Genomic DNA, 144,179 nt, shown 5'->3' with positions numbered 1-144,179 from the left:
CTTTATTTCTCCTGTTTTCACATTAGTTAGGTTGTTTCCTGTACACTGCCAGATATTATGCGGCATAAAGGATGGGTTTTCCTGTATTTGAAGGTATGCCAGTGTCTTTTCATTGGACTGGTCTTCTAAGAATACTTCATGCCAGTATCTATTTTGATTATATCTTAACTATCCTTTTCCATTTTTCCTTTGATTTTGGGTGTTGCATAAGATTATCAACAGGTTCCATCCCGTACTTGGTCAGAGCTTCCTGTACTCTATTTATAAATATATTGCTTTTTTCATTTTTCATTGCAATTTGACGTTCTATGATTTGAAATTCTAATGAGTTGTTGTTTCTAATTATGTTCATCAACCAAGATAGCATATTTCGGTCTATCACCATACGGATCGGTACTGCCCCAATTAATGTATAGACTGCTGTGCTGGCTACCTGAATGGGAACCTACGGTCTAAAATACCTAAACTTATACATCAACATAAAAGCAAGATAGCAGTAGACTTTATTTGGACAATAACAAATAGAGAAACACTTTATTTTTATGCCTGTTTTTCGTATAATTAGTTTGATGTTTGCAGGTTAAATAGCTATAGTAATTTTATTCCATATTGTATTAGATTTAAAACAGTCAAGATATTTTTAAGTGGTCCTCTTGTGCTTAAAATCCATCATCTGATTTTGAGAAGTTAGTTAATATACTTATAGTTAGTTAATAAAAAATTAGTGTATGTTCGCTTCTATTCTCATTGGTGTCTAATATAATGTTGTAATTGTTTCTCTACTTGCACACATTCGATGTGACTTGGAGTACAATGCCATCTTGAAACCTTACACAAATAGATTACAGAGGACACAGCAATCACCATTGGCATTAAATGAAATTGGATACTCTGCATTTATCATGCTTTTCAATAACATATGGTCAAATCGCTGAAGACCCCCCCCCCCCCCTCCTATATCAATGAAAACCATCATTCTGCATTGACTATAATATCTTGGTGTAAATTAGATGCACCAATTCGGGGTAAGGCCCTCAAGGTGTATCTAATACATATATCCTTTTTCTCTATTATATCAATCGTTTGATAACCTTTGGAATTTTGACTATTTTAGTATCAAACTTATCATTTCAGAAAATGACGGCAATACACGACTCAGAGATCGACTCTTGTTTTTTGACTGACTATGATCCCGAATGGAACCTAAGTGGTGAGGAAAAGACGAAAATTTCTAAATCTATGGTAAGTATTTGCGAATCAGCAAAAATTACCAGATTTACAACATGAGTATAGGACGGTTGTCAAAAATAGAGCAGGTACTTGCATACCTGAATGGAGCACTAAGGAATATGTGGTGTATACTTCAGTGAGAAGTCAATAGCACGAACCTTATTGACATATAGAATTGAACCTACGGTCTTAAATACCGGAACTTTTTCAAGCTCTGATAAACTTTACTGAGACCTGTACAAGTTTGGATATTTTTTTTTCATAAGACTACTTTAAATTTTTAATTAATAATGAATTCCACAAAGTCCTTAATGAACAAAAATATCATTGACGAGGTTCCTGGCATAGGACGGGCACAATAATATATGCTGTAATTACTTTCATGATAAAATTCTGTTGACAGTTTTCTTCAGTTAAAAAAATTAAAGCAATTTGATTTTTAAAAAATTCTTATCGTTAAATGTCTTGCCTTATCTTTATGGTTTGAAAGTCTATATTGCATCTCAACATAAACATTTTGTTTTTTCAGTGCTATCTAAGAAATAAATTAAATTTTAGATAAACATGTAACTGTGCTTAACATCGTCTGCCAATACATATGCTGGTAACAGACACAAACAATCAGATAGTTTTAACATCGTCTGCCAATACATATGCTGGTAACAGACACACAAGCAATCAGATAGTTTTAACATCGTCTGCCAATACATATGCTGGTAACAGACACACAAGCAATCAGATAGTTTTAACATCGTCTGCCAATACATATGCTGGTAACAGACACAAAAACAATCAGATAGTTTTAATATCGTCTGCCAATACATATGCTGGTAACAGACACACAAACAATCAGATAGTTTTAACATCGTCTGCCAATACATATGCTGGTAACAAACACACAAACAATCAGATAGTTTTAATACCGTCTGCCAATACATATGCTGGTAACAGACACACAAGCAATCAGATAGTTTTAACATCGTCTGCCAATACATATGCTGGTAACAGACACACAAGCAATCAGATAGTTTTAACATCGTCTGCCAATACATATGCTGGTAACAGACACACAAGCAATCAGATAGTTTTAACATCGTCTGCCAATACATATGCTGGTAACAGACACACAAGCAATCAGATAGTTTTAATATCGTCTGCCAATACATATGCTGGTAACAGACACACAAACAATCAGATAGTTTTAACATCGTCTGCCAATACATATGCTAGTAACAGACACACAAACAATCAGATAGTTTTAACATCGTCTGCCAATACATATGCTGGTAACAGACACACAAACAATCAGATAGTTTTAATATCGTCTGCCAATACATATGCTGGTAACAGACACACAAACTATCAGATAGTTTTAACATCGTCTGCCAATACATATGCTGGTAACAGACACACAAGCAATCAGATAGTTTTAACATCGTCTGCCAATACATATGCTGGTAACAGACACACAAGCAATCAGATAGTTTTAACATCGTCTGCCAATACATATGCTGGTAAAAGACACACAAGCAATCAGATAGTTTTAACATCGTCTGCCAATACATATGCTGGTAACAGACACACAAACAATCAGATAGTTTTAACATCGTCTGCCAATACATATGCTGGTAACAGACACACAAACAATCAGATCGTTTTAATATCGTCTGCCAATATATATGCTGGTAACAGATACACAAACAATCAGATAGTTTTAACATCGTCTGCCAATACATATGCTGGTAACAGACACACAAACAATCGGATAGTTTTAATATCGTCTGCCAATATATATGCTGGTAACAGACACACAAACAATCAGAAAGTTTTAACATTATATTTGTTTTTATTTCAGCCTTCTAAAACCATCAAATCACCGATTGAATTTCAAAGATTTAAAACCAAAGTTGGTGACGTAATTTCATCGATGTGCAGACGACGCAAACTGTTCTGGATGACAAAACCTAGGGTTCCTCCAAGACCACTGATTCCTCATACACACCATGGTCCAATAGTGCCACAACCTCTCTCACATCATATTGCTGCTCACCCAGTGCCACATCATATTGCTGCTCACCCAGTTCCACATCATATTGCTGCTCACCCAGTGCCACATCATATTGCTGCTCACCCAATGCCACATCATAATGTTCCTCACCCTATGCCACATCATAACGTTCCTCACCATATGCCACATCATATTGTGCCACACCCATTGCTGCATCATATGAACCATAAATCATCTCCACATAAAATGCCTGTACCAGTTCCAGATAGGTATATCGTCCCATCAAAACGAGAAATTAGGAAAGATGTCGAGATTGCACCAAACAGTGATGTGGCTGATGAATACATCATTCCACCTAAACGAAAAGGCTTCCAACACTAAGACTGATGAATACATCATTCCACCTAAACGAAAATGCTTCCAACACCAAGACTGATATAAAAAAAACATTTATTTTGTATTATATATAGGTTTGCAATTGCAAATACAAACTTTTAGTCAAATCAGAGATGTAATTGGAATACAAATTGTGTATTTGCCATAAAATCAAGAAGAAAAAAACAAACCTCATCTCTAAATGATAAAATTGAAGAAAACCAATTTTCCTGTCGACAAAGTGTAAAAACTGCTTTTTTGGTCATGTTTTATATATGTCTTTTATTTACATACACGTTTATATATGTCTTTCATTTACATACACGTTTATATTGTCTTCATTCACATACAATTTAATAAAATAACTATGTTATATACTGGCAAATAAAACATTGAAAGATTTTTGTTGTTGGCGTGTTTGTTAAGATTCACGGGCATGTTTGGTTGAATTTTTGTAGTCGGCTGTGTTGTATGTCTGCGATATATTTTTACATGTAGTTTTAGCTGCTGGATCCCAATTATTGTCACATTAACCTATTTTGTCTGTTTGAGCTGCTCATCCAATTTTGTTAATATAACAGAACTATAAACAACGTTCATAGAAGTGGGGGTTTAACTAGCTATAAAACCATGTTTAATAGAAAAGAAAGGATTTGGAGAATCCATCCACGACACAAAATTAGTGCATGCACAGCAAAAAGCACAGAAAGCAAAGGAACATCGCTTGTATTGCTGTTATTCATCTCAAAGTTACAGTGAGGCCTTCAACACGGAGCAAAAACAATTCTCACCTCAATGGAAGTTTAAGACGGCTTTGAGCAGATACAACCCACCATTTTCTTCGGAAATTTTCTGTACCAAGTCAGGAATATGACAGTTGTTTTCCATTCGTTCCGTCGGTTGATAAAATCTAACGTGTGATTTTGTCAGTTTTTATGGACTTCCCCTTTTTGAATTTACTTTTGAGTTTGGTATTTTTGTTAATACTTTTTTTACAATTCATTATTTTTCAATACTTCATGAACACCCATATCATTCATCCAAAGAGGTAGGGTCAATTATCAATTGCCCCTGTATTTGCCTCACTCACAGAGTCGTAGAAAATCCTGGAATATGCATTTAACTTATGTCATATGCAATCTTCGGCTGAATGCTATTTGTTTATTTTAAGGGAAAAAATAACACAATTGGAAGAATATCAGAGATATTGAAGGAATTAAATTATAAAGGTTAAGTTTATGTTGAAAACAATTCTGGATTGAGTTATTAAGCATTCATGGATGTATTTTATGCGACAATAATCAATTATTTGTATGTCTTGGGTAAGCAATGTTCCTTTAAAGATCAGTTTCTCTACTCTGTATGCTACATTACCATTTTTTTCAATGAAATTTATCATTTGATAAAATAGTATTTCAATCAATCTAGGTGAACATATAGCCTTTATCTTTTGTAGTCTATTCAAATACTTTTTCAATCATAAAAACTAAAAACTATACCTGTTTGGACATACAAAGAAATGATGAGATTTGATTTTGATTTTTGGTGTTTTAACGCCACTTTTAAGCACCGCTTTTGGGCTATTTCGAGGCGGCCAGTTTTTATTGATGGAGCAAGCCGGAGTGCCCGGAGAAAACCACCGACCTTCAATAGGAAAACTGACAATCCTAGTCAATTAAGATTGGAGTCGAGTGCACCCGCAGGAGCGGGGTTCGAACTCATAACCTCAGTGTTGACTGGCTAGTGATTACAGTAGTAACTACTTAGACCACTCGGCCACCGAGGCCCCCAGAAATGATGAGAACCATTGGTTATATCATGGAAGTATTATATTGACGTCATAATACTTCCATGCATGGTTATATGTATATATGTAATTATCAAATTTTGATTGTTTTTGGAAAGGAAGTAAAGCGTCAAGTGATCGGTAGTCATATCGGGACTAGCTGTGTCCCTCTTATGGCATATTTAGTATCAGGGGTTATTAGATCATTATTAGAAGCGAAAGGTCCATATAAAAATGAAATATAGGAAAGTTGGTATGATTGTCAATGAGACAACTATTAAAATGTTGTGGTAAGCAATTATAGTCCACCGTACGGCCTTCAACAATGAGAAAAACGCATACTGTATAGTCGGCTATAAAAGCCCTCGACATGAAAAATGTGAAACAATTCAAACGAGAAATCCGATTTATAACAAAACAATAATACGAAAAACAAAAATGACAGACATGAACAAACAACAATTAGAGTATTACAGGCAAGACCTTATTGTATTTACAAATAAGATGTCAAACTTTGTAAGATGAAAGGGCATATCTTCCAGATTTCCATTGATTTGAAACTCTGGTTTAATTCTTTTTTTCTGATTAATTTTAATGATTCGTCAAATTCAGAAAGACCAAAACGAAACACCTTCAAAAGATATTTTGAACAAAAACTGCAGATATTTATTATAGACATAATATTCTCTGTAAACAATCCGATTTTTCTGAACAAAACAATGAAAACCAAACCTCATCTCATTCTTATACTCAATTAAAAAGAAAGAGGGATCGATGTTCTTTTACCTCAAGTTGTCCAAACAAAGAGCCAATGTGAACTTCTTTTGATGTCTATCGTCATACGTCGTCGTTGCATTTCAAATTCTTTTAAAAAAGTATTCTCCTCTGAAACCACCAGGTTCATTATAATCAAAGAAGGCCTGGATAGACCGTTTTAACTGCTTGCCAATGATTTTGTCGTGTATATAAACATAAAACAGTTATCCCTCTCCCCCATCCCATCATTTAATTTGCTTTTACTTGAAGAATACCAGAATGTCCCACCACAGATAAGGTAACCTGTTGAAAAATATTATACTCCAGAGTCAAAAGTCGGTAATATAAAACTAGTTTACTAGTATTGGCCTTCTGGTTAAAAATTTTGTTCTTGCACACAGATTTACATTGCTGACGACCAACCAACATGACCGTCATCCCTTCGAAATTTTTACGGACGCCATCACGAATTGGTTGACCGTTATGAAATATCTGTTTCAAAGCTGACGACGCATATGTTCCAGTAGTCGTAATCACATTCCCGTCCTTCTTTTTCCCGAATGTGACCTACCGAATTAGACTTATCACCGGGTTTGTATTAATATGAGCAACATGACGGATGCCACGTGTGGAGCAGGATCTACTTACCTTCTGGAGAACCTGAGATCGCCCCCGCTTTTTGGATGGGTTCGTGTTGCTCAGTCTAGTTTTCTATGTTGTGTTTTGTATTTCAGTTCTTGACACATCTTTCCAGAAATTGGGTAATCAATGTAGGTTGGAAATATTTTGTTCTTTGAAATTTATAGATCTCGAAGCATATATTATAGTTCAAAACTGTTTTATTAGATTTTATAAAAGTAATCTATTTATTTAAATTGTTACCACATTTTAACCTAAATTCTGTATAACTTTTAAAGAGGTAAATCATATAGATAAATACTTTACTTCAATCTAAGTTTACTGCTAAATTTTTATTGCATGCTATATGTGTGACTGGCGGATTCTAATTTTGTATTTCAGGTTGTTTTATATCTTTGGACTGTTTTATGTTAACTATGTATATGTTTTTATATTCGGTCAAAAGCGCCTTGGAGCTTGTGTTGTATATTTGACCTATGCCGAATCAAAATATAAAGTTTTCTTATCTTATTTTATTGATGGTTTGCCGTACGTAAAGAATAGGAATTTCTTTGCGTAAACACCTGAGGGTTTAAGCAGTATATATTGGACGACCTCCGTAGTATTTCGGAACCCCGGAAGTCTTTTTCGGAATACATCTGTTCTTTTCTACGACCACCTGCGTAATAGGTAATTAATTGATCTAATGAATATTCATTACCGTTATACCGTTGTTGAAGAGATAAGTGTTTATCGAGCCTATCTATTTTAACAAGTCTAAATTGAAAACAATGTTCAAACCTATGATTGCGTTGGATAAATACCGCAATTTTTATACGTGTGCATGCAAAACAAATTTCTTGGTAGAGGGGTCTAAATACAGCACAAACAACATTTTTCAAAAGACCAAAAAAGTGAAAAAGTATATTTTAACAAAACGCATTTGACTAGCAGGTCGAACAACGGATGTTCTTAAACCCTGCTGATTGTCATGGCGATTGCCAAATAAACGGATCACAGATGTAACAAAATGGATCTTAATTATCAATTTAATACCAAACAGAAAACAATAAACTTGCGGAAAAGATGGTATACCGCAAACATGAGATGCAAAAATTTGTACACCATATCCGGATTTCGACAATTAATGTCTCTTAAGTGATGTTAGGAATCGAAACGGTATTTGGAAGGCCATATAATTTACCTCAATTTGGGATTGACTCTTGAATTTTGAAGAGTCGAAATAGGATGAACCGATCATATAAACCCGAAGGCAAATATAATACAAGCCCAAACGAAAAAAAAATAACAAGTCTAAATTGAAAACAACGTTCAAATCTATGATATCGAGAATATATATATATATATATATTTGATATGCTCTGGGACTATTATACTAATATATTTTGTCACAGATATCCTACATCAGTAATTAATTGAGAAAAGATGATGTGTGAAGTTTTCTGAAGCACAAGCTGTGCTCCCATATGGGATAAGATTTTAAGCGAAAAAAGTGACTGTCAGTGAATAGATAGACCGTTTTTATGATTTTAAAATTTGGCCATTTTTTAGCGAAATAAAAAAAGAGCGCAGTCTATTTAAGCAGCGTTTAAATTCTTAACAGAATAAAGTACGGCCATACGGTTGCCAGTAATTGCTCACCTCCACTTCATTTTAACTCTAGTGGATAGTTGTCTATTTGGCAATCATACCATATGTCCATATTTTTTATCAATCTTATATATAAACAATGCCAGTTAACCCTGGAAATTAAGACGAAATTAAAAAGGCACTTTTTTGGTGTGTTAAATCAGTGAAATATAATACAGTATTATAAGTGTCTTGCCTATTAAATGCAAAATTATGTCATATCAAAACAGTTGATTGATGAATACGCGTTAAACTAAGTCCTTAAAATTATTCTATAGATCTATATAAAACGATTCACGAACACCGAATTTCTAATTCTTTCATGAAAACTTATGGTCATTGCAATAAACAAAAATGGGGTTTGATATATTCCTCGATGTTTGCCATCGAAAACTATTGTAAATTACTACCGATATGTTGTTTTTGAGAAAAGATTAGCAATATTGTTTACGTACTTATTTAGTGATGATTATCATTTCAAGTCAGAGATGCGTTTGTCTTCTCTTTTGTTTGGGGGGGGGGGAGGGAAGAGGGTGAGTTTTCAAAGGGACACTGACCTGTGTCGACAACCCTCTCCAAAAATATAGTTATAAATGGAAAAATCCATTCTTTTGTTTTTGTCATGTGAAACCCCTCCCCAAATAAAGCTAGTTAAAACATTATGTAGCAGGTGCGCAGCTTTGTGTCTTATAAGTCTTATAGATGAAGTTTTGGGAATTCCGTCAATTCAATTACAAGGAGTTGCGGCAATCTGTATTAATAAGTCAAGTTAGAGGGTCCAGTTGACAGAGGCCCAGAGCGTGTTTGGCGAAAAATTAGGACGATATGTTATAAGCAAAATAAAAACACACATAAAAAAACCCAGCTTAGTACAAATTATTTTCTTAAAATGGAAATCAATATCCGTATTCAACGGACAGGCGATTGCAAAATTTTTTTTTTTTTCTAAATTGCGTACTGAACTACATGTATACTACATTGGCCTTTTCATTCCTGCTTCCTTCTCAGTTTCTATCACACAGCCGTATAAAAACAACAAAGCTACAGCTTCTTTTTATTTGGGCTAATTTACAAAAGGACAAGCTAGAAATAAAAAAGTGAGATTCGTTTGAAAAAGTATAAAGTTCCGGTTTCAAACTGTTTCACTCAAAAAGCTTGGTTTGAGTTTGTTGCCCGTGCATGGTATTGGTAAAAAAATATCGTGAATATGATAGCCAATGACCAAACAACAAAACAAAAGCAATATTAAAAAAAGAAAACATTAAATGTAATTATCTATAAGTATTTCGGCGAGGAAAAAACAAAAATTTGCTCCCGCAATTTGCAGATTTAACATTGTTGTTATGATATTTAGAGTAGTTATATGTATATAAACCATTAATATTAATATATATATATATTTATAAACCAGTTTAATACGTTTAAAAAAAATGGTTCAGTTTAGTTTGGGATTATCAAAAAAGAATGCAGCTTAGAATTTTTAACTATTTTCAAACTGGCTACAAAAACAAATAATGATCATGATTAATTGATTAAATTTCTTCACATTTTCATTTAAACTTTAGCCTGAAAACTAACTCTTATCTAAAAAAAAAAAACAGCACCTAAGAATGGAACATCCAGTGGGTGACTTAGCATGTTGTCTATCGCCGGGAGAGCGGAGATACAAAAAATGATTCCTTTAACAAGAATATTTCACCCCACATTGAACAGTAGTTACATGAACAATCAATGTTAGTTTCTAATTCTTATACAACAAAAATAATGTAAAACAGTGCATCTTTATTAATTAGTTATCTGATATTTAATGCCAAACAAGCATTTAGGTTTACGATTGCATTTCTTTTTTTAAAGAAAGCAACTTGTATTAAACTTTGGCCACGTTCTGTATCCGTGTATCTGTCTAATTCAAACGTGTTGGATTGACCAGTAAACTAATGCTAATAATATTATAATTGTTCGACGTAAATTTTACATTGAGGTTCTGAAAAAAGAAATCACCAATTCACCAACATTCCAACTGACTCCATTTTCAGAAAACGACATCTGTAACAAACATAAACTTTTAGCTACCGCTTTACAAGCAGAACCAAATACAATGAAAGTCCCAACTATGTATTGGCTTCCGAAGCTACACAAAACACATTACAAATATAGATTCATTTCGTCTTCAAGCCATTGTTCCACTACTAAATTGTCTATTATTCTTACCAGTACACTTGGTACAATCAAAAACCTGATAATAAATTGTTCAAATAAGGCCTTCGAAAATAGTGGAATTAATTACTTTTGGAGTGTCAAGAACTCGTTGGAAGTACTTGATAAATTGCATGCATATATTGGTGATTTTGAATCTGTTCAAAGTTTTGATTTTTCTACCCTATATACCACATTGCCTCACATTCTCATTAAGAAATAATTCACACACCTAATTAAATGGGCATTTAAAAAGTCAGAATGTGAATATATATGTTCAAACTCTTTTAGGTCATTTTTTAGTAGCAATAAACAAAAAAACTATGTCAATTGGACATGCTTTGATACTATATATGCCCTTGAATTTTTACTAGATAACATTTTTGTTCGCTTTGGAGATTCCGTATATCGTCAGGTTATCGGAATTCCAATGGGGACTAACTGTGCGCCACTTATTGCGGACCTTTTCTTGTATTGCTATGAGTTACAATTTATGACAAAAATCAGCAAAGACCTATCGAAACAACATCTGATACACAAATTTAATAATACTTTTAGATATTTGGATGATATTTTGGCTCTCAATAATGACGACTTCAGTATGTATACTAAAGAAATTTATTCTGTTGAACTTACTTTAAATAAAGCTAATACTAACAATGACCACTGCCCTTTCCTCGATCTTGATATCTATATCATTAACGGAAAGCTTAATACTAAAATATATGATAAAAGAGATGATTTTTCATTTCCTATCGTTAATTATCCATTTTTAGATGGTGACGTTCCCTTGTCACCATCTTACGGTGTTTATATATCTCAACTTGTACGATTCGCTCGTGTATGTAACAATGTTTTAGATTTTAACGAGAGAAATTTATGTATTACTGAAAAATTATTACACCAGGGTTTTCGATATCACAAACTAGGCAAAACATTTACTAAATTTTATCATCGGTATAAGGACATCATTCGTAAATATAGCTCAACATGCAGACTTCTTATACGTTCAGGTATTTCACATCCAATTTTTTATGGAAATATTCTTTATAAAGCACAAAAATGTCAGTATTCACCTCTGAAGCTAACAAAACCTTTAAATAGACTTATTAAGAAGGGATATAGTTACGATACTGTTGTCAGATCATTAAAGATTGCATATTTTGGCGTTAATATTGATTCACTTATAGGGTCTTTGCATCGGCACTAAACACATTTATTTAAAAACCAGTTGTTGGCATGACACGGGTTATGTTCTTCTCATATTCTCATATATGTTATGATGGTATGATACTTAACCCCTAACGGGAAGGATTGTGCCTGATATTCATATGATGACTGAGACATAATCTTTCAATCAGTTTAATTGAAGTCTGGAGCTGGCATGTCAGTTAACTGCTAGTAGTCTGTTGTTATTTATGTATTATTGTCATTTTGTTTATTTTCTTTGGTTACATCTTCTGACATCAGACTCGGACTTCTCTTGAACTGAATTTTAATGTGCGTATTGTTATGCGTTTACTTTTCTACATTGGCTAGAGGTATAGGGGGAGGGTTGAGATCTCATAAACATGTTTAACCCCGCGGCATTTTTGCGCCTGTCCCAAGTCAGGAGCCTCTAGCCTTTGTTAGTCTTGTATAATTTTTAATTTTAGTTTCTTGTGTACAATTTGGAGTTTAGTATGGCGTTCATTATCACTGAACTAGTATATATATTTGTTTAGGGGCCAGCTGAAGGACGCCTCCGGGTGCGGGAATTTCTCGCTGCATTGAAGACCTGTTGGTGACCTTCTGCTGATGTCTGTTCTATGGTCGGGTTTTTGTCTCTTTGACACATTCCCCATTTCCATTCTCAATTTTAATTCAAATGACAAGGGAATATAAAATTTGCCAGAAGTGAACAGATATTTCTATCAACCAATCAAAGGAGATTAAAATACGAACGATAAATTATGCATACAAACAGGTAACGAGTTATGTCGAAAGTATCCGAGATGGAATTAAGCATTTTTAATTAATTAAAAATTTACCAATTTCTGCCAGTACAGGTATAGCAGTGTATCAACAACTGTAGAAAATTATTTCAGTATATTTGTGTTTGGCCGAATAGCTTCTGAAATCGGGTGGAAATAGGCATCATTATAACAGCACTCGGTTGTAAATATTGTAAGGATTCTTTATTAAAGGTCTTAGGACTTCAACAAAATAACAGTAGTCTCATATAAAGACCCTACAAAACACAATTATAAAATACTATAATTACTAGTGCAAAGAAAGATAACTCTGACATGTTTATGAACAAGTACATTGCACTGTATAACATTCTAAGTAAATAATATTGTCATTCTCTTTTACATCTATATTTTCTGTCTCAAAGACTCAACTTAAACTTGTGTCTTACATGTATTAGTTTATGTATCTCATAAACTTAACTTCGATAAATATTCTGTTACCATGTAAATAATATACTCTACATGAATTCATAAATATAAATAAATGAAGCAAAACAGCAAAGCATTAAAATATCTACATGCAGCAACTAAGCAAAGCAAAATAAGCAAATTATTAACTAAATTATAAAACAACATAATACAACTCTTTGCTTACCTCAATTGCTAATTTGAAGGTCACAAGACTAACATCATGTTTGGCTACATCAAATAATAACCTGAAGATAAATATGAATTTATAACTAATGTGTTCCATGTCTACAATATGACTTCATAATATGAACACATACCAAAAATAAGAAAATCTGTTCCCTTAGATACTAAAACATAATAAAGGTTTAAAATGAATATTTAACTATTTATTTACTTCTTATACAGAAGAAAACTCTTTCTTTCTATTTAATATCATTTCACTCCAATGCTCCATTATAATCTATTATTTAAGATTATTTAATATTTTAATAATTTATCAGTCTTTAATGATTTAAAGCATTTTATGGTTAATCAATTGTATTTATCATTCATAAAGGTCAGAATCACACTACAGATTCATTTCTTCATTCAATCAATCAATCTAACCAAATCTTGCATACTCTGTTAAAAACTCTAGGACTATTAAAATAATGTGAGAAAAGTATATACAACTGACCTGTAAAGTAGTAATTAAGATTCCCAAAGATTCAGCAATATATTATAATCAAGCAAATTTACAAACTCCAGAATTGTAGAATATAACTGGTCAGTAAGACCGTTGAAATAAGAGTGTCCAGAACAATAGAAATTTCCCTCCAAAAAGAACATGTGACCAAAATCACTATCCATATAGAAATATAGCCTTAATTAAGATTCTAAATATAGAAATCAAGGTAACATAGATAAACAAGTAAACTTGTCAGTATAACAGTATTCAGACTGAACAAATTAAATACCATTCAATTTGTAACTAATATGCCAGCTTTAGCTGGCACTTATGGTAGAAGCATCGAATTGGAATAAAGAACGATAACTCTCTCTACATGACCAATCTAAAAAGTTTCGTCACTCTCGTTAAATCTCGTACGATTTTTTTTTTTTAATTTTCGAAGTAGATCAAGTCAAGTTATTTAACTCTTAAAAATATTTGTTTTCTTTTTTTTCATTATATTTATTAAACAAACATTGTATTCTTGCTTGGCTCCAAATATAAGGTCCATTCTTCAAATAATGAAAACGAAATTAGCATTGGAATATCCGTAAGGACAATTTCAGGACATTAGTTTAACCCTTATATTTTTGAAGGCTGCCAGATTCTCGTTTAATCGCGATCTTGAAAAAACGGGACAAAACGGAATAAATTTGATGTTAAATGTGACATGAATTCTTATTTGTTTACAAAAACAAGAATTTAGAAATTTTAGTAACTTGTGCAGTTTATTTCAATTTTATTGTACCACGGAAACAACCGAAGTTTGGACAACAACATCTTACGCCATGTTTCGTCGTCTGCTTCATCTTTCCATTATGGCAGTGACAAATCTCCTAAATTACCACAGGTACTTCATTTAAAAGTCACAATATCATAATTAATGATAACATTTGAGTGTAAAAGTTCCGTCCAGCCATGGGAACACAGAAAAACCCTCTGCAGTGCAAGCAATAAATTTTGGGAGAAACGTAGCCGGAGGCGGAGGTGAACACAGAACGGGTCAGGAATAACCACCAATTGGTGGATTATACCTCAATTGACGTACAATCCACCAATTGACATGTAATGGTATAGACCAATTGATGTATAATTTTTTTTTTAAAGCAAATTATTCAACCAAAATGGAGCATTGTTTTCTGAAAACCATATAACTGTATGAAAACATGTCAAACATTCCTAGTTTAGTATAGTGACATAACATATTGCATTTAATCAATAATTGTATTTCTTCTATTGTTATCTTGTCAATTCTTGGTCAATAGTACAGATGTTTCAACAAAAGAATTGTTGTACACATGCATTCTCAAGAGATGCAGCAGGCTTTGACAAAATTGAAACTTTCAGAGGACTCAATAATGGTCATAAAATAGGTTGTAAGTTGCAAAATGATGCTCCTATCTCACACTAGCATTTTATAACAAAAAAATTGCATTATACGCCAATTGGTCTATACCAATATATGTCAATTGGTGGATTATACGTCATTTTATATGCTTAATGTACATCTGCGGTTGTATTAGGCTGTGCTTGGCGAAGCATTTCATTGCTTTTTTGTTTGTACTTTATTTTATTTTGATCATAAAAATTAACTTGTAGTTGTGAAGTTGCTTACATTTTTAAAAGATGATAATTAGATAACTTCGCATGGTGACAACACTGACGTTTTCGTAGATTTACCTTTTCCTGGGAATGCTTCATCGGGGGTCTCATTGGGGGGTTCTGATCCCGGATCCCCCTTACTGTTTTGTCAGATTCCCGTATCCCGCTTACACTATGTACGTAAGCAATTCTCACTTTTTTGTAATTTCCCCTATCCCGCTAGACTTCATTTCCCGTTTTCACGGCACAATAATTTGACTTTCACGTGTCACGCTTACAAAAATTCAGCAATCCCGCGTCACGCTTAGACCCCAATGAGACCCACTTCATCTGTTGATATATTGAACGATTTGTGTATATTTAAATATATTAACCGATGTTGAAAGTTCATGTATAATGTCAAATCATAACAATGCAAATTGTTTAGTCTCAAAGAAAACTTGTAAGATTTCCGCAGTTGTTTTTGTTGAATAGGTGCAAATTGGGTACTCGGTGCAATTTGGGAACTGTGACGTTATAGCCTATTGCTTTAATAGGTTGAAATGTGCACCTGAAAAAAGTATTCAGTAGAGGAAAAATGTTTTGATCAGGTTTAAACTGACGCATAAAATATACAGGCGACTGCGGGAGGCAATTATTTATATTGCATCCGAATAATGTGTCAGCAGCTTGAATTTCAAAGGATGTAGCCCACATACTTCCAAGTAACATGCTCTATAACTATCAAAAGTCATGGTATTATCATGGGCTAGCCTATCATAACTCCATCTTCCCATAAAATCCTATTTTGGACAATATGTGTGCATACAATATATATGTACCTATAAATGTATCACTCAGACTCAAGTCTCCTTTTACAGCTGTTTTATGATTAAACTTAGAGAGTGAAAAAAAAAACAGTCTCCATCTCCTGTTTAAGTAGATATGTGTCATAATTAATGACAAGATTTGTTGAGAGTTTGTCAAAGGAAGTACAGTCTACAGATAGTGAATTTGGATATATTTTTTTTGTTTAAAACTTTTGTTAAGTTTTGAATTTCACTTGCATTTGTCTGTGAGCAACAGGAATAACCGTGATTACATTCAACAGTATATAACCAACTTCATTATCACTGTAACTTGATATGGGAAATACTGTAGCAGATAAATAATAGTAGTCATGGTCAACCAGAGGCGGAGCACCGGATTTTACTACCTCCGGCTACATTTCTCTCGAAATTTATTGCTTGCAGAGGGTTTTTCTGTGTTCCCATGGCTGGACGGAACTTTTACACTACAAATGTTATCATAAATTATGATATTGTAACTTTTAAATGAGGTACCTGTGGTTATTTAGGAAATTTGTCACTGATAATGGAAAGATGAAGCAGACGATAAAACATGGCGTAAGATGTTGTTGTCCAAACTTCGGTTATTTCCGTGGTACAATAAAATTTAAATAAACTACACAAGTTACTAAAATTTCTTAATTCTTGTTTTTGTAAACAAATAAAAATTCATGTCGTATTTAACATCGAATTTATTCCGTTTGCCCCGTTTTTCAAAGATCGCGATTAAACGAGAATCTGGCAGCCATTAAAAATATAAGGGTTAAACTAATGTCCTGACCATGTCCTGACGGATATTCCAATGCTAATTTCGTTTTCATTATTTGAAGAATTGAATTTATATTTGGAGCCAAGCAAGAATACAATATTTATTTAATAAATATAAGGAAAAAAAAGAAAAAAAATATTTTTAAGAGTTAGATAACTTGACTTGATCAACTTCGAAAAATTAAAAAAAAAATCGTACGAGATTTAACGAGAGTGACGAAACTTTTTAGATGTAGAGAGAGTTATCGTTCTTTATTCCAATTCGATGCTTCTACCATAAGTGCCAGCTAAAGCTGGCATAATATGAGGAAGGCGCTACCTTGAATGCCAGCTTACCAAAACCATGTCCTACATATTGATTGATTGTTGGTTTGCTTAACGCCCAGTGGCAAATATTTCATGCATGTTCAGGACGAATGTCCTACATATAGTTTTTGTCTAAAATAAAATGTTTAGGGAAAGATCATTGAACTTCAAAAGGCAGAAGGAGGTATGGTATTTTTTTTTGGTGTGTCGCAGGAAGCATCAAAGCAAAAATTTAAAATAGCCTTCCTGGACGTCATAATTATTTGGACTAGTATTTTTCTTTAAAAATTGATGACAAAAATACTCTGTTCAAGCAGAGGACAAAAAAAAATATTCTGAATCCAGATTTTCCCCATACCTTCTAGTGTTTATATTTTGACTAAATAATTTTGATTGATAGCATTGAAGTGCTTCACGTGTAAAAAATCTGACTCAAACAAAAAACCATACCCCCCTTTGAAGCTAAATGGTTGCTCCCTTATTGTTTTCTGCTGAAAATGAATTTATTGGTGATTTATATAAATGACAATGCTTACATTCATTACCTTGTGCATTTTCATATCCATTTTTCTTTCTTTGCAAATTTTATAAAATTTAAAACAATAAGACATTTGTTTAATTTCAAAACTATGAATACTGTACAGTTATACAATCCATAACTTTATTAAATTAATTTTTTGTTGATTTTCATGAAAAGGTGGAGGATTTGGAATATCTTTTTCATCAATATCTAAAAGTTGTAGCGTTTTTTGTCGAGCCTTCGACTTTTGTCGAAAAAGCGAGACATAGCGATCCTACATTCCGTCGTCGTCGGCGGCGGCGTCCATAAATATTCACTCTGTGGTTAAAGTTTTTGAAATTTTAATAACTTTCTTAAACTATCCTGGATTTCTACCAAACTTGGACAGAAGCTTGTTTATGATCATAAGATAATATTCAAAAGTAAATTTTGTAAAAAAAAAATTCCATTTTTTCCGTATTTTACTTATAAATGGACTTAGTTTTTCTGCCAAGAAACATTACATTCACTCTGTGGTTAAAGTTTTTGAAATTTTAATAACTTTCTTAAACTATCCTGGATTTCTACCAAACTTGGAAAGAAGCTTGTTTATGATCATAAGATAGTATCTAGAAGGAAATTTTGTAAAAAAAAAAATCCATTTTTTTCGTATTTTACTTATAAATGGACTTAGTTTTTCTGCCAGTTAACGTTACATTCACTCTGTGGTTAAAGTTTTTAAAATTTTAACAATATTCTTAAGCTATCCTGGATTTGTACCAAACTTGGACAGAAGCTTGTTTATGATTAAAAGCTAGTATCTAGAAGGAATTTTTTTTTAAATTTTGTTCCATTTTTTCCGTATTTTACTTATAAATGGACTTAGTTTTTCTTCCAGTTAACATAACATACAGTCTGCATTTTTAGTTTTTAAAACATTTATTAGATTCATAAACTATCCTGGATTTTTACGAAACTTGGACAGAAGCTACTTACAATCAAAAGATAGTATAGAGAGGAATATTTTTATTAATTTTTTTCCTCATTTTTGTTGAGCCTGCGATTAACAGCAAAAGTAGGCAAGACACTGGGTTCTGCGGAACCCTTACGAATTTTTTTTATTTAGTATTGCAAACAACGCTTTCTGTTTGTTGAATTATTTTTACTTTCTAAATTAGCTGGTTGTTCATATTGTATTCCCAGTTTCCTGCATCTCATATAAGAGGATCATTCTGATTGTTAAAAGAAGAGTTTGAATTTACAGTGAGCCTGCTTAGAATAATGTTTTGATCAGGTTTTTTATTTTCATCTAAGCATATAAGGAACCATAAATAGGATTGTTAAGTTGATAATCTTAAGATTCATCTATTTTCTAGGATGCTATTTAAAATTTGAGGGGAGAACACTGCTCAGCAGTATAAATGTATTCCTGATCATCTTCTTTTTGTGGGTTTCTACATCAATTTCATGTACTAATTCAGAGACGGCAATATAAAATTGAGAATCGAAATGGGGAATATGTCAAAAATTTGCTTTCGAGTAATGCTATCATGTCGCTGTTGCTGTCCGAAGACACATTTGGTTTCCGGACAATAACTTTAGTTTAAGTAAATGGATCTCTACTTCACAACTACAAGTTAATTTTCATGACCAAAATAAAATAAAGTACAAACAAAACAGCAATAAAATGCTTCGCCAAGCACAGCCTGATACAACCACAGATGTAGATTTAGCATATAAAAAACACCAAAAATTTTATGTCAGTTGAAATCAAACATATTTTAATTTTGGACCCTTCAAACTTTAATATGGACTGATTTGAAAACAGGTATCAGGTGAGCCCAAACATTTCTATTCAGCAGCAGTCTCCAACTACATATCTCCTTAATTTTATATGATAGTCCCACAAAAATGTTGAAAATGTGTACATTTAATTTTTTTTTCTAGATTCTCTCATGTCATACATGTGAAAGTGGTACCTTTTTGGTCACTATTTATGTGTTGCATCTAAATATGAATTGTAACACTTTATAGTGACTGACCAGGTCAAACAAATACTTCTCAAGAAGCATGCAGAGAAAGAAGACAACTTGGAACAGCACCAGCCATGCCAGACTATGTATGAATAAAAACTCAGATCGGAATAGCATGGACGATATGTTAGTTATATGTCCTTGTGAATAGTAGGGAAAGCTATCAATAATTCTGCAGATAACGCAATTTTATCAGGTTTATCGTACATTTTCTGTTCAAATTTTCACACAACTAACTTTTGATTACTGAAAGTTTCAAACAATGACAAGTGTTTCATTCATGAAATAACTCCTGTGTTTCTGTGAAAAAAATCATGTGCAATTTTGTGAATTTTAAAAAGGGAAAGAATATCCTTTTGCGGTGCACTCGCACGTGTCAATTGTGAACTGACCAAATATATTTTCTTTATCATGACCATTTCACTGATACTGACGTCGACATTATCAAGAAGTACACATCAAAGGAAAAATGCACAAATTACTGATAAAATAATTAACACAGCCTGTTTCGTGTGTATCTCCTGCCATATCAGTATTTATTGTATTTATATATAAATGAGAAATAATCAATATAAAAATGGTTTTTTGGAGAAAAAACCCAAAAATTATGGAAAAAACAACCCAAAAATGTTGTTTTTGACCACTGACTCCTAAACTGTTGGTACCATATGATAACCCCAAAAATCAATTCTAACCTTCCTTTTGTGTATTGAAGTTGAACCTTCTGGTACTATTTCATATATTGTCATAGAGATCCATTTACTTAAACTAAAGTTATTGTCCGGAAACCAAATGTGTCTTCGGACAACAACAGCGACATGATTGCATTACTCGAAAGCAAATTTTTGACATATTCCCCATTTCCATTCTGAATTTATTTTGCCTTCATATAAAAAATTGAAAAGTAAGCTTATAAAACAAAATGCAAAAATGACATTAAACTGACTCTGAATTAGTACATGAAATTGATGTAGAAACCCACAAACAGAAGATGATCAGGAATACATTTATACTGCTGAGCAGTGTCTCCCCTCAAATTTTAAATAGCATCCTAGAAAATAGCAAAATCTTTAGATTATCAACTTAACAATCCTATTTATGGTTCCTTATGCTTAGATCAAAATGAAAAACCTGATCAAAACATTATTCTAAACAGGCTCACTGTAAATTCAAACTCTTCTTTTAACAATCAGAATGATCCTCTTGCTGATCACATATATATGAGATGCAGGAAACTGGGAATACAATATGAACATCCAGCTAATTTAGAAAGTAAAAATAATTCAACAAACAGCGGTTTGCAATACTGAATAAAAAAAACAGCTACAACTTTTAGATATTGATCACGATGAAAAAGATATTCCAAATCCTCCACCTTTTCATGAAAATCAACAAAAAATTAATTTAATAAAGTTATGGATTGTATAACAGTATTCATAGTTTTGAAATTAAACAAATGTCTTATTGTTTTAAATTTTGTAAAATTTGCAAAGAAAGAAAAATGGATTTGAAAATGGCACAATATAATGAATTTAAGCATTGTCCTAATTTAGATAAATCATGAATAAATTTATTTTCAGCAGAAAACAATATGGACAATAAGGGTGCAACCATTTAGCTTCAAAAGGTTAGGGGGGTATGGTTTTTTGTTTGAGTTATGATTTTTTTTCACGCAAATGGCTTCAATGCTATCAATCAAAATTATTTGGTCAAAAATTAACGCTAGAAGGTATGGTGATAATCTGGATTCAGAATATTTTTTTGTCCTCTGCTTGATTAGAATATTTTTTTTCATCAATTTGGGAATCAGAATATTTTTGAAGAAAAAAAACATGCTCCATCCTGCCTTTTGAAGTTCAATGATCGTTCCCTTAACATTTTCCATCTGAACTTATTATTTTATTTTAGACAAAAACTATATGTAGGACATTCGTCCTGAACAGGCATGAAATATTTGCCACTGGACGTTAAGCAAACCAACAATCAATCAATATGTAGGACATAGTCTTGGTATGCTGGCATTCAAGGTAGCGCCTTCCTCATATTAATATGCCAGCTTTAGCTGGCACTTATGGTAGAAGCATCGAATTGGAATAAAGAACGATAACTCTCTCTACATGACCAATCTAAAAAGTTTCGTCACTCTCGTTAAATCTCGTACGATTTTATAAATTTTTTTTTCGAAGTTGATCAAGTCAAGTTATCTAACTCTTAAAAATATTTTTTTCTTTTTTTTCCTTTTATTTATTAAATAAATATTGTATTCTTGCTTGGCTCCAAGTATAAAGTCAATTCTTCAAATAATGAAAACGAAATTAGCATTGGAATATCCGTCAGGACATTGTCAGGACATTAGTTTAACCCTTATATTTTTAATGGCTGCCAGATTCTCGTTTAATCGCGATCATGAAAAAACGGGACAAAACGGAATAAATTCAATTTAAATACGACATGAATTTTTATTTGTTTACAAAAACAAAAATTTAGAAATTTAAGTAACTTGTGTAGTTTATTTAAATTCTATTGTACCACGGAAATAACCGAAGGTTGGACAACAACATCTTACGCCATGCATGTTTCATCGTCTGCTTCATCTCATCCCATTATCAGTGACAAATTTCCTAAATAACCACAGGTACTTCATTTAAAAGTCACAATATCATAATTTATGATAACATTTGTAGTTTAAAAGTTCCGTCCAGCCATGGGAACACAGAAAAACCCTCTGCAAGCAATAAATTTCGGGAGGTAGTAAAATCCGGTGCTCTGGCACTGCCTCTGGTTGACCATGACTACTATTATTCATCTGCTACAGAATTTCCCATATCAAGTTACAGTGATAATGAAGTTGGTTATACCAGAGACATATATACATGTATATATGTCTCTGGTTATACAGTTACTGTTGAATGTGATCACGGTTATTCCTGTAGCTCACAGACAAATGCAGGTGAAATTCAAAACTTAACAAAAGTTTTCAACAACAAAAATATCCTGTACTTCCGTTGACAAACTCTCAACAAATCTTGTCATTAATTATGACACATATCTATCTTAGGGAGCTACCATTTGATTTTTATGGGGAGGCTAGGATGAAATTTGAAAAAAATAGGCAGGACAGGAGTTTTGAGTAAAAAAAAGGCAGGATGAGATTATTTGCAAAAAAAAAGGCAGGATCGAATAGAGTGAAAAATAAAAAGGCAGGACCGAAAAGAGGGAAAAATAAAAAGGCAGGACAAAATTTTTCATCCTACCCCCCCATAAAAATCAAAAGGTAGCTCCCTTAAACAGTCCAAGGAGATGGAGACTGTTTTTTTTTCACTCTCTAAGTTTAATCATAAAACAGCTGTAAAAGAAGACTTGAGTCTGAGTGATACATATTCCCTCTACTGAATACTTTTATCAGGTGCACATTTCAACTTATTAAAGCAATAAACACTTATGGCTATAACGTCACAGTTCCCAAATTGCACCGAATACCCAATTTGCACCTATTCAACAAAAATAACTGCGGAAATCTTACAAGTTTTCTTTGAGACTAAACAATTTGTATTGCTATGATTTTACATTATACATGTCTTTCTACATTGGTTAATATATTTAAATATACACAAATCGTTCACAATGAGAATATATCAACAGATGAAGCATTCCCGGGAAAAAGTAAATCTACGAAAACGTCAGTGTTGTCACCATGTGAAGTTATCTAATTATCATCTTTTAAAAATATAAGCAACTTCACAACTACAAGTTAATTTTCATGACCAAAATAAAATAAAGTACAAACAAAAAAGCAATAAAATGCTTCGCCAAGCACAGACTGATACAACCGCAGATGTAGATTTAGCATATAAAAAACACCAAAAATTTTATGTCAGTTGAAATCAAACATATTTTAATTTTGGACCCTTCAAACTTTAATATGGACTAATTTGAAAACAGGTATCAGGTGAGCCCGAACAATTCTATTCAGCAGCAGTCTCCAACTACATATCTCCTTAATTTTATATGATAGTCCCACAAAAATGTTGAAAAATTATGTGTACATTTGATTTTTTTTTCTAGATTCTCTCATGTCATACATGTGAAAGCGGTACCTTTTTGGTCACTATTTATGTGTTGTGTCTTAATATGAATTGTAACACTTTATAGTGACTGACCAGGTCAAACAAATACTTCTCAAGAAACATGCAGAGAAAGAAGACAACTTGGAACAGCACCAGCCATGCCAGAATATGTATGAATAAAAACTCAGATCGGAATAGCATGGACGATATGTTAGTTATATGTCCTTGTGAATAGTAAGGAAAGCTATCAATAATTCTGCAGATATAACACAATTTTATCAGGTTAATCGTACATGTCATTTCCTGTTCAAATTTTCACATAATCAGTGAATCGTTCAAAAAGGCTAAACTAACTTTTTATTACTGAAAGTTTCAAACAATCATGATCATGACAATGACAAGTGTTTCATTCATGAAATAACTCGTGCGTTTCTGCGAAAAAAATCATGTGCAATTTTGTGAATTAAAGGGAAAGAAGATCCTTTTGGGGTGCACTCGCGCATGTCAATTGCGAACTGACCCAATATATTTTCTTTATCATGACCAGTTCACTGATACTGACGTCGACATTATCAAGCAGTACACATAAAAAAAAATGCCCAAATTACCGATAAAATAATTTACACACCCTGTTTCGTGTGTATCTCCTGCCATATCAGTATTTGTTGCATTTATATAAAAATGAGAAATAATCAATGTCAAAATGGTAAATTTTTGGAGAAAAAACCCAAAAATGTTGTTTTTGACCACTGACTCCTAAACTGTTTGTACCATATGATAACCCCCAAAATCAATTCTAACCTTCCTTTTGTGTATTGAAGTTGAACCTTCTGGTACAATTTCATACATTGTCATAGATATCCATTTACTTAAACTAAAGTTATTGTCTGGAAACCAAATGTGTCTTCGGACAACAGCGACATGATTGCATTACTCGAAAGCAAATTTTTGACATATTTTCCATTTCCATTCGGAATTTTATTTTGCCGTCGTATAAAAACTTGAAAAGTAAGCTAATAAAACAAAATGCAAAAATGACATAAAACTGACTCTGAATTAGTACATGAAATTAATGTAGAAACCCACAAACAGAAGATGATCAGGAATACATTTATACTGCTGAGCAGTGATCTCCCCTCAAATTTTAAAAAGCATCCTAGAAAATAGCAAAATCTTTGTTAGATTATCAACTTAACAATCCTATTTATGGTTCCTTATGCTTAGATCAAAATGAAAAACCTGATCAAAACATTATTCTAAACAGGCTCACTGTAAATTCAAACTCTTCTTTTAACAACCAGAATGATCCTCTTGCTGATCACATATATATGAGATGCAGGAAACTGGGAATACAATATGAACATCCAGCTAATTAAGAAAGTAAAAATAGTTCAACAAACAGGAAGCGTTGTTTGCAATACTAAATAAAAAAAACAGCTACAACTTTCAGATATTAATGAAAAAGATATTCCAAATCCTCCACCTTTTCATGAAAATCAACAAAAAATTAATTTAATAAAGTTATGGATTGTATAACAGTATTCATGGTTTTGAAATTAAACAAATGTCTTATTGTTTTAAATTTTGTAAAATTTGCAAAGAAAGAAAAATGGATTTGAAAATGGAACAAGAAGTGCATTGTCATTTAGATAAATCAACAATAAATTTATTTTCAGCAGAAAACAATATGGACAATAAGGGTGCAACTATTTAGCTTCAAAAGGGCGCGTGGGGGTATAAATTTTTGTTTGAGTTTCACGCAAAGGGCTACAACGCTATCAATCAAAATTATTTGGTCAAAAACTAACACTAGAAGGTTTAGGAATAATCTGGATTCAGAATATTTTTTTGTCCTCGATCTGCTTGATTAATATATTTTTTCATCAATTTGGGAATCAGAATATTTTTGAAGAAAAAAAACATACTCCATCCTGCCTTTGGAAGTTCAATGATCGTTCCCTTAACATTTTCCATCTGAACTTATTATTTTATTTTAGACAAAAACTATATGTAGGACATTCGTCCTGAACATGCATGAAATATTTGCCACTGGACGTTAAGCAAACCAACAATCAATCAATATGTAGGACATAGTCTTGGTAAGCTGGCATTCAAGGTAGCGCCTTCCTCATATTATCAATAGTATGAAAATCATTTTATTCCAATAAATTACAAATTTACAATTACCAAAAATATACTAAATTTCACTCTACCACACTTCCAAATTGTTTTAGATGGATCTTAAATTTTTTGAACACAAAGTAATTGCTGAACTTAAACAGGTCTGTTCCCAAATCCACTTTTGATGTTATAATATTCAATTTTGTCTCCGTCGGTGTAACGTTTATTATATGGTGATTTTGCTTTATATAAAAAGAAGTTTATTAACACTGAATTTATTATTTTTCCCTCTGTTTTTCAACAATTATATAAACTTACCTAGACAGGCATAGTTTTGTTGTCGACGATTACGCAAATAGATGACGAAAAGAAATGTGATAAGAGATACAAAAATTCAGCAGGCCTACCAACTAAGTTACATGGGTGAACTAAAGTGTGTGACATAATTTATTTGACAAAAAGATAATTTACCAGCAATCAGTAAACTAAACAGCACAAGTGTTTGAGTTCAGTGAATTTGAATTGTTTTGAAAGGTAAACTGTCGTATTGTTTCTAATAAGGTACAGTTGAGTAGAAAATGTTTCAGATCTTCATCACCTTCTCCACTTAAGGTTCATACATTGTCATATGGACCCTTTGGCTAAAATGCCTTTATAAACTTGCTGAATTTTTCGTTTCCCTTCTCTAACTTTAGGTTGTCTCAACCAAATGTTATAAAACTTATACACTTATACACAATCTAGAGTTATGCGTGTTTACAAATAGAAAAAATAATAATAATAAAAATTGCTGAATTTTTAGTTTCTGTTCTCTACTTAAGTTAAATTAGCCTCAACCTAATGTTATGAGACTTACACACAATGCTTATTACCAAAAACTCAGATCAAGTTCAAATTTGGGTAGCATCACTTTTACCGTTCTCCAGTTATGTCCCTTTATAACTAAATGATATGCAAGCAGAGGCATCATCTGTGTCCACATGTGGACACTATCCACATTTATCTGTTATTTTCTTTAATATTATAATAGATAGAGAGAAAGTATAAATGGCAATAAATGTTCAGCTAAGTAAGATCTACAAATAAGTCAACATGATCAAAATAGTCAATTGGCCCCTAAAGGATTATTACCCTTAAAAAGGTTATTTTTTTTACATTTTTTGTGAAAATCTAATTACTTTTTCAAAAATCTTCTTCTCTGAAACTACTTGGTCAAATACTTTAAAACTTTATTTGAATGTTCCTTAGGGTATCTAGTTTATAGATTGTATTTGGGGATTTGATCGATCCATTCAAAAACATGACTGCAGTTTCTAAAAATAGAACATAGGGGTCAAATGAAGTTTTTGGCTTTCATCTCAAAAACTAAAGCAGTAAGAGCAAAACTGGCATAGGTGAAAGTGTTAAACAGGTTTAGATCTACCAACTTATTGTTGGGTTTCTGTCCATTAATAGTTAATTTTTAGGAAATTTTACAGTTTTGGGTTATGTATTATCTTTAATATTATTATAGAAAGAGAGAAAGTGTAAATGACAAAATTGTTCAGCAAAGTAAGATCTACAAATAAGTCAAATGCCTGAAACTGAAATTACAGGTGAGTGATATAAGGCTTTCATGAGCCTCTTGTTTATTCAAACACAGAGTTCTCATAATCTTTTTTTCCCGGTGGTCCTTGGACATGTTGGAAGAAAATCTGCTGGTACTCACTATTATTTCTATTGCTAAATATCACAATTGAGTTGGTCCATTGCAAAATCTTGGTGGTCCTGTGGACCACAACTTTTCAAGAACTCTGCAAACATAAAGATTCATAAGAAGCTGAACAACTTGTAGCTTACATGGCTGACTTGAACATGTTGAAGTCAATATAAATGTATCTAGAACAATATATTTTTTTGTAGATTTGACAATGGGGAAGCACAATCCTGTAAATACAGTTGAGAAATGTGATGAATGGTTGTGTACTAGAACCAAGAAAAAGGTATATAGAATGACAATATTTCCAAATCGGTGTAAGGAAGCATTTCACTTTGTATGCTTCTGATACTACGTCATTTTTTTAGAAATTGAAATAACATTACCCCTAGACGTGATGTGAAGATTCATTACAGTCATGACAGTGTTACCGGTATATCATGTATTCAGGGACATGGTACACAGTGTACCATACACCCAAATTCAATTTTTAGTTGGACCTAAAAGTCTTGTTATAATTACAATTTGCTTTTAATTGATTTTATGGTAATGATGATCCTGGTGAAATGATACAAATATGTAGTAGAGACTGATGTTTGAATGTTTGAAGAGAGGGATATATGATAACTATAGGCTAGCTTTCATTAAATCCTTTGCTATATAGCCTATTGAGACTAATGTTTGAAGAGTGATATTTATGATTACAATAGGCTAGCTATCATTAAATCCTTTGTTCTAAAGCCTATTGACATGATTGAGACTGATATTTGAAGAAAAATATTTATGATAACGATAGGCTAGCTGTCATTTAATCCTTTTCGATAAAGCCTATCGAGACTTATGTTTGAATGATTGAAGAGAAAGATTTATGATAACAATAGGCTAGCTATCATTAAATCGTTTCCTATAAAGCCTATTCAGACGTCTCAAAAAATAAAGAGATTACAGACATGATAGAAGCATTAAACCCTCATACTTAAAAATAAACGTATGAATTAATTAAATCTTGATTAGAGAAACAACTCCCATTTATTTTTTATTCTTGCGTTATATAAATATGAGGAGATGTGGTATGATTGCCAATGAAACAACTATCCACCAGAGTTAAAAATGAAGATGGTAGTAAGCAATTATAGGCCACTGTATGACCTTCAAAAATGAGATTAACTCATATCATAAAGTTAACTATAAAAGGCATGAAAAATGTGAAAAAAATTCAAACGAGAAAACAAATGACCTAATTTATAACAAAACAATTTTCAAAAAAGTAGTGCGGAATGTAGGCTTAGCTCATACAGAAAATTACCAAGGAACTCAAACTGTCTTTCATCCTGAAAAAAATTGCTTATTTCTTCTTTTCAATTGAGACCCAATAAGAACAGGATGAAAAATTACTTACAAACCAGTTGAGAACTTCTTGAAATTATCACTGGTAAATCCTTGAATTAAATGGAAAAGAGATCCGTGGTCATGTCTGAACACTGATGGAGGTCTTAAGATGCCTAATATTTACTATTTTTGCTATAGTGTGAAAATTTCTTGGCTGTATAAATTATGAGATCCACAAAATTACTCTCCTTAGAAACATTTGCTGCTTAGTTATATACAAAACTTTGGGGGAGACAAAATTTTACATTTAAGTCCAGATGAATTACTTTATTTAGCTAAGAAAGTAATCCCTTTTGGCATGATATCCTGGTAAATTTTCCGTGTTGCAAAATAAGTTCAGTGTATGTTTACTTGTTTTTGTTTAAATGTCTTTTTGATCAAGTTAAGCCTTTCAATTGATATTTTATAGTGTTTTTTTATGTTGTAATGTTACACTACTGTCTCAGGTTAGGGTGAAGGTTGGCACCTGTTAAAAAGTTTAAACCCGCTGCATTTTTATGCACCTGTCCTGAGTCAGGAGCCTGTTGTTCAGTGGTTGTCGTTTGTTAGCGTGGTTCATAAGTGTTTCTCGTTTCTCGTCTTTTATATAGATTAGACCGTTGGTTTTCCTGTTTGAATTGTTTTACACTAGTCATTTTGGGGCCCTTTATAGCTTGCTGTTCGGTGTGAGCCAAGGCTCCGTGTTGAAGGCTGTACTTTGACCTATAATTGTTAACTTTTTATACATTGTGACTTGGATGGAGAGTTGTCTCATTGGCACTCATACCACATTTTCTTATTTATAATTAAAGTTGAAAACAATACTGATGTTCTAACCCAGTCCATATGGATGAACCCAAACATAAAAAAAAAGATGGCAAGATTTTGGTTCAGGGGTTATTGCTAGTATTGATTTAGATCAGACTGGTTTCATCAGTGGATGTTTTATTGGTGATAATATTAGATTGATTTATGGTGTTTTACAGTATACAGAAGAACATAACATTCCAGGTTTATTGCTTTTAATTGACTTTGAAAAAGTATTTGATTCTTTATCTTGGGACTTTCTGTTATCAGTATTACAATTTTTTAATATTGTTGAATCTATTATTAACTGGGTTATAAAGTATTTTATAATAATATTTCATCCGCTGTCATTCAGGATGGAAATATTAGAAGAAAAATAGAATTATCTTCTATTTGTTGAAGTAAGGTAACTTTGGACAATATTACAGAGATATTAAGGACGATGCTACATAATAAATTATTCTTTTTCTTTCCTCTATCTTTTCTCGTCTTTTACAATTAGACCATCAGGGTCTAAAGTATGGAGCTGGTGGATCCAAAAGTTTTCTCTTTTTCCTTCTCGCTGTAGTGTCCCACTCGTGTTCACTTCTATAAATTGAAAAGTAACATTATCAAAAGGATGTTTCTTTGAGTAAAGATATCTTGTGACTCATAATAGTGAGGGGACAGTTTTTGTGACAAATAATAGTGAAGAGACAGTTTTTGTGACTCATAATAGTGAGGGGACAGTTTTTGTGGCTCATAATAGTGAGGGGACAGTTTTTGTTGGTTTTGTATATTGTACATTGTTAGGCAATTTATAATTTCATTTGTGTAAATGTATTAAATGGTGTACAAAAAAAATGTACTGATTAATCTGCACTCGTATAGATTTGTTTGTTATGTGTTGCTATATAGGGTTGGTCAAGGGCCGACATACTTGCTCGGTAAAGTTTTTGGATAAGGAAGTTAAGGACAGTTTCCCCAGAGGGCATTAATGAAAAAACATAGAATGAGTCCCTACCATCACTTGTTTCCAGTAACTCAGGCTTCAGTACACATGGTACAGGACTCTTTCAGTTTTAAGGAATTTATACTCCCAAACATCAATATTGAAAAAATTTACCAGCGTATTGATTCGTGATAATTTGTATAACGATCAAGATCACTATTACAGTGTGACTACCACATGTCAAGATAAGAACCATTTGACATCTTACTGATGAAGGATATTAGTTATCCGAAATATTTAACATTTGTTCATGATTTTATTTTTTTTGGTGATGTTGTACCCTTTTAGACCTGCTTATATATATATATATATATATAAATTGCTCAAGAATCTCATAAATTTTGTTTGATATCTGCATCATTCAATTACACAGTGATTTTGACTTGTGCTTTTACAACTGTTGAAGAACCTGTTACTAAAAAGGTGATAATGCTTATATGTCAAAAGATGTATTAACCATTTCTTAAGGGTGATATACTCTTTAGAAGTCTTGGATAAATTTCGCTACTCTTAAGGTAAGTTTGCCTCCATTGACAGTCATGTTTTCTCTACTCTGTATAATACACTATCACTCATTCTTATGAAACGGATGTCTCCCATTTATGTACCGTCTCATTACTATAGATGTACAAAGAGAAGAGCTTGTCAATCCAGGTCATTAAGAAGAATTGATTATTTGGTCTCAACACAAAGTTTTTTTCTTAGACAAGCACACCACCATTTACAAGAGGAAGAGCTTGCTCTATCTAGGCAATTGAGAATTATTGGTCATTTAATCTCTAAACAAAATTTTCTACATTTGAAGATATACGCAGGACCATTTACATAAAGAAGAGCTTGCTTGTCTAGATCATTGAGAAGTATTGGTCTTTTAATCTCTAAACAAAGTTTTCTTCATTTGTAGATAGACACACTACCAGTAACAGGAAAAAGAGTTTGCTTATCTAGACCATTGAGAAGTATTGGTCTTTAAATCTCTAAACAAAGTTTTCTACATTTGTAGATAATCACTCCACCAGTTACAGGAAAAAAAAACTTGCTTATCCAGGCCATTGAGAAGTATTGGTCATTTAACCTTTAAACAAAGTTTCTACATTTGTAAACAGGCACGCCACCAGTTACAGGAAGAAGAGCTTGCTAATCCAGGCCATTGACAAGTATTAGTCATATGGTCTCAACACTTTTTTTTCAGTTTTTTTCATAGACAGGCACACCATCATTTACAAGAAGAAGAGCTTACTTATCTAGACCTTTGAGAAGTATTGGTCACTTAATCTCTAAACAAAGTTTTCTACGTTTGTAGATGATCACTCCACCAGTTACAGGAAAAAGAGCTTGTCTGTCTAGGCCATTAAAAATTATTGGTCATTTAATCTCTAAACAAAGTTTTCTACGTTTGTAGATAATCACTCCACCAGTTACAGGAAAAAGAGCTTGTCTGTCTAGGCCATTAAGAAGTATTGGTCACTTAATCTCTAAACAAAGTTTTCTACGTTTGTAGATAATCACTCCACCAGTTACAGGAAAAAGAGCTTGTCTGTCTAGGCCATTAAGAAGTATTGGTCACTTAATCTCTAAACAAAGTTTTCTACGTTTGTAGATGATCACTCCACCAGTTACAGGAAAAAGAGCTTGTCTGTCTAGGCCATTAAGAAGTATTGGTCACTTAATCTCTAAACAAAGTTTTCTACGTTTGTAGATGATCACTCCACCAGTTACAGGAAAAAGAGCTTGTCTGTCTAGGCCATTAAGAAGTATTGGTCACTTAATCTCTAAACAAAGTTTTCTACGTTTGTAGATGATCACTCCACCAGTTACAGGAAAAAGAGCTTGTCTGTCTAGGCCATTAAGAAGTATTGGTCACTTAATCTCTAAACAAAGTTTTCTACGTTTGTAGATGATCACTCCACCAGTTACAGGAAAAAGAGCTTGTCTGTCTAGGCCATTAAGAAGTATTGGTCACTTAATCTCTAAACAAAGTTTTCTACGTTTGTAGATGATCACTCCACCAGTTACAGGAAAAAGAGCTTGTCTGTCTAGGCCATTAAGAAGTATTGGTCACTTAATCTCTAAACAAAGTTTTCTACGTTTGTAGATGATCACTCCACCAGTTACAGGAAAAAGAGCTTGTCTGTCTAGGCCATTAAGAAGTATTGGTCACTTAATCTCTAAACAAAGTTTTCTACGTTTGTAGATGATCACTCCACCAGTTACAGGAAAAAGAGCTTGTCTGTCTAGGCCATTAAGAAGTATTGGTCACTTAATCTCTAAACAAAGTTTTCTACGTTTGTAGATGATCACTCCACCAGTTACAGGAAAAAGAGCTTGTCTGTCTAGGCCATTAAGAAGTATTGGTCACTTAATCTCTAAACAAAGTTTTCTACGTTTGTAGATGATCACTCCACCAGTTACAGGAAAAAGAGCTTGTCTGTCTAGGCCATTAAGAAGTATTGGTCACTTAATCTCTAAACAAAGTTTTCTACGTTTGTAGATGATCACTCCACCAGTTACAGGAAAAAGAGCTTGTCTGTCTAGGCCATTAAGAAGTATTGGTCACTTAATCTCTTAACAAAGTTTTCTACGTTTGTAGATGATCACTCCACCAGTTACAGGAAAAAGAGCTTGTCTGTCTAGGCCATTAAGAAGTATTGGTCACTTAATCTCTAAACAAAGTTTTCTACGTTTGTAGATAATCACTCCACCAGTTACAGGAAAAAGAGCTTGTCTGTCTAGGCCATTAAGAAGTATTGGTCACTTAATCTCTAAACAAAGTTTTCTACGTTTGTAGATGATCACTCCACCAGTTACAGGAAAAAGAGCTTGTCTGTCTAGGCCATTAAGAAGTATTGGTCACTTAATCTCTAAACAAAGTTTTCTACGTTTGTAGATAATCACTCCACCAGTTACAGGAAAAAGAGCTTGTCTGTCTAGGCCATTAAGAAGTATTGGTCACTTAATCTCTAAACAAAGTTTTCTACGTTTGTAGATAATCACTCCACCAGTAACAGGAAAAAGAGCTTGTCTGTCTAGGCCATTAAGAAGTATTGGTCACTTAATCTCTAAACAAAGTTTTCTACGTTTGTAGATGATCACTCCACCAGTTACAGGAAAAAGAGCTTGTCTGTCTAGACCATTAAGAAGTATTGGTCACTTAATCTCTAAACAAAGTTTTCTACGTTTGTAGATGATCACTCCACCAGTTACAGGAAAAAGAGCTTGTCTGTCTAGGCCATTAAGAAGTATTGGTCACTTAATCTCTAAACAAAGTTTTCTACGTTTGTAGATGATCACTCCACCAGTTACAGGAAAAAGAGCTTGTCTGTCTAGGCCATTAAGAAGTATTGGTCACTTAATCTCTAAACAAAGTTTTCTACGTTTGTAGATGATCACTCCACCAGTTACAGGAAAAAGAGCTTGTCTGTCTAGGCCATTAAGAAGTATTGGTCACTTAATCTCTAAACAAAGTTTTCTACGTTTGTAGATGATCACTCCACCAGTTACAGGAAAAAGAGCTTGTCTGTCTAGGCCATTAAGAAGTATTGGTCACTTAATCTCTAAACAAAGTTTTCTACGTTTGTAGATAATCACTCCACCAGTTACAGGAAAAAGAGCTTGTCTGTCTAGGCCATTAAGAAGTATTGGTCACTTAATCTCTAAACAAAGTTTTCTACGTTTGTAGATGATCACTCCACCAGTTACAGGAAAAAGAGCTTGTCTGTCTAGGCCATTAAGAAGTATTGGTCACTTAATCTCTAAACAAAGTTTTCTACGTTTGTAGATAATCACTCCACCAGTTACAGGAAAAAGAGCTTGTCTGTCTAGGCCATTAAGAAGTATTGGTCACTTAATCTCTAAACAAAGTTTTCTACGTTTGTAGATAATCACTCCACCAGTAACAGGAAAAAGAGCTTGTCTGTCTAGGCCATTAAGAAGTATTGGTCACTTAATCTCTAAACAAAGTTTTCTACGTTTGTAGATGATCACTCCACCAGTTACAGGAAAAAGAGCTTGTCTGTCTAGACCATTAAGAAGTATTGGTCACTTAATCTCTAAACAAAGTTTTCTACGTTTGTAGATGATCACTCCACCAGTTACAGGAAAAAGAGCTTGTCTGTCTAGGCCATTAAGAAGTATTGGTAATCTTATAAAAAGTTCTCCTTCACCTGAAGAATTAAAAACACACACGAAACAAAGTAAACTGGTCAAATTCTTTGGGAAAAAAAAACCAGGTAAGTAAACACACAGTGTTTAAACTTGGACAATTATAAACATTGATACACATATATGATGAGTTAAAGGGCATTAGCTGTCACTGATTTGACTCAAATTCTCATATTTGATTTGTAACATACTAAAACTTTTTTTTAAATCTAAATTACAAAAGTATAAAATAAACAGTTAACAGTGTATGGACTTGATAATATGTATCAGCATTTTTTGTGTATTTTAGTCTAGACGTCATCAAACTAACCATCAAGATGACCTCTAAAGGCTGCCAACGGTCATAATTATACTCGATATAAACATAAGTATATATGTAAAAAGATAGGGAACATGTGCAATTGGATTATTCTATTTGATATCATATCTTAGCTTAGAAGTTAGTTATCGTTTTTACCAGTTTAAGAATGATTTTTTGTGGATTTTATCAGTCAACCAAATTGTTCACCCTTGTTTGACTTTCAAAGTTGACATTTTTTTCCTTTTAGTAGCTAAACACACTTAGTACATGTGTAACCCATCTCTAGCTAAGGGGTTGAATTGAATGTCACATGAATACGGACTCAATGAAGTTAAATAATTGACTTGCAAGTCAATAATTCATCATCTTTGTTTTTAAGCTTATTTTGACAAAGGAGTATGGCCACGAAGTGCCTATATTGGCCCTGTGAAATGACAAAAAATAAATTATAAACAAGGTGGATCCTTTATAGCTAAAACATATCTACCTATATCGTTGTTTGTTATTTTGTTATAAAATCATATTTTCATGACATCATTAATGTGACGTAACACCCGAAGTCGAACCGGAACGCTCAAAATATCAAAATTCTGGAAGAATTTCACACTTCCTGGTTAAATTTCGCATTGGCCACAGGCCTCGACCAAAGTAATTCAAATCTCATTTTAATTGTTTGACACTTTGACATCGTTTGCAACAATTTTTAGCGTGGTCGAGGCCTGTGGCCACATCGAAAAATAAACTTTTGCTAACAAGCGAATCCGGATTCGACAATGTCATTCCCGAGGTATGATAGATTCTGTGGCGAAATGTCTGATGAATCTACCACGAACTTATATTAGAATAGAAACAATTTCTACATTTCATCTTTTTTTTATAATATTTTGAACAAATTTAATTATATTTCTGTTGTTTTTTTTTGTGTGTATTGGAATTACATTGCGCATGTTTGTTACACTTCCCAACAGAAATATGGATTTACAGGTTTTGCAACGGTGACATATTCGGTAATTTTTATTTTCTCTGACATATATACTGTTGACCATTATGTGAATCTTTTACTTGCAACTGAAGTATGCTTTTCTTGAGGAATACGTATTGAGGTAAGTCAAAATTAATTTACAGATGAAAAAAGAAACAAAAATTAGAATAAAAAGTCTATGTATTTTCCGTAGCTTCGTCAACTGCTGACAGAGTTTTTTTCCGTGCTTACAACGGTTTTTATTGAAACACATGACAAATTGGTTGAAAATAAAAATAACTATTAATTGATAAATTATTTTAGAGTTAATTTCAACGTTATAACACATAAAAAGGATTTTGTAATGTTATTATTAACCCAGGTCGGTTTTGGCATTTGCTATGAAAAAAAAAAGGGCAGCTTTTAATTAAAGACGAATTTTTTTTTACGAAAACCGTCTTTTAAAACATCACTATTAAGCACGCGAAAAGCAGTAATAAATCTTTACACATGTTAAAAACAAAAAAACAAAAATTCAAACAAATGCAGACGACTAGCTTCAGAAGTTCCATTCTATAACTTTATATACCACTTGTTTACTTGTCTTAGAATGTATGACGACGTGGTGTAGTGGTTAGCGCGTTAGGCTTGAGAATGCCATGTTAGTGACAGAGTGGGTTCGCCACCCACATTTTTTTTTTAAAGTTTTTTTTTAAATTATTTTTTTTGTATAATATCATAAAACCTAATGTAACATATGCTTACTTTCATTCCTGTGATTGCAATGTTTGAATAGATCCATCGATATTTTTTTTCTAGATTTACTGATTAATTGATAACATAATTTTGAAACGTTTCTATTTGGCATTTGAAGAAAGTGTTATTCAGCAAATTATTTTTTATATAGAATTTGCCTTTCTGATGTGTTATAGAAATAAAACAAGTTAAGATACCTGCATATTCAGTCCACCTATATAATTATCAAATATGATATAATCTAAAACATACTGTTTGTAGTGTAGTGGTCAGTGAGTTAGGACTGGAAACTAAATATTTTATTACACATAGTCTGTTCAAGTTCCATTCCTGAACACATGGTTTTATACACAATAATTAAAAATAAGATGTATTATTTGTTGCTCTGTTTTATATTGTTGGGCTGCTGTTCATTATCACATGCATCAAATCTCCTGTTCTGGACTGCATTAGTGGTTCGTGTATTAAGATTCATTGCTTTATTTCACTTCAGAATGCCTGGAAGCAGTCCAAAGTATTACCCTTGCGTTCTATGCAATAAAAGGACTAAACCACATGAAAGAAGATCAATCAATAAATCTGTAGCAAAGTATTTGAATAAGAATTTTTTAATAACACCAAAACAAGAAGATAAAATATGCAATACTTGTAGAAACAAATACTATGTTCAGGAAACCAGACATTCCTCTGTTGTACAACATATATTATCTGACGATGAAGATTATGTTCCACCAGCAAAACGTAGATCTACTGTATTATCCAGTCCACCATCAGTATCTCTTTCAATACCTTCAACATCAAAAAGCCATTCATACTGTTTCATATGCAAAAAGCCTGGTCCAAAGCTAATTGTTGTTCCATCGCAAGCAAGATTTTCTACTTTTCTTAAAAAAGAGGTTATAATTCCTGCAGGATGTCGCTGTTGTCCGGGACATTTGACGGAAGATAATTTTACAGAAGATGCAATTAGTAAAATGAACTGTACAAATGATAATGTCATCCTAAACAGATCTTCAATCATAGATCTTTTGAAGAAGTTAAGATCCACAGCCATACAAAATGAACAATCAAGAATTGACTTTGATACAGATAAAGTGATATCTGACTCTGACTTTATTAATTTAACCGAAATAAATAAGGACAATTTTAATGATCTTCATTCCTACATCAAAAATTTAGTAAGAAATACACCTACACGAAGCACCAGAACCTCTCTTGGAATTTTCCTTTTTAAATTAAAATCTGGAATTTCAAATAAAGTGCTATCTACCATTTTCAACATATCAAGATCAAGTTTACGCCAAGCCATTTCATGTGTCAGACAAGCTTTAGTAAAAAATTTCGTACCTGAAAATTTGGGTTTTAAACACATTAGCCATGATGATGTCATTAATTGGCACACAAGACCACTAGCTCAGACTTTATTTGGGGACGGAACAAACACACAGGCTATATTAGTGCTTGATGGCACCTACATCTATATTCAGAAAAGCGGAAATTTTCATTTTCAAAAACGGTCATATAGTTTACACAAGGGACGACCTCTTGTTAAACCAATGATAGTTGTTACTACTACAGGATACTTTGTGACTGTTCTGGGACCATACTTGGCCGACTCCAAAAATAATGATGCGGCAATCCTCAAACATATGTTTAACACAAATGTAGAAGATATCAAAGAATGGGTACAAGACAATGATATATTTGTAGTTGACAGAGGTTTCAGGGACTCATTGGAGCTTCTTGATGATTTAGGGATAAAGGCACAGATGCCAAGCTTTTTAACGAAAGGCCAAAAACAGATGACAACAGATGAAGCCAATGCAAGCAGATTAGTTACTAAGGTTTGTACCCCTAGAGCCTAAATACTGTTTTAAGACATTACAGTTTACAAAACAAAATTTGAAACTGCGTCGCTTTAGTATCATCATTCAGTTAAGATATTTTTATTGCTCCACAGAAAATGTTCTTATTCGTACGAAGCACACCCAACTTACATGTGCACATAGTTACTGTTATAACTATGAATATTGTGCCACTAATAAAAATAAAGAAAAGTCACTTATAGGACTGCGTAATTTTTGTTTTCCCCTATGAAAAGGATTTTTCCTATATACATCAATTAAACAAACCAATAACAACAAAAAAAAGTAGCATAAATGTTTTATATTAGGCACACGTATTGCTGTTACTGTTCGCAAAAATGACAATGTATATAACATAATTAACATAGACATACAGAGTTTTAATTGCAACCAATTATGAATTCAAACATGACCTTATGTTTAGAGCTATTTTCCTAATAGATGTAGTTTAAAGGTTTGGTTGGGTATGGGTTACTGTGATAAGTACACATATAAGGGGGTAACAGTTTAATGAACAGCAAAACAAATCATAAATAGTAATTAAAACGAAATTGCAATATTTTTTAAAAAGTTTTTTAATTAGGAAATTCACACAGTGTGAGACGTCATTTTCCTCTCAGTTCAAAAAAAGTTATGTATTTTTAAGAAAATGTACTAAAAAAAAACCCTTCTCTAAAAAGTATTAATCACTTTTCCTATCGAAAAGTCCCTAACTATTCCATAGAAAGCATATCAAGCAAACAAGCAATATTTAAAAAAAAACCTATAAAGCAAATGATAAATTCTACCACATGATAATATCATCTAATTGTTCTTCTGTATCTTCATTTATATTCAATTGAGGTATTTGTGTTTTGAGTTTTATTTTAGTCTTAGAATGATTTTTTAATTAGTTGTTAGTGGCTTTAAACAAGCTATCAGTAACTGCGAGTACTCTCAGATCTGTATATTTAGTGTCTTTTTGTTGTTGGAATGTACAAGTACCCGGCCACGTCCACTCTGTGCTTTTGTTAGATGTATTTCTATTTGTATCCATCTGATGAGTTAAGCCTTTTTCAACTGATTTTTATAGTTTGTTCTTATGTTGCACTATAACACCACTGTCCCAGGTTAGGGCAGGGTTGGAATCCCGCTAACATGTTTAACCCTGCCACATTCTGTATGTATGTGCCTGTCCCAAGTCAAGAGCCTGTAATTCAGTGGTTGTCCTTTGTTTCTGTGTTAAATATTTGTTTTTCGTTCATTTCTTGTACATTAATTAGGCTGTTTGTTTTCTCGTTTGAATTGTTTTACATTTGTCATTTCTGGGCTTTTTATAGCTGACTATGCGATCTGAGCTCTGCTCATTGTTGAAGGCCGTACGGTGACTAAGAGTTGTTAATTTCTGTGTCATTTGGTCTCTTGTAAATAGTTGTCTTATTGGCGATCACTCCACATCTTCTATTTTATATTTGATTAAAAAATTAGTGACACTATTACTAGTATTATAATTGAAATTTTCTTATTTAAAAAGGATGTGATAATGAAGAAGCATTGGCTGCTAAAATGCTACATCTGTCGAAAAAAGTTAACACACTGAAACAGAGGGTGGAAGAAGAAAATTTGGAAAGGCAGAAAACTATATGGAAAGAGCCAGATAATACTTTGGATGATTTACCACGTCTTGATGAAGAAGATCTAAGAAATATAACGTGCGGAGTGTATCAAATAAAACTGAGCACTAGCTATATTCAAGAGCACTTAGAGGGAAACTGTCAAATTCTCGTTCATCAAGAGGATGAACATTTAATACTTGTGAAACTGCAGAGCCGTCATGTTTATTCAAAATCCTACATCTTGTGGATAGAATACACTTCTGCTGAAATTACCGCATGGTACTGTAAATGCAGAGCAGGAGCACGTGTAGTAGGAGTATGTGCGCACATTGCCTCTATACTCTGGTATCTTGAGTATGCTAGACATAATCGGGACATCTCATATGGAGTCCAGGGGAGCTTCTCTTGAAGATGCAGCATTAATCTCACATGCCATAGACGAAAGTGACAGTGAGCAGAGTGTCGTTGAAGAATAGAATATTGCATTAATCCTTGTTAGGTCTCTGTCTCATTGACTTTTATCTCAGTATTCATCTTGTTCATCTATTTGAACATGCTGAAAGCTATTTGAATATATTGTAATGTTTTTTTTCTTCAACTAAGCAAACTTTTTAAAAAGTTTTGAAGCATTTTATTGTTGAATATAACACATTCATGAGACATAGTTAACATTTTATATAACTTTAAAGGAAACAAAAATATAGACAAAAATAATTGATTTTGTATATAAAACAGGCTATTATTTGAACTTGGAATTATTTTTAATTATGGAATTTGCATAATTTCTTGTGCTTGAAATTTTTAATGAATTCCATGTTTATTCTGTATTATAATGTTTTGAGTGGCGCATAACACTTTCCATACAATGTATTTTGTATAGATAGTGTTTTGCGCGGCACAGTACATTCTATTGAAAATGTGCTATATTCTTTGTAATAAAAAGTGTTGTGCGCCGCACAGAACATTAAAATACAGAATAAGCATAAAATTTATTAAAAATCTCAAACACAAGAAATTATATAAATTTCATAATTAAAAATAATTCCAAGTTCAAATAATAGCCTGTTATAAATAGTAGTTCTTTATAATTTTGAATAATACATTACTTAAATGGACACAGCTTACATATACGTTAATATAAGTTATATCCTTATAATCAACACTATAGTTAATTACATAAGAAGACTTATATTCTATTAGTTTCTTGGCAATTATATCAAATCTTCTTATTGGGCCATGATTCTTTTTAATTTGACCAAATGATATATATAAAAACAAAGTACACTCGCACTTTTCAAGATAGAAATAGCTGTTGTATTACAGGGACATTTGTCCACTTTCATGTAAGGTAATACATGTAATAAGAAGAAAACTAAGAAAGAAAAAATGACAATTATGAAAACACTAATAAATAAATAACAAAAGTGTTTGTTCTTTCAACACGTAATTATTAAAACAAGCAAAAAGATTTAATTGTATTTAGCTAAATCCATAAATGAATTTGTCCACATTTGACAACTGAGAGTGAGCATTTTGACACTTAATTTTTTTTAGCTTTTAAACAATTACTAGTAAAAAAAAGTCTGGGAAAAACATGAAAAGGATCCACTGAACAATTTAAGTAAATTCCTATTAATTTTGGAGTTGAATACATATTTTCACGTGCTTTAGGTACAATTAGAGATAGTACAATACTATATATATATCTGTGTGTGTGGTCGGTGGTGTATAAATGGCAGTATTAAATGAAACTATCGTTCATACAAATTTTTATTCTGAATGCTGATTTGAGAGTAGGCAGGTAATCCTTCAGAAAGCGTAGTGCTAATGAGTGCACGTGTGGTACATTTGTATATTATGTGTTATATGATTAGTATATATGGATTATATGTATTGTCTATACGAATTGTTTTCATTCTTCATTTTTTTACCAGCAAATAAACTTTTCTGTGTTTCATCGAAATCATGGGTTTTCTTTTCATATTAATGTAAGAGATGACATGGCATGATTGCCAATGAGACAACTATCGTAAAATAATTTAAAGATTTTCATCGACTGTACTCCGCTCGCAAAGATATTTTACAGCTTTCAATCAAAATTCCTTCTGCCAAATAGAAGACTATTATGCTTTAATATGTTTGAAAATCATTTATGACTTTGAATTTAATCTATGCTATAGAATTTTGTTTGTCTGCAATTTCTATTTCGTGAATATCAATGCAGAAAACGAGTTTTCGGGGCAATTATACATAATGTAATTGAAGCGCTTGTTTGCAACTTTAATCTGTATTTGAGTAAGTTTCTGTTAATATATATAAAAAGAACAAGAGATATGTACGAGATTCAAGAAATACTTTGTAAAATAATTTTTGTGGTAAAATGATTATATTAGTATAAGAATGTTAAGAAAAACAATTTTGACGTTACGCGCAAATTGTTAAAATAGGATTTTACCATGTTCTTTTCTGACGCTCTGGAAAATTATACAAAGACAGTTACAAGTAAAATGGTTATCATTTTATAAACTACCCTAGTTAGTGATCATTCTGCAGCAATTTCGTCAATTTCTGAGACAGGGCTGTTTTTGACCCTTCGTGGCCCTACTCCTTTGGGCCAAACTGACTGCTTATAACAAAATATTATTTCAAAATTCCACCTTTATTAATTCTTGAAACAAAAAGAATTGTATTCTAAATTTTTGTCTAATTCATAGCTAATGCCCCTTTAAGACACCAAAAAATAAACACTATAAAAAATAATGAAAACAAAACAACATTGAATCTCTTACAAACATGACGAAGTTACAAAACAAGTTTTAGTTTCTTTTGAGTTGAGTGATTTTTGCTAAAGTTGAAAGCCTAGGATACCAAAAAATGCTTTTAAATATCAGTTTTCCACCTTTATTTCTGCAACGTCTGAATCAATTTATTAGTTATTTAGAATATATTTAAGATGAAACAGGTGATTTTGAATTTTTAAACGGATTTCGGAAGGAAAAATTGGTTATTGATTTGGGGATGTACAGCTGGCAGATGGGTGGCTGCCAACAGTGTCTGTGCATTTACTCATGAACCGTTCAACCAAAGCTATTCAAGTTTTAATATGTTGTTACTGATGACAAAATGGAGGTCAAGTTCAATATTGACAATTTTCACTTTCACCGTTCAGGAGTTATGGTTCTTGAAAGATTGAAAAATAGTCTTTCCAGTCGTGACCGTGCTTAAACTCATGAACTGTTTAACCAAAGCTTTTCAAATTTTAATATGTTGCTAGTGATGACAAAATGGAGGCCAAGTTCAATATTGATGATTATCACTTTGACCATTCAGGAGTTATGGTCCTTGTGATATTGAAATTTGCCAGGACACAAATAAATGTTAAAAAATCTGGTTTGCTGTCGCTCTGACAGCCTCTTGTTTATATATATATGAAAAGTAGATGTTCAAATCATTTTACAAAAAGGAAAGGCAAATTTCCCCTGAATTTATTTTAAACTATTTTCAAATAGCTTTTTAATTTTTTGCTGGATGGGACGTAGTCCAAAACCAGCTTATAGTATGGTGATGTTTGGCAGATGGGAGGGCGGGCAGGGAAAAGTTGGTAAATCAACTCCAGGAAGATTGCTCATATGTTGAAGTTGTGCACCTGCTATGATGGAATTGTTTAGGTTTTTTTTCTCATTTTCCGTACTTGGAAACTTACCAGTAGTCTTATTCAGCAAAATTTATAAAAGAGGGTAATCAACTCCTACAGTTTTCAAACCAGATACCTGACACTCCACAAGAAGATAGCACATATGTTGAACTTGTGCACCTCCTATTATGCAATTGTTTGAGGAATTTTTCACATTTTTCCAGTCTTGGAATTTAGTCTTTTTTCAGCAAAATTTATGAAAGAATGAAAGAGAGTGCATAACCTCAAAATGTTTGTTAACTCTCTGTGATGTCCTAAAGAATTGGGTTAAATGCAAAAACTATTACCATCTTTTGATTTTTTTTCCATTATCCAGTTGTTGATTTTCTCCCTTTTAGCTCACCTGGCCTTATTGAAGTTATTTGCCTTTTTTTTTGCGTTTTGCCTTATATGATAAAAATTATAATAGATAAATATATAGACACTTTAAATCACAAAAATAATCAGCAAGTCAAGATCTACTAAGAAGTAAAATTTTGCCAATATAGTTAGTAGACTGTCACTCTTTATAATTGTGATTGCCCTTAAATGAAGATATTTTTTCCCTCTTTTGTGTTTTGAGCAAAAACTAAAGAAGATAGAGAGAAACTAAACAGACTAAATGATCAGCATTACAAGATCAACAAAACAGAGATTTTTGTCATGAATTATATTCTCCTCTACAACATGTACAATGTTGGAGAGTGTCCTTTGTTGAATATGCACACAGACCAAGGTGAGCAACACAGGCTCTTTAGAGCCTCTAGTTTAGTCTTGCCTTGACAAAGTTGAGACTTAAACGTGCTGTTTCTGGCATCAGAGTCAGAGTCAACAATGTATTAGTTTATGATTAAGTCAGTTTATGGGGAACCTCTAGTGGTAGGTAAATGATTTTTGGTATGTGCAGTTTTATTAGCATTGGCACATCTCTTTCCATGGAGATTAATTGGCCTTGCCCCCTCAGTCACGGTTTATTGACTTTGAAATTTTGCTTAGTAACAAGTTAAAGTTTGTGTTAAGGTTAGTTTAAAGGGAACCACTGATGATTAGTCAAATGTATTTGGTATGCAGTTGTATAGGCAGTGGCATTTCTCATTTCCATGGAAGTATCAGGTTATTTAGCCCTGCTCCTTCAGTCATGGTTCATTGACTTTGAATGATTTGATGTTGTCAGTTTAATATTAATAGAAACCATGCCCTTGCACAAATTATTCATTTTGTGATAAAATCAATAAGATTGAAGTTGAGTCTGAATGGCTACTTTGGATGCCTTACAGAATAAAATTGAGAATGGAAATGGGGAATGTGTCAAAGAGACAACAACCCGACCAAAGAGCAGAAAACAGCCCAAGGCCACCAATGGGTATTTAACACAGTGAGAAAATCCTGCACCTGGAGGGGAGCTTCAGCTGACCCCTAAACAAAAATGTGTACTAGTTCAGTGAAAATGGACGTCACACTATACTCTGAAACAAAAAAATGAACTAAAATTAAAAAAAACAAACAAGACTAACAAAGGCTCCTGACTTGGGACAGGCGCAAAAATGCAACGGGGTGAAACATGTTTTGTGAGATCTCAACCCTCCTCTATACCTCTAGCCAATGTAGCATAAACAAATACATAGCAATACGCACAGGAAAACTCAGTTTAAAAGAAGTCCGAGTCAGATGTCAGAATAGGTAACAGAAGAAACTGAGCAAAATGACAATGATCCATAAATTAACAAAGGACTACTAGCAGTTACTGACATGCCAGCTCCAGACCTCAATTAAACTGATTGAAAGATTATGTCTTCATCATATGAAAATCAAGCACAATCCCTCCTGTTAGGGGTTTAGTATGATACCATCATAAAATATATGAGAAGAACATAACCCGTAGAAGTTTGTCTAGTAAAAAATTGTTCATAAATGACAGACTGGCTGTTAATCTGGGCTCCTCTTGTTATTCGGAAGAACAGGTGATATTTACAATATAGAGATAATGAGAAGTATTAAACAACTATCAAACAATAATTATTGATTTTGATTTATTTTCTCTAGAATTATATCTTTTAAAGTCAGGGACATTTTAACCAAGTCTCATTGACATCCATTTCAATACTTGTAAAGAGAGCTTCCAACAACTGCTTTGAAGAAACTGTTTGCAAAGAAATGACAATGTTAAAATTTACATATATGAGTGTTCAAGTCAGAGTCAGGGTCTTTCCTTAAGAAAAAAAAGTAGGTAGGTAGAAACAGATTTTGTTCTTTTTCTTTTTTTGGGGGGAAAGGGGGGATATATATAGCATTCATGGGTCTGGCTTAATAGTTTCCACATCTTATTACTACTTTAGTTTGAGAGCCAAAAAAAAAAACATTTTGCATTGAACACTACATTCTATACGTCATGTCCATATGCATTTCAAGAAATTTATCAATGCAATATATACTCAGATATTCGAGTTAGGGAGCTACCATTTGATTTTTATGGGGGGGGGCTAGGATGAAATTTAAAAAAAATAGGCAGGACAGGAGTTTTGAGTAAAAAAAAAGGCAGGATGAGCAACTTGGTAAAAAAAAAAGGCAGGATGACAATTTGTGTAAAAATATTCAGGATAAACTAGTAAAAAAAAAGGCCGAAGCGAATAGAGTAAAAAATAAAAAGGCAGGACAGAGATTACAAATAAAAAAAAAAGCAGGACAAAATTTTTCATCCTAGCCCCCCATAAAAATCAAATGGTAGCTCCCTTACACAATGATGTGTATGTTTATACTACTATATAATTGCCAAGAAAATTACACAAGTTGTGCATCAGTGGCAGATTTAGGGGAGGGGTGTAGAGGGCTACATTAATGACTTTGAGAAAGTATCGCTCCAAAAAGCCCCCCTTTTTTTCAAAATCCTGGATCAACATCTGTACATGGTGCAGTGAATTTATTTGTTCTACAAGTTATCAATGATGGCACTGTTAAAGTAATATTTAATATTGGAGTTATCTTTCTTTGTCCATAGTTGTAGTTGAACCAAAGACCCAAAGGAGACTATTTATTTTAGTTCTCACTACAAATTGAACGCAGTCTTTACCCTTCAGTGCTCACAAGCACTTTGACTTTTTTTTCATTTTTTTTACCTTTTGTATATAAGGAAAGCAAAACCTGCATTTTTGTCACAATTCACTATCAGAAGTAACATTAAAAGCTTTGGAAGTATACAAAAATATGGTAGGTAAGGAATTCTAAACACAAATATTTCTTAGTTTTGCCTAATATTACTTGTCTCACACCTCTGATGATGCTTTGATCTAGTTTTAGTCATTTTATATGAAAGTAAAGAAGACATGGAAATGTAAACAGTAAAAATCCAGATTAAAAAAGGTCAAACATGACCAAAATCATATGAAGTTCTCATAGGCTTAATTACCAGTTTTTGCAGTTTTGGAGTTTGACCTTAAAAAACTAAAATAGATAAGTGAAACTTAATAGGTAATTAATGAAATTTGGTCTTTATATTCCCTCTAACTTGGTCAAATTCGACCTTCCACCTTTGAGGATTTGTTGAGTTCCTTGTGACCTGATGTCTCATTAAAAAAACCTGTGACTTTTAAACATGTTAGAAATTGAGAATCAGATCAGTTTTGAACTGTATAGTTTGGCTAAAAGGTGACCTAAGGCAATTTTTACATGTAACCTTGTGACCTAAGGGTGTATGTACCCTTCTGGAGATGCAGATAGGGTCCCAATTGAGCCTTTCAGACTCCTTGAAGCCTGTGACCTTTAAACATGTTCAAAATTGAGAATCAACTCAGTTTTGAACTGAATAGTTTGGCTAAAATGTGACCTGAGTCAATTTTTAAATGTGACCTAAGGGCCCTTTTGGAGCCCAAACTCATATCACAGTTCAGACTCCTTGAAGCTTCATGTTTGGGAAGTTGTAGTCTTTCGTTATAGAAAATTGATACAAGATACTAGCTTTTTGGTAAGAAAAATTTGATTCGGCAGAGATTAGGCTGTTGAAAATATCTAAATCTTTAAATAAATTTTCTGAACCAATTGATGATTTGATAGAAATACCTAATTATGTGTCAGTAGCAACTCTTTCCCAGTATGAATTTAACATTCACAAGACCTCCTTTTCAATGGAATGCTTTTCCAATATAAGTCTAAATTCATGAAATGTTTGACCGCCTCTGTTGTCTAATGGTAGCCTGCTAGCCTCCAGTACAGAAAGTTGTGGGTTCTTTCCCCAGCCAGGTCAAACCAAAGACTTGAAAATTGGTATTTCTCAGCATTAGGAGTAAGAGCAAAGACTAGTTAGCCCAAATTGAGAAAAGCGTCTGGGTATGGTGATGTGTCATCTGTCTCAGCATGTCTTGGTATGGTGATGTGTCTTCTGTCTCAGCATGTCTTAGTATGGTGATGTGTCTTCTGTCTCAGCATGTCTTGGTATGGTGATGTGTCTTCTGTCTCAGCATGTCTTGGTATAGTGATGTGTCTTCTGTCTCAGCATGTCTTGGTATGGTGATGTGTCTTCTGTCTCAGCATGTCTTGGTATGTTGAAATGTCTTCTGTCTCAGCATGTCTTGGTATAGTGATGTGTCTTCTGTCTCAGCATGTCTTGGTATGGTGATGTGTCTTCTGTCTCAGCATGTCTTGGTATAGTGATGTGTCTTCTGTCTCAGCATGTCTTGGTATGTTGAAATGTCTTCTGTCTCAGCATGTCTTGGTATAGTGATGTGTCTTCTGTCTCAGCATGTCTTGGTATGGTGATGTGTCTTCTGTCTCAGCATGTCTGTTTAGTACACGGCAAGGTTCATATTCATATCACGTTAACATTTTCTCGTCCTGAATATGCATTTTAGCTTGTACAACACACTTGAAATACTTGTTCTTTTCTGCACTTAACATTACTGTACATGATGAATTATATATTTTGTGTATCTCTACTTCCAGATACATTTTACAACAAAACTGGTAACGTTGTCGAGCTATCAGAAAGTTCTGAAGAATTACCTACCTTGTCTGATATTAATAAGATTGATATAAATAATACAATTACATCCAAGAAAAAAATGTGTTCATATCATACAGGCAAGAAGAGAGATAACTTTACTCTGGAGTCTCAAGAAAGTGAAGAGGATTGTGTCGATGAGAAGGGCTCTCATTTCTGTAAAGAAGGTGATTATGAATTACCTCCCTTAAAATCACCTTATTATAATAAAAGAAAAAGGAGTTCTGATACCAGCCTGCCATATAAACATCCAAAATATGAATGTGAGATGTCATTTGTCAACAAGAATCAACTTAAAGGTACAAATACTTCTCAAGAGTCTGGTCAATCAGACAGTAGCTCTTTGGAGCAGTTCAGTTGTAACTCCAAGCATTGTGATGATAATGGTCATAATCAAAATAATTGTTTTTATGATTTTCTATTGAGGAACCCAACAAGAAAAAACAACATCAGTGAATCTTCCTTATATGTAGAAAGAAATGAGAAACACAATTTGGGTGGAAATGTGTTATTGGAAGACAGAAGACTTGAACATTTTGATAAAGTTCATGTTGTAACACAAACAAGTGACATCAAATCCAGAACATGTGATATCCTAAACGATGAACTTCTTTTTATTTCGGAAGGAAAATCTCCTATGAAAAGATCTGGAATTCAGACATGTGATCATGTATTGAACAATGACCTGGACCTTGTGTCTGAGGTAAAACCTCCAATGAAACCTCCAAGAGTTTCACGACATTTATCTGATATATCAAACACTGAACTTGACCTTCTTTCAGAGGTTCATCCACCAATGGGAAAAGTTTCAAAACCTGATGTCTCACAAAATACATCTGATATACCAAACACTGAACTTGACCTTCTTTCAGAGGTTCATCCACCAATAGGACAACGAAGTGTCTCACAACATACATCTGATATACCAAATACTGAACTTGACTTTCTTTCAGAGGTTCATCCACCAATGGGACACCCCATTGTCTCACAACATTTATCTGATATACCAAACACTGAACTTGACCTTTTTTCAGAGGTTCAACATTGTAGAGAGCTGCCTGTTTCATCAAATGATTTGAACTCTGACCTTATGTCTGATATTGACTCTCCAATCAAAAATTCAACAACACTTGAGCAGACGAAATATGCATTGAATATGGGCTCATGTAAAGATCAAGAAAGAAAGTTGATTAATACACAAGAGGCTGACCAAGAGCTTGAAAACTTTTCACTAGATAATGATTCTCAGATAAGTTTGTAATTCAAACACAGCATAATGGTGTTTTATATAGAACAATCAGTATTTTATTGATAGTTGAAATATTAGATGGAACACTCAGAGTATTATTGATATTAACTTCTGCAACGTGGCTGAACGTCACTGGTACAACTTAAACAAGTCATTCAAATGAAGTGTTACATATAAAAGTTGTTGTTTAAAAAAAAAAAAAAAAAATATAAATGGATCTTTTAAACTTGAACCAGAAATTTTTTCTAACAAAGATTTGAACTCTTATTTTAGTTATCGTATCATTTTTATAAAGGACCATGTGACATTTTGAATCACTTTGTGTCTGTCTATAAACTTTTCTTTAAAGATCTTCCCCTCTAAAGTTTCTCAATGGATTGAAACCAAAGTTCGTCTGCTTCATTTATAGGAAGTTTGTGATTTTTTTTCCCAGTTGATCAACCAACATAGCCACTGAGGCTAAAAATCGAACATAGGGGTCAACTAGCAGGAGAAAGATGGTCAGCACAACAAACTCTATTTACCCTGAAAATTTTAGAAAAATCTGTTGCCCCTGAAATGTTGATTTTTATGTCCCACCTAGGGGCATTATGTTGTCGGTCTGTGTGTCCATTTGTCCATCCGTCTATCTGTCTGACCCACATCAGGTTAGAGTTTTTGGTCAAGGTAGTTTTTGATGAGGTTGAAATCCAATCAACTTAAAACTTAGTACACAAATTCCCTATGATATGGTCTTTCTAAATTTAATGCCAAATTAGAGTTTTGACCCCAATTTCACGGTCCACTGAAAATAGAAAATGATAGTGCTAGTTGGGCATCCATGTACTATAGACACATTCTTGTTTTAAACATTTTTGACAGTTCTTGGCTATTATTTTGAAAAGTATAGGAGCTAGGGAAAAATGGTCAACATGGCTGAAAAATTTCGGAAGAATCTGTAGACACTTTATGGAGTTATATTTCAGAAGGTAGAATACCTGGGTTCTTCATACCTTGTATGCAGATGCCTTATGTTACAAAGTTTCCGTCTGCCATGTGTCCATTGTCCTGCTTTTTGTCATGCAAATTTCTCACTTATTATGAGTAATAGAATAACTATATTAGGTAAATATGGGTTCCTTGAACAGATGATGATGGAGATTTTTCTACCTTGACTTCTTATACAAGTCTTGCACAGTCTTCTCATAATGTTGCTCAAGCTTTAAACAATGTTTCCTAAGATGAAGGAGTTTGTTTGAGCTGTCGCCTAGTCCTCGTAGTCATTGAAAGTAGATTGTTTCTTGTTAGTTGTCGAAGAACATGCTGATATAACTTGGAGTAACTATAAGGTCATTTGAAGATTAGTTTGGTCGTTTTAGTGTTTGGCTTGTTAGAGCGTCACCCCTTTGTCATATTTCACCACAGGTTAGTTACGGTTTAGTATCATCTTAGTTGGCAAAAAATTAGAATTTACTTGCACTCGATTTTGATGGAGAGGGGTTTGACAATGATAAAGTTGGATAGCTATTTGGGTAGTAAACTTTAAGTCTTGTGTGACGCATGCTGTGGCGGATCCAGAAATTTTCATAAGAGGGGGCCCACTGACTGCCTAAGAGGGGGCCCGCTCTAGTCATGCTTCAGTGATTCCCTATATAATCAACAAAATTTTTCCTGGGCCCCCCTCTAAATCCACCTCTGGCATGAAGTCCGTAATTTACTGTGAGGTGAAGTGAAGTGATCCAGCAGCAGTTGCCTGTGACGGGTTGTCCTGTACTTTCGGTTGGGTGTCCTTGATTGACTCTGGTTGGTCCACGTCTATATCTTGGTGTAGCAGAGTTGAATTGGTGGTAACGTCATAATTAGGTTGGTGTCTCTAGTCTCTGGTTTGTGTAGTGGTAACGGCATGATTAGGTTAGGTGTCTCTAGTCTCTGGTTTGTGTAGTGGTAATGTCATGATTACGTTGGTGTCTCTAGTCTCTGGTTTGTGTAGTAGTAACGTCATGATAAGGTTAGGTGTCTCTAGTCTGTTTTGTGTAGTAGTAACGTCATGATTAGGTAAGGTGTCTCTAGTTTCTGGTTTGTGTAGTCGTAACGTCATGATTAGGTTCGGTGTCTCTAGTCTCTGGTTTGTGTAGTGGTAACGTCATGATTAGGTTAGGTGTCTCTAGTCTGTTTTGTGTAGTAGTAACGTCATGATTAGGTTGGTGTCTCTAGTCTCTGGTTTGTGTAGTAGTAATGTCATGATAAGGTTAGGTGTCTCTAGTCTGTTTTGTGTAGTAGTAACGTCATGATTAGGTTAGGTGTCTCTAGTCTCTGGTGTGTGTATTGGTAACGTCATGATTAGGTTCGGTGTCTCTAGTCTCTGGTTTGTGTAGTGGTTACGTCATGATTAGGTTAGGTGTCTCTAGTCTCTGTTTTGTGTAATGGTAACGTCATGATAAGGTTAGGTGTCTGGTTTGTGTAGTGGTAACGTCATGATTAGGTTAGGTGTCTCTAGTCTCTGTTTTGTGTAGTGGTAACGTCATGATAAGGTTAGGTGTCTCTGGTTTGTGTAGTGGTAACGTCATGATTAGGTTGGTGTCGCTAGTCTCTGGCTTGTGTAGTGGTACTGTCATGATTAGGTTGGTGTCTCTAGTCTCTGGTTTGTGTAGTGGTAACGTCATGATTAGGTTAGGTGTCTCTAGTCTCTGTTTTGTGTAATGGTAACGTCATGATAAGGTTAGGTGTCTGGTTTGTGTAGTGGTAACGTCATGATTAGGTTAGGTGTCTCTAGTCTCTGTTTTGTGTAGTGGTAACGTCATGATAAGGTTAGGTGTCTCTGGTTTGTGTAGTGGTAACATCATGATTAGGTTAGGTGTCTCTAGTCTGGTTTGTGTAGTGGTAACGTCATGATTAGGTTAGGTGTCTCTAGTCTCTGTTTTGTGTAATGGTAACGTCATGATAAGGTTAGGTGTCTCTGGTTTGTGTAGTGGTAACGTCATGATTAGGTTAGGTGTCTCTAGTCTCTGTTTTGTGTAGTGGTAACGTCATGATAAGGTTAGGTGTCTCTGGTTTGTGTAGTGGTAACATCATGATTAGGTTAGGTGTCTCTAGTCTGGTTTGTGTAGTGGTAACGTCATAATTAGGTGAGGTGTCTCTAGTCTCTGGTTTGTGTAGTGGTAATGTCATGATTAGGTTGGTGTCTCTAGTCTCTGGGATTGTGTAGTGGTAACGGCATGATTAGGTTAGGTGTCTCTAGTGTCTAGTCTCTGGTTTGTGTAGTGGTAACGTCATTATTAGGTTAGGTGTCTAGTCTCTGGTTTGTCTTCATTTCCTTACTCTTTACAACGTCTAGTGAGCGTGCAGTGATTGGGTTTATGTAAGTTGTAATATCCAATGACTTGTTATCGTTTTTGTCTTGCTTGCGACGAAAGAAGACTTTCAACATAAAATCAATGGTCATTAAAAGAGGCGAGACATTTCAGCGTATGCACTCTTGTTTACAAAAACCAGCTTGACCATATGCCTGTTTAAGGTCTATATAAAATGTGCAATAGGAAGTTCGGCAATTTGGTCAGTAGAATAATCGCATGTACATATCTGTATTAAAAAAAATCTTGTAATGTTTTTAAAAATATAAAAATTTGGAAGGAACAATATAACTTCTAAAAAATGTTCAAATTGTCTTCAAAGACTTCAGTATTTATTTCTAGTATAAACATCGTACGAACAGTATAAAGGATGGAAAATTACAAAAGGACAACATTAGTTAAAATATTTTCAATCCGGTTCGGATATAAAATAGCGTATACTAATGGGGACTACAAATTGTCCTCATAATATACTTAATGGAGGTAAAAGTGCACTTTTTAAAACGTGACTGTCAATTTCTGGTCTAGAGCATACTAATGTTACTTATCGCAGTCGCCTATAGTAATAGAAAATCATTAAACTAAAAGCTTTGTATTATCTTCTTGAACTGTCTTACTAGCATCAATTGACTTTTGTCGAAAAATATCTCAACTTTGTCACATTATAACTGGATATGATGCTAGAAATAAAACTAAACTTGTTTCTTACAATGACATATAAATAAGATGTGGTATGAGTGCCAATGAGACAACTATCCATCCAAGTCACAATGTGTAAAAAGTAAACACCCGTAGCGGAGGGGGCATTAAGTGTTACTCTTGTCCGTCCCGTCCGTCGCGTACGTCTCCAAAATTGGTTTCCGTTATCTAACTTTAGTTTGCCTCAACCAAATTTTATAAAACTTATACACAATGCTTTTACTACAAAACACAGATCAGGTTCGAAATTGGGTGACGTCACTTTTACCGTTCATGAGTTATGCCCCTTTATAAACATAAAAATTGCTGAATTACTGTTTCCGTTTTCCAACTTTAGTTTTCCTCAACCAAATTTTATGAAACTTATGCACAATGCCTTTTTCCACAATACACAGATCAAGTTTGAAATTGGGTGGCGTCACTTTTACCGTTCTTGAGTTATGCCCCTTTATAAATGGAAAAATTGCTAAATCTGTCGTTTCCGTTCTCTAACTTTAGTTTACTTCAACCAAATGTTATGAAACTTACACACAATGCTTATAATCACAAAACTGTCTTAACTACGTGAATCCTGCATCTGTATGTAGAAGTTGACAAAAGGCTACACAACATGTAGAAATATATGTCATTAACTTTAAAAGAAAAGAAAATGTCAATAATTAGTACATTGACTCATGCATATTTACAAGCGGGGGCATCTGTGGCCCATAGACACATTCTCCATTTATTTTTTTAATATTATAAAATCCTTGTTATTTTTTTTTATACCTTTTGTAAGAAAAAAGGTGCCTATGTTAAATGTATGCAAAATCTAGAGAGAATCATTTTCCCGCCTAATTTTCAATGGCTTGTACTTTATAAACAGGGACGCGTATTTTTCATTTTCAAGTTTTTTTTGCCTTCTTTAGTTCCGTTAATTATATACTATCAATTATAACAGCTTGTTATTTTGATACAGAGCAGCGAACATCCTTAAACATCTATTTTATAATTTGAAAAATAAAACAATAGCTGTCCGCATAGCGGGACTAATAACCGTACATGAATTTTAGTGCTGCTGTGAAATTCAGTATTGGGACAATGACATTTTGAGATATTTGGCTTTCAGTCATATCAATGTTAAAGGTCAAATAACTTTTTAAGGTCAAAGGTCACAGCCACAATGTAATCTTACTGCGAAATCACCTTCCTATAATGCATCTGCACACTTAGTTTGACATAGTTTGGTTAACCTTAGTTCTCAAGAGAACAGTTATGCCCGTACACGAATAACTATCATAGGAGTCAAGGTCAAGGTCAGATTGACCTAGCTGATTTCAGTATTTAACACATCCCGATCCCAGGATTCTTCTACATACAAAGTTTTGTCAATCTAAGGGCAGAAGTTATGCACCGTACACAAATCAGACAATGTTTATCTATCAAAGGGGTCAAAATTTAAAGTCAAGGTCAGAGTGACCTGGCTTTGATATTGAACGCATCCCTTTCCCATGGTGCATCAGCATATCAAGTTTGGATCACGGATCACGGATTGGGAAACCGAGATAATGAATTATCAATCCGAAATTTCGGATTAATTTTATTTTTTATGTGTCCCTTCAAGGCTTCCGTACTTTTTAGTACTAAGATTTACAAATATATTCAAAAGCGGAATGACGTATTCGATAACGTGCAAAAGGCGAACATATATGTCATTTGGTTTCAAGATTTCCAATGAAAAAACCGTACAACCGACATATATCATTTTTCTAAAACCTAACGGATATGACCAAGCGCCACTGTGTGCTTGGGAACCAGTATTTCGTTTTATTTATCTGCATTAAAAAAAATTGAATTCACCGGAGTTCTGTTTTACATTTTTGGTATAAATGGACGGTGTAGTGAGTTTAGAGTAATATTGTTCATAATTAAAATCTCCAAAATGGCATGAACAGAAGTATTTCATCTGACGTTAAGGAATCTTCTTCTTTAGTTTTACAGTCTGTCATCTGATGTCAGTGAATCTTTTTCTATAGTTTTCAGTATTTTATCTGACGTTAATGAATCTTTTTCTTTAGTTTTACAGTATTTCATCTGACGTTAATGAATCTTTTTCTTCAGTTTTACAGTATTTCATCTGATGTCCGTGAATCTATGTCTTTATTTTTACAGCATTTCATCTGATGTTAGTGAATCTTCCTCTTTAGTCGACAGTATTTCATCTGACGATAATGAATCTTTCTTTGGTTTTACAGTATTTCATCTGACGTTAATAAATCTTTTTCTTTAGTTTTACAGTATTTCATCTGACGTTAATGTATCTTTTTCTTTAGTTTTACAGTATTTCATCTGATGTTAATGAATCTGTTCTTTGGTTTTACGGTATTTTATCTGACGTTAATTAATCTTCTTTTTTGGTTTTACTGTATTCATCTGACGTTAGTGCATCTTCTTTAGGTTTACAGTATCACATCTGATGTTAGGGAACGAAATTTGATTTTATGGGAGGAGGATTTTAAACATGAATATCCTGGTCTGGTAAGAGCTTAATATAAATAACCCTGCGTAGGACAGGATCAAAATGAATATTCTGCAACACAAAATTCAGGAATCAATCGTTTACAACAGTGCAAATAAATTTTCGCGCGAAAGAAGCATATGTAGCAACAGATGAAAATGAATAGTCAATCCGAAAACAAACCTACTCGTTTTATGATACCTTTTATAGACGAGTGACATAAACTATAAAATTTCATTTTTAATGCACCCACCTAACATACGGCTATATCATATACCATTCGAAAGCATATCATCTACTATCTTTTTTGTCCTATCGTCAAATCACAATTGAAGGCCAAGGATGGATAATTTCTTATTTTACAAGATGTCCGCAAGTGTTCTGAATAATAAAGTTATGTGTGGAACTATGAAAAACTTTTAAAGCAGAGGTAAATAGTCACTTATCAAACGCACTTTGAAATATTATTGACGTAATTTTAAAAAATAACGCCTTTTTCCAGAAATCCCCAAGAAAATATGATAAAAATTATTGAAAACAAAAAATATTTTTCTGTGATTCGATAATAAATCACCGTAAAACCAATTAACATATTTTATTATTTAGTGCTAAGGAAGTTTTTGACCTCAAATTACTGCAATTTAGTCATTCAAAACAGTAGGATCATAGTTTTTTTCTGCTTTATTTATAGTTTTTAATGTATGTTCTCCTTGGCATTTCTAATGAGGTGTATCAGGACTAGACCCTGCACGCTGTCGTTTGTATCGTCCATTCTGCTTGTCATTGGATGAGGTCATCAGAACATCTCTGTACCCAGTGTTCTCTCCGCTACCATCGCTCTGAGTTTCTGTTGAGACTTGTTCTTGGTTTTGCGCAATTGGGTTTTCTGTGTTTAGTCTTGGAATGAACTGCTCCCAATCGATATATACTTCGTCTCGGATCATTGTGACAGGTTTTCCGTCCTGCTTTACCAGTTTCTTAACAGGATAAAGCCTTTTTCGTTCTTCTTCTATTTCCGCCGGAAATTGCGCCTGTATTCCGAAAAGTTTACCTCGTAACTTGTAAGCATTTTTCAAAACTTGTTCCAAGTCACGACGATAAAGAAACCGAGCTACTATTGGTCGTGCTCTATTGAGACTTCTCTTTCTGAGTCTATAAACATTTTCAAATTCAATCGGTGTTGTTTTTCAAGCTCTTCGTACAAGAAGTTTTGTATAGTTTTTGTTCACAATTTTCAAATTTTGCATAGGACTCTGGCTAAACCTTTAAAATCAATTTTTTTTTCACTTCACTAATTAGACTTACTAAATGGTAAATTTAGTAGTAGTATAAAGAAAACAAAATACTGTGTAGGTGTCACGCCAACAATTATATCAGCATCAAGAACAATTTGTAAAAGTAGGCAACGTCTGACAAAACATAGGACTTTTTGATATTGCGGCTTACCTCAGCTACATGTAACAAATACATTTGCTTAATTGAAACTGAAAGATAAATATGTATTTGGACTTATTTTATTCCAAATTTACTTGACCTATGATTTTGCATTAAAATTTTATGGTAGATGTGCCATATAATATTCTCATGTAAGGCATTCAGAGTGCTATTTTAGTAAATCGTCTTTCACTCATTGGTTGAGAATGGGCATATTAAAGATAATACATTTGTGTGGTTACAATAAAGGTATGCTTAAGCTAAAATATTCGACAATTCTGAGAAACAAAAATTGTAAAAATTGTGGTTGAATTTATCTTGGTTTTAATTGGTTTGTGTCATTTAAACCAACAAATTTTCCTGGATTATTTTATTTAAATGCATAAAGCCCTCTATCGTTGACCGGGCAGCGATTTTTTGGCGATTTTTTCACTTTATTTTAATATTAGATAAGAACGAGGTTAATTATATTCGAGTTATTTTTCTAATCCCAAATGTCGCGTAAATAAATTGCCTCACAACACTAGTTGGTTTGAAGTATTGTCTTTTCCAAAAAATAAATTAAAAAGGAAACACCTAAAACTTTATCCAAACAATAAGTTAAATCATTTTTGTTCACATTCTAATGCTTAGCATTCTATAATTTGTTCGCTTCGTTTTCTAATGGTGCAATTAGTGTCTAATATAAGTTGACATGAAAAAACCATACAAAATGGTATGTATAAATGTAAGAAAAACAAGCCTTAAAATGAGATACCTTAAAAGCAGGTCTGTAATGGCGAATTTGAAAGCGATGTAGGAGTATTGCTAATTATTTAGACTAACGGATGGACATATGAATGAAAAGAACAAAGCGTAGGGACAAGATGCTTTCCACATTTCCGCTAAACATCTCGCAATGTCCAAAGCGAAAAAGCTGTTCCTTTGCTTTTTGAGTGCTTTTTGCTGTGCATGTACTGATTTAAGTCATGGATGGATACCCCATATCCTTTGTTTTTCAATTATACAAGTCCTCAAAACACTACACCGAAATGAATGAACACTGACTCAAACCGTTGGTCATCGCACGGTTGCTCAGGAAGTGTATTCAATCTTCCACAATATTAATTTTAAGTCAAATTTTATATAGAAACTAATATAGTATGTAATTACGTGCTAGCATAAAAAAAGCCAGATTTGTGATTGTAGAGCGTGTGGTGCAAACACTTTCATCCGAATATTGAACGAGAATAAACTAACATATCTTCCACTTTCGACATCGAAAAACTTATTTTTACTGTATATACCTTGTATCTTGTATATTTCTGAAATCACTTTTATTATCTTTTTTTAAATATGGTAAATTATTTTCTCCTGAAATTGACAATAATCGATGTGTTTTCTTAACAAAAAAATAGTGAAATGATCCTTATTTGCAGATGGTGGTATTTAAGGCAACTGCAGAAGCTTCACTAGAAGGCGGATTTCTGTCCAATACCGGTATTATATTAAGTGCAGTCTAAAATAATGAAAAAAAATCTCTTGACTTATAAACGATAAATTTATTTCAGTTTTGACATATAGATATGGATACCTCAAAAAATATTTTGCTTCTGGCGCAATTTTATAATTTTTGGAGGATTCTTTTGGTAAATATTGCGCAATTAACATTTTAATTTGCATTTGATTTGTCATAATGGTATTCTATTCTATAAAGTTCGTATGACTCTTAGAAGAAGAAAAAAAAGATCGTGCAAGAACCAGCAAAGGGCATTTTGTTTAATTTTTGCAAAATTTAGAAAAGTTCATTCTTGACCTTTGACCTTGATTTACAGAAAATTGCACCGTACGAATTATTGACGACCAGGCAAAACAGAACGTACGGATTATAACTGAAGTTTCAAATGATATGTAATTTAGCCGTTTGTTAAGTGGGTGCATATAAGTTCGTTAACTAGGAGATATGTTAGGTGGGTGCATATAAGGTCGTTAACTAGGAGATATGTTAGGTGGGTGCATATAAGGTCGTTAACTAGGAGATATGTTAAGTGGGTGCATATAAGGTCGTTAACTAGGAGATATGTTAGGTGGGTGCATATAAGGTCGTTAACTAGGAGATATGTTAGGTGGGTGCATATAAGTTCGTTAAATAGGAGTCTTTTTGAAAAATGTCACTAGTCTATTACAGACATCCAAGGCAGCTCGCCCTTAACAATTTCAATCTTTGATATTGATTCTGCAGTGTGTGGTTCAAGGCTGAGCAGGCGTACTCTACCTTAGGGCAGATAAGTGATTGGGATCAAGACTGAGCAAGAGTACTCTAGCTTAGGGTGGATAAGTGATTGGAATCCAGACTGAGAAAACGTAATCTAGCGTAGGGCGGATACGTGATTGGGTTCCATACTGAGCAAGCGTACTCTAGCTTAGGGTGGATAAGTGATTGGGAACCAGACTGAGAAAGAGTACTCTAGCTTAAGGTGGATGAGTGATTGGGATCAGGACTGAGCAAGAGTACTCTAGCTTAGGGTGGATAAGTGATTGGGACCAATACTGAGCAAGAGTACTCTAGCTTAAGGCGGATAAGTGATTGGGAACCAGACTGAGAAAGAGTACTCTAGCTTAGGGCGGATAAGTGATTTGGGTCCAGACTGAGCAAGAGTACTCCAGCTTAAGGCGGATAAGTGACTGGGATTCAAACTGAGCAAGAGTACTCAAGCTTAAGGCGGATAAGTGATTGAGATCCAGACTGAGTAAGAGTACTCTAGCTTAGGGTGGATAAGTGATTGGGATCAAGACTAACCTGATGTTCAGTGGTTGTCGTTTGTTAATGTGGTTCATAAGTGTTTCTCGTTTCTCGTTTTTTATATAGATTAGACCGTTGGTTTTCCTGTTTGAATGGTTTAACACAATTCATTTTGGGGCCCTTTATAGCTTGCTGTTCGGTGTGAGCCAAGGCTCCGTGTTGAAGGCCGTACTTTGACCTATAATGGTTTACTTTTACAAATTGTGACTTGGATGGAGAGTTGTCTCATTGGCACTCATACCACATCTTCTTATATCTATTTAGCAAGAGAACTCTAGCTGAGGGCGGATAAGTGATTGGGATCAGGACTGAGCAAGAGTACTCTACCTTAGGGTGGATAAGTGATTAGGATCAAGACTGAGTAAAAGTACTCTAGCTTAAGGCGCATAAGTGATTGGGATCAGGACTGATCAAGAGTACTCTAGCTGAGGGTGGATAAGTGATTGGGATTAATACTGAGTAAGAGTACTCTAGCTTAGGGCTGGTAAGTGATTGGATTCCAGACTGAGTAAGAGTACTCTAGCTTAGGGCGGATAAGTGATTGGGTTCCAGACTGAACAAGAGTATTCTTGCTTATGGTGGATAAGTGATTTGGATCAGCACTGCGCAAGAGTACTCTAGCTTAATGTGGATAAGTGATTGGGATCCAGACTGGACAAGAGTACACTAGCGTAGGGCGGATAAGTGATTGGGATCCAGACTGAACAAGAGTACTCTAGCTAAGGGCGAATAAGTGATTTGGAACCAGACTAAACACGAATACTCTAGCTTAGGGTGGATAAGTGATTGGGATCAAGACTAACCTGATGTTCAGTGGTTGTCGTTTGTTAATGTGGTTCATAAGTGTTTCTCGTTTCTCGTTTTTTATATAGATTAGACCGTTGGTTTTCCTGTTTGAATGGTTTAACACAATTCATTTTGGGGCCCTTTATAGCTTGCTGTTCGGTGTGAGCCATGGCTCCGTGTTGAAGGCCGTACTTTGACCTATAATGGTTTACTTTTACAAATTGTGACTTGGATGGAGAGTTGTCTCATTGGCACTCATACCACATCTTCTTATATCTATTTAGCAAGAGAACTCTAGCTGAGGGCGGATAAGTGATTGGGATCAGGACTGAGCAAGAGTACTCTACCTTAGGGTGGATAAGTGATTAGGATCAAGACTGAGTAAAAGTACTCTAGCTTAAGGCGCATAAGTGATTGGGATCAGGACTGAGCAAGAGTACTCTAGCTGAGGGTGGATAAGTGATTGGGATTAATACTGAGTAAGAGTACTCTAGCTTAGGGCTGGTAAGTGATTGGATTCCAGACTGAGTAAGAGTACTCTAGCTTAGGGCGGATAAGTGATTGGGTTCCAGACTGAACAAGAGTATTCTTGCTTATGGTGGATAAGTGATTTGGATCAGCACTGCGCAAGAGTACTCTAGCTTAATGTGGATAAGTGATTGGGATCCAGACTGGACAAGAGTACACTAGCGTAGGGCGGATAAGTGATTGGGATCCAGACTGAACAAGAGTACTCTAGCTAAGGGCGAATAAGTGATTTGGAACCAGACTAAACACGAATACTCTAGCTTAGGGTGGATAAGTGATTGGGATCCAGACTGAGTAAGAGTATTCTAGCATAGGGCGAATAAGTGATTGGGAACCAGACTGAACAAGAGTACTCTAGCTTAGGACGGATAAGTGATTGGGATCAATACTGAGAAAAAGTAATCTAGCTTAGGGCGGATAAGTGATTTGGATCCAGACTGAGTAATAGTACTCTAGCTTAGGGCGGATAAGTGATTGGGTTCCAGACTAAGCAAGAGTACTCTAGCTTAGGGCGTAGAAGTGATTGGGATCCAGACTGAGCAAGAGTACTCTAGCTTAGGGTGGATAAGTGTTTGGGTAGCAAGCGTACGATTGGGATCAATACTGAGCAAGAGTACTTTAGCTTAAGGCGGATAAGTGATTGGGATCCAGACTAAGCAAGAATACTCCAGCTTAGGGCGGATAAGTGATTGGTTTCCAGACTGGGCAAGCGTACTCTAGCTAAGGGCGGATGAGTGATTGGGATCAATACTGAGGAAGAGTACTTTAGCTTAGGGCATAATTTCAATTTCAATCTTTTTGAAAAATGTCACTAGTCTATTACAGACATCCAAGGCAGCTCGCCCTTAACAATTTCATTCTTTGATATTGATTCTGCAGTGTGTGGTTCAAGGCTGAGCAGGCGTACTCTACCTTAGGGCAGATAAGTGATTGGGATCAAGACTTAGCAAGAGTACTCTAGCTTAGGGTGGATAAGTGATTGGGATCTAGACTGAGAAAAAGTAATCTAGCTTAGAGCGGATAAGTGATTGAGATCCAGACTGAGAAAGAGTACTCTTGCTTAGGGCGGATACATGATTGGGTTCCATACTGAGGAAGCTTAGAGTACTCTAGCTTAAGGCGGATAAGTGATTGGGATCCAGACTGAGTAAGAGTACTCTAGCTTAAGGCGGATAAGTGATTGGGATCCAGACTGAGTAAGAGTACTCTAGCTTAAGGCGGATAAGTGATTGGGATCCAGACTGAGTAAGAGTACTCTAGCTTAAGGCGGATAAGTGATTGGGATCCAGACTGAGTAAGAGTACTCTAGCTTAAGGCGGATAAGTGATTGGGATCCAGACTGAGTAAGAGTACTCTAGCTTAAGGCGGATAAGTGATTGGGATCCAGACTGAGTAAGAGTATTCTAGCATAGGGCGAATAAGTGATTGGGAACCAGACTGAACAAGAGTACTCTAGCTTAAGGCGGATAAGTGATTGGGATCCAGACTGAGTAAGAGTATTCTAGCTTAAGGCGGATAAGTGATTGGGATCCAGACTGAGTAAGAGTACTCTAGCTTAAGGCGGATAAGTGATTGGTGTCCAGACTGAGCAAGAGTACTCTAGCTTAAGGCGGATAAGTGATTGGGATCCAGACTGAGTAAGAGTATTCTAGCTTAAGGCGGATAAGTGATTGGGATCAGGACTGAGTAAGAGTACTCTAGCTTAGGGCGGATAAGTGATTGGGATCAGGACTGAGCAAGAGTACTCTAGCTTAGGGCGGATAAGTGATTGGGATCCAGACTGAGCAAGAGTACTATAGCTTAAGTTGGAAAAGTGATTGGGATCAAGACTGAGTAAGAGTACTTTGGGATGCCTGGCTCTTGATATCTGGTTTGATGTTTTGTGATTTCGTTTAGATAATAGAAATAATGAAAATCATTATACATTAAAGAGAGCCGATATTCGACGTCAGTTGTTATCTTTCGTCAGAGGTTGTCTTTTATTATTTGGAGAATTGAGTGCTGAAGAAAGAACTTTATTAACGTCATGTTGTATCTTTTACTAATTGGAGAATTGAGTGCTTAAGGAAGATCTTTGTTGTCTTAATGTTGTATCATTTATTAATTGGAGAATTGAGTGCTGAAGGAAGATCTTTGTTGTCTTTGTTTTGTATCTTTTATTAATTGGAGAATTGAGTGCTGAAGGAAGATCTTTGTTGTCTTTATGTTGTATCTTTTATCAATTGGAGAATTGAGTGCTGAAGGAAGATCTTTGTTGTCTTTATGTTGCATCTTTTATCAATTGGAGAATTGAGTGCTGAAGGAAGATATTTGTTGTCTTTATGTTGTATCTTTTATTAATTGGAAAATTAAGTGCTGAAGGAAGATCTTTGCTGTCTTCGTGTTGTATCTTTTATTAATTGGAGAATTGAGTGCTGAAGGAAGATATTTGTTGTCTTTATGTTGTATCTTTTATTAATTAGATAATTAAGTGCTGAAGGAAGATCTTTGTTGTCTTCGTGTTGTATCTCTTATTAATTGGAGAATTGAGTGCTGAAGGAAGATATTTGTTGTCTTTATGTTGTATCTTTTATTAATTGGAGAATTAAGTGCTGAAGGAAGATCTTTGCTGTCTTCGTGTTGTATCTTTTATTAATTGGAGAATTGAGTGCTGAAGGAAGATATTTGTTGTCTTTATGTTGTATCTTTTATTAATTGGAGAATTGAGTGCTGAAGGAAGATCTTTGCTGTCGTCGTGTTGTATCTTTTATTAATTGGAGAATTAAGTGCTAAAAGATCTTTGCTGTCTTCGTGTTGTATCTTTTATTAATTGGAGAAATGAGTGCTGAAGGAAGATATTTGTTGTCTTTATGTTGTATCTTTTATTAATTAGATAATTAAGTGCTGAAGGAAGACCTTTGCTGTCTTCGTGTTGTATCTTTTATTAATTGTAGAATTGAGTGCTGAAGGAAGATATTTGTTGTCTTTATGTTGTATCTTTTATTAATTGGAGAATTAAGTGCTGAAGGAAGATCTTTGCTGTCTTCGTGTTGTATCTTTTATTAATTGGAGAATTGAGTGCTGAAGGAAGATATTTGTTGTCTTTATGTTGTATCTTTTATTAATTAGATAATTAAGTGCTGAAGGAAGATCTTTGCTGTCTTCGTGTTGTATCTTTTATTAATTGGAGAATTGAGTGCTGAAGGAAGATATTTGTTGTCTTTATGTTGTATCTTTTATTAATTGGAGAATTAAGTGCTGAAGGAAGATCTTTGCTGTCTTCGTGTTGTATCTTTTATTAATTGGAGAATTGAGTGCTGAAGGAAGATATTTGCTGTCTTTATGTTGTATCTTTTATTAATTAGATAATTAAGTGCTGAAGGAAGATCTTTGCTGTCTTCGTGTTGTATCTTTTATTAATAAGTTAATTAAGTGCTGAAGGAAGATCTTTGCTGTCTTCGTGTTGTATCTTTTAACCCACTTCTTCCATACCCGGTCAGCATTATTTGTATTTCTTTTGCACCTTTATCGGTTTTTGATAATAAAATATTGTATTGTTGTTATTGTCTCCGTTAAATGTTCACCATTTTTTTTTTAACTATTATAGAGATTTAGAGATTGTTATACTGCTTTTGTTTAAGGTTTAAGTATGTATATTAGCATATTCATGTCTTTGTTGGTGATTTGTGTCGTTGGGTTGGTGCGTCTTTGACGTATACCCCACATCTCCTTTTATTCTCCCTTATTTTCATAATTCCTTCAGAATTCGTCAACAACTAATGATGTCAAGCAACTTTAATACCAGGAATTATTAATTGTCATTAATTTGTATGCAATCTCTTATCTTTTCTATTTTTCGGGCGTTGGCTAATGAAATGTAATCGGATTTTGAAGTTAAATATAATTTTCTGTCTTAATTTGAAAGGCTTAACATATTGTTCATGTTGTTCAGCTTTAATCATATTGAATGAAAATAAAATGAATTGGTCAATATGTGTTAAAAATATTTAAATAAAAAGAATGAAATTGATAAAATTCATCACTCGGTCGTTAAAGGTGACAATTTTAGGCTAATAATTCAATTATTGTCGTTTTGAACAATGTTCATATCTGCAGAGGTAATAGTTTTTATGAAACCAATCGATTTACCTATGTTATACCACGTGACCGTAAATCATTACCACCTGTAAAGGTGTGTGAAATGTATTACACATAATTGACAGTTGAAATTGACCATGTTTGGGTAGGAGGAACGTAAACAGAAGAAGAAAAAAACATAATTTTCTATGTTCACAAGGAAGTTGAAGGATACAAGAAATTTGTTAATGAATGCATCTTTGACCTCCACACAGGTAAAATACCTAAGTGGACTGGGGCGTAAAGATTAAGGTCAGTGACGTTAATTCATTACCTATTTTACTTATGTTCACCGGTAGACAAGTGATCAAAAGATCATAATGGGAACATTCAAGATGAATAGGAATTCGGGTTATGATATTTATTTATGAGGATTTAAGTGAAAACTGTAAACATCAAAATGAGTCTTTTTAACTGGAAAAAGAATTTGGCAATAAGTGAAAAAGAACCTACATTTAAAGTTCGATATCTGGGGAATGTACAAACCGCTATGATGAAAGGAGATGGTTGTGTTGACAAGCCAGTAACAATTATCTGGAATAATTATACGCGAAGTTCACATCCTGGTTTGGAAATGAAGTTGACAATCACGAGTTCTGGACTCAGTGCCTACACCAAAGAGCAAGGGATCACTGAATACCGTGCTCATCGTATTTCATATTGTATTGCTCACCCAAAATACCCTAGATTATTTGTGTGGGTTTATAGACATGAAGGTAAGAAAATGAAAGTAGAACTACGATGTCATGCAGTTTTGTGCAAAACCGAGGCAAAGGCGAAGGCACTTGCAGTTCAATTACACGAGAAACTTAAATTTGCCTTAAAGGAATTTTGCAGAGAAAAAACACGGAAACAGAATTCACGGTTAGTGTTGCAAAGAACTAATTCATTACCTCAGTCCGGTGAAATTTTGCCTAAAAGGACTCAGTTTTTGAGCACAGGACAAAAATTCAAACCACCAATTTCAAAATCAAACACAGCACCAAAATTGGGAGACATATGGGAGGATCCAATTGATGAAGAATTAGCAGAAATCGACGAGGAAGATGACATGCTCGATGGCATTGAAGAAGAACCACAATCACCCACTGTTAGAGCTTTAGACTTGCCCATGGGGGGCAAGCCAATTGATGTTGATTCTCTTAGTAATCGTGTTATAGACCTAGAAATTGGAAACAATATAGACGAATTAAAAATGAATAGTGATGTACAATTTTGTTTAAACGGTGACTCAGACGATGAAAGTTCGGAGTCTGGTTTTCACGAGCAAGATCAAGAAGGGATCAAAGACAGTGTGAACACGATAGATAGTACAAGTCTAGAGGGCGAAGTATGTGAGAATCCGTCAGGGGAAGTTCTAGAAGAACGTACAGTGATGACATGTTTATAATCTTGTACAACTATGACAGGTAAGCCCCCTGGTCTTGTTTTATTTCCAAATTTTGTCGATATATTGACAAGACATCGTATTATATCATACTTTCAAAGAATACACTAAACACTTTTAACTCGGGGGACTCGTTAAAGCTAAAGCAAGGGCGACGTCGGTATACAAAAAATGTATGTGGCTAACATTTCTTCCTGAGTATGCATGAAATATTTGTACCTGGACATTAAGGAAACATTAATTAGTTGATCATCAATCAACTAATTTAAACCTTAACTACCCACTGTCTGTAGTCCAAAAATTATTCATGTAAATCAAATAACTTTAAGTGAGTTGGGGCCATTATACATGTCATTTAACGTATTGAAAAAGAATACCATTTTCTTTACTTGAATATACATTTCACGCTAGTTTTGGGCACATATTCAATGAAAGAGGTTGGCGTGCTCCCATTTTTTGTTGTATACATCTGTTCAGAAAATTACCTTAAATAAATCACCAACCCTATGAGACTTTAGCGGATGATGCCCAACCCTCGGATGATGCCCAACCCTCATGTCTTTCGTCACTACGGATATTATTCATCTAAACTGTAGTTTGTTAACATGTAAGACGTCTGTTGTAGTCGAGTATACTGATTGTTGTCTGTAATCTAAGAGTTGATTTCCAGTACAGGATCCACCAGGTTCCTCTTCACCAGACTCATAATTTAATTTATTTGCTATACTATTATTATTTCCGTGTCTTTTGGATAATTCTGCGCTATGATTATTGATTAATTGATTGTTGGTTGCTTAATGTCCGGTGGCAAATATTTCATGCATGTTCAGGACGACATATATAATCATTGAAGAATATCTCGTCGTTTATCCAGTGCTTGTCTAACCGATTTTTAAAGGCATTTATGGAGGGGGCTTTGGTTATTGTATCTGGCAGTTTATTCCAAGTTTTGGCTATTCTTACAGATAATGAGTGTTTTCGGATGTTTGTATGAAACCTTTGGTGAACCACTTTATTACTATTTGCTCTGCTACTAACTCTTTTTGCTAGTCATCTGTCAATTAAAAAAAAAGATTGCTTCCTTTTCATAGTAGCGATTTACGATTTTAAGTTTCATATCCCCTCTTATTCTCCTATATGATAGTGTAGGTAAGCCTATTTTTATGCCCCATTTATGGGCATTATGTTTTTCGGTTTGTGTGTTTGTTCGTCCGTCCGTTCGTCCGTCCGTCCGTCTGTCCCGCTTCAGGTTAAAGTTTTTGGTTAAAGTTTTTGGTCAAGGTAGTTTTTGATGAAGTTGAAATCCAATCAACTTGAAACTTAGTACAAATGTTCCCTATGATATGATCTTTCTAATTTTGATGCCATAATTAGAGTTTTGACCCCAATTTCACGGTCCACTGAACATAGAAAATGATAGTGCGAGTGGGGCATCCGTGTACTATGGACACATTCTTGTTTTTCAATCTCTCTGGTTAACTTAAATCTTTGAGGCCTGGTAGCTGTTTAGTTACCCTTCTATGAACTCCATCTATCTTGTTAATATGTTTTTTCTTGTATGGTGACGAGACCGAACTTGCGTTATCTAGGTGGGTTCTTATCATAGTTTGGTACAAAAATGTCATAGATGATCAACTGTTTTCCAGTACACGGATTGTAAGTGGTAGGGTTAATTTCCCCAGAATCTATTTCCCACTTGGGATATTTTCAAAAAGTCATTAAAATCTCCACGTGAATTCACAGAGTACTATAGCTCCATGTGTATTTTCAGGGTCTAACTACATGTTGGTTTATTTTTCAAGAAATGACCAAAATATACATGTCTGAAGATAGCTCAAAAACGCAATTTCGCCAAATTTGTCAAGTTTTGAGTTTTTAACCACAATCGTATAAGATAAACTTCTAATAGAAGTAAAGTTGTATTTCGGATACAAAGTAATTCGCATTGCTGAGAGACGGAGTTAAAGATGTCTTCGATACAAAAATAAGAACCTGTAAAATATGCAATTTTGTATAAGAACGTGTAAAATTTGCAATTTTGTATCAAAATGTATTCACCGTTAACTTGCGTGGAAGAAACTTTTCATTCAGTGTAAAATATGTAAAATTATTGAAAAATGTCATGTACATGTGTGTAATATAGACTGTTTTCCAGTTCCCATTGCATTTGGCATTTATAATTTGGTGATGATAGAGAAAGTAATACACCCTACTTCTTTATTACGTTTAACTGAAGTCTGTATATTTCTTACGACAATTTTATTAAGTGGAGAGCGAAAGTATACAAAAATGGATCTAAATTATACCAACATGTTTACATTTCTAAAGTTCATTTTAAATTTTTCCCTGAGCCACACCACAGACATGCGTGAATGTTTATATTTTACTGACATATTTTAAATTTATAAACATATTTCATATCGTTTATGTAAAGTTTCTATCAAAACAGGTTGTAACTGTGTCGGTTGATGTAAAATTTACAAGTGTTACCGTTTTTAAGAAAGATTTAATAATGAGAACCTAAAGCCCCATTCACGTGAACATCCTAATGCTTATAGGCATGTATATATGTACGTAGAAATACATATTTGTGTAAAACGTGCATTTTGTTCAGTGGTTGTCGTTTGTTGATGTGGTTCATAAGTGTTTCTCGTTTCTCGTTTTTTATATAGATTAGATCGCTGGTTTTCCTGTTTGAATGGTTTTACACTAGTCATTGTTGGGGCCCTTTATAGCTTGCTGTTCGGTGTGAGCCAAGGCTCCGTGTCAAAGGCCGTACTTTGACCTATAATGGTTTACTTTTATAAATTGTGACTTGGATGGAGAGTTGTCTCATTGGCACTCATACCACATCTTCTTATATCTATTTGACTGCAAATTGCCGCTAGCTTCGAAGTAGTGGGCTATACCTGTCCGTCGATCCGTTCGTCCGTCAGTCCGTCAATCAAGGTTTCCGGATGATTAATCAAATACCTTGTATCGGATTACAACCTATCTTGAATATATGGTCACATAGTATAAGAGGAAGATCTTAATTGCTTTTGAGCTTTAAACGTGCGGTGTAAACATCAAAATAACTAAATTTAAGACAATTTTTTTTCGGAACAAGACACACATGGAAACAGTAAGAAGGATCCCTCAGAAAAGTCGAATTTAGCCCTTTCCAGTGAGAGACCGGTTAATGAATTTTAAATGTATCGATAAAACTATATTGCCTTTTGATGGCCAAAGGGTATATTACGCAAATACACCCCTTGAAAAAAAAATCATAATATTATGCAAACATTTCATATTTCCATTTACATACATAGACAAATGTGCACATTTTACATTCATCCATTTAAACAGTGCTTTGCATGCTTTATTATTATCTGAAGATAAGTGTACATCATTTTCTTTATTTATAGTATGCTTCAAGTCAGTCGCACAAGTAATGAAACATTACAAAGTAACTTACAAATTCAGTAAACTCTTCCACATTCATCAGTTTTATTGAACCTGCTGTAATTCCATTGATTATGATGGAGTATAGTTTACGGAAGTTGTTAGAATCATTACACGATTTATATAAATTGCATATACATGTAACTGCTTTAGTGTGGGACATAATATAAACGGGATTTTGATACTAGAAGTAGGTAACGTTCGTGGTTGCTATTAATCGAAGAAACAAACATCATATGAAGGCCGGTGGGGCGGTTTATGGATTTTCATGAACAGTTTGAATTTCCTTAACTTTAAATTTTATTTTTTTTCCATTCCATGAAACCTGATCAGATTTTGATACGGTCCATATAGTTCGTAAAATTTAGCGGTAAAGAATGCGTCCTCAAGTCCTGCTTATAATATTATAATAGATACACAAATGTCATTTATATATATATATATATATATATATGTATATACTGCCGTAATGTGTTATTTGCTGTGAATAACTTGAACTTTTGTTACATTTATGTTTGTTTCTCTGCATCAGATACGAGGAGGTTTGTTAGAGCTCTTAAGCTCACAATCCTAGAGCATCGTCCCTTGGTACCTGTTGCAGCTAAACAATCAAATATATTTATACATTTCCAGCAAAAATATTAAAACAAATTAAATTAAAATAACTGCAAATTAAATCAATTGAGAGGACATTTGCCACATCTCTGGAGTAGCAATTCTTAAATACCTTTTTTGTTAAATTTACCATATAATATCACTCTATATCAACATTTCAGGTTTATTATATGAATGTCATGTAAAATACTGTATGTTGTAAAGATTTTATTTGTTATATGTGTGCCCCCTTGGGGACCTAATTTGGAAAATAAAATATCTTATCTTATATAATGAAAAAAATATGATTGATTTTAAAATCATATGTTACGACACAGAATAAGGTATGCAAACTTTTGATAATCTGATTGTGTGCATGATTTATGAGATTTAGACGTAATTACTGGAAGTTTGAAAATAATCAAATAAGTCTAATGTTATAAATGTGTATGTTGTAGGTCATAATATAAATAAGTTAAATTTATAAATTGCTATCGCGAAGTTCTCATGCTTTGGAGACATTTAGGGCTGAACAATAGTAATATAATTTTATTTGCAAATTACACACCTAATATGCATATGGGTCCTGAAAGAAAAAAACACAAAATATAACACAGTATTAACACACCAGTTAATAGATAATATTATGTTTAAAACTGGGTATAAAATAATGTTTATAACTATGTTTGAATAATATTCTGTTTAAAACCAGGTATAAATAAAACATGTTATCAACGGTAAAATGACCACAAAAAAAAATCTTTCACGGAAAGAAACGTTCAGCTTAAACTATGTTCTAGAGAAAAAATGAATTTGCAAATTGTGCATTCTTTTTGTTTGGATGTAGCTGTTAGTCTTGTGTACTGTTTCGCTGTAGTTGCAAAAACACAGGAATTATATCATTTTGGATATGATTCATTAATAAAATTAAAATGCAGACTTGCAATTGTGTATGTCACTTTACAATTTATTATTCAATTATATAACGGTTAAACAATACACCTCCTTTTCATAAAGGCGTTCGGTATGTAAGTCTTGTGTTTTATGTACGGCCTGCGGACAGTTTCAGACATAAGAAGGCAATGAAATGTCCCATTTTACTTATAGGTTCCTTGGTAATAAGGTCAAATAAAGTTGATATTCGCTAATGGTCTGTGAATCATGATTATAGAAATTTATTAAATAAATTATTTGAATAAGTTTGGCGAACAAGTGAAGTAAGGTTTTCTTTTAGGTAATGGACTAAAATACAATGGCTTAAGGGGCTTTTATTATATTTATTTTTCTGCTACTTTCAGATTCTTGAATTTTCCTCGGATTTCAATTGTGGATTGTTGGATTGTGTCTCGTACGCATCTCCCCAAGATCTAATGTCTTTCAATTGAGTGGGGTTTTATGAAACAAAACACACTTGCAGAATTAAAATGTGTCAACAAATCTTGTTTAATTTAGAATCATAAATATATCAGATTCCAATTCCAATTTGATACATACTCATATATATTGTATGAAGACGAAGGACCAATTTTATTTTTCAAAGACAATCAAAATGTTGACTTAAAATAAATAAGCACATTATTCAGGGTTTAAACGACTTTTTTCAGTTTTGATTCTATATATCAGTGATGGAATCTGCTGAACGTACAAGGTACTTAATAACATACATCCAAACTGACAGATAAACTACATGTATTTTACAGACCTACATGAATTTTTGGTTTTTGTTCTTACGCCTGGTTGTTATTGTGATAAGCATACATAGACAAGACAGTAAATAATATGATTGCTTATTAGGGGAAATTAAATTATCTTAACCCTTGGAATTAAATAAGTCAACTTGTATACCTAAAAATATTGCATTAATTATCTAGTCAATTAGACCAACCAGGCAGTTTCTAGTGTATACTATTCTAGTCGATTAGACCAACCAGGCAGTTTCTAGTGTATACTATTTTAGTCAATTTGACCAACCAGACAGTTTCTAGTGTATACTATTTTAGTCAATTAGACCAAACAGACAGTTTCTAGTGTACACTATCCTAGTCAATTAGACCAACCAGACAGTTTCTGGTGTATACTATTTTAGTCAATTAGACCAACCAGACAGTTTCTAGTGTATACTATTCTAGTCAAATAGACCAACCAGACATTTTCAAGTGTATACTATTGTAGTAAATTAGACCAACCAGACAGTTTCTGGTGTATACTATTCTAGTAAATTAGACCAACCAGGCAGTTTCTAGTGTATACTATTCTAGTCAATTAGACCAACCAGACAGTTTCAAGTGTATACTATTCTTGTCAATTAGACCAAGCAGACAGTTTCAAGTTTACACTATTCTAGTAAATTAGACCAACCAGACAGTTTCTAGTGTATAATATTGTAGTAAATTCGACCAACCAGACAGTTTCTAGTGTATGCTATTGTAGTCAATTAGACCAACCAGACAGTTTCTAGTGTATACTATTGTAGTAAATTAGACCAATCAGACAGTTTCTAGTGTATACTATTGTAGTAAATCAGACCAATCAGACAGTTTCTAGTGTACACTATTCTAGTAAATTAGACCAACCAGACAGTTTCTGGTGTATACTATTCCTTTTTATACATCATATACATGCACATTGCAATACTTTGAAATGTGGTCGTAAAACCTGTTCAACAGCCAATCAAGTCCGAGATTACCTCTGTCGTCTGATGGCCTTTTCAGCCAGTTCTAAAGGTCCGTCAGACATCAAAGCAATCTCGCACTACAATCAACATTGAAACTCTCGCACTACAATCAACATTGAAACTCTAGCACTACAATCAACATTGAAACTCTCGCACTACAATCAACATTGAAACTCTCGCACTACAATCAACATTGAAACTCACGCATTACAATCAACATTGAAACTCTCGCACTACAATCACAATCAACATTGAAACTCTCGCACTACCATCAACCGTGAATCTCTCGCACTACAATCAACATTGAAACTCTCGCACTACAATCAACATTGAAACTCTCGCACTACAATCAACATTGAAAGTTTCGCACTACAATCAACATTGAAACTCTCGCACTACAATCAACATTGAAACTCACGCATTACAATCAACATTGAAACGCTCGCACTACAATCAACATTGAAACTCTCGGATTACAATCAACCGTGAATCTCTCGCACTACAATCAACATTGAAACTCTCGCACTACAATCAACATTGAAACTCTCGCACTACAATCAACATTGAAAGTCTCGCACTACAATCAACATTGAAACTCTCGCACTACAATCAACATTGAAACTCTCGCACTACAATCACAATCAACATTGAAACTCTCGCACTACAATCAACATTGAAACTCTCGCACTACAATCACAATCAACATTGAAACTCTCGCACTACAATCAACATTGAAACTCTCGCACTACAATCAACATTGAAACTCTCGCACTACAATCAATTTTTTGATTCTTTTATCTGAGGTTTTTATAATGGTGATTTGATCATGTCTATGATATTGGATTGCTTGATTGATTGATTTATGCTTGCCGAAAATCCAGTGGCAAATATTTCAGTATTTGATTATGGTCTGTTATATTTTTTTGAATTGATTGATAGATTTTCGCTTGCCTTAAGTCATGTGGCAAATATTTTATGTATGTTCAAGACGAGTACAAATTCACGATTTTTTCAATAGGTCAGTTTTGCAAGGTAGGTTTCGACCTGGATGAAGGGCGGGAAATTTGAACTATCACTGGAAAATCGGGGTATGTTGGATAGGGACAGAAATTAAGCTTTACAACAGGTCAATTCCATATGGATGTACTGGTTCTTTAACGTGCACCGGCTATGCGTTTAACATCCACATTCCGACCAGATGCCTGTAATATTGAAATCCTGACCTAGTGAAATGCATTAACATTAATAAGATTTTGGCTTTTTGTCATTAAGGACTTATGAACTGTATACCTTGGTATTTTGATTAAGGACTTATGAACTGTATACCTTGGTATTTTGATTAAGGACTTATGAACTGTATACCTTGGTATTTTGATTAGGGACTTTTGAACTGTATACCTTGGTATTTTGATTAGGGGCCTATGAACTGTATGCCTTGGTATTTCAGACATATTCAACTGTTCATAAGTCATTTGTGGAAGAATGTTGTATTAAATTAATTCGAAACAACAGTTAAAGCTGTCATTTATCACTCCATGCTTTAAATTTTCTGTGATTATGAATGTTTTTTAATCTTTACAAATAAATGGTTTGTTTCAACAAATGATCTGGTGCAGGCAGTGGAAACAATAAATTATGCCATCTTGTCCAAAATGAAAATTGTAAAGGAGAAATGAAATGTCATTATTCGCCGTTATTCGTGCAAAAAGACGACTAAATATTATTCAAATTGAATTGTCATCCACCCACCCGATTTGACTATCCTTCACTTTTTGTGGATACCCGAGTCTTCTTCTAATTAGTAAATCTTAAATCTGTGTTCTGAATACTGTTTCGACAAGTTCTTTTGTGCATATATTGTGGTTTCATTTAAAATAAATCTAAAATACGCGATATTGTAAATAGATAAGATAGAAAACACTGACCCAGACTAGTTAGTTTTGTTACGTAGAAAAGGATAAGATTGTTTTATACCGACGGTTTAAATGTCATCTTTATTATGGTAATAGAATAATAAACTGATGGTTAGTTGTTACCACTCAAATACATTTGTATTGTAACAAGGTCCCTGGGGATAGTTATTACACGTGTACGAAGACATTTAGGTGTGTATTGTTACAAGGTCCCTGGGGATAGTTGTTACACGTGTATAAAGACATGCAGGTGTGTATTGTTCCCGGGTTTTTCGTGTGTCTGGATATTGTTAGACTGGACAGGTTGGATTTAAAGGGTTTGACCCTTATGTGAGCCATATTTGTATGAAAATATATTTGACAGTGTGAAGTCATTTTAAATGGCGACATCACCAACTTAACCAACTTCAATACAGAGAAGATAAAACACATTACAGAGAAAAATAGCCCAAAATACGATAGAGCAAACATTGCTTCACGAAATACAGTAAAAACTGGTACACATATCAATGATATAACAATATAACCACAAACAAGACAGGACAACAAACTAACAACACATGTATGCACACGCAACCACAAAACAGAGAGTGACAAACCTCAACGCTACCACCTCACCAACCCTTACCAAGACCAAATGCAGCGAAATACCACAAACCTCAACGATGCCACCGGACTAAACCTTTAAAGTGATCAAAGTCAGTGAAATACCACAAACGTCAACGATGCCACCTGACCAAACTTTTCCTAGAACCAAAGTCAGTGAAATACCACAAACCTCGATGCTGCCACCTGACCAACCCTTTCCTAGAACCAAAGTCAGTGAAATACCACAAACCTCAACGCTGCCACCTGACCAACCCTTTCCTAGAACCAAAGTCAGTGAAATACCACAAACCCCAACGCTGCCATTTGACCAACCCTTTCCTAGAACCAAAGTCAGTGAAATATCACAAACCTCAACGCTGCCATCTGACCAACCCTTTGGAAGAACCAAAGTCAGAGACATACCACAAACCTCAACGCTGCCATCTGACCAAACCTTTGGAAGAACCAAAGTCAGAGAAATACCACAAACCTCAACGCTGCCATCTATCCAAACATTTGGAAAAACCAAAGTCAGAGAAATATCACTTACAAACAATAACACCAGAAGGCCAACACACAACAACACCAGAAGGCCAACAAACAACACCGTGGGTAGATAAAGTCTGTAAAATACAACAAACAAGTATAACATTACTGCTTCAACAAACCAAACACCAAGCTGACAAACAACACACAAGTAACAATTCTCATTCAACCAACCAAACACCGAGCTGACAAACAAAACACAAGTAACAATTCTCATTCAACCAACCAAACACCGAGCTGAAAAACAAAACACAAGTAACAATTGTCATTCAACAAACCGAGCTGACAAACAAAACACAAGTAACAATTCTTATTCAACCAACAAAACACCGAGGTGACAAACAACACACAAGTAACAATTCTCATTCAACGAACCAAACACCGAGCTGACAAACAAAACACAAGTAACAATTCTCATTCAACCAACCAAACACCGAGCTGACAAACAAAACACAAGTAACAATTATCATTCAACCAACCAAACACCGAGCTGACAAACAACACACAAGTAACAATTCTCATTCAACCAACCAAACACCGAGCTGACAAACAACACACAAGTAACAATTCTCATTCAACCAACCAAACACACAGCTGACAAACAACACACAAGTAACAATTATCATTCAACCAACCAAACACTGAGGTGACAAACAATTCACACGTAACAATTGTCATTCAACAAACCGAGCTGACAAACAACACACAATTTACAATTATCATTCAACCAACCAAACACTGAGGTGACAAACAACACACACGTAACAATTGTCATGTAGGAATATCGACAACCAACAAAATACCGAGCTGACAAACAAAACGCAAGTAACAATTCCCATTCAACCAACCGGCCAAGCACAGAGCTGAAAATATCACACTAACTGTTAAAAACTTGGTAAAAGTGGATCAGTTCTTCAGAAGGGTACCAAAACATTAACATGATACTGATAAATATGAATCAATTAAAAGATAATTGACTAGAATAGTATTTTTAGTTATCAAAGTCTTGGTATAATTCTTTCTCTTTCTTTTTTTCAAGAAAAAAAAATCAATAACTTTGATGAAGGTCATATTATTACATGTGGACAGAATACCAAGGATCAATAAGTCACCTTGAAAACTAATTTAAAATTAAGATCAAGAATGGCACACAATTAAAACACTGTCTGTCCTAATGTTCTAGCTTCAGGTATAGTAACAGATGACCTTCTGATTAGTGGTCGCAAACTTTTCAACACTTTGTAAAGTGCTATCGGGGGGAAATTTCTTATAATAATAGAAAAGAAAGATAAGCATAAATAGACTGCGGATGTGTTAAACATTATGTGGGAATGAACGTAGACATGACTTGGGTCATGACATTTTTATAATGTCTCTTGAATTTTGAAACACCCGCAGTATCGACAAAACAATACCCTGAACGAACCACATACCCTTTCATTTCTTGGTACTTTATCTATACATGTACATTTTCATATGGTTACCTGTGGATGTTTTAGTTTAGAGATAAACGATAAAAGCTGTTCAATGATGTTAAATAACCTGATTTCCCCTGTGTAAACACCAGAGTAACTACAGTAGCTATAAACAAGATAATCAAGTGTATTTAACCATCTCCTCCATGGGAGTATACCTTTTATGTCCTCCGTGGAAGTATACCTTTTATGTCCATGGAAGTATATCTTTTATGTCCTCCATGGAAGCATACCTTTTATGTCCTCCATGGAAGTATATTTTTTATGTCCTCCATGGAAGTATACCTTTTATGTCCTCCATGGAAGTATATCTTTTATGTCCTCCATGGGAGTATACCTTTTATGTCCTCCATGGAAGTATATCTTTTATGTCCCCCCCCTCTCCCCCTGGAAGTATATCTTTTATGTCCTCCATGGAAGTATATCTTTTATGTCCTCCGTGGAAGGATATCTTTTATGTCCTCTGTGGAAGTATATCTTTTATGTCCTCCGTGGAAGGATATCTTTTATGTCCTCCATGGAAGGATATCTTTTATGTCCTACATGGAAGTATATCTTTTATATCCATGGAAGTATATCTTTTATGTCCTCCATGGAAGTATATCTTTTATGTCCTCCGTGGAAGGATATCTTTTATGTCCTCCGTGAAAGTATATCTTTTACCGTTTATATGTTCACCATGAATGTGAGCACGGCATTAAAATGAACCTTCATCCGTAGGCACGTCTAGTGGTCAGTTTTTGTTTTGCCGGCGACGAATGTAGCAGAATACGACCCATGGGGATACTTATCCCGCGTGGTTGCGGTGACAGCGTAATTGTTTGCAAACAAACTTTGTATTTTAGAAGACCTTTTCAAATATTTGAGTAAAATTCGACTGTTTTAGTCAATAAGTTAAGTCATTGTTAGGCATAGTAGCCCATTTGTCACAGTACACTTAACCTTGAACATAGGTCTCAAGCTTCAGTATGTTTGAAAGTATTTTTGGGGCGTTTTTTTCCTTACAATTTTTTCATATAATATATTTCATACAATAATTCATCAAATTATGCGAAAAGCATTCTAAACTTTTAAGGAGAAGATAAACGGCCATTTAGGAATTGTGATTTTATTAGATACATTTTGAAAACGTGTTTGTAAATATACCGCCATCAGCTGTCGGTCATAGTTTAGAGTTGGAACGTCTTTTTATGAGAAATGTGAATAAAACGAGACATCAAAGTATAAACAGCTTTGCAGTAATTTCATATGTGATTTTTATATCATGCTTGCATAATTCAGAGAAGTTTTCGTACTTTGCAGATCCAGGATTTTTAAAAGAGGGGGCCCCAAACTAGGCAACGTTAGTAGAACATGTAAAAATTATATGCCTTAAGTATATAACTCCATAAAGGGGGAGGGGGGGGGCTCACAAACGAATGTAAATAAATGTTAAAGATATTTGTGAATCCATCCAGTTGACATTCTTGGAATATTTCCAACGCTTTTTAAACCTAGATTTAATAAGTGGAACAATTAAATGGAACAGAAGTGAATGAACGGCTTATGTCATTTCACCAAAACACAAAAATAGGTCGACTCTAAAATGTAAATGCGAGGCTATTATCAGCATAACTTTTTATACACTTATACACAGGTTGCAATCTAGTTAATGCTTGTCTTAATTATCATTGTCACGTGATCGTTACAGTGGTGCGGGCGAGCGAACGAGCTTGCCTTTAGAATTATCGACTCGTACATTTGTTTCTTTCTGGTATTACCACAGATAATTTTGTTAACGATTTCATATATTTTTATTTCTAAATTCTCGTAAATATTGGAACACAAATTGATTTTACTATTCCTGGTCAGGAAACGGCCTTGAACTTCTCGTTTATTTTGAATTAACTTGATTAAATAAGATTATCTTAATATATAATTGGTATTTATATAATTGTGACGGTACAACTTCTATACTTGGAAACATGCCAAACATAGGGACTATGCTATGTTAAGTTCAAGTTGAATGATGAATGATTAAACGTACTATGATTATAGAAAACCGTTATACAAAGATTGAACGTACTTTGATGATAGTAAATCATTATACACAGAAATATCAAACGTACACAAGTTATAGACTTATTGTTTAGAATTTATTAGTACACCAAAAACAATGTGTAGCCTTTTTCTTATCTCGAGTATTAAAAGAAATTACTTCTGCCTTTGAAACATCTGTTGTTTAAGATGAGTATGGACATCCTAAAATGTCCAAGAGAGATCACATCTCTAGTCCTGTTTAGGATTGGACCAAGAGAGATCACATCTCAGGTATTTGGACTTAGTGAAGTTGAATCGTTTGGCTGGACATTCAGTCCTACCAGTCCTGCAAGTATAGACATTCAGAATAAAAATAAAAGATAGATCATCATACCTGCGACATAATATATAGTATAATAGTCCCAGATCATACATAGTATTAAATTTATAATTTCTTATTGTCAGGCGGGGGCACCACATTTGTCTTACAGACAGCACAACAATTTCAAGTTGTACTTCAACATCACTGTTTGTCAAATCTAAAGTGTGTGGAACAATACTCATGCATATGGCAGAACAGAGGGGGCGTCGTCCATATCTAGTTTAATTTTCTGCTGACAGGCGAGACATATCTTTGTGTCAACAATTTATATATGAATAAATGTTTGTGTATACGCGAATGAACCATTAATTTAAAGACTAAAGGCATTTTTAAAAAGTCAATGTATTGTGCCTGTCTAAAATCAGGAGCCTGTTTTTCGGTAGTTGTCGTTTGTCGCAACACCATATTATACCTCCACTTTAAAAGTGAGGTCTATATATTGCATTCACCTTGTCCGTTCGACCGTTGACCAACAAATGTTTTTGTCACACTTTACTCGGAAACTGATGAGATGTTACGCGTGTGCACTTTCGGATCTTTCAGATACCTACTTCCTGATTGCCAATACTTTGTACTTTATGTTGAATAAATGAACTTAAACATTTTGCACACTTTTCTCAGAAACTACTGAACAGAATGACTTCATATTCGGTCTGAAGTTCAACCGTGATGATTTGTAACGTGTGTCGTTTTTATACGACCGCAAAATTTTTTGCGGTCGTATATTAGTATGACGTTGGCGTCGTCGTCGTCGTCGGCGTCGGCGTCGTCGTCCGAAGACACATTGGTTTTCGCACAATAACTTTAGTTAAGTGAATGGATCTCTATGAAATTTTACCATAAGGTTCAATACCACAAAAGGAAGGTTGGGATTGATTTTTGGGGTTATGGTACCTACAGTTAAGGAATTAGGGGCCAAAAAGGGGCCAAAAATAAATATGTTTGTAACTTCCAGACAATAACTTGTGTTTAAGTGTATGGATCTCTCTGAAATTATACCACAATTTTCCACACCACAAAGGAATGGTAAGGATTGGCTTTGGGGGTTATGGCCCAAACCGTTTAGGAATTAGGGGCAAAAAAAAAGGGAAAAAACAAGGGTTTCCTGGTTAATGAACAATTTAAAAGCAGTGTAATGGAGGTAATCCAAAAACAAAATTGTACAATGTTGTACAGTGTTGGATTACCTCCCTTACACTGCTTTTAAATTATATATTTAAGACTTTTTTGATGTATTTAAATTGGTAATTATGGTTGCAAACTCCATTGGAAATTTGAATTGAGATTATGACCATATCTTGAGGGAAAGAATTTTTTTTTTTTTTGGAAAAAGGGGGGGGGGGGGGGGAAGAAATTGTGGGGGGCAATTTTTTTCCCTATCAGATTTCAGAAATCAAAAAGAAAATTTCTTCAAATGTTTTTTTTTGGGGGGGGGGGGGGGAGTCAATTTGCAACAGCATAGTGTTTTGCACAAAAGCAAAAAATTGAATATAAATTCAAATCATATAACCAATTCTAAGTTCTTTGGCTACAGTTATTCGGTGTCAGAAACCTATTATGTGTCAAATATTTTATTACAATCCAAATTCAGACCTGTATCAAGCGCGAATATTGTGTCCATTTTCGCCCCAACTGTTCAGGGTTGGACCTCTGCGGTCGTATCCAGCTGCGCTCAGCGAAGCATTTTATTTTTGTCTTGCCTGCGACGAAAGTCACGGAAGGCGAGACTTATGTGTTGCTTTTCCTGCGGCGACGGTAGGCGGTGCCAACAATTGTTAAGTTTTCTGCCTAAGTCAGTTTGATAGGAACTACTTGTGATAGATCAATGATTTTTTTTGTAAAGTTGCATTACTATCAGTACATATCACTTTGATGACTATTTCGAGGCCCTGGTCCTAGGTCATAGTCCAGTGACTTTCAATTAATATGCAATTTTCTATGTTAGTTTTCTGCTTAAGATAGTTGATAGGAACTACTAGTGATAGATCAATGATATTTTGTATAAAGTTACATTACTATAAGTACATATATCAGTTTGATGTCTTATTTTTGCCCTGATCATGGTCCAGCGACTTTCAATTGATTAGCAATGCTGCTGTTCATCAGATTGTCTTTTTTTCGAATTTTCTGCCGACAGGCGAGACATATCTCTGTGTCAACAGTTTATGACTCATAAAATTGCAATATGTGATTGCAAATTCATAATTTTTCTAAATGCAGTATTTTGATGAAAAAACAACAGTTTGTTCCAGCTCAATGAATTTGACAATTTTAGAATAAGATATCTAAGTGTAAAATATTTAATTCATAATGTCCTTTACATAAGTAATTATCAAATTCTGTGTACGATTGATGTTTTAGTCCAAGGATCAATAAATGAAAGGATTGAGATGAAAGCGTCTTCCTAAACATTTTGCTTGATTCTTAAGTTACATGTACGTAATATAGCTTTCGATATGGAATTTTTAATTGAACTTAATCCCATCAGACAGAATTAAAGAAGTATTGCATTACAACCTTTATTAAAAAAAACTGTCCTTGCTGTAATTGGAGGGTATTCATTCAAAAGAACGAAATTCACCTTACTTTTTGGGTGATTATTTTAAATACTTTTTAAAAATCGTACTAATTGGAGAAATTTTGTCAGATAATATTTTTTTTTTTGCAGTTTTTAAATCCAATGTTAAGTTAAAAGGTAGTTCCGTTCTATAATTTTATTAAATGGAAGTTTCGTGCGCCTGTATGATATGTATATCTGTAGAAATGGCAATGCAAATTGGTATTAGACAGATTGGATGCACATTTGAGTAATTAATATAAGAAAATATAACTGCAACAATGACAGTGTGCCACTTATCACGGATTTTTTTCTTGACATCAGCAACACGACTGATGTTTTTGTTACCTTTTCTCTCAGTATCTCAAAATCTCTTTGCTTTGTTGGCGTTTAGTAACTTAATCAAAGCGAACAACGTACGTGTTACCCTTTTACTTGGCAAGAATTCATTTGACATGGCCTTAAAACTTACTATAATTAAGTAGAATTTGATGGATCTTGAACATGAAATGGGTGTATGATTGACACATGACAATCACATCGTTACAACATAAAGTGTTAACAGGGTCACCTTGCAAGCGCAAAATGAAAAAAAAAATCCGTTTACAACTTGTCAAGTTGTCCAGACTTTAACTGTTAATTTCATTATTTTTTGTCTTTTAGAAATCATGACTGTATTTCCGCTGTAGATTTTACACGCTATATAAAAATAAGTAATATGGTATAATTGCCAATGAGTCAACTATTCACCAAAGTTCAAATGAAGTGGATGTAAGCAATTATAGGCAACCGTACTGCCTTCGACAACGAGAAAAACCCATACTGTTTAGTCGGCTATAAAAGGCCCGACATGAAAAATATGAAACAAATCAATTGAGAAAACTAACGGCCTAATTATAACAAAACAGTTTACGAAAAACAAATATGACAGACATGCACCAACGATAACAACTGATTTACAGGCTCCTGGCTTGGGACAGGCACATGAAGAATGTGGCTGGGATAAGCATGTTAGTCTCTTTATAGTCCGGGGGTAAGAGGTAATGACCGTTTTATCTGTTTTACCAGCAGTGTCATCCGAGTTCAGCTAGTTCTAATATCACAATTGATAAAATATGCACTTGGAGGTTCTAACAATATTATATCACATGTCTTAGTATTTAATCAAAAGTTTAAATGTTTACAAATTGCATAATGTTGTAGTTTGTAAACTTTTGGCTTATTTTGACTATTTATCTAAGAACATTAACAGCATTGAAATTCACAAAGCAAAACAAATTATCTAAATAAAAAGAAACAATGTGTTATTCAATATTCGAATACCTGTAATCCACACGGTTTCGCCAACTATGCAATTCTCTCTGCAGGTAAAGGGTGAATAAAATTGTAAAATGTTGCACTACCTTATAACTGACTATCTCCCCTGTTTTTATATGCTCGTTTACGGGACGTACTATGGTATACCGTTGTCCGTCCGTCTGTCCGTCCGTCGTCAACATGTCGGACAATAACTCAAAAAACGCTTTAACCAATTTGCATGAAACTTTGATGAATTATTTATATCTATTGACGTAAGCTCCCTTTCAATTTTTATAAATTTCAACAATGGAGAAAAATAACAGTTTAATATATTGATCCTTTTAAGTGGTTCTCAAGTAGAAGTTCAAAAAGACAAAAGTTAACGGACGACGGACGCCAAATGTAATACCTCCGATATGAATTATTTCTATCATATGCCTCAACAGAGGAGAAAAACAACATGAACACTGTTTGGAAAAGTCAGCATTTGTAAAGTAACTTGCTAAATTATGCTGGAAACTTTGAAAAATGTATTTATTGTATCATTTGCTTTGCATTTTACATAATATATTTTCCTGTTTCCTAATATTTGTTTTGTACCCTACTTTGTTATGTTTTTTACTAAAAACGTACTATTGAGATGTATGTTCCGGAATTTGCCGAGTTATGCGATAATAGCCGGAAGCAGTTGATCAATTTTTCATATCAGCCCGCTAAGCACCATTTCGGAAAATATGGAATTCACGTAAATTTAATGCTATTATCATACAGTAAAAATTATAAGTTATTGACTCTTAGTATATGATAATTAAGTTTATGACTATTTACCATGCAATATATGGCCTTGATTTAATATCCAAGCTTCATTGGTTTAAACTGGTTCTCAGAAACAATATACGATGGGCCAAGAATGCATTATTGGACGAAAGCATATAATAGGTTCCTTTCAGGACCTTTAACCTAATTATGAGTAATTTTTAACTATTGATCCGTCTCATCTCCATTTACGTTCCTTTATATTATAGTTCAATCTTTTCCAGACCAACATAGCCAGAAATTAGTAGTACTTTTGCTTATTAATATTCATAATATGTAAATGAGAATTGTACCACGTGATAATAGTTTGAACTGGACTGGCTTGATATAATCTGATATCATTAAAATCTTTAAAACACGGATATTATAAGTTGCCCGTCACAGAGACCTTGTTTATAATCACTCTGATATTTCCGTATTTTTCGTGTTTTCGTGAGTTTATTCTTCTTGAAATAGAGGCATTTTAACTTTCCGTGGGAACCTAGAGTTCAACGACTACACATACAAGGTTTGGACTTGATTATTCTTTGGACATTCAAGTTTCAAGTTTCACCCCGGGCAACCTGTATTTCTAATGACCTTGTTAGCCAATTTTCAACACGAAGTTTGCAAATTTGACGTTTCAGCCATTTTAGCCTGTATTTTATACTTCAATGTTAAAAGCCTCTCGCTTCGATTTTTAAAATAGCTCAGGAACCTTGATTTTTGCAACGCCGGTCATTATATTTCGTTTAAATGGTGTATATTGTTGTGTATATTTATTTTCTGCCCCGGCAACCTGTCTATCACTTAAATCAAAGTTAAAACAGACTTTTTTTCTAAATTCCCTATCATTTCAATATAATTTCCGTGACCCGTATCCGATTTCTTTAGTATAATATTCAAATAAGCAAAGTGGCGTTGATTTCTGGATATGAAACATGTTTTGAATGAAGGTGAATTATAAAACGGTGGCATATCATCATAATCTTCATGTGACCCTTTGACCTAAGGTCAAATATTTTTTTCGTGTCTGGAATATAAAATGTTTATCTTTTGACATAGGCTTTTGATATTTACAACGCTTGTGCACCACTTCAAGGCGATATGTCGCGCGTAATATTAAAGATGACCTTATAACCTTTGTCCTTCAAGTTCTAATAATTGATTTATTATATGTTCATCCTAAAACCATGTATATATCAACTTACCATTGATTTTCAATGCACCTAAGGGTGATCAAGGGTTTGTCCCTTGATTTCATTCCCAACCCCTTTATATTATTAGTTGAACTGTTCATATTCCGACCTTTAAACCATACATACATAATTTCTTTTTTGTCGTGACAAGACCTTTACAGTACACCATATGTTTAGTCCCTGGGGGTCACGCTCCACACCTTAAATCGTAAATAAAAACTGTCAAAATCACCACATCTAAACCATATATATTCTGAACTTTCAAGATCTTTTCAATGCACCATAGGTTTTTTCCTGATATTGATGCCCTCCTCTAACATATTTGTTTAAATATCTCTAAATCAGTGCACCCTTCACCATGTCTATTGTTAATTGACATGACAAGATCTGTGTACGGCTCCAATAATTTTCTTCAGCAGGAGGTTGTCATGTCTTATTTACCATCTGATATCATAAATTGTTTAGATCTCTCCATTTACCAAAATATGCTCTTATTTTCCATGACAATACTTTTCCAGTACTTTTTTGTTATATGTATTAATAATCAGAACTATACAGTATTGTCTGTATTTTTTTACTTGATTGATATGCATGTTATGAGCTCTGTGATTAGGAAAATAAGTATTAGTATTAGAGGTAGTATTAAAAAGTTGGATATATGAAAAAAAGTCTATTCAACAATATACCAAGATATGTACCTAGTACTAACATGTGGTTATTGTGTCTTCCTTTACTGAAGTGTCTTCAAGAAATGATATTTGTGAAAAGGGAGACACATGTTTAAGTCCAGTAAAACACTTCCACTTAGTAAAGTCCAGTAAAACACTTCCACTTAGTAAAGTCCAGTAAAACACGTCCACTTAGTATTGTCCAGTAAAACACTTCCACTTAGTATTGTCCAGTAAAACACTTCCACTTAGTATAGTCAAGTAAACACTTCCACTTAGTATTGTCCAGTAAAACACGTCCACTTAGTATTGTCCTGTAAAACACTTCCACTTAGTATAGTCCAGTAAAACACTTCCACTTAGTATAGTCCAGTAAAACACTTCCACTTAGTATTGTCCAGTAAACACTTCCACTTAGTATAGTCCAGTTAACACTTCCACTTAGTATTGTCCAGTAAAACACTTCCACTTAGTATTGTCCAGTAAAACACTTCCACTTAGTATAGCCCAGTTAACACTTCCACTTAGTATAGTCCAGTAAAACACTTCAACTTAGTATTGTCCAGTAAACACTTCCACTAAGTATAGTCCAGTTAACACTTCCACTTAGTATAGTCCAGTAAAACACTTCCACTTAGTATTGTCCAGTAAAACACTTCCACTTAGTAAAGTCCAGTTAACACTTCCACTTAGTATAGTCCAGTAAAACACTTCCACTTAGTATTGTCCAGTAAACACTTCCACATAGTATAGTCCAGTTAACACTTCCACTTAGTATAGTCCAGTTAACACTTCCACTTAGTATAGTCCAGTAAAACACTTCCACTTAGTATTGTCCAGTAAACACTTCCACTTAGTATAGTCCAGATAACACTTCCACTTAGTATAGTCCAGTAAAACACTTCCACTTAGTATTGTCCAGTAAACACTTCCACTTAGTATAGTCCAGTAAAACACTTCCACTTAGTATTGTCCAGTAAACACTTCCACTTAGTATAGTCCAGTAAAACACTTCCACTTAGTATTGTCCAGTAAACACTTCCAATAAGTATAGTCCAGTAAAACACTTCCACTTAGTATTGTCCAGTAAACACTTCCACTTAGTATTGTCCAGTAAACACTTCCACTTAGTATAGTCCAGTAAACACTTCCACTTAGTATAGTCCAGTAAAACACTTCTACTTAGTATTTTCCAGTAAAACTCTTCCACTTAGTATAGTCCAGTAAACACTTCCACTTAGTATAGTCCAGTAAACACTTCCACTTAGTATTGTCCAGTAAAACACTTCCACTTAGCATTGTCCAGTAAAACACTTCCACTTAGTATAGTCCAGTTAACACTTCCACTTAGTATAGTCCAGTAAAACACTTCCACTTAGTATTGTCCAGTAAACACTTCCACTTAGTATAGTCCAGTTAACACTTCCACTTAGTATAGTCCAGTAAAACACTTCCACTTAGTATTGTCCAGTAAACACTTCCACTTAGTATAGTCCAGTAAAACACTTCCACTTAGTATAGTCCAGTAAACACTTCCACTTAGTATAGTCCAGTAAAACACTTCCACTTAGTATTGTCCAGTAAACACTTCCAATAAGTATAGTCCAGTAAAACACTTCCACTTAGTATAGTCCAGTAAACACTTCCACTTAGTATAGTCCAGTAAAACACTTCCACTTAGTATTGTCCAGTAAACACTTCTACTTAGTATTGTCCAGTAAAACACTTCCACTTAGTATAGTCCAGTAAACACTTCCACTTAGTATTGTCCAATGAACACTTCCACTTAGTATAGTCCAGTAAACACTTCCACTTAGTATAGTCCAGTAAAACACTTCCACTTAATATAGTCCAGTGAAACACTTCCACTTAATATTGTACTTATCCGTTTGACAATGGACATTTCTTAGGGCAAACAAATTGGTTGATTGATTGTTGCATGAAAAGACTATACGGCGCCGAGAGCCCTTACTAATATTTAATTTAACGGGTTCAATTCTAAAATCAGACAAAAGGTCGACAATTCAGAACTGCAAAACTAACACATTTGCTATTGTATATTTTAAAATTAATTGCTAAAACTTAAAATCTCTTTCCTCAGATAATATGGCGAGTCAGATAAACAACCAGTATTTAAAATATTTTATGAGTTCTTGTTAACTATCAAAAAATATTATAAGGCGAATACCTATCGAATCACTTTCGAAAGTGTGCCAAGGATATATATTGTTTCAAGAAACGCCATCAAAAAAGTTCCATTGTTTTTCTCGGGACTCTTTATAATGTTTTTTTCAAAAGATTATCTCAAGTCCAGGGATTTTTAACGATGAAATGTGAATTCGTAAGCGTAAAAGTTCCTTCAGAATAAATGGGAATTAAAAGATATCCCAATACATTCTTTAATATTTAAAAAAAGAAGAACAATAACAAAATAAACAGTAATACAAAGATTGTCATCCATTTGTAAGAGTAGTTCAATATATCGCCATAATATAGAGTTGTGTATTTTAATGCACTTCTTTTTAACGTTGATATCTTTATTTTCTCATTTCAGAAATCAGACAAATGGAGGCTTACAAGTGCTACACAATGCGAGACTCCTTATACTAAAACTAGTGTATATAAAGACATCAGTATTCTGAATCGGAAGAAGTGTACTACTAAAATGTATTTCATACAGATTTATATATTGTACATTTATATTTATTGTTATGTTAAACCTATTCAAGACTTGTACAAACATGTTACTCTACGAATTATCCATCTGACCAATCTTTATTGCTGAAGTAAGTTTAAATGTCATTTCAAAGAAAACTAAGGAGACCATTAACTTTCTGATATATTTTGTATCACTGCCAACAGCTAACCACCTTCGTGTAGTTCTTTTTATTGTTCATGAAAAAAATCATATGGAATAATATCTAAGTAAAAACAACTATTAAACATTCTGAAGATTGTCAAAATGTAATTTCTGTTTGGACATGGAAATTTTTAATTTCGACACATTTTTTCCTTTTTTGACAGACATATCGATATTACGAACTCATTTTTATTTTATTTTTAAAAGTGTCATTCAAAGTTTCGAATAATATTCATACTTATTTTCATGCCCTAGCTTGCACTGGGTATATAGTTTTACGCTTGCCGTCCCTTTATAGTTTCATGATATGTCTGTTGTCCAAACTTTTTCGTCACTACTGAGTTTTGATATGTTCAAATTATCAATCGGCTTACATAGAAATTGTTCATATCCGGTTTGTTTTTTCTGGCAGACTTTGCCCTGATATTTTGTAAAAGTTGCATAATGATTTATTTATTGTAAAATCGAATATATGCAATTAATTGTCATCCTCCTTTTGAACGATGATTTAGATTATCCCACTGCCCCTGACAAATACAAATATTATGAAAAAAGAGAGATGTTGGGTATACATTGTAGTCAATAGGACAGCAACCCATCAACCGAAAATTCAAGCATACCAAGGTTAACAGGTGTAAACAAGTCTCTATACAACATGTCAAACTTTATATATCGACGAGTCTAGAAAAGTTACGAATACATTAACACAGACTATAGACAATTATATACTGTTGAAGACCATGTGACGTTCTTTTGTTTTCACTTTTGTGTTGTTTGGTTTGTTGTCTCATTGAAGTTTACCGTATTCACACCTTGCGCATCCTGACGAGGCACATCCTGACGAGGCACATGACCGTTAAGTACCAAACGAACATTGTAGAAAATAAAATTAAGGGACAAATAGAGATTTGTTAACACGTTTTGATTACGTAAATCAAGAAAGCAAATATTATACACGCTTAGACAAATATAATACTATTAAATCACTATGATCGCATTAACCATGAAAATATTTATCATCTGCCCATACATTCCCACAGTAGTAAGAGACATAGTTGTGGACCATTACTCAAACAAAACCATATGAATTTGTTCAATATTTATTCCTTAATTTTATTTTATTTTGCTGCTTTCTGTCATAATAACCCTTTTTTTTCTGTCAGACTACTCCCCATTTCAAAGATTGCAATATTTTGTTAATTATTTTATGTAATGCTGATATGTTGCAGTATTTTCACGGTAAATTAAGACTATGTGTTAAAATAATCTGTTATGTAAAATTAATTACTAGCATGTCAAAAAACATAAATATGCATTATTCATTAAATTATAAGACAAGGAAATAATATTTTAGCCTGTATGTAATGCATTATACCTAATGTCATACAGTTATGATTTATATAGGGGTTGTGCTGTATTTATATTTGTATTTATGTTATTGCTCTGAGAACGTAATCAGTGGTTAAAATTCGACAAAAACGTCTTGAAAATTGGAAATCTATATACACAAATGTCTTTCCTATATTAAATTTGACTTTGATATTTAATAAAAAGATTTCAAAAATTGGTTTGAAATCCGGTGATTTTCCCATCAATTGTCTCAAGTTGTTTTATCAGTATTCGGTATCTTGTCCTTTTTGTGTGTTTTATCCGATTTAGATGCAGTTTTTTAATTCCAATGCCGTGAAAATTAATTGAGAATCAAATTAATCAAGTTTTTGTTTCGTCTAGACGGAGTCAAAAAGCGAGAATAATGCTTACTGTTTCAGGTGTTGGTGGCGGCGTCAACACTTTAATTTGTTAAAGTCTGTTTAAGAGGAACCACTTAAGCTATTAGGTTTGCAGTTGTTTAAGCATTGGCATATTTCATTTCCACGCAAATAATTTGGTCCTGTTCTTTCAGTCATGGTCTGTTGACTTTGCAATAAAAATTAAGGATACTTGGTATGCAGTTGCATTATCATTGGCATATATTATTTCCACGGATATTATTTGGACCTGTATCTTCATTTACTTTGACTGTTTTGCATAGTTTACATGTTGAAGTATTGCTATTTTGATTTCAACACTTGCATTTTACTATCAAAATTACTTAAAGGCGAAAAATATCTCTGTGTCAACAGCATGATTGTTAGGAATAATTTTCCCTTTTTAATGGACTATAATCGAATTCACTCACCATATTTATAGAAAGACAAGAACATATTATTTGCATTTGATGATATCAAGGAGAAAAAACGCGTGATAATCAGTGCACGTGGAATTATAGATTTATGTTATCAACATGAATTTTGTCTAGAAAAAAAAGAGAACAATCTAAGCTATTAAGACGGCCAGTCTTTTAAGTGTAAACAATCATTTCTATAATTATACTATTTATACATATTTACTTGCCATTGATATGATTATTTCTCTATGTTTGCATTTATTATAGAAGACATCATACGTAATTATAATGATTTTAATTGGCTTTTTCATTTTAAACTAAGCGGAGCCCTCTATCTTTAACATTGATGAAGTAAGTGAATATAGAAATCAAACATACCGAAAAATCTCACTAACAAAAAAATAGATACTGCTTACAGAACATGTTTTGTTCTGCATTCCCCATGATAATTCCTATTAGGTTTTGGCAAACTTAACTCTAAATAAGACTGACGTATAACATTTTCATTAGCATTAGCATGCTTCAATAAAAAATACAGAAAATGTTGTGCAAATATCTAAATTTGATAACGTTGAAATATTAAAACATACTACCAGTAGAATTAAAAGTATTATTTCTTCATAGAATATTTGGATGCCGCGAAATAAAAAAGTTCCATTTTGTTAGTATATGGAGTGATATTAATTCATTATTTTACTGTATATTAAAACATTTGTTATTTTTCGTACCAGTAACCTTATTGTATTCTTATATAATGAAATATATTATTATAATGATAATCATGTATTGATGTTATTTTAGATAAAAAAAAGACTTCCTCAGTTGTTTTTTAGTTCAAAATCTGCTAACATGTAAAGTGTACTGCCCTGATCTGTGTGTGGTCATCTGATACAAAAACATGGCATTACTATGTAAATTCTACTGTTTTGGTCCGTATGTTATCACCCCCAGTTTTTGTTGGGGTTCGTGTTGCTTAGTCTTTAGTTTTCTATGTTGTATCATCTGTACTATTATTTGTCTGTCTTTTTATTTTTGGCCATGGCGTTGTCAGTTTGTTTTCGATCTATGAGTTTGACTGTCCCTCTGGTATCTTTCGTCCCTCTTTTATCCTCAACTGGAACACTTACGTGTAAAGTGCACTGCCCTTATCTGTTTGTGATGCTCAACAGAAACCCTTACGTGGAAAGGGCGCTGCCCTGATCTATTTGGTATCCTCAACTGAAACACTTACGTGTAAAGGGCACTGCATTGATCTGTTGTTATCCTCTACTGAAACACACGTAAACTTCACTACCTTGAAATGTTTGTTATCCTCAACTAAAACACTTATGTGTAAAGGGCACTGACTTGATCTAATGTTATCCTCGACTGAAACGCTTACATCTAAAGTGTACTGCTCTAACCTTTTTAGTAATCCTTCCAACCATATGTCCCCATTCAAAAGCATTGATCGTCAAAAAAAGGGGGGTTCCTATCCCCGGACCCCCCGGATCCGCCACTGTATTGTTAACCTCAACTGAAGCACTAACGTGTGAAGGGCACTCACTGCCTTGCTCAACTGAACGCTTACATGTACATGTTAAATGCACTGCCTTGATCCTCAACTGAAACACTTATATGCAAAGAACACTGCTCGTATCTTTTTGTTATCAATGACGAGATGCTGTTATGATCGACAATGAGGAGATGTTGTTATTATTGACAATGGGGAGATGTTGTTATGATTGACAAACGAGGAGATGTTGTTATAATCGACAATGAGGAGATGTTGTTATAATCGACAATGAGGAGATGTTGTTATGATCGACAATGAGATGTTGTTATGAATGACAATGAGGAGATGTTGTTATGATTGACAATGAGGAGATGTTATTATTGACAATGAGATGTTGTTATGATCGACAATGGGGAGATGTTATCATTGACAATGAGATGTTGTTATTATTGACAATGAGGAGATGTTGTTATGATCGACACTGAGGAGATGTTGTTTTTATTGGCAATGAGGAGATGTTTTTATGATTGACAATGAGGAGATGTTGTTATTATTGACAATGGGGAGATGTTGTTATGATTGACAATGAGGAGATGTTATGATTGACAATGAGGAGATGTTGTTATGATTGACAATAAGAGATGTTGTTATGATTGACAATGAGGAGATGTTGTTATTATTGACAATGAGGAGATGTTGTTATGATTGACAATGAGGAGATGTTGTTATGATTGACAATGAGGAGATGTTGTTATGATTGAAAATGATGAGATGCTGGTATGATTGACAATAAAATGATGTTGCGATGATTGACAATGAAGAGATGTTGTTATGATTGACAATTGGGAGATGTTGTTACGATTGATAATAAGGAGATGTTGTTATGATTGACAATGCCGAGATGCTGTTATGATTGACAACGAGGAGATGTTGTTATAAATGACAATGAGGAGATGTTGTTATGATTGACAATAAGGAGATGTTGTTATGATCGACAATGAGATGTTGTTATTATTGACAATGAGGAGATGCTGTTATGATCGACAATGATGAGATGTTGCGATGATTGACAATGAAGAGATGTTGTTATGATTGACAATTGGGAGATGTTGTTACGATTGATAATAAGGAGATGTTCTTATGATTGACAATGCCGAGATGCTGTTATGATTGACAATGAGGAGATGTTGTTATGAATGACAATGGGGAGATGTTGTTATAATTGATAATGAGGAGATGTTGTTATGATTGACAATGGGAGATGTTGTTATGATTTACAATGAGGAGATGTGAATGACAATGGGGAGATGTTGTTATGATTGACAATGAGGAGATGTTGTTATGATTGACAATGGGAGATGTTGTTATGATTGACAATGAGGAGATGTTGTTATGATTGACAATGGGAGATGTTGTTATGATTGACAATGAGGAGATGTTGTTATGATTGACAATGAGATGTTGTTATGATTGAAAATGATGAGATGCTGGTATGATTGACAATAAAGAGATGTTGCGATGATTGACAATGAAGAGATGTTGTTATGATTGACAATTGGGAGATGTTGTTACGATTGATAATAAGGAGATGTTGTTATGATTGACAATGAGATGTTGTTATGATTGACAATGAGGAGATGTTGTTATGATTGACAATGAGGAGATGTTGTTATGATTGACAATGGGAGATGTTGTTATGATTGACAATGAGGAGATGTTGTTATGATTGACAATGAGGAGATGTTGTTATGATTGAAAATGATGAGATGCTGGTATGATTGACAATAAAGAGATGTTGCGATAATTGACAATGAAGAGATGTTGTTATGATTGACAATTGGGAGATGTTGTTACGATTGATAATAAGGAGATGTTGTTATGATTGACAATGCCGAGATGCTGTTATGATTGACAACGAGGAGATGTTGTTATAATTGACCATGAGGAGATGTTGTTATGATTGACAATAAGGAGATGTTGTTATGATCGACAATGAGATGTTGTTATGATTGACAATGAGGAGATGCTGTTATGATCGACAATGAGGAGATGTTGCGATGATTGACAATGACGAGATGCTGTTATGATTGACAATGAGGAGATGTTGTTATGATTGAAAATGATGAGATGCTGGTATGATTGACAATAAAGAGTGTTGCGATGATTGACAATGAAGAGATGTTGTTATGATTGACAATTGGGAGATGTTGTTACGATTGATAATAAGGAGATGTTGTTATGATTGACAATGCCGAGATGCTGTTATGATTGACAACGAGGAGATGTTGTTATAATTGACAATGAGGAGATCTTGTTATGATTGACAATAAGGAGATGTTGTTATGATCGACAATGAGATGTTGTTATTATTGACAATGAGGAGATGCTGTTATGATCGACAATGAGGAGATGTTGCGATGATTGACAATGACGAGATGTTGTTATGATTGACAATGAGATGCTGTTGTTAGGATTGACAATGAGTAGATGTTGTTAGGATTGACAATAAGGAGATGTTGTGATGATTGACAATGAGATAACACAGTGGCGGATTCTCTTTTGATCGAAAAAAAAACATAAGTGTTTGCATACAACCGTTAAAATGTTATATATGTTACATAATTCCACTCCCGCTCTTTTCCTCGGATCCTGCAACAGACCAGTTATATCAATAAACATGCTAGTCCTATAACATATGACTTCGCATACTTATTCCACTTTTAACGTTTTTATGCTGAAAATTTCATTGTTCATTGAGTGTCACATTGATAGTATAAACAGAGATAGGAAATAACAAATAACAAAAGAAGTGAAAGACAATATCAAACAACAAACAAACATAGGATGGAGAGTTGTCTCATTGGCACTCATACCACATCTTCTTATATCTATAGAAAGTAATGCCTCAGGGGTCATATCTTATATGATCCCATTGAATGCAGTATAAAAGGCCCCGCATGCACGCACCCTTGGTCATACTAATGTTACAAAATATTGTATTGAGAGTAATCATGAAGAATTATTTGTTTTCTATGTTCTGGAGCTCTTTTTTTATGTAGTCTTACACGACTGGTGGCTGCCGCAGTTTTGTTCGTTGCAAGTAGGTATTCCGACGGTGATAGGTCGCATTCGGTGATGTCAAAATCGAGGAAAAGAGGACCGTGTTGCGACTGTGACAAGTGGTACATATCACTGGTCATCTGCTTTACAAATTTTTCAAAACTATCCTCCAGAGTAATAAAAACTAACATTAGTAAGCTCTCGCACAAGCAATCATTCAACATCTCCTTTTGCATGCAAAATGCTCGACCAGTCTTGACTCAGTCTTGACCAGTATCGACTCAGTCTCGACTATCAAGACTGGTCGAGACTGGTCTAAGATTATCAAGAACCGAATTAGACTTATTAAGTAAGGTTTAGACCAAAGTCAAGTACAGTTAAATACTGTCGGGATTATGTCCAGTCTTGTCAAGTAAGATAAATATGGGCTTTTCAGACTCTGAGCTGTTTGTATTGTTTATTATATATGCACGCCATTTTGGAATTATTGCATAACACATACCGGTTCTGATTGGTTGCTTTCTGATTTGGCTAAGGTTCTATTGGCTAGAATGTTAGAATTTGGAACTTGTTTCGCACAGGAGAAAACATCAAATTACAGTATGGGTATTCAAGACCCAATAAACAATAATTATTTCTTGTTCGCTTTGGATACGTATTGTTGGATGAGCGCTTCAAAAAATATTTTTAATACGCGTTCCCTTTGCTTAATTAGAAATAAGAAGATGTGGCATGAGTGCCAATGAGACAACTCTCCATCCAAGTAAACAATTATAGGTCAAAGTACGGCCTTCAACAGGGAGCCTTGGCTCACACCGAACAGCAAGCTATAAAAGGCCCCAAAATGACTAGCGTAAAAGAATTCAAACAGGATTCGTCTTCATATGTATGATATTTTTTAATATATCACCAGTCATTGTAGTTATATACAAAAGGAGAAATAGTTATGTTCACAGATGCGTTTAGTAAATTCTGATTGATAAATAAATATAAGATATTTAATTTTTAGTTTAACTAGCATATTAAACAATCAATTTAGAAAGTCTGCATTGATTGTTTAATATGATAGTTGAACAATAACAAATAAATATCTTATATTTATTTATCAATATGGTATGGGTTTTTTCATTGATGAATGCTGTACGGTTGCCTATAATTGCTTACATCCACTTTATTTGAACCATTCCACATCTCCTTATTTTTATATTGGTCTCGAACGTGCACTCAAAAAGTACAGCACCAATGTGTGTGTAAACCTCGAATCACGGGAAAGTGCATAAATTTAAGAGTAAATAGGGGTAATTCACGGGGTAAACGATACTCAATCAATGAATAGTTTAGCCTTTTCAAGTTAACTTTCTACTAGAAATAATTAATGCAAGGCCTTTAATAACCTGATGGTAAAAGTCCCATAACTCTGGAATGACAGAACAGAAATATTAAGAATCTAACGGTATCTTACTGTCACTAATTCCAACAATCATGCATACTTAATTTATTGTACATGTGAAAATTTTACTTTAATCCGACAGTTTAATTACCGTAACTCAGGAAAGACAGGAAAGCCAACCGAGAAAGTTAATTGTCAAAGTCGAAAGGGGGCTTAAATTTATAAATCCCAACAAAAAAGTGTAAGGTTTTTATGAAATGTTGGAGTTAGTGCTTAATAGATGAACAAACGGTTAATAACTCTGAAATATCACCACAAAAGAATATTAAATCGAAATGAGACTATTACTGTTCATCCTAACGGAGGGACAATGTTATACCTTATAATGTTCCGTCTAAGACGATGATACCTTATAATGTTCCATCTAAGACGATGATACCTTATAATGTTCCGTCTAAGACGATGATACCTTATAATGTTCCGTCTAAGACGATGATACCTTATAATGTTCCATCTAAGACGAAGATACCTTATAATGTTCCGTCTAAGACGATGATACCTTATAATGTTCCGTCTAAGACGATGATACCTTATAATGTTCCGTCTAAGACGATGATACCTTATAATGTTCCATCTAAGACGATGATACCTTATAATGTTCCGTCTAAGACGATGATACCTTATAATGTTCCGTCTAAGACGATGATACCTTATAATGTTCCATCTAAGACGAAGATACCTTATAATGTTCCGTCTAAGACGATGATACCTTATAATGTTCCGTCTAAGACGATGATTAATACTGCACTTATGATTATATACTCAAACGAGATAATACAACACCTTCCCCATACTTAAACGACAACATAAACCTCATCTTACTTTATACTGCGAAGCACTCCGAAGTTTTTTTTTAGAAAGCTTAAACTTGTGTACTATTAAAACCCGAGATACATACATACACAATCTAGGATTTCCGAATGAAACAATTGCGGTAAATGTAGCCTGACTTACGTTCAAGAAGATGCGCAAATGAACCATCCAAAATTGCAGAGGGTAATATTAAGTGCTTCTAAGTAAACATTATTGTCCTGCGTGCGACGAAATTCACGAAAGTGAAACGTAAGAGTGCTGTTGCCGGCATCAGCGTAAGTATAAGCCAAGTCCTTACCCCATAAAATATTTTGATACTGGATGTCTTATACAAAGACTTAAATGTGGACAAAATATCGTTTTCGGTAAGGCCTTATAATTGGCACATATTTAATTTTTCCGGTAAAATATGCAAATTCAACATTTTTATGACGTCACAACTAATATTCATGTAATAACAAGAACGTATATAATTTTGAAACGATTAAAGAAGTTCACTATTTTACAAATTTCAGGACGAGAAAACATTCTAATTTTAATTAGATTGATTATGGCAATATGCAAAATGAGTCAACTGGAGGGAACATCAGAAAAGAAAGGGGTCTGATAAGGCCTCTTGTTTGGTCCCTTGATTTCGAAAATCAAAAAGTAAGATATATTTATCAAATAATATCCTTAGATTAGCTTGGTTGTCTGATAAGGCCTCTTGTTTGGTCCCTTGAATTCGAAAATCAAAAAGTAAGTTCGATGGTCCGCGCCAAAGTACGATATGGTCCTTTCGCTTAACTCCGATGGTCCATGCCGCAAGATATGTGCAAAGCTGATATTTGAATGCATGACGAATGACATTTAGGAATCGATAATGCAAACGATAATATTTTTTTGTAAAAAATAAAAAATGCTAAAATATAGTTATTCCTAAAATATAGTTATTCCTAAAATATATTTATTCCTAAAATTACAAACGTTGGCGTTTACGTTACTTACACATTGGCAGGAACAGTTTTGAGCAGTGTAGACCAGATGTGGATCTCGGATTTTGAAAACGAAAGGGCTCCCAAACTAGACAACGTTAGAAGTAGAACATGTAAAAAGCATATGCATAAACTATTTGTGTAGCCCCACTAGAGGGGCCCAAGCCCCTCCCGCTAAATCCGCCTCCGCATGTGGAGGTTATGAAAATATATATAAAACCAAGTCAGGCAGCAAATCATGGGGAACAAAGCGACTGAAAGATGAACTTGGTCTGCAGGAAGGCGAAACTAGTTTCCGGAAGTATGCCTCAAACTTTTTGTTCGACAAATAAACTGTATTGACCTAAATATTAATTTTGACTTCTCTTCAAGTATGCTTTGTATTTTGTATTTACATTGTGTCATAGGTCAAATTTATTTGTTCAGTGTATGTTCAATGGTGTTAATATGTCCTTTGATTGAGTTAAGCTATTTCAGTTGATATTTTATAGTGTGTCTTTCTATGTTGTGATGTTACACTATTGTTTCAGAAAAAGGGTGAAGGTTTGGTACCATTAAAACGTTTAAACCCGCTGCATTTGTTTGCACCTGTCCTAAGTCAGGAATCTGATGTTCAGTAGTTGTCGTTTGTTGATGTGGTTCATTAGTGTTTCTCGTTTCTCGTTTTTTATATAGATTAGACCGTTGGTTTTCCCGTTTGAATGGTTTTACACTAGTAATTTTTTGGGGCCCTTTATAGCTTACTGTTCGGTATGAGCCAATGCTCCGTGTTGAAGACCGTACTGTGACCTATAATGGTTTACTTTTATAAATTTTGACTTGGATGGAGAGTTGTCTCATTGGCACTCATACCACATCTTCTTATATCTATTCACATGATTTTGTGTGGACAATTTACTAATTAAATTAATTATTAGCAATGTTTTCGTTATATCAAGTCGAGATACTAATAAGTTGTTTTATTCTTGAGATGAATCCTGCTATTTAATAAATAGGCACTATAAGCCCAATTTTATTGTGTTAACAGTACTATTCTTCTGCAACAGGTTAGGCCGAAATAAACCAGACTGGTAAACATTCACCTCAAAAGTTAACAAAACCTTTAAACACAGACTTATACAGAAGGGATATAGTTACGATACTGTTGTCATGTCATTAAAGATGGCATATTTTGGTATTAATATTGATTCATTCATAGGGTCTTTACATCAAAAATAAACACATTTATTCTAAAACCAGTTGTTGGCATGATACGGGTTATGTTCTTTTGATATATTGTATGATGGTATGATAGTAAACCCATAACGGGAGGGATTGTGCTTGATTTTCATATGATGAAGACATAATCTTTCAATCAGTTTAATTTAGGTCTAGTTAGAACAAGAAAACAGAATTTGACAGAGAAACTAAATATTTTTCATTTTCTTATCATAAAATAGTCCCAACTCAATTTGATGGTATATAGATTTCAGGTTCCCAAGAATCGTCATCATGGGAAAATCCTTCCCAGTGGACTAGATAAAATCTGTCTTCGTTGACTTCTTTGAGTATGTCTTCTACTTTAAACTCTACAAAAATACAAGGTATAAATTTATGATGCATGAGCTGGCATGTCAGTAACTGCTAGTAGTCCTTTGTTAATTTATGTACCATTGTCATTTTGCTTAGTTTCTTTTGTTACCTATTCTGACATCAGAATTGGACTTCTTTTAAACTGAGTTTTACTGTGCGTATTGTTGTATGTTTGTTTATTCTACATTGGCTAGAGGTATAGGGGGAGGGTTGAGATCTCACAAAACATGTTTAACCCCGCCGCATTTTTGCGCCTGTTCCAAGTCAGGAGCCTCTGGCCTTTGTTAGTCTTGTATGTTTTTTAATTTTAGTTCATTTATATGTTTTGGAGTTTAGTGTGACGTCCATTTTCATTGAACTAGTACACATGTTTGTTCTGGGGCCAGGTGAAGCCCGCTTCCGGGTGCGGGATTTTCTCGCTGTGTTGAAGACCCATTGGTGGCCTTCGGCTGTTTTCTGCTCTTCGGTCGGGTTGTTGTCTCTTTGACACATTCCCCATTTCCATTCTCAATTTTATGGTTCCTATGTGTACTTTTCAATTTCTCCTGATAAGTAGCGGAGAAGCAGCTTATTTTCAAGTTTTTGCTGGAACAATCGACACGTCTCGCTATAAGTCAAGCATAAATGTACTTTGTGGTTTATATTTCTTGGACACTGTTTCGACATCAGATAAATGGATGAATGATTGGTGTGAGCAATTTCTAAGCTCTGTCATGACGATAACAAGTTATATTTTATAAAATGAGCTGCTTAGTACTGTAGACCAAATGCTGAATCCTTTTTTTTTTTTTTATCGCACTTGCATACTCCATAAAAAGACTTCTTCTTCTACTCGAACCACCACTGACTGCCGATCATCGCATTTTAGCTAGTAGACACCATCGCACTTCATCGTAACAATCAACGTCAACGTCACTGTTATACCATTGCACTACATCGTAACGATCAACATTAACGGCTCAGTTAGACCGCCGCACTTCATCGTAACAATCAAAGTCAACATCATCATAACAATTTTTAAAAAACGTCAACGTCACAGTCAGACCATCGCACTTCAGCGTAACAGCCAACGCACTGTAGCGTAGTAATCAACAAGTTAGCGTCATAATGTCACCATCGCGCTTCAGAGTGTAAACCAACGCACTTCAGCGCGGACCATAGCACTTCAGCTTAACCACCGCGGTTCGGAGTACCATCGCCGTTCAGAGTCCAACATAATATCTACAAAATGATTCTTGTTTGGTCCCTTGAATTCGAATATCAAAAAGTAAGATTTATCTATCAAATAATCGTGCCGAACATGCATGACATATTTGCCTCTGGACGTTAAGCAACTAACAATCAATCTATAGAATAATTTCCTTAATTTTTAGGGGAAAATAACAGCTTTTCATCATAAATTTTGTCCTGTAACATATCACCTACATGATCTCCTCAAGAGTTTTTGTAAATATGAGGGTCTTGATTTGGGGGCGGGTCCTTCATTTTTGTATTATTTAGTTGTAAGTGACTTTTTTCTCTTTCTTTATTCTTTCCAATTATTCTCTATTTCTTATTTTTTAACACCCTATTATTCTCTTTTCATAAATGTTTTGCCTATTTTTTTTCAATTCTTCCATTTTTTGTTCCATTATTCATTAATTTGTAAAATCCATCTAGAGCCTCATAAATGCTTCTGGGGTAGTTGATATTTATTGCGTATGTTTTCTAATGTATCATTTGTTCTCCAATTAACAGGATAACACAGGTATTTTTTAACCAGTGCAAAACAAGCACATGTTTTATGACTGTCAGAAGTCAGAAATATCTTCAATGGTGCCATTTCTATATTAAGCTAAGAATAGTGTTTAAGTGTTAGATATTTGATAATATGAGTTGAAAATTCACTCATTTGTCTGAGCTTTAAACAATATTTACAGTTTTCCGATGCAATGAAAGCATGACATTGTTTCCATCTCTGAACCTTGTATTGTGACCCCTATATGACAAATACTTGACTGGTGGCATTGACCAGTAAATGCATTATTAAACACTGTATAATGGCCTAGCTTAAGATGTCTATTGTTGACTGTTGTGGTATTGCATCATTTAACACTGTATTATGACCTAGCTTAAGATGTATATTGTTGACTGTTGTGGTATTGCATCATTAAACACTGTATTATGACCTAGTTTAAGATGTCTGTTGTTGACTGTTGTGTTACTGCATCATTAAACACTGTATTATGACCTAGCTTAAGATATATATTGTTGGACTGTTGTGTTACTGCATCATTAAACACTGTATTATGACCTAGCTTAAGACGTCTGTTGTTGACTGTTGTGTTACTCCATCATTAAACACTGTAAAATGGCCTAGCTTAAGACGTTTATTGTTGACTCTTTTGTTACTGCATCATTAAAAACTGTATAATGGCCTAGCTTAAGACGTCTTTTGTTGGACTGTTGTGGTATTGCATCATTAAACACTGTACAATGGCCTAGCTTAAGATGTCTATTGTTGACTGTTGTGTTACTGCATCATTAAACACTGCATAATGGCCATCCTTAAGATGTCTGTTGTTGACTGTTGTGGTATTGCATCATTAAACACTGCATAATGACCTAGCTGAAGATGTCTATTGTTGACTGTTGTGTTACTGCATCCTTAAACACTGCATAATGGCCTAGCTTAAGACGTCCATTGTTGTCTGTTGTGTTACTGCATCATTAAAAACTGTATAATGGCCTAGCTTAAGACGTCTTTTGTTGGACTGTTGTGGTATTGCATCATTAAACACTGTATAATGGCCTAGCTTAAGATGTTTATTGTGACTGTTGTGTTACTGCATCATTAAACACTGCATAATGGCCATCCTTAAGATGTCTGGTGTTGACTGTTGTGGTATTGCATCATTAAACACTTTATTATGACCTAGCTGAATATGTCTATTGTTGACTGTTGTGTTACTGCATCATTAAACACTGCATAATGGCCATCCTTAAGATGTCTGGTGTTGACTGTTGTGGTACTGCATAATTAAACACTGTATTATGACCTAGCTGAAGATGTCTATTGTTGACTGTTGTGGTATGGCATCATTAAACACTGTATTATGACCTAGCTTAAGATGTATATTGATGACTGTTCTGGTACTCCATCATTAAACACTGTATAATGGCCTAGCTTAAGATGTATATTGTTGACTGTTGTGGTATTGCATCGTTAAACACTGTAGTATGACCTAGCTTAAGATGTATATTGTTGGACTGTTGTGTTACTAGTACTGCATCATTAAACAGTGCATGATGACCTAGCTTAATACGTCTGTTGTTGACTGTTGTGTAACTGCATCATTAAAAACTGTATAATGGCCTAGCTTAAGACGTCTATTGTTGACTGTTGTGGTATTGCATCATGAAACACTGTATTATGACCTAGCTTAAGATGTCTATTGTTGACTGTTGTGGTATTGCATCGTTTAACACTGTATTATGACCTAGCTTAAAATGTATATTGTTGGACTGTTGTGTTACTACATCATTAAACACTGCATAATGACCTAGCTTAAGACGTCTGTTGTTGACTGTTGTGTTACTGCATCATTAAACACTTTATTATGGCCTAGCTTAAGACGACTATTGCTGACTGTTGTGGTACTGCATCATTAAAAACTGTATAATGGCCTAGCTTAAGACGTCTTGTGTTGGACTGTTGTGGTATTGCATCATTAAACACTGTATTATGACCTAGTTTAAGATGTCTGTGGTTGACTGTTGTGTTACTGTATCATTAAACACTGTATTATGACCTAGTTTAAGATGTCTGTTGTTAACTGTTGTGTACTGCATCATTAAACACTGTATTATGGCCTAGCTTAAGATGTATATTGTTGACTATTGTGTTACTGCATCATTAAACACTGCATAATGGCCTAGCTTAAGACGTCTATTGTTGACTGTTGTGTTACTCCATCATTAAACACTGTAAAATGGCCTAGCTTAAGACGTCTATTGTTGACTGTTGTGTTACTGCATCATTAAACACTGTATAATGCCCTAGCTTAAGACGTCTTTTGTTGGACTGTTGTGGTATTGCATCATTAAACACTGTATTATGACCTAGCTTAAGATGTCTATTGTTGACTGTTGTGTTACTGCATCATTAAGCACAGTATAATGACCTAGTTTAAGATGTATACTGTTGGACTATTGTGTTACTGCATCTTTAAACATTGTATTATGACCTAGCTTTAGATTTCTATTGTTGGACTGTTGTGCTACTGCATCATTAAACACTGATTAATGGCCTAGCTTAAGATGTCTATTGTTGACTGTTGCATTATTGCATCATTAAACACTGTATTATGACCTAGCTTAAGATGTATATTGTTGACTGTTGTGGTATTGCATCATTAAACACTGTATAATGACCTAGCTTAAGATGTATATTGTTGCACTGTTGTGTTACTCTATCATTAAACACTGTATTATGACCTAATTTAAGATGTCTTTTGGTGACTGTTGTGGTATTGCATCATTAAACACTTTATTATGACCTAGCTTAAGACGTCTATTGTTGACTTTTGTGGTATTGCATCATTAAACACTGTATTATGACCTAGCTTAAGATGTATATTGTTGACTGTTGTGGTATTGCATCGTTTAACACTGTATTATGACCTAGCTTAAGATGTATATTGTTGGACTGTTGTGTTACTACATCATTAAACACTGCATAATGACCTAGCTTAAGACGTCTGTTGTTGACTGTTGTGTTACTGCATCATTAAACACTTTATTATGCCCTAGCTGAAGATGTCTATTGTTGACTGTTGTGTTACTGCATCATTAAACACTGCATAATGACCTAGCTTAAGATGTATATTGTTGACTGTTGTGTTACTGCATCATTAAACACTTTATTATGACCTAGCTGAAGATGTCTGTTGTTGACTTTTGTGGTACTGCATCATTAAACACTGTATAATGGCCTAGCTTAAGATGTATATTGTTGACTGTTGTGTTACTGCATCATTAAACACTGCATAATGGCCTAGCTTAAGATGTATATTGTTGACTGTTGTGTTACTGCATCATTAAACACTGCATAATGGCCTAGCTTAAGACGTCTTTTGTTGACTTTTGTGGTACTGCATCATTAAACACTGTATAATGGCCTAGCTTAAGATGTATATTGTTGACTGTTGTGTTACTTACTCCATCATTAAACACTGTATTATGACAGATGTATATTGTTGACTGTTGTGTTACTGCATACTGGTTTATTTGGGTTCAGTTTGCTGTCTCATTGATGTTCACCTTACCATTATAAATGAACCATTTTTAAGTTATTACACCATATTCCTCAGTCAATTTAAGAAAGTGGTGACCACTGGAAGCTTTATCCTGCAAAATTTCTTTTAGACACCGAAGTAGAAAGGGAAAAAAAGTTCATGGTTGAATTTTTATTTGCTTTGGTTACAAAATTCTATTTACATCTTTAACATTTTTAAAGCACCACTTTAACAGTAATTTATAATTACTAAATACTTTGGAAGACACAGTGGTAAAACCTGTCGATTGTAACCCTGACTTACAAAAATTGGAACATGAAAAGTTCTGTAATATAATTACAACTGCAATTAGTTGTGTCAGATAAAATAATCTCCCACAAAATTTTGTGGTCCAACTGCAATAAATTTCTAAAATGTGTAACTGAACAGACCTTCTCATCTAAATGCTAGTTGTAATTTTTGGAAATGAATTACCTACTATCATATTAAAGCAAAATTCTCTCTGTTTTACTACTGTATGATCCATTGTAGTTACATTGTATATCAAATTACAAGGGTGTAAAAGATCCATGCAATAATAAAATAATAAATAAAGGATAATACATTGATCATTGATGGTCAACTGTGTATCATATATTAAACACACTTTCTCTTTTGTTAATCACTGTAAGTAAATTAATTAAACCTTATAGTAAAAGTCCATTTGAAATTTGTTTTTCAATTTCTTTCATCAGAAATGCTTTAATTTGACTACAAAATCAACAACTGAATCTTAACTATGCTGGTAAGTCATTTTGGTCCTGAATTAAATCAAAGCATTGTCAGAGCTGTGATCAGGCCAATCTTGACTCGAACATCCACAATGTAAACTATTTCATTTAATCATTTCTTTACAAATGTTTTTTTTCGAAGCAGCAGTTGTTGGAAGAATTTTTTGCAAAGGTCAAATGATGAACATAGATTTATATCATCTATTTCATTCCAGTGCCATACATACGGTGGGTTTATGGTTAAATCAAGCATATTTTACCAAAGTGATACTAGTATATATGAATAGACACAGCATTTAACTTACAAGACTGATAGAATAATATTTAGTGTCTACATGTACTAATATTGATCACTGATTTGTAGATAAAACAGTAGAATAATATTTAATGTCTACATGTACTAATATTGATCACTGATTTGTTAATATTTAGTGTCTACATGTACTAATATTGATCACTGATTTGTAGACAGTAGTTTTGTTGAATATTTTCCAGCTGAAGAGTTTTGTTTGATGATTCAAAATATCTGTTTTTGGGTTAGAAATTGTATGTTTTGTTTGATGATTCAAACTGTAACTGGGTCAGAAATTGTATGTTTTGTTAGATGATTCAAACTGTAATTGGATCAGAAATTGTATGTTTTGTTTAAAGTTTCAAACTGTAATTGGGTCAGAAATTGTATGTTTTGTTTGATGATTCAAACTGTAATTGGATTAGAAATTGTATGTTTTGTTTGATGATTCAAACTGTAATTGGATCAGAAATTGTATGGTTTTTTTTATGATTCAAACTGTAATTGGATCAGAAATTGTATCGTTTGTTTGATGATTCAAACTGTAATTGGGTCAGAAATTGTATGTTTTGTTTGATGATTCAAACTGTAATTGGGTCAGAAATTGTATGTTTTGTTTGATGATTCAAACTGTAATTGGGTCAAAAATTGTATGTTTTGTTTGATGATTCAAACTGTAATTGGATCAGAAATTGTATCGTTTGTTTGATGATTCAAACTGTAATTGGATCCGATAGTTAATGTTTTGTTTTGATGGTGCAAACTGTAATTGGATCAGATAGTTAATGCTTTGTTTGATGATTCAAACTGAAATTGGATCAGATATTTTATCGTTTGTTTGATGATTAATACAGTAATTGGGTCAGATATTTTATGGACTGAAAATCAAGAGAAAAATAAAGCATTACCAGTCACAGTAAAGAAATTCACAAAATAATAGACCAATCACTGCATTCTAACAAGTATATAAAAGGTTCATTAATTTTGAATTCCTAGAATCCTTCAAATTATCTACTGTTAATATATAACTTTAAACATGTTCACAGTTTTACAAAGTATGAAATGAACAGCACAATTATCTGTCAATTCAGTTATTTTTTGTCCTGTCCTAGATGTATGCTAGGCAGTACTAAATTAATGTCTAGTATTCTTTGTGATACTGAATAAATATCAAATTTTCTTATTACACTAATTTCTGCAAAAATGATTGAATTTCAATATACATATAACATGTATATTGGCACAAAATAGATTTAAAAGATGAAAGTGATATATAAAAGATGTGTATATGAATATTACAAAGATCATAAACACATAAAATTAAAATATGAGATTACAGAAATACTTCTACAAAACAATTTCTCATTTGCTTACAAAAACCATCAATTTTCCCTATTATGCTTACAAGATGTCCTGTTACATCATACTTCACAAAAGAAATGTAAACATCTTGCTTTATAACTGATACCTTCGATTGTGATGACACATAAACTTACAGATATTAAATATAAATATTTCTGTGGCTATCAATAAACAGACACACATGGGTCTTCTTATTTTAAGGTCTAACAGAGAAACTTTACAAAATCACAAAGATCTCAACCATAGAAAACTGCCCTTGGGTGTGGATTCAGAATTTGAAGTTAGGGGAGCTCCATAAAACACAGGACTAGGAGCTAATTCAGACAGGCATACAGCCTGGGGCAACCCCTAAAATAAAAAAAATAAAAATTTGGCATGAAACAGGTCAACAAATTTAAATGGAGCACCCCTAACCTCAAATGGAATAGACAAAACTTGCATTTTACACCTTATGTGTAAGTTCTGTTTTTAGCCATGTTGGTCATGTTGGGTCATCGTACACATTTGTTAAAACTAAACACCACAATGATGATTGTGGCCAAGTTTGGTTAAATTTAAAAGTAAACAGACAATGGCGACATATGACAAGTTTGATTAAAATATAAAAGAAAAAATTAATCCAGAATTCAACTATATTGGTACAAAATTTGTATTACAGATGACACACAAAAAGGCTTCCTTTTTATTACAAAACATTTTACAATAACTACTGAATAAATATATAAGGTGCAATTTCAATAATTTTTTAAAATCTGATATCTAATATAAACAAAATTAAAACACCTGAAATAAACTGCTTTGCTGAGCGCTGCTGGATACGCCCGCAGAGGTCCAACCCTGAACAGTTGGGGCAAAAATGGACACAATATTCAAGCTTGATACAGGTCTGAATTTGGATTGTAATAAAATATTTGACATATTATAGGTTTCTGAATAAATGTAGTCAAAGAACTTGAAATTGGTTATATGAATTGAATTTATATTCAATTAAAGATTTCTTGCTGTTGTGCAATACACTGTGCTATTGCGCAATACTTAGTAAATCTGTTGTCAGACTATAAACAAACAATAACTTCTCAATGTTATATCAGAAATTTATAAAAAAAACTAAAGGGAGGTTATCTTAATAGATATAAATCAGTCATCAAAGTTTAATGAAAACTGCTCTAAGCACTTTAAGGATATTGTCCAAAAACTTGAAAATCAACCCTTTTTTTTTATGAATAAAATCTTATAACTCGGAAACGTAAAATCTTAAATTTATAAAAATCAAAAGGGAGCTTACAACAATAGATATAAACAATATACCAAAGTTTCATAAAAAATGCTGAAAGCATTTTTGAGTTATTGTCTGAAAACTGGAAAATCCCCCTTTTTGTAATGAATAAAACCCCATAAATCGGAAATGTATGGTCTAAAATTTATAAAAATCAAAAGGGAGCTCATGTCGATAGAAATAAACAATTCACCAAAGTTTCTTGCAAATTGGTGAAACTGTTTTTGAGTTATTGTCCAAAAACTGGAAAATCCCCCCTTTTTTAATGAATAAAACCCCAAAACTCGGAAACATCATGCATATTGGTTTAAGCGTTTTTGAGTTAATGTCCGACATGTTGACGATGGAGGGACAGACGGTCAACGGTATACCATAATACGTCCCGTAAACGGGCGTATAAAAACCCTAAACTTTTATGGCATGTCTAAAATCAAATTCCATTGAAAAAGGTTGTAATTAAAGTAAAATATAACAAGAATTTGTGGTGATTAGATAGCAGACAATGTCTTCCAACGTAAACTAGTAGGCAACCATTTGACCAGTAGTGATTAGATGGCAGGCAATGTCTTCCAATGTAAACTAGTAGGCAACCATTAAACCAATCAATTATCAAAGGTCAAAACAAGCAGTTAATGAATATTTCCACAACTTTATTTTACAATGAACTGAAACGTTTTATCAATACTTACTTGAACTGTTTGTAGATCAAGGCAGACAACCAGGCTTCCAACTTTTTTTACCCCAAAATCTACTTATCAAAATATACACTGGAACAAAATGTTTGGTAAAACCAAATTTAAAAAAATGCCAACAATTATTACAGCTAAAGCATGCTATAATACAACCACAAGTTTATTATCAACGTACCAACTTCTTGGTATAATTATGACAGCTAATGCATGCTATAATACAAACACAAGTTTATTATCAACGTACCAACTTCTTGGTATAATTATGACAGCTAATGCATGCTATTATACAAACACAAGTTTATTATCAACGTACCAACTTCTTGGTATAATTATGACAGCTAATGCATGCTATTATACAAACACAAGTTTATTATCAACGTACCAACTTCTTGGTATAATTATGACAGCTAATGCATGCTATTATACAAACACAAGTTTATTATCAACGTACCAACTTCTTGGTATAATTATGATTTAACAAATGGATTTATATGACAATATATCACAGACTACAAAATGTCAAAAAAGAAAAAATAACATAAATGCTTTGTAATGAGATCTTAAATATTCCTTAATATTGAATATAAAGTAGTTCTGACAACAACTCCTATGAATTACAAAAATATACATTATTGTCAAATATGTCTCTGCTAAGACATGTGACATGTGTGATGTACAAACTGTATCAGTTTGGAATGGTATGCATAAAACAGACAAAATAGATCATTCTTCTTTATCACTTATCACATATACATCTTAAAATAAAATAAACTGAGCTTGATTTGATAGCATAATTCATTCTACCTCTCTCTCTCTTCTCTCGCTATATATATTTCATAAATATTTCATAAAATTGAAAACTTAAGTCTGATTTGTCTTTTTTCACAATGGAAAAAATGCAGTAATATTTTTGTCTTGAGTTTCAGATGTACCTTCAATTTTTCAAGTTCCACAGCCCGAAAATGACAAATTTTAAACACATCAAATTTATCATTTATGTTTATACTAATTTTCTTCATCAAACTTGAATTAAAATGTACTGTACAATTAAAAGGTTTTTTCATGGCCATTTCTCTGTGATGACTTTGGTGAAATTGGTTTTACACCATCTGTTGCTGGTTTGATAGCGAGTCAGTTTTTCTGCACCATCTGTTGCTGGTTTGATAGTGAGTCAGGATTTCTGGACCATCTGTTGCTGGTTTGATAGTGAGTCAGGTTTTCTGGACCATCTGTTGTTAGTTTGATAGTGAGTCAGGCTTTCTGGACCATCTGTTGCTGGTTTGATAGTGAGTCATATGAATTAAACATCCTTAAAATTTCATAAAACTTTGGGTAATAGCTGAATAGACAGAATATAAGAGTTAAACATTATTTTGTACAATCAATCTTTCATTTAATGAACCATAACTTGATTAAACATGACTTTATTTGGAATTTTAGGATGCATCTTTAAACAGCTCCTCGACATAATCTAGTGTTTCATTATGTTGTTCTCCAGATTTTCTGTCAATCAGACTGACAGGAGAAGACTCAGACTCATTAATTTCTTCTGTCATTACCTTTACCCTTTCTTCAAATAATCTTTTGGCAAATTTATATAATTTAACATCTATAGCATTCAGATTTTCTATCAAACTTATTTGTTCCTGCGTAACCTTATGTTCAGCTTTTTCGGAATGTGTTTTGTTGTACTGCTCAAAATCTTTAGAAAATTTTATGTGAAAAGTATGTTGAAATAAGAGTTGAGTATCTCGTTGATGTTCTGTTAAACCAAAAAAAGACATATTTTTAAGGTTTTCAATTGCACTTTCAAGTAATAATCTTTGTCTAAGTTCCTCATTCATTCCTGTCCCATTGTAGCAGTTGACTTTACTTAGATTGGCTAACATCCTTGTCTGTCGATTATTAGCAAGATTAAATTTACATTTTATGAATTCTTCCAATGATACACCCTTCCATGTTGAGCCTTCAAAGCAAAATGGCACTTCCTCTAAAGAAGCTTGGCGTCCATTACAATAAAGTTTTGCAGCTTTCCATGTAGCTCCTCTCTGAACATGTTTCCATTCACTTATATATCTCCTCACTGGGTCTCTAAGTATGGTGATATAGTGGAATCTAAAAAAAACAAGATTACAGGCAGTTTTAAAAATACAACTGATTCCTAGAGACAGCAATTGGAAGTTTAAAGAAGTTCAAAATATATATAAAATCATATATACCCTAATCTGTACAAGAATAAGTCATGTAAGATACTTTTTTAAAGTGTTCAATCATGTTTATAACATAAAGACTAAAACTATTCATGCAGTTAAAACTAGAGATTCCCAGGAACCTGATTTGCACACCTTGTAAAAATATGCAACATTAAAATCAGTAACAACAGAGGCAGCAATCTTTCACACAATAAGTAAACTTATGGCCAGGTTTTTTACAGATCTAGATCTGTTCAGATTTTTTTTTTAATGAAGGAACCTGTCATCCATTGATTTCTGTCATAATTATAATTTTAGCAGATTTTGTATGGCTGATAATTTTTGCTGTTCACAGTTTCTACCTATCTTTTAAAGTTTTGGAAACATATTCCACTAACTCTTTATATTAAGGAATCATCAAATGGTTTCTGATATATGTTGTAGATCTTGTATCATGTGTATTGCTGATCATTTACTCACTGTCAACAGTTTCCATTTTTCTGTTATACTTTTCTATATGAATTATGATAGACATTAACATGAAAATCAGTTAGAATTCATCCCTATAAGGGCTGGTTTCGGTCAATTTGCATTTGTTTAGATCTTGTACCTTTAACAAATAGTTGACGCTGTCGCTTTTTTACTCCATCAAGGCAAGACAAAAAAACACAAATAAGAAACAAGCATTCTTGTGAGTATTGCCTGGCAATACATAGTCCCCTACCATGCCTACCGGTTAAAAATTCATTGTACTGGAACAAAATGATAACTTGATCTATAATTTGTCATGGTGTTTCAATAACAAATATCAAGTCAATATCTTCAAGCATGACGGAAAAAAAATGTGGAAAATTGATTATTTGAGTGATTTTTTTAAGTCCAAGGACCATAACTCTGCACAAAATCATCAGACCACAACAAATTTCAAACTTGATCTGTAACTTGTCATGATAAAACTATATACCAATTATCAAATCAATATCTTCAAGCATAACAAAAAAAGTCAGGAAAACTGATTATTTGAGTGAATTTTCCAAGTCCAAGGACCATAACTCTGCACAAAATCATTAGACCGGGACAAAATTCAAACTTGATCTGTAACTTGTCATGATATAACTATATACCAATCATCAAATCAATATCTTCAAGCATGACAAAAAAAAAGTGTGGAAAATTGATTATTTGAGGGAATTTTCTAAGTTCAAGGACCATAATTATAACTCTGCACAAAATCATCAGATCGGAACAAAATTCTAACTTGATCTGTAACTTGTCATTATAAAACAATACACCAAATATCAAATCAATATCTTCAAGCATGATGAAATTAAGTGTGGAAAACTGATTATATGAGGGAATTTTCTAAGTTCAAGGACCATAACTCTGCACAAAATTATCAGATCGGAACAAAATTCAAACTTAATCTGAAACAATACACCAAATATCAAATCAATATCTTCAAGCATGATGAAATTAAGTGTGGAAAACTGATTTGCCGGACTGACATATGGACAGACAGACAGACAGACGGAGTGCAAACCTATAGTCCCCTTCGACTTGGTTGGTAAGGGACTAAAAAACAATCACTTAGCACCTTTCAGAAGTTCTGCTTGAACAAGTTGCTACCAGTTTCAATTTATTAAAACAATAAACTGTTAACACAGAGATATGTCTCGCCTATTTGTTATTTTGATAATGCAAATGTTGAAATTAAAATAGCAATACTTTAACATGTAAGTGATGCAAATATTCAAAGTCAATGAACCATGACTGAAGGTACAGGGCTAAACAATCTCCATGGAAATGAGATGTGCCATTGCTAATACAACTGCAAACCAAATACCATTGACTTTTCATAAGTCGTTCCCTTTTAACAAACCTAAACACAAACATTAACTTGTAAACTATGTAAAAGTTTCAAAGTCAATGAACCATAATTAGGGGGTGGGGTTATATAATCTCCATGGAAATGAAACTTGCAAATGCCCATACATTTGTATACCGAATATCATTGACTTAACATTAGTGGTTCATCTAAAACTGAACTAATCACAAACTAATACATGTAAACTAAGCAAAAGTTTCAAAGTCAATAGACCATGACTGAGGGGTAGTCACCAAATATTCTCTATGGAAATGAGATGTGCTAATGCTTATACAACTGCATACCAATTATCATTGACCTACCACTAACGGTTCCCCTTAAACTGACTTAATCACAAACTAATACATGAAAACTAAGCAAAAGTTTCAAAGTCAACAGACCATGAATGAGGGGGCGGGGCCAAATAATCTCCATGGAAATGAGATATGCCAAAGCTTATACAACTGCATACCAAATATCATTGATGCATGACCTACCACTAGTGGTTTCCCATAAACTGACCTAATCACAAACTAATACATGTAAACTAAGCAAAGTTTCAAAGTCAAGAGACCTTGACTGAGGGGGTGGGGCCAAATAATCTCCATGGTAATGAGATGTGCCAATGCTAATACAACTGCATACCAAATATCATTGACCTACCACTAGTGATTCACCATGAACTAGACCTAATCACAAACTATGTCTCGCTTTTTGACTCTGTCAAGGTGTGACAAAAATGATTGATATTTTAGTCTGGGAGCACATGATTTTTTTATTAGTTGAAATAGGCTTTGAACTAGTTGTCAGTAACTGCTGTGAATACTCTTTTTTGGAGGCCAGCTCAGTCTCTGCTTACCCTTCTTGGTCACCTGAGATAACTCTTAGTTTTTGGTGGGGTTCATGTTTCTCTGTCTTTAGTTTTCTTGTTACTTGTAGTTTTTTGTAGACTGTTGTCTTTTTGTGGTTTTTGTTTTTGCCATGGTATTGCTACATTTCCTTAGATTTGTAATCTTAATGTCCTTTTGGCATCTTTTGCCTCTTTCTTTCAAAAGAAACGGATTTTTTTTTATATTCAAAAACTAAATATTTTATCCATTTAAACATGAAAATCCAATAGGAATATCACAACGGGTATCAGGTTCTTTTGGCCCCAAACTAATCTGGCCGAAAGTCAATCAGCCGGGCCCCCATAATATATAAACATGTATGTGTAGTAATGAATAATTGCTATAAAATTCAGAGATTTTGTGAAGTATTTGATTCAAGGGAAATGAAAATTTGTCCATGAAAAAGTTGTGTAAATTTGACTGATGATTAGAGGATTTGTTTTTAAGAAACAGTACTGATGATCAATGAAAACATGTTACAGGTAAGTAACTCTAACAGTACTAATGATCAATGACAATATTTTACAGGTAGGTAACTTTTTAAGGAGTGGCAAACAGTACTGATGATCAATGACAACACGTTACAGGTAAGTAACTATTTAAGGAGAGGCAAACAGTACTGATGATCAATGACAACATGTTACAGGTAAGTAACTATTTAAGATATGGCAAACAGTACTGATGACCAATGACAACACGTTACAGGTAAGTAACTCTTTAAGGAGAGGCAAACAGTACTGATGATCAATGACAACACATTACAGGTAAGTAACTCTTTAAGGAGAGGCAAACAGTACTGATGATCAATGACAACATGTTACAGGTAAGTAACTCTTTAAGGAGAGGCAAACAGTACTGATGATCAATGACAACACGTTACAGGTAAGTAACTCTTTAAGGAGAGGCAAACAGTACTGATGATCAATGACAACATGTTACAGGTAAGTAACTGTTTAAGATATGGCAAACAGTACTGATGACCAATGACAACACGTTACAGGTAAGTAACTCTTTAAGGAGAGGCAAACAGTACTGATGATCAATGACAACACGTTACAGGTAAGTAACTCTTTAAGGAGAGGCAAACAGTACTGATGATCAATGACAACATGTTACAGGTAAGTAACTCTTTAAGGAGAGGCAAACAGTACTGATGATCAATGACAACACGTTACAGGTAAGTAACTCTTTAAGGAGAGGCAAACAGTACTGATGATCAATGACAACACGTTACAGGTAAGTAACTCTTTAAGGAGTGGCAAACAGTACTGATGATCAATGACAACACGTTACAGGTAAGTAACTCTTTAAGGAGTGGCAAACAGTACTGATGATCAATGACAACACGTTACAGGTAAGTAACACTTTAAGGAGTGGCAAATAGTACTGATGATCAATGATAACATGTTACAGGTAAGTAACTCTTTAAGGAGAGGCAAACAGTACTGATGATCAATGACAACATGTTACAGGTAAGTAACTCTGTAAGGAGTGGCAAACAGTACTGATGATCAATGACAACACGTTACAGGTAAGTAACTCTGTAAGGAGTGGCAAACAGTACTAATGATCAATGACAACACGTTACAGGTAAATAACTCTGTAAGGAGTGGCAAACAGTACTGATGATCAATGACAACACGTTACAGGTTATTTACTCTGTAAGGAGAGGCAAACAGTACTGATGATCAATGACAACATGTTACAGGTAAGTAACTCTGTAAGGAGTGGCAAACAGTACTGATGATCAATGACAACACGTTACAGGTAAATAACTCTGTAAGGAGAGGCAAACAGTACTGATGATCAATGACAACATGTTACAGGTAAGTAACTCTGTAAGGAGTGGCAAACAGTACTGATGATCAATGACAACACGTTACAGGTAAGTAACTCTTTAAGGAGTGGCAAACAGTACTGATGATCAATGACAACACGTTACACCTAAATAACTCTGTAAGGAGAGGCAAACAGTACTGATGATCAATGACAACACGTTACAGGTAAGTAACTCTTTAAGGAGTGGCAAACAGTACTGATGATCAATGACAACATGTTACAGGTAAGTAACTCTTTAAGGAGTGGCAAACAGTACTGATGATCAATGACAACACGTTACAGGTAAGTAACTCTTGGAGAACAGGATTCAGAAAATTAAACAATATTTCTCATTTTGAGTAGTTTTTATACCTTTTTTCAAAAGCTTGTGTGCATCAGCTGTGTATAACCTGATTTTACACCAGATGAAAAGACTTAGAATATGAAAGTCATATGAAAAATTGCTGATTAATCAGTCAAGGGTGTAACTTGAATAACTTATTAGAGAAAAATAACATACATGTGTTAGTACGGATACTTTCTCTTAATCTGTAGTAACATATGTTTGTTATCAGTTAAATGTACCATAAAAATTTTATTTTCAGTGGGCACTTGGGAATTCTTGAAACTTGCGCAGTTACTTAATACATAACCTTGAAAACTAATTTTCCAATTCAATTAATACATTTTTGATCAACCAGGGTAAATCAATGAGACAAGGCTTTTAAGTGATAACTTAGTGTAATAACAAGGCTTAGTTATTACAGGCATTTAACTTATTACATGAGACACTTGGGAATGACTAGGAAGCTTGCGCAGAACCTCATTACATGCTCTTATCATTATTTATTACAATAAATTGAAATACATTGTGATATATGTAGGAGAAAAGGCTTTGAAGAGATGTAGAGAAGCTGTAATAACACCCTTTAGTTATTACAGGCATATTTTTTCTGTAATAACATGGGTGTGTTATGCATGATTGGCAAACTATGGGCTGTTATATCTTTCTAAAGTTTAATATACATAAAGACAATTATAATATCAATAGAACTAGTACATAATTTAAAAAAAATAAAGGATGTATAATACCCCTTTGAAACATGTAACATACATATGTTATTACAGATTTTTGATTTTTTAGCCCCCAATAACAAATGTATGTTATTTTTCTCTAATAACTTATTTAAGTTAGACCCTTGACTGTTAATGTTGATTGTAGTTTGTACTAACTTCTAAAATAAATATTTTTTTTATACATACCTAAGAACAATAGTCATGATAGTCAACTACATGTAGGTTAGGAGAGGGTTGAGCGGTCACAAACATGTTTAATACCGCCACATTCTTTATGTGCCTGTCCCAAGTCAGGAACCTGTAGTTCAGTGGTTGTCGTTGGTTCATGTCTGTTATATTTGTTTTTTCGTAAATTGCTTTATTAAAATTAGGCCGTTAGTTTTCTCAATTGAATTGTTTCATATTTTTCATGTCGGGCTTTTTATAGCGGACTATATATACGGTATGGGTTTTTCTCATTGTTGAAGGCGGAACGGTTGCCTATAATTGCTTACATCCACTTCATTTGAACTTTGATGGATAGTTGTCTCATTGGCAATCATACCACATCTTCTAATTTTTATATTTTAATAAAATAACTTTTAATAAAATTGTAATTAACATAAATGTCATATGCATACAAATGTATAATGCATAATCATTCCTGCTTATTCAGTGGGGTACTTATAAAGTGAGAAACGAAACGAAATGAAATATAATGAAACGCAACAAAATATAACGAAACGCAACAAAATTTAACGAAACGCAACGAAATATAAAGAAACGAAACGTAAAATGAATAAAATGCTCCGCAGGGCGCAGCTTGATACGACCGCAGAGGTCGAACCCTGAACAGTTGGGGGAAGTATGGACACAACATTCAAGCTTGATACAGCTTTGGATTTGGATTGTGATTAAATATTTGACACAGCATAGGTTTCTAACACAGATTGAATGTGGTCTAAGAACTTAAAAATTTTAAATTAAACATTCACCTATTATGGTCCAATATCCAAAATCTAAATACATGGTTAGATTCAGCATATCAAAGAACCCCAAGAATTCAATTTTTGATGAAATCAAACAAAGTTTAATTTTGGACCCTTTTGACCTCAATGTGGACAAAGTTAATAACGGGGCCCAAAAATCAAAAATCTAAATACATGGTTAGATTCAGCATATCAAAGAACCCCATATATTCAATTTTTGTTGAAATCAAACAAAGTTTAATTTTAGACCACGATTTGGACCAACTTGAAAACTGGGCCCATAATCAAAAATCTAAATACATGTTTAGATTCAGCATATCAAAGAACCCCATATATTCAATTTTTGTTAAAATCAAACTAAGTTTAATTTTGGACCCTTTGGACCTTAATGTAGACCAATTTGAAAATGGAACCAAAAATTAAGAATCTAAATACACGGTTAGATTCGGCATATCAAAGAACCCCAATAATTCAATTTTTGATGAAATCAAACAAAGTTTAATTTTGGACCCTTTTGACCTCAATGTGGACAAAGTTGATAACGGGGCCCAAAAATCAAAAATCTAAATACATGGTTAGATTCAGCATATCAAAGAACCTCATATATTCAATTTTTGTTGAAATCAAACAAAGTTTAATTTTGGACCCCGATTTGGACCAACTTGAAAACTGGGCCCATAATCAAAAATCTAAAAACATGTTTAGATTCAGCATATCAAAGAACCCTAAGAATTCAATTTTTGTTAAAATCAAACTAAGTTTAATTTTGGACCCTTTGGACCTTAATGTAGACCAATTTGAAAACGGAACCAAAATTTAAGAATCTAAATACACGGTTAGATTCGGCATATCAAAGAACCCCAATAATTCAATTTTTGATGAAATCAAACAAAGTTTAATTTTGGACCCTTTGGACCTCAATGTGGACCAATTTAAAAACGGGGCCCAAAATCCAAAAACTAAATACACGGTTAGATTCAGCATATTAAAGAACCCCATGAAATCAAGAATAAAACCCCATTGAAATTGGTCAAGAAATAAGCAATTTATAGGAAGTATCTTCTTTTGCACAATCCTGTGCTATTAAATATTTCTTGTTATTGCGCAATACTGTACAATTGACAATTTCTTGCTATTGCGCAATATTGTGCTATTGGATATTTCTTGCTATTGCGCAATACTGTGCAATTGAAGATTTCTTGCTATTGCGCAATACTGTGCAATTGAAGATTTCTTGCTATTGTGCAATACTGTGCAATTGAAAATTTCTTGCTATTGCACAATACTTATTATATAATAATTTACACATCCTGTTTGGTGTGTATCTCCTACCATATCATTATTATTTGATTTTAAATATAAATCAGAAATAACCAACTTAAAATGGAAAATTTTAAAAGAAACAAAAAAGGAAAAAAAGAAAAAAAAGGAAAAAAAAATAAATCCCCCCCCAAAATTTTTTGAACCCCCATTATGATTCATCACCCCCAAACTCAATCCCAGCCTTCCCTTTGTGGTATGGTACCTTGCAGTACAATTTCAGAGAGATCCATACACTTGAACACAAGTTATTGTCTGGAAACTAGAAAAAAATGTGTTTTTTGGCCCCTTTTTGGCCCCAAATTCCTAAACGTTTAGGGCAATTACCCCCAAACTCAAACCCAGCTTTCCCTTTGTGATATGGAACCTTGTAGTACAATTTCAGAAAGATCCATACACTTACACACAAGTTATTGTCATGAAACTAGAAAAATGCTTGTTTTTTGCCCCTTTTTTGGCCCCTAATTCCTAAAATTTGGAGGCAATTACCCCCAAAATCAATCCCAGCATTCCTTTAGTGATATGGAACCTTGTGGTACAATGTCAGAGAGATCCATACACTAACACACAAGTTATGTCTGGAAGTTACAAAAATGCTTATTTTTGGCCCCTTTTTGGCCCCTAATTCCTTTACTGTTATTACCATAACCCCCAAAATCAATCCCAACCTTCCTTTTGTGGTATTGAACCTTGTGGTAAAATTTCATAAAGATCCATTCACTTAAACTAAAGTTAGAGTGCGAAAACCAATGTGTCTTCGGACGACGACGACGGCGACGCCGGACGACAACGACGCCAACGTCATACCAATATACGACCACAAAAATTTTTTTGCGGTCGTATAAAAAATGAAATACAACGAACTCAAAGCGAAATAATATATTTTTAGCCCAATAGCACTTAAGAATCCAACCCTTTAGGTTTATGCTCTTGAACCATGTTAAAACTGTATATTTTTAGAAATTCAAGTCTGTTTGATCTGTATTATCTAAATTCTTGTCGATGTTTTTAAACAAAAGTGGACACCCTGAAACATGTGAAATGTGTAGTCTGTTTTAGTGTTCATAATTGAATTTATGTTGAAGTCAAAATAAAAGTTTATACTACAAGCTTTACATTAAATTAATATTGCAGTGATAAATGAACATGAAGTGAAAGTGAGATAAATCTTTAAGACAGACATGGAAGTTGTACAAAATCATTCCTTTCACTGAAATATAGTAAACCAATTGCTTAAAGTATCTCAGAAACAAACTACATGACAGAAATTGAACTTTGACCAATGAACCATGAAAATAAGGTCAAGGTCAGATGACATCTTCCAAACAGCAATATACATCTTACTAGCATCATATAAACCAAATTATTAATATAGTGCACCTCTTCCTTAATGAACTATTGATATGATATCAAAGTCAGATGATACCAGCTGCCAGTTGGACATGTTCACCATACAATCATTACATACACCCAATATAGTGCACCTACTGCTTATAATATCGGAGATATGGATTTGACAAGGAAAACTTAACCTTGTTCACTGATCAAGGAAATTAGGTTGAGGTCAAGCGAAAACTGACAGACGGCCATGCGAACCTTACAAGATACTAAATATAGTACATTTTATATGCACCTGTCCTAAGTCAGGAACATGTTGTCCAGGTGGTTGTTGAAGTTCATATGTGTTTTAACGTGGTTGTAACAATGATAACTATCAAGAGCATAAACCTAAAGGGTCTGATTCTTAAGTGCTATTGGGCTAAAAATATATTGTTTCACTTTGATTTCGTTGTATTTTGTTTCTTCATTTTCAAATTCGTTTCGTTTCGTTATATTTCGTTTCCGTTTCTGACTTTATAAGTACCCTATTCAGGGTGATAAGAACCCTTCAATATATATGCTATTGTTGTTCAGTGGTTGTCGTTTGTTGATGTGGTTCATAAGTGTTTCTCGTTTTTTATATAGATTAGACCTTTGGTTTTCCTGTTTGAATTGTTTTCACACATCATTTTGGGGCCCTTTATAGCTTGCTGTTCAGTGTGAGTCAAGGCTCCGTGTTGAAGGCCATACTTTAGTTGTTTACTTTTTACACAATGTGACTTGGAGTGTTTAATGGCACTCATATCACATCTTCTTATTTCTATATAATTAGTATTCAAGTAGTAAAAATTTGTAATTATTCTTTAGTTTGTTTGCCACGTTTGCAAAACTTTCATTTTCCTATCTTGACTAGGGACACATACATGTATGTCCATAACTATGTGTCCCTAATGCAGTCAAAGGGTTAAATATGGGCCAGATCAACTTAGTCTGGATCAACAGGGCCAGAACGACATGAAACCTTACATTGTACATGTATATGCCAAATGGGTTATTATGGAAGCAAGTTAACTCATACCATTGTAAACTCGTACCACGTAAACTTGTACCAAAAAAGTTAACTCGTACCAATCAGAACTCGTACCACTGCAAACTCGTACCATTAAAAGTATATTAAAAAATATGAATGTTTTATGATTTTGTTTTGGTATCACCAGCCCAGTAGTCAGCACTTCTGTGCTGACATGAATTATCATTGATATGGTCATATTTATAAATTAACTGTTTACAAAACTTTTGCAATTTTGAAATACTAAGGCTTTTCTAGTTCAAGAATAGAATCACCTTAGCTGTATTTGGCAAAACTTTTAGGAATTTTGGTCCTCAATGCTCTTCAACTTCGTGCTTTATTTGGCTTTTTTAACTTGTTTGGATTCGAGCGTCACTGATGAGTCTTTTGTAGACGAAACGCGCGTCTGGCGTAAATACAAAATTTAATCCTGGTATCTATGATGAGTTTATAATTTAAAACACAATAAATAAATTCTTTCGTTAAATAAAAATTCCTTTTAGAAACAAAAGAAAAATACACAAATCTATTCAATGATACTGATTTGGAATGATTAAAAATTAAATCAAATAGTTGTCAGTAAAAGTTTAAAAAAGAGTCTACTCAAGGGAGACAGCAAAGCCAATCTGCCACGGTTTTCTCTATCCAATTAGACAAGGAAAATTAGCTACAAATTGGTCATTGTAATTTCAAATTATATACATTTTACAGATTTACGAGGTATTGAGGGAAATTAAAGTATATATTCATCATTAAACACCATTTGAATGCATTTAAATAAGTTGGTACGAGTTTACAATGGTATGAATTTACCGTGGTACGAGTTAGCAGTGGTACGAGTTTGCATTGGTACGAGTTGACATTGGTACGAGTTTACAATGGTACGAGATAACTATAATTCTAATTATAACCTATTTGGATGACTTGTCTCGTCCCAACCTGTTCAATTTTTCAAGCTTAAGTTAAGTTGACATGCATACCTTCTTTTTCTATGTAAACCTTCTTGCTTGTCCATTTCTTTATCGACACATCCCTTTAATTCTGTCCAGTCTGCATGAAGACCACATGCCCAACCAGTAGAGTATCTACTAAATAACCAGACGGTTTGCTTTCGAGTTAAGCAGTTACATTTTTTCTTCCCTTTAATACATTCACAAGGTTGGTCAATGTCAAGATTTTTAACTAGATGTTTTCCAAAAGTTGTACCACCAGTTTTTTGCATGTGAAGAAAAACAAGAACATCTTCATCTTCTAAATCAAGTTCATAGTCTTTGTCCAGTAGTTTTCTGTCAAAGTTCAAGTCAATAGAATATGAATTTGTTTTCTGTGAAAATAAATAATGATTTTGATCCGAATAAAGACATAACAATAAAATAAATAATGCCACAAAGACACATATGGTTACAAGGAGTCTTATGTTACCCCTTCTCATCTTCTAAATCTACTTTTTACACATTCTTTAGGATGTTTGCTTTGTCAAAATGATCTGCTTCGAACGTCAGTTAAAAAAATGCCCTAAGACATTTATTACAATTCATTCATGTTATTTCTTTAACGGTTTCTCTTTGTGTCTATATTTTTATATTCAATAACGAAGCAGATAAAAGTCACCAGAAGAGAGAAGATTGTTTCCATCCATCTTTTTGCAACCTTCGGAATACAAGTTGTTGTTTTCTTTCGTATTGACTTTGGTTAAGTCCAAATAATTCCGAAAGGCAAATCTAATTTCGACTGTTTCCCCTCATTCTGTTTAATTTTTACGGTCTTGTGTCGAAAAAAAGAAAATTTTAAAATTATAGTAACCAGTAAATATGTTTAAAGTGAAAAAAGGAATGTTTAAATATTTATATTTCAAATAATGAAATTAGTCTGTATGTTATTTCCCAATATCTCACAAAATGATTGAAATCCTAAAAAAATATATATCAAGATCTCGTGTATTTGGTTGAGATGGTGATATTCGAAGCTTCAAAATGGTGGACATATCACCCTGTTGGCTGAATGAGCACAATGCTTTAGTAGATTTTGGCGCTACTGCTAATGCACCAAGCAAAGATTTTTATCACGTCTTTGTCACACAAAAAGAAGTATTAGATTTTAGTTCAATTTTCCATAATGTTTACTTAGTTCTATATTTGCGCAATAAAATCTAAAAAAAGAAACAAAGTCAATTTTTGACCATGACCTTGCAAAACAACACACACAAGAATACATATGTGTCTTGACTGGTTAATCAACAACCTGGAATCTGGTAAAACTTTTCACATACTTCACTATAAATATAACACCAGGTCACCAGTATTACTGTAGAGGTTAAAACTGTGGAAATTTACGCTAAGCCTAAGATATGTAAACTTCTTCTGCCTTTTTGCAGCCCACACGTTCGCCCCCTAGGTCCGTTCGCACCCAATTTTTATTCAAATTCAATTTGAATTATTAGATACTTTTTTATATGTTTATACCAAAAAAAATATATTTTCCTGAATAAAAATTGGGGAATTATTATATGAATGTTTTTTTTTTTTTTTTTTTCATCAATTTGATGATTAATTATTAAATGTTAATTATGTACAAATGTATGATTACTGCTAATTGGTATTTATACACAGCTAAATTTGGTATTATTGTTGTGTGTTTGAAAATCATGATGGTTGTTTTAACTTGCTTTGATGTAAATACTGCATGTATTAAGCTTGGTATTAGTAAAACATTGAAGATTTTAAAAGAAAAACACGAAAGATAATTGATTTTAACAGCTTGGCCCCTTTGATATCACTTTATTTTGAAACAATGAAAAAAAAAATTATATCACAACACTATTAGTCACTAACCAAAACATAATTTAAGATTTATTCAGCACAAAAAAAACCAAAAAACTTGAGAATCTAACTTTATTTTGAAACATGGAAAACATAAATTTATGGCAATACACTAACCAAAAGATGATTAAGATTTATTCAACACCAAAAACAAACGTTGTCAGAATCTCACTTTATTTAGAAACGATGATTTTTTTTTATAGAAATACACTAACCAAAACATGATTAAGATTTATTCAACACAAAAAAATGTCAGAATCTCACTTTATTTTGAAACAATGAAAAAAAAAACATTTACAGCAATACACTTACCAAAACTCGATTACAAAATTATTAAACACAAAACCAATAAAAAGGGTGCGAACGGACTTTGGGTGCGAATGTGTAGAGTGCGAAAGTGAAAGGGGGCGAACGTGAATGGGCGCGAACGGACCCGGATTCATAAGCCATACATGTGACAGAGAAGTCAAGTCACATCTGGAGATTTGAAAATTTCAGCTGGAGTTTTTGCCTCACCATACATGTGATGGACTGTGAAACTCATATCAGAAGATTGGGAAATTTTGGTCAGGAGATTAGGACTCAGATCAGGAGGTTTTTTATCGACATAAATTTTGTTGTAAATGTAACTGTGTGATGTACTAAATTGTCTTTTAAAGTGTTTTTTCTTCAACTTTCCATCCGAATGTAATATGTTTATTAATAGTACCCTTGTAGTTGTACTATTAAATTTTCTTTATCTTTATTCAGCCTCTCATTTTATTATCTTTTGTAAAAAAATTTTAATTTCATTTTTAAACTTTTGTTAGATCATTATTCCATAAAACATTCACAGCATATAGATTATTTTTTCATGTAAATGAAACTTAAGCAAACTTCAAACAGAGGTCATACTTATTATATAAATTTCAATTTAAGCCTTGAAAAGAAGTATAGAACCCTCAAATAATTTTCAAAATATTGTTTTTATATGACCACAAAAATTTTTTTGGGATCGTATAATGGTATGATGTCGTCGTCGTCTGCGTCATCGTCTGAAGACACATTGGTTTCCGGAAATAACTTGAGTTTAAGTTAATGGATCTCTATGAAATGTTTTAAGAAGGTTCAATACCACAAAAGGAAAGTTGGGATTGATTTTGGGGATGATGGTCCCAACCGTTTAGGAATTAGGGACCCAAAAGGGGCCCAAAACAAACATTTTTCTAGTTACAGGATAATAACTTGTGTATAAGTATTTCTATTGCTCTGAAATTGTACAACAATGTTTAATACCACAAGTAGAAGGTTGGGATTCATATAAGGGGTTATGGGGCAAACAGTTTAAGAATTAAGGGCCTAAAAGGGGCCAAAAACAACAATTTTTGTAGTTTCTGGACAATAACTTGTGTGTAAGTGTATGGATCTCTCTGATATTATACCATAAGGTTCCATATCACAAAGGGAAGGCTGGGATTGAGTTTGGGGGTAATTGCCTCAAACATGTAGGAATTAGGTAATTGCTCCAAGGGGGGATTCCAAAAGTCGCGGGGGATTTCCAATTTTTTTTAAGGAATTCATGTTTTTTTCAAAAAATTTCAAATTTTGTAAAAGTTTGAAGAAGTAATCTTCAATTGCACAGTATTGTGTAATAGATTTGTAAGATCTTTTACCACATTTTGTGTCAGAAACCTATATTATGTCAAAAATTTGATCACAATCAAAATTCAGACAGTATCAAGCTTGAATATTATATCCAAATTTGCCCCAACTGTTCAGGGTTTGACCTCTGCGGTCGTATCAGGCTGTGCTCAGCGAAGCATTTTATTTTATTTGTCCTAAGACATTTTAAATCATTTAATTATCATCCTTTTATGATTATTTGTTCAATTTATATTTCATTTATATTCTTTTAACAATTAACATTATTTATCCGGTGCAGCGCGTACTACCTAAAATTAAATAGGGGTTTTCCCCTTTTCGAAAAAAATAAAAATGTACACGTAGATTTAAAATCATGCAGGTCAGGTCCGATTTCCTTTAAATACAAAATTGAACACAATGCACACACAATAAGATCAATAAGTAAATAAGACACACATTCGTGGAAGCCCTATAAAAAAAAAGAGAACATTTATAAAGGAAGATGCAAGAAAATTTTTTGTAGGCGTGTATATATCCTTGCATGTTCCTACAAATATAATTTCAATATAACTAAAATGTTGCACGGACCCGTTTTCACGTGTTCCTAGAGCCTAGGTCCCAAGTGTTTAAACACGGCCACTAGGCTCTCAATTCCTTTTTCGCGTATTCCTAGAGGCTACTGCCGCTAGGTCTCACGTGTTTAAACACGGCCACTAGGCTCTCAATTCCTTTTTTCGCGTATTCCTAGAGGCTAGGTCTCGCATGTTTATACACGGCCACTAGGCTCTCAATTCCTTTTTCGCGTATTCCTAGAGGCTAGGTCTCACGTGTTTAAACATGGCCACTAGGCTCTCAATTCCTTTTTCGCGTATTCCTAGAGGCTAGGTCTCACATGTTTAAACACGGCCACTAGGCTCTCAATTCCTTTTTCGTGTATTCCTAGAGGCTATTGCGGCTAGGTCTCACGTGTTTAAACACAGCCACTAGGCTCTCAATTCTTTTTTCGCGTATTCCTAGAGGCTAGGTATCACGTGTTTATACACGGCCACTAGGCTCTCAATTCCTTTTTCGTGTATTCCTAGAGGCTAGGTCTCACATGTTTAAACATGGCCACTAGGCTCTCAATTCCTTTTTCGCGTATTCCTAGAGGCTAGGTCTCAAGTGTTTAAACACGGCCACTAGGCTCTCAATTCCTTTTTCGCGTATTCCTAGAGGCTAGGTCTCACGTGTTTAAACACGGGCACTAGACTCTCAATTCCCTTTTCGCGTTGTCCTAGTGGCTCGGCCCCATGTGTTTAACCAACCAACCAACCAACCTACCTACCTACCAACCATTACATGCATGTTTCGGTCCCTTGTGTTTAATACGGGTCCAAGATCTCATTTGTTTCATGTTTGCTTGTTTCAAGGGACCCTATCTCACGTGTGTAATAAGTCAATCAATCAATCAATCAATCAATCAATCAATCCATCCATCCATCCATCCATCCATCCATATATCCATCCATCAATCAATCAATCAATCAATCAATCAATCATGTTTCGGAGGGGAAAGACCGTTAACAATTGTTTTTAAAATTTTGTTACACAAGATGTTGCTTAGATGTTTATTATATGATATCAAACAGTTTATGCGCCTTTGAAATTCACCCTGCGTAACTGAAGACTTTTCTTTGTAGGAGTTATCTCCCCGAACACTGTTTTCCTTGTGACTGCATCTCCTCTATAACCGTAAAAGAAAGCGACAAAATTATTTTATAAAATTGCTCGTTATATCCTTCTCATGATTTGTCCTATTTTGACCGAAGCGATACGAACACTCCATATGAGAGTTATTTCCCCTTATGGGTTTGTTATTAGTGATGTGCATTTCTATCTTGTAAACCATAAATGATAGAGACCTAGGATCTTTTGATTTGAGGTCCTTGGTCCAAAAATAAGAAAATAAGATCAAGGTCAGAGGTCAAGGTCATATTTTAAATTTTGATTTTGGCTTATTTTCACTTCTTTTCAAAAACCGTATAAGATATCGACAAGATATTTTTATTAAATTGTAAGTTGCGACATGTCGTAACACATAAATTTTGGTTGAAATGGTACGCTAACATTAAATTGGAGTTTTCTCCCCTCTTATGTTAAAAATTAGGCGTAAAGTGATATAACTCATTAACCATATATAATTAAGACCTATGGTCTTTTGATTTGAAGCCCTCGGTTTATGACCTTGAAATTGAGCTAAAGGTCATAGGTAAATTTGACGTTCTAGATTTTGACCTTTGCTTTTACCTCGTATGTATACGTGATAAAGCCATAGGACTTTTTGCATTACGTTGCAAGCCACTTGACCATGGAAAAGCCAACCGGAAGTGACCTTGTGTAAACCGGAAGTAACTATTTTTTGTACTTATTTAATGTAAAAGTATATTAAACCATATATTTTTGGAATCAGTATCAAGTAAACTATCAAATAAAACCGGAAGTGACATCTTTCAAAACAGAAGTAACAATTTATCTCCCTTATTTTGAAAAAAATGTATAGAAACCATGTATTTTGGAATCAGTGTACAATAAACTATCATTAGACGCTGAATATGATATTTTCAACCAAATTTGAATAGTTCTATTTCAAAATAGATCTTTATGAGTGGAAAGACCTTCAATTGTTCTCTGAACAATTGGTTTTTAATTGTCCTTTGATTTTCGTTGTCTACAAATATAGTCTCTAGTGTGGACAGTGTATAACTTGCAAATTTTTTTCATACACTTTCCAAATTTATTTATTTATATTTTATGCATGAAATATTAAGTAGGGGGATGAAATTACATGTTATAAATAATTGGGTGATCAATTTTTATGTAAAGTAGTGATTTGGTCCAGTTAAAAAAGGTCAAAAATTAGTATGTCTGAAGCTGTCAAACTGAATTATAGACCCCCTTAACATAGAATTGTCCACATTTTGAGTTAGAGCTGGTAGACTTTTGTATAATTTTGATATTTTTGTCCCAAAAGTCAGGGATATAATATATAACTCTATAGGGTTATTAGAGAAAATATCATAATGTGTTATTACAGATAATTTCATGAGTTGTCCACTCTTTATTCCTTAAATTTTCTAAATCTGTAGTAACATATGTTTGTAATTTGTTAAATAAACCTTAAATACTTTAATTTTTAGTGGGCACTTGGGAATTCTTGTAACTTTGCGCAGAAACTAAATACATAGCCTTGATTACTAATTTTCGAATAACATTAATACATTTTTCATCAACCATGGTAAATCAATGAGACAAGGCTTTTAAGGGATGAACTTAGCTGTAATAACAAGGCTTTGTTATTAAAGGCATGTAACTTATTATTTGAGACACTTGAGAATTACCGGTACTGGGAAGCTTTCGCAGAACCTCATTACATGCCTTGATCATTATTTCTTACAATAAATTCAAGTATTGTGATTAAGCATGATTTATGTCTGAGCAAAGGTTTTGAAGTGATGTAGAGAAGCTGTAATAACACCCTTTAGTTATTACAGGCATATTTTTTCTGTATTTAATAACATAGGTGTACTATGCATGATTGGCAAACTATGAACTGTTATACCTTTCTATAAATTAGTATACATAAAGACAATGATAATATCAATAGAACTTGTATACATTTTAACAAAACAAATGATGTATATTGGCCCTTTGAAACATGTAACATACATATGTTATCACAGTTCTTTGATTTTTTAGTCCACAATAACCATGATAACAAATGTATGTTATTTTTCTCTAATAACCCTATAGAGTTATAGCTTTGACTGAAGTAGTATACTACACTGTAAAAATCTTTTTGAGATAGACTCATAGAGCAGGTGCGATTTTTTTACTTTGAATTTATTGTCTAAAAGAAATGCACTACGAAATAACTGTGTTCTCCAGCCATTCAATTATAAAGACAAATATCCCCCCTTTTTGTTTTAGATGAGAGTATTATATAATTACTATTAATGTATTCTCTTAACGAGATAATTAAATGAACTCCTTTCAACTTAATTACTGAAGAAGAAAAAAAAAGAGTTTTCCAGCATCTATTCATAAAACAGCTATAAAAATGTAATAAGTTAACACCAATATAATGTATGTGTACTGGATATATTTCACTTTCGGTTCATTTCTGTCTTTCTTGGTGTGTCCCTCAATTATGAAATTGAGTTCCCATCTTAAATAATGCTGTATGTTTTCAAGTGTTTTGGTTCTAAATCGAACTAAATTTACCATGGTCACACAGACAGAGTTAAAAGTGGAAATAAACTTCTTATCAATTTCAATTTAAGCATTGGAAAAAAAGTATAGATTTCTCAAATAATTTTCAAAATTTTATTTTTATTTGTCCTATTGGACCAAAGAAAGTTAAAATTATTCAATTACCATTCTTATACCATTCTACGTTTAATTTGTGACAAATGTTTGGGATTGAAATTTAAAAAAAAACAGCAGCTAGAGGATTTGAACTTTTAAGGGGAGAGACGAAAGAGGGGTTGAAAATTGGGAGATTTTGACTCCCACCGGAAAAATCATATGTCTGATATAAGCACCAACACAGTTGTTGATAATGGTCAAGTACAAAAGAGGGACGAAAGATACCAGAGGGACAGTCAAACTCATAGATCGAAAACAAACTGACAACGCCATGGCCAAAAATAAAAAGACAAACAGACAAATAATAGTACAGATGACACAACATAGAAAACTAAAGACTAAGCAACACGAACCCCACCAAAAACTGGGGGTGATCTCAGGTGCTCCGGAAAGGTAAGCAGATCCTGCTCCACATGTTGCACCCGTTGTGTTGCTTATGTTATTACAAATCCTGTAAATAGTCTAATTCGGTAGGTCACAGGGAAGGGTATTGTAGTTTCGACAAAAGGAACATATCAGATATCATCTGTGAAACGGTTATTCCATAACGGTCAACCAACTCGTGATGGCGTCTGTAAAATTTACGAAGGGATGATTTCAACTTCACCATTTGGAACTCTTGGTTTAAAAGCTTCCTTGTGAGCAGCAATCCTCTATCAAGGAAATCATGATAGGAAATACAAGCTCGGGAATATCGTATCAATTGGGAGATATATACTCCGTATGCAGGCACTGCTGGAATGTTGCTACATAGAAATGGAAAGTTCACAATTGGGAAGCTGAAATCATCTCTTTTGTTGTAAACTACAGAACTTCTTCATCCAGCGACAATAGATGACATACAAAAGTTAAAAGTTTCAGTCATATATTTCGACTTTCAAATGTATATTATAACTCAAAAGGGTGGAAGGGGGCACTGACTATGTAATATGTGGTAGGGATGAGCCACTGGAATTATTCAATAGGTCAATTTTTCAAGCTTCATGCTATATGATAAGGTTGGGAAATATATGACAAGGTTGAAAAATATATGACAAGGTTGGTGATTAAATCATAACTTTATAAGTCACATGTCAATTCTTGTTTACAGATGAGATTAAAACCCTGGTGACTGTCTAAAATGCATCAAATATTTGTGAAATTTGTTTATCTTTCTGTAATCGTGACAAATGTAGATGTATTTTTTGTCAAATTATATATATGACAGGGTATGTGTTTTTTATATTCAAAACAAACAAAAAGTGTGGGGTACTGGATGTTTCAGTTGCTCTCCCCTTTTACAAAAGTATCCAACTTTCCCAAAACATAATTCCTAGAAGAACGTGCTATTGTTAACTTGTCTGTTTCCAATAAATTTTATACATTGTGTTTTTTCAGATGTTTCCAATAAATAGTATACATTGTGTTTTTTCAGATAGTTTTACGTTTATGGAAAATTGTGCCTCCAACCCGTGCTGACTCCCACACACCTCCTGCAGAGTATAGAAACTCTTATAAAGATTTTGAATTTGATGACCGTTGTCATAGTATGTATTGATACATTTTATTTATTTGTAGTCATAATTTTCATATCCTATAATTCAAAATGGTTAAGCAGACCTTCCATTTTTTATACGCCCGTCAAATTTTGACGGGACGTATTATGGTATACAAATGTCCGACGTCCACATGTCGCACCGTAACTTGAAAACAACTTATCCAAATTTCATGAAACTTAAGATAGTTGTTTCTTATGATGTTCAAATGATCTGTATACTTTTTGGTGAAATTAAGATTAAAACTTTTTGAGTTACGGGACTTTGTAACTAAAACAGGGGGTGTTTTTTTCACATGTCGCGCCGTATCTCCAAAATGATTTATGATTATTGCTTAAAACTTTACACACTTCTTAATTATATTAATCTAACGATCTGTATACTTTTTGGTGATGATTCAAAATTTTGTTTTAGAGTTATTGATTTTTTTATAAAAAAAAGGGGGGTTTTCACATGTCGTGTCGTATCTCAGAAATGATTTATTAAATATTGCATAAAACCTCACAAACAAGACGAAGGGCGTATCATGCGCTTGTGGCGCAACTGTTTATTCTATAGTAAGATGGGTTATGTTTTAAGTGAACAGAAAAAGCAAGAGATGTCAAATTTTCATTGCGTTTCATTTGCCAAAGGGGGAAATAATATAATTGAGTTATTCTAAGTTAGAGAAATGTATTCATAGTATAAAAAAATACTTAAAGGCATCTTTACACTGGTCAAGGCTGTTCTATTAAAACATACAGATTACCCAGGGAAGGCACTTTGTAAAAAAACCAAACTATTGTAACCACGCAAATATACGTACAAATAATATTGAAGACCTGTATGCATTTAAACCAACCACATCTATATCATTTGGTCTTTATGGATAATTGTTTCATTTACAATCATACCACATCTCTTAATTTTTGTCTCGCCTTGACGGAGTCGAAAAGCGAGACATAGGTATGCTGTTTCCGGTATCGGCGGCGACTGCGGCGGCATCAACAATGTATTAGTTTGTGATTAGGTCTAGTTCATGGTGAAACACTAGTGGTAGGTCAATGATATTTGGTATGCAGTTGTATTAGCATCAAGTTGGCACATCTCATTACCATGGAGATTATTTGGCCCCGCCCCCTCAGTCAAGGTCTATTGACTTTGAAACTTTGCTTAGTTTACATGTATTAGTTTGTGATTAGGTCAGTTTAAAGGTAACTGTTAGTGGTTGGTCAATGATAATTGGTATGCAGTTGTATAAGCATTAGCACATCTCATTTCCATGGAGAATATTTGGTCCTTACCCCTCAGTCATGGTCTATTGACTTGAAACTTTTGCTTAGTTAACATGTATTGGTTTGTGATTAGGTCAGTTCAAGATGAACCACTAATGTTAAGTCAATGATATTCGGTATGCAAATGTATTGGCACTTGGAAGTTTCATTTCCATGGAGATTATATAACCCCACCCCTTAATTATGGTTCATTGACTTTGAAACTTTTACATTGTTTACAAGTTAATGTTTGTGTTTAGGTTTGTTTAAAGGGAACGACTTATGAAAAGTCAATGGTATTTGGTTTGCAGTTGTATTAGCATTGGCACATCTCATTTCCATGGAGATGGTTTAGCCCTGTACCTTCAGTCATGGTTCATTGACTTTGAATATTTGCATAACTTACATGTTAAAGTATTGCTATTTTAATTTCAACATTTGCATTATCAAAATAACAAATAGGCGAGACATATCTCTGTGTTAACAGTTTATTTAATAAAGTGATGGATTCAAGTTGCCTTCCCTAGGCATATGCATGTTTCTGGAATACTACTCAAAATAGCAGATATAATTCTATAATTAAACAAGTTTAATATAACAAATTTTTCATAACTGATTTCTTTTTCTATAGATAATGCATAACACAATGGAAAAATAAAGATAAGACTGTGGTTTTTGAGATACAAGCATTTGAAAAATTAAATATTTTGTTTAGTAAGAATTGTCTCAGGTTTGAGTGTATAGGACATCTTCCAAAGTGCACCAACAACTACCTTGAAAACATTTTTTTTTTGTTGAACTCTTTTTCTACTAGCTTTTTTGCAAATCAGAAGAAGAAAAAGTACAAAAGAAAAATATGCAAAAAGAAAAATGATTCCCCTTATAATAATGGTTAATTAAACAAATTGAAAAAATGGTTCCTACTGTCATATTTGACAGACATTTTGATGGAATTGATTACATTAGCAACAAATATAAATTAAAGATTAATGCCATAAAACTCTGATAGTATTGCTTAAAGTTGAGTTTTGTTGGTTTTTACTTTAATAGATAAGCTATATAAGAGGAGATTTTTGACAAGAGAGAAAAAATGGATTTTTATATTTTGCTAATGTCATTGAGGGACATTTTAATTCATTCGTCAGAACTTGACAGACATTCTATTGCTATTGTTATAATTTTTATTAACAGATGTAAAGAAATAAATGGTCAAAACGATATTCACTTTTGACAAATTTTGCAGGACTTCAAACAATCTTCAAGTAAAACGGATTGTGTCATATTCTGACAAACGAATGGAAGTTGTCTGCCTAAATATAACAATTGCTAAAAAAATCTGTCAAATTAAGAAAAAAACTTGTTGACCGTATGTGCTTTCAAGTCGATTTTACGAGTCTAAAGGAGTTCATTTCTTAAAAATAGGTACATGATGATGTGCTTAAAGTTAAAGCTTCCTGGAACGGTTAGAAATGATAATATTGATAACCTATTTCAATCGCTGTTTACATGTTGTAGAGTCAATGACTGGCCATACCTTTTGTTGTTGGACATATTATAGAAGCTCTCCAAGCGGCAAAAATGTTATTATTACGAGGAAAGACATTAAAAGGCAAAGATGAGCATTACTTATGTCGGCTGTTAACTTTGACAGAAAAGACGATCACAAAATTATTTACATTAATGAATATACTGCCAATGAAAACATGTGTTTCAATTGATTCTTATTTAGTCTCTGTGGTCATTTATTTTCATAACATGAATCAGCAGAAAGAGTAATTTATTAATCACCAACTTTTCACATGTTTTCTGAAAGATTGCTAACATCAAATTTGTTGACAGAACAGTTATTTTGAAATGATCAATTTAAAAATTTTAAAAACTAGAAACATTTTTTTTAACATCCAGTTGGAAAAAAGCACTGTAATTGATTTGTTGACAAGTGAAGAAATATACTATAACCATGAATAGATGTTATTTCAATAGGTTACAGGCAGTTGTAGGCTTCAAATATGACCCCATTAATTACGGTAGCCCAAGCCGTCAAATTTGTTACGATTGCAACATAATTTTAACTTAATAATATCTCATATCCTTTTGTTAATTTATTTTTATTGTTTAATATTTCACAAACAAATCTCTAAACATGCAAGGGAGGTTTTGGAATTGTACATTAATTGATTCCAGCCCATTTAGAATTTGACGGACACTGGTGCACTTCTAAATGGAAGATGCCGTGGCTAGAATTATGAATATCAAACTGTATGAAAAGCGTCATAAATTATCTAGCCCTCAATGAAATTAACTTTACTCAAAAAGTGCAAAATAAATTAAGTATGCTGGCCTATCACGCTAGTTGAACTTGACCTTTATAAAATTGACTTACAAGGACAAGCAAGAGACCTCTTTATTTTGATGTCAACCTCCTAGGCATGATGTCACAGTTCTTTGGTTCTTTGGTTATGATCCATCAGGACAAATCATAATTGAACATGTATGTGGTTGCTCTTTTTACTCGGAGAGTACACTATGCACAAAGGCAACACCTCATCCATAATAGAGATGTAACACTATGGCCATGAATAAAATTTTTATTACGTTTTTCTCATGAACTACATGATATTCCTTTAATATGTAATCAAGCTTCGTGTAAGCATGCTTTATCTTGTTATGCATTTTCACATTCATTGCCGATCGACTTCCTGACTGCTTATATGGGAGGTATCTTTTGTGAGCAATAGCTCATGTAACATATGTTTTAGGTGAAATTCAGAGAGTTGCTGGTGAGCACACATTAGACTGGCTCTTAGCCATCTCCAGAGGACATATTGATTACCTCAGCAGACTTCCTAGAGATGTCTTGATAAAGATCATCTTAAATCTGGGATTAGAAGATATTGGCAAACTTGGGAGAACATCTCATCAGTTTAAAGAGGTATAATGAGATATTTATGATTAAAAGGAGATGTTGGGCACATGTGTGGATGCATTCAGGAAACCTATCCACACTATTAGTCTGATAGGGAAGTTCAATGAATTGATTTGATTATAAAGAATCAATAGTCTACAAAGCAATTCTTGATGTGAAAATTGTAAAGGTATTAATATGCAGAAAAAAAATAATTCTTATCTAAGTTTGAATATTGATTGAAGCAATAAGCAATAAAAAAGATATTTTAGTATGAATATAAGTAAGAGTTAGAGTGGTTTTACAACAATAAGAAAGCAACACAACACATCGATCCTAAAGACAACTTTTGAAGCGATACAAATTTGTCAAAAAATAAAATTGGGAGTTTGTAACTAAATAACAATACTATGCATTATGGCAGGTGAAAGAGACAGACCTTGGCTAAATAACTATGTAATTACTGACAAATTTGAAAGTTATTTAAAGTAATGTGAAATTGAGCATATTTTCAATTACATGTAATTGAAAGTAATAATTACTTTGCCTTTTCTGCCATGTAATTATGAATTTCTTATCAATTACAATGTACTTTCAATTTCATTGGAGTATTTTCTTTGAAGTTAAAACATCTCTGAAATCTTAAATCATTGAATATGATATTTTTTCAGCTTTGTAATTCATGTGATCTTTGGGAGCAAATGTACAGATTACATACAGAGACTGCAGTTACACCAGAATTAGAAGACTTGGCTAAAGAAAAGGGATGGAAAAAGTTATTTTTCACAAACAAATTACAGTTACAGGTAATAAATATAATGTATAATGATGTAAGGATCAAGAGGCTAACACGGTCAATCTTAGTAAAGTACTTCATATTTGGTATTTGCTGCAAATTTTTAATGCAAGCCATATTGGGGAATAAGAACAAATAATGGTTTGCTCAGATTTAAAATAACGTATCTGGGTAAGGTGACTTGTCTTTCTGACGATTTTTATCTTTTAAGCTAGCACATTTACAATCTTCCAACATGGTAGGTAACATTAGTAATTATTTGTATCATGATAGAAATTTATACCCCTACTTTTGAAGGAAGTGGTATAATGTATTACTCCTACTTGTGTGTCCCTATGTCTGTCCATCTCATGAAATTTAGGTCACATTTTTTCAGGACATTCAAATAAGAGTTTCCTTGAAAATAGGTAGCAAGCCTTTAAGCATGCTATATTGTGTTATTGTGTTATGCATTTTCACATTCCTCAATAATCAACTTCCGGGATTTGGGTGGTCCAGTGGTCTAAGTCGTCAAATTACTGTATCACTAGCCTGTCAACACTGAGGTGGTAAGTTCCAATCATTCACGTGGCAGAGCCGTTTGACTCAATCTTAATTGACTAGGATTGTCAGTTTTCCTACCAAAAGTCAGTGGATCCTGCACTCCAGCTCCCTCCACCAATAAAAACAGACCACCACAAAATAGCCAATTGTGCTGAAAGTGGCATAAAACACCAATCAATCAATCTACTTCCTTTCACAAAATTCCTATATTTTCTTTCACATAAAGGGCATTTATGAAATGACCTTCACATTTTTCTCTGGAACTACAAATCGTAGCTTATTGAAATTTGTTATCAGGTTTCATATGAACATGCTATATTGTGTGATGCATTTTCACATTTAAACTTTCTGCTAACTGAATTCTTATATTACACATAATAAAATTGAGAATGGAAATGGGGAATGTGTCAAAGAGACAACAGCCCGACCAAAGAGCAGAAAACAGCCCAAGGCCATCAATGGGTCTTCAACACAGAGAGAAAATCCCACACCCTGAGGCGGGCTTCAGCTGGCCCCTAAACAAAAATGTGTACCAGTTCAGTGAAAATGGACGTCACACTAAACTCCGAAACATATGAATGAATTAAAATTAAAAAAACATACAAGACTAACAAAGGCCAGAGGCTCCTGACTTGGGACAGGCGCAAAAATGCTGCGGTGTTAAACATGTTTTGTGAGATCTCAACCCTCCCCCTATACCTCTAGCCAATGTAGAATAAACAAACACACAGCAATACGCACAGTAAAACTCAGTTCAAAAGAAGTCAGAGTGCGATGTCAGAATAGGTAACAGAAGAAACTAAGCAAAATGACAATAATACATAAATTAACAAAGGACTACTAGCAGTTACTGACATGCCAGCTCCAGACCTCATCTAAACTGATTGAAAGATTATGTCTTCATCATATGAAAATCAAGCACAATCCCTCCCTTTAGGGCTTTAGTATCATACCATCATAAAATATATGAGAAGAACATAACCTGTATCATGACCATTTATGAAATTTGTCATCAACTATGAATCAGATAATCATGAAATTTGGTATCAAGTCACTATCAACATTCATGTCAGAGTATGCTATATACAGTGTGATACGTTTTCATTACTCTTCAAATTCTGGTTTTCCTAATACTTATAGTGGGGTAATAAGAGAGCTCAGCTCACAATTTAACTTGTTCTTACAGTATTTGTTGTCTTGCCTGTCATGGAAAGCCAGACATAGGGATTGCTTTTCCGGTGATGATGGCATCAACAATTGTTAAGTTTTTTGCTTAAGTTAGTTGAAAGGAACTACTTGTGATAGATCATTGATATTTAATATAAAGTTGCATTACTAACAGATGATGTCTGTACATATCAGTTTGACGACTATTTTGAGGCTCTGTCCCGTAGGTCATGGTCAAGTGACTTTTAATTAATTAGCAATTTTCAATGTTAAGTTTTTTTGGTGAAGTCAGTTTGATAGGAACTACTTGTGATAGATCAATGATATTTTTATAAAGTTGCATTACTATCAGTACTTATCAGTTTGACAACTATTTTGAGGCCCTGCCCCCTAGGACATGGTCCAATGACTTTGAAATAATTAGCAAATATAAAGTTACATTACTGTCTGTACATCTCATTTTGTCGACCATTTCTAGGCCCTGCCCACAAGATCATGGTCCATCGACTTTGAATTAATAGGCAATGTTGGTGTCCATCAGATTGTCTTTTTCTGAATATAATGCCAACAGGCAGGATATATCTGTGTCAACAGTTTATTTTATGAGCTCTTACTGATAATTCTATTTTATATTACAGCTTCAGCTAAGGCGTTTGAAGAAACATGAAATGGACCATGAGCCCAGCAAAGGCCATGCTTTTATCACAGAGTAAAAACTGGTGCAGATATCAGAGGTCAGACTTTAGACAGAGTTCAAAACTCTGGTGCTGATAACCTTGATAGTATTATATGTTTAGATTTTTTTTAACTCTACATTCTGATTTTATATGAGTTATAAACATTGAAATCCGATACCATAATCAGAATTTAACTGATGGTGACATAAAATGTTTTTACCTCATTAAGTTTTTATGACTACTTTCAACTACTAATAAAGAAATATGTTTTGTTGTTTAAATCTATTTATAAATAAAATGTTAATTATATAAAAATTCCTCAAACAAAATTCAGTATTTATTGTAACTATTTGCAAGAATCTTTTCTCTCAAAAATATGCACTATGAAATTATTTGACTGGATGTTTTTGAGATCCACATGCAGATTTGACATTATTATTTTAGTAATATACGAATATATTTCTATACAGTGTCCATTTAAAGTATAGTATCTGTGACTTTGTTACTTTGTTCCAGTATAGTTGGAATCAATATTCTGACCATACTGACTAATTCTCAGGGTATCACACAAGGAAGTGATTTACTCTTATGTTGGAACATACACCCATCATTGTTTTAGATAAGGTTTTTTTTCATTACCTGAAATGCATAAATGGATATCGTTTTAACTTGTGTTTGTAAAAGATATTCTGAATTAGGACTCAGCATTCTGAAATCTTAACATTAACATTGTTTTGTGCCATTTAGCAACGTTTAGATTAACTATAAAATCTAGTTAACCAATGAAAAGAAATATCTCCTGGACAATCTACTTGCACTAAAAAATTACTAATAAAAAAATAAGTTATGAAAGAAGTTGATACTTTTATGTTTAAAACAGGTAATTAGTTATACTTAATTGATATTCTTTTTATTTATTTATTTATTGTATGTAGAATAGATTATTTACCTAATATGGAAACAAGTGCTTGTAGCGTTGGTATATATAATCTTTACTTATAGGGATTATTTGTAAAACAAAAAGGGAGAGGGAGAACTAACAAAGCATACTTAATTGGTATGAAAACCAAACATATATATTTAATAAAAAAATAATCAACAAGTTATATATATTTAGATTTTAGTTTAGGATATTACGTAGCATTTATGTAAAAAGAAGTCTATGCGTTGTATTTAAATATCATTCAATGTGCAGTGAAGTGTGTGGAAATTGTGATTCAGATTATCATTTCTCAGTTTGAATATCAATAGTTAAATGAATCTTAACAGGATTTTGTGTAATTATTTTTGTATTTGACAGTTTGAAATATCCGTCCATGAATTGATACTAATATATTAAGAGTTGCATGATATTTATAAATTGATTTACACAGAGCTTTTAAAGCAGTTAGATATTTTTTTCTGAATTAATTACTTTTATTTTTAAAGAACCGTCCATTCTGAGTGCTTAGTTTTTACAGACAGTGTATAAACTGTGATACAATACATTCCTTGTGCCTTTATGGTCTACATTATAAGCTTTATTGTATGTTTGATTTGATTTTATAATAAACAAATATTTATTATTTACCTTTTTCTGAATTATTGTTTGTAATATTTTTGATTTTTAGATAAATAGAAAACTATCTCGAAAAATGAGAAAAAAGAAACACATATTGTAAATTCTGAAATTTTGTCGATGCCTCTGCTGGTGGACTGATAGTCCCCGAGGGTATCACCAGCCCAGTAGCCAGTACTTCAGTACTGGCATGAAAATACTGATTTTGTGTTATTAAAATTTAC

The 144,179-nt window shown here is 33.6% G+C and overlaps 5 protein-coding genes and 2 long non-coding RNA genes across 28 annotated transcripts; 6 read left to right on the top strand and 1 right to left on the bottom strand.

The window, feature by feature from the left end:
- The first annotated feature begins 1,137 nt into the window (after positions 1–1,137).
- Positions 1,138–4,014, top strand: LOC127737245 (uncharacterized). Its single transcript, XM_052247791.1, has 2 exons — positions 1,138–1,242; positions 3,086–4,014. Exons 1-2 carry the CDS (start codon positions 1,138–1,140, stop codon positions 3,617–3,619), a joined length of 639 nt encoding a protein of 212 aa, XP_052103751.1. The 3' UTR covers positions 3,620–4,014.
- A 22,230-nt stretch (positions 4,015–26,244) lies between these two features.
- Positions 26,245–35,128, top strand: LOC127737246 (uncharacterized). 21 transcript variants are annotated; one of them, XR_007999301.1, is made up of 3 exons: positions 26,245–26,508; positions 27,877–27,956; positions 34,912–35,128. It is a non-coding gene; the product is annotated as an uncharacterized LOC127737246 (long non-coding RNA). The 21 variants fall into 21 exon arrangements; XR_007999319.1 differs by lacking the exon at positions 34,912–35,128 and adding an exon at positions 34,813–34,868; XR_007999302.1 differs by lacking the exon at positions 34,912–35,128 and adding an exon at positions 34,516–34,608.
- A 1,991-nt stretch (positions 35,129–37,119) lies between these two features.
- LOC127698779 (uncharacterized) lies at positions 37,120–38,880 on the top strand. Its single transcript, XM_052202441.1, has one exon. It carries the CDS (start codon positions 37,354–37,356, stop codon positions 38,878–38,880), a length of 1,527 nt encoding a protein of 508 aa, XP_052058401.1. The 5' UTR covers positions 37,120–37,353.
- Positions 38,881–66,578: 27,698 nt separating this feature from the next.
- On the top strand, positions 66,579–93,946 carry LOC127737242 (protein FAM43A-like). The gene is made up of 2 exons (XM_052247786.1): positions 66,579–67,967; positions 90,653–93,946. Exon 1 carries the CDS (start codon positions 66,959–66,961, stop codon positions 67,946–67,948), a length of 990 nt encoding a protein of 329 aa, XP_052103746.1. The 5' UTR covers positions 66,579–66,958; the 3' UTR covers positions 67,949–67,967; positions 90,653–93,946.
- Positions 93,947–112,575: 18,629 nt separating this feature from the next.
- LOC127737240 (heparan-sulfate 6-O-sulfotransferase 3-B-like) lies at positions 112,576–126,344 on the bottom strand. Its single transcript, XM_052247785.1, has 2 exons — positions 125,656–126,344; positions 112,576–114,272 (listed from the first exon to the last, which is right to left on the bottom strand). Exons 1-2 carry the CDS (start codon positions 126,105–126,107, stop codon positions 113,594–113,596), a joined length of 1,131 nt encoding a protein of 376 aa, XP_052103745.1. The 5' UTR covers positions 126,108–126,344; the 3' UTR covers positions 112,576–113,593.
- Positions 118,106–119,389, top strand: LOC127737241 (uncharacterized). 2 transcript variants are annotated; one of them, XR_007999285.1, is made up of 3 exons: positions 118,106–118,457; positions 118,517–118,575; positions 119,107–119,389. It is a non-coding gene; the product is annotated as an uncharacterized LOC127737241 (long non-coding RNA). The 2 variants fall into 2 exon arrangements; XR_007999286.1 differs by lacking the exon at positions 119,107–119,389 and adding an exon at positions 118,989–119,038.
- Positions 126,345–126,611: 267 nt separating the features above from the next.
- Positions 126,612–143,966, top strand: LOC127737239 (F-box only protein 36-like). Its single transcript, XM_052247783.1, has 5 exons — positions 126,612–126,762; positions 134,936–135,047; positions 139,069–139,241; positions 139,886–140,020; positions 142,359–143,966. The coding sequence occupies exons 1-5, from the start codon at positions 126,649–126,651 to the stop codon at positions 142,431–142,433; spliced, it is 609 nt and encodes a 202-aa protein (XP_052103743.1). The 5' UTR covers positions 126,612–126,648; the 3' UTR covers positions 142,434–143,966.
- The last annotated feature ends 213 nt before the right edge of the window (positions 143,967–144,179 follow it).

Source organism: Mytilus californianus, unplaced genomic scaffold (genome assembly GCF_021869535.1).
Source record: "Mytilus californianus isolate M0D057914Y unplaced genomic scaffold, xbMytCali1.0.p SCAF_4, whole genome shotgun sequence".
In the NCBI taxonomy this organism is placed as follows: domain Eukaryota; kingdom Metazoa; phylum Mollusca; class Bivalvia; order Mytilida; family Mytilidae; genus Mytilus; species Mytilus californianus.
This window is presented reverse-complemented; position numbering and strand designations above follow the sequence as displayed.

Excerpts from the sequence above, each read along its gene's own strand:
- LOC127737245 (XM_052247791.1), top strand. The coding sequence starts at position 1,138 with ATGACGGCAATACACGACTCAGAGATCGACTCTTGTTTTTTGACTGAC. Across the intron at positions 1,243-3,085 it reads CGAAAATTTCTAAATCTATG|CCTTCTAAAACCATCAAATC; the intron begins GTAAGTATTTGC and ends TTTTTATTTCAG.
- LOC127698779 (XM_052202441.1), top strand. The coding sequence starts at position 37,354 with ATGGTTTTATACACAATAATTAAAAATAAGATGTATTATTTGTTGCTC.
- LOC127737242 (XM_052247786.1), top strand. The coding sequence starts at position 66,959 with ATGAGTCTTTTTAACTGGAAAAAGAATTTGGCAATAAGTGAAAAAGAA.
- LOC127737240 (XM_052247785.1), bottom strand. The coding sequence starts at position 126,107 with ATGAGAAGGGGTAACATAAGACTCCTTGTAACCATATGTGTCTTTGTG. Across the intron at positions 114,273-125,655 it reads GGTTTACATAGAAAAAGAAG|ATTCCACTATATCACCATAC; the intron begins GTATGCATGTCA and ends TGTTTTTTTTAG.
- LOC127737239 (XM_052247783.1), top strand. The coding sequence starts at position 126,649 with ATGGTGGACATATCACCCTGTTGGCTGAATGAGCACAATGCTTTAGTA. Across the intron at positions 126,763-134,935 it reads TCTTTGTCACACAAAAAGAA|ATAGTTTTACGTTTATGGAA; the intron begins GTATTAGATTTT and ends GTGTTTTTTCAG. Across the intron at positions 140,021-142,358 it reads CAAACAAATTACAGTTACAG|CTTCAGCTAAGGCGTTTGAA; the intron begins GTAATAAATATA and ends TTTATATTACAG.